Source organism: Barbatula barbatula (assembly GCF_947034865.1).
Source record: "Barbatula barbatula genome assembly, chromosome: 13".
In the NCBI taxonomy this organism is placed as follows: domain Eukaryota; kingdom Metazoa; phylum Chordata; class Actinopteri; order Cypriniformes; family Nemacheilidae; genus Barbatula; species Barbatula barbatula.
In genome coordinates, this window is record NC_136776.1 from 18,254,127 (window position 1) to 18,362,184 (window position 108,058).

At 39.4% G+C, this 108,058-nt stretch overlaps 3 protein-coding genes across 5 annotated transcripts in view; 2 read left to right on the forward strand and 1 right to left on the reverse strand.

Annotated features, from left to right (window-relative positions):
- The window catches only part of tm6sf2b (transmembrane 6 superfamily member 2b), a 9,011-nt gene extending 7,649 nt beyond the window's left edge, over positions 1 to 1,362 (forward strand). Inside the window, exons 10-11 of one of the 3 annotated variants that reach the window (XM_079470908.1) lie at positions 153 to 272; positions 625 to 1,362. In XM_079470908.1, coding sequence (XP_079327034.1) covers positions 153 to 272; positions 625 to 834 — 330 coding nt within the window. In that variant the 3' untranslated portion in view covers positions 835 to 1,362. The remainder of the gene's footprint in view (positions 1 to 152; positions 273 to 624) is intronic. The other 2 variants (XM_079470910.1, XM_079470909.1) reach the window with 2 other exon arrangements.
- Positions 1,363 to 2,301: 939 nt separating this feature from the next.
- Positions 2,302 to 7,974, forward strand: hapln4 (hyaluronan and proteoglycan link protein 4). Its single transcript, XM_079470672.1, has 5 exons — positions 2,302 to 2,590; positions 3,526 to 3,634; positions 4,791 to 5,153; positions 5,500 to 5,802; positions 6,975 to 7,974. The coding sequence occupies exons 1-5, from the start codon at positions 2,570 to 2,572 to the stop codon at positions 7,337 to 7,339; spliced, it is 1,161 nt and encodes a 386-aa protein (XP_079326798.1). The 5' UTR covers positions 2,302 to 2,569; the 3' UTR covers positions 7,340 to 7,974.
- Positions 7,975 to 16,634: 8,660 nt separating this feature from the next.
- ncanb (neurocan b) lies at positions 16,635 to 76,437 on the reverse strand (the record flags this gene model as incomplete). Its single annotated transcript, XM_079471913.1, has 14 exons — positions 16,635 to 16,762; positions 16,961 to 17,143; positions 22,713 to 22,857; positions 23,699 to 23,781; positions 25,734 to 25,892; positions 36,887 to 37,000; positions 49,062 to 49,178; positions 59,813 to 60,847; positions 65,221 to 65,964; positions 66,388 to 66,681; positions 67,385 to 67,512; positions 68,367 to 68,541; positions 70,142 to 70,534; positions 76,365 to 76,437. 14 exons carry the CDS (start codon positions 76,435 to 76,437, stop codon positions 16,635 to 16,637), a joined length of 3,771 nt encoding a protein of 1,256 aa, XP_079328039.1.
- Between the last annotated feature and the right edge of the window lie 31,621 nt (positions 76,438 to 108,058).

Genomic DNA, 108,058 nt, shown 5'->3' on the forward strand with positions numbered 1-108,058 from the left:
CTGGATCCACTCAGCTTGATCTGTATTCAGAGTGAGCGCTCTGTTGCATCAAAGTTGCCCTTGAGAATGGACTAGCGTGCAGAGTAAGGGCAGGTACTGCTGTCACTAGGATGGAAATAATAGTTGTGTCACGTCATTTGTGTCATCTCCAGATGTTGTTGATGCTTTTCCATGCACTTCCAATGCTGGGTTGTTTTGCGTATGGGTTGTGCACACCTGGATGCACCTGGATGATGGACTGGACGGTGTTTTGTGCAGGTGCGATTTCACAGGTGAGGCTTGGAAATGTGTCGAATATGACATTTTAAATCCAAGTTGCTTTTGTAAATGATTGGAGTGTACTGTATCAAAGTTTGCTTTATGGACAATAAAACAGATGATAAGAGAAAATTCGAACAAAGTGGTCTATAGAGTCCTTGTTTTTCATCATTTATATAATAATCTAAAATATATAAAAATACATTTTACATGTTATGAAACAAAAAAACAGTTTTCTTTGGGCTTTTCGTATTGTTTCTGTCCTGGTTTAGAGTGGTTGTTATCACATAATACAAGCGATACCACCGTTAATGCCCCGAATAACATTGTAAACAAGATAACTTATTGTACTTTCTGCATTACCAGTGCCAGTGGACTCATATCGGAGCATCTCTGCACCCACGTACTGAGGAAACGTACAGAATTCCTGCCACGGCCCTGCCGCCCGTCCTCCTTATAAACCTCCTGTATGCTGTGGGTCCAGTGCTGCTCGCTCTGCGCTGCCAACGACAGCCGGAGTACTTTCTTTCCCTTGCACCGATGGGTCAAACTAACAATGAGAAGAAATTAAGATAAATTACACTTTCAAGCTTTTTGGGGTTAAAAAGAATATACAGTTAGTTTGACGTAACATGACTTAAGCCAACGTTAAGATAAGTACTCACAGTGTTATGTTCCAAACGGAGATGGCGATAGAGAGGCAAACATCATGGATTACAGCATTAAATGTACAGTACATATAGGACTTCAAGTACGTGCAGTGAGGTTCTGATAATGTGGTTATTATGTAAGTTATAAAAATACATCTTTTAAACGTCTTTTGTGTCACTTGCCAGATTTAGAGTTCTAAGTAAGTTCTTCATGAGAAACAACTTTAAATTGCACAAGGCAGAGATCATTAAACCACAACTCACCCTCCTGCCTGCAGAAAACAGTATATTTAACAATGTGTTTATCTGACCTCAGCCATCCTTTCTGAAAATGTGACCTGCAACAAATATAGCTCCCTTATTCCTGCGTGTCTTCCTAGTTTTGCCTCCGCCGGCCCTCAAGACAGATGCCATCGTGACATAAAAACTGTAATAAACGTCAAAAGATTCCCTAAAGTTTGCTTTTTGTGTATCAAGACATACGGTGAATAATTGTCTGGTCTCATGGGTTACACATAATAATCTGAACAACAGCTTCATGTGGATATCTCACAGGTACATGACCACGTCAGCAGGGAGGAGTTCTACTAACTACTAACCTTAAAAGGCACATTTGCTCAGCACCTTTTTTAATGCTGATTAGGTGCAATGCAGTTCTTCTTGCACGCACAGCACTGTGTGGCGTGTTTCAAATCAAATCTGCCCTTTCAAAGCAGCTCCAGGGGTGGGAAAGAAGCCCATGAGAACATTTTCATGTACATCTACTGTATATATTACAGTGTTTATGTTTTGCATTGTACTTTATCACTATATATTGAATGAAATAGTATGCAGTCACACAAGTGCTCTGAAATATTTACACATTTGACATACAGACAGTAGGCTACAGTATACTCGTGAAACAGCACTGACGTTAATACACCGTAACCTAAAAACGCTGTATTTTAAGTATGACGAGTATTTAATGCGTGTATTTTAAAGTATTTGAGAATTATTTAACAGCAAGTGCTGATTAAAACAAAAGTTTATGACATTTATTACAAAAAAAAAAAAAAACATTGGAGAATGCGGGCATCGATCCCGCTACCTCTCGCATGCTAAGCGAGCGCTCTACCATTTGAGCTAATTCCCCTTCCGGATTGCAGCTTTTTGCGGTGTGTCAAATAATGGTCACGGTATTAAAACCACGTTTTGTTTTAACAAAAAACTAAATAAAGTCATGTTAAGGATTTTATAGCAAAAGTTCGCATTGCAGGGAATTGGAAATGCGACGTTACGTTACATTACGAATCTCAAACATATGCAGAATCAAAAAAGTGTCGCAATAATTTGCCAAACACAAGTTAAAGGACATACGGACCTCCGCGTATATATGCTACAAAGCCCCACAGTTGTGCAAGCCAACAATACAACTCTAGCACACTTCATTAACCGGACAGTGATGGAAAAGCCATGACAGCCTGAGCTTTTCTTCTGTCGCACGCGAGGAGCGTATCACTGCTATGCAGCAGCAGCGCGAAGCGATAACGCGTGCGATGAGACGCGACAAACGAAACCTGCAGTGATACCACCGAACAGAGTCGCGTCCGGCTGCACCACAAACGCGCACTTATAATATTAAACCACCTCAACGCATAATCAAACCGCATCCTCCCGTGACGATGGTCAATTTAACGGCATGCGTAAGTACTGTAACCTTATAATGCGCCAGTGCAGTGGTGTGGGAGATGAAGTGATGTGATGTGATGAACGGAGGAGGATGATGATGAAGATGATAGGAGTGTGTTATGTGATCCAGCTGTGTGTATATAACATGCGTTTGTGTTTGTGCGCGTCTTGCGCCATGCAGCATAAATATCAACACTCGTACACAATGTATTGCATCTTTAATTTTGTGATTAGGTTATATTGCACTTTACAATCTCCCTTTATGTCTAATATATGGGTCATTTAAATAGTGAAAATGAACGATTGCTGCTTTTTCCTATTGTTTTCCAGTTTTCTATGAAATTTTGCTTAAGTATGAGCCCTCAGGAAAATGTACTTATTTACTATAGTAAAAGTCTACACTGCTGAGAAAAAACCCCAATAAAACCCTGGTGAAAACACAATAGATGATTTATTGATTTAAACGGTTATAATGGGAATTGTACTGGTTTTAATGGAAACTATAATTGTGTCTACTGGTATGTGATGGATTCTATTGGTTGTTATGTGGCAAATGTATTCATTCAAATATAATACAGAATAATACCTAAAACAAAATGTATTTTGTTATGGTTTTAATGGAAAAATCTAAAAGCTCATAATGGTATTTTAATGGAAACATTAGACCGTCCGTAATGGTTTCTTTCGGGCTTCCTTTTTTTCAGATGGGTAGTTTTCATTATTGTTCTTGCATATTGATTATAAATGCTATTTTAAAGTTTTCTACAAATATCATGGCTTAACTGGTTAAATAAACATAAGCACACAACTAAAATCTAAAAGCTGATGATTTCATCTTAAATTAAAATATCTCACCATGCCTCGCCTCAAGCTCTTGAGACTGTGATTTCTTATTAACAGCGATGCAAAACCACAGATTTCTTTAGCTGTTCTGTATTTTCCTTCATAGCTCTTGCGTCTGACAACCATCGCCTGCACTTTGTTGTCCCTTTCGCCCCCTGCGGCCGCCTACCCAGCCGACTCTGAAAAGGGCAGAAGGAAAGTGGTTCATGTAATGGGTAAGAACTTCGTCCCGTGTAAATAAACCATCGGATGCAACCACGCAAATGACAAATATGCAAATGTAATGCAAACACAACATGATTACAATACCAGACACCTGCCTACTTGTAAAAAATATGCAATGAACACACTTTATAACCGCCATTATTTATTGTGTAAGAGCAATGCAATTCAGATCACCTAATGTTAATTTCGACCTAGAGACCACGCCACCCACAAAAACCTTCTCGGTGTATAATCACGCTTTAAAACCGTTAATTGGCCGACCACCAGAAGTATCACAAGAAAATCTCCCACAATGCCCTTTTGCAGTGGTGACATATTATATTCTATGCATATTTGTGTCCAATAATGATGTCGGCTAATGCAAGTAAACAATCTTTATAATCAGTCTGGGGTCCACTGGGTCTTTTGTCCCTTATTTAGTATTCATTTTCAAGCCAGGGGAAAAAAATCTTTGGATGTAATGTCGTATCACAGCATGGCCTCGACATTTACTTGGCAAGTGCAAATTACTTTCAATAAGCATAGCCGAGACAAAACACCGGTTCTTTAGCTGTCTGCGGCTGAATTAAACCTGGGATGTGTTTGGCAAACTGGCATTCATAGGAAAAGTGTTTTTGGTAACAAGATTTCCAAGTGCCAGGTATCCAGCCGACAGCTTAAATAAGCAGATGTCAGAGCTGATTGTGGTACTTGAGATGGGTTCAGGTCTTGGATTGCTGTTAGTGAAGATGTTGTTTGATGGCCGTGGTTTACACTCCTTAAACTTGAAAGAGCACTTATTCCTTGAAATCCAGATATAGTGGACTAGTGATTTTAGGTTATATACAAGATTCGCAGGAAATAACAATAAACCAAACTACATTTAGATAGTTTTTCCCTTAACGTCCCAAAAACGAAAATTCTTTAATCATTTACTCCCAATCCCAATGATCTTTCCAAACCTTTATTCCTTTCATTCTTCTGCAAAAAACACAGGAGATACGTTAGTCACCAAACAACAGTGACCCCCATGGACTTCCATTGTATAGACACAAAACCACAGAGACATTTCTCAAAATGCAGGTTTTGAATGGCATGAGGTGTCTGTAAGATTTTTTGTGATTATTCACTTTACTATGAAATAAATTCCCATCTCTGTCCCTCCAGAGGATGACACAGGTGCCGTGATAGTCCAGACCGCTCCGGGTAACGTGGTCACTCATCGCGGGGGCACCATCACCCTTCCTTGCCGCTTCCACCACGAACCGGAAGACGTGGATCCTCGCCGCATTCGTATCAAGTGGACGAAGGTATCTGACGCGTTCCAGTTCGAAGACGTGTTCGTAGCGCTCGGCCGCCAACAAAAGGTGTTCGGGGCCTTCCGTGGCCGAGTGTCTCTGGAGCAGGCAGGACCGGGAGACGCCTCGGTAATAATTCATAACATCACCCTGCAAGACTATGGCCGATATGAGTGTGAGGTAACCAATGACATGGAGGACGACACGGGATTCGTCAATCTAGACCTCGAAGGTCAGGTGGAGTCTTAAAGGGATAGTTCACCCTGAAATGAAGGTCCTTGTGTCATTTCAAACTTGTTCAAGTTTGAACAAAAGAAGGTATTTTGAAGAATGTTGGTGAGGAAACAACATTAAACCCCATTGACTTACATTGTCTGGGCACAAAACCAAAGAGACATTTCTCGAAATTTATTTTGTGTTCCACAGAAAAAGAGTCATAGACAGGTTTTGAATGACATGAGGGTGAATAAATGATGACAGAATTTGTATTTTTGGGTGAACTATCCCTTTTAATGAAGTAGCATCCCTATGACATTAACAAACAATTAAATTTCATATTTCTACTCATCTTTTTAAAGGTGTGGTGTTCCCCTACTACCCTTCGTCCGGACGCTACAAGCTAAACTACCGCCAGGCAGAAGAAGCGTGCATAGAGCAGGATGCTATTCTGGCGTCCCACCCACAACTTCACAAGGCCTGGCTCGAGGGGCTTGACTGGTGCAACGCTGGCTGGTTAGAGGACGGCTCGGTTCAGTACCCCATCTCCCATCCTCGAGACCAGTGCGGACGGAAGGACAGCCCTCCAGGAGTCCGGAACTATGGCTACAGGCACAAAGAGGACGAGTGCTATGATGCTTTTTGCTTCACCTCGAACCTCAACGGTGAGGATACATTATGCGTTTTATTGAGAAGGTCCCATTTCTTAGTACTTTCTTTTATAGAAATGGTGCTGGAGGAGACTTAATTGACCTATGCATCGTTGCCGCAAAACCGGCCAAATCGAATTGGGGGAAACTATGATTTAGTGTAGCTGAGGGTGGACGGTCACATTGTGAACGTTTGGGAATAATGGGTATTTACACAGTGGAGAGCTGAATTGATTTTGTCTTTGGGGAAAGAAACCTGTATTTTTGGCTCAGGTTAAGAGCAATTGTGAATGTGCTGTGTCATCCAAAGACTACACAAAATAACCTGGTTCTTAAGGTGCACTTGCAGCCAAGTCGTCGATGTCGAGAGGCCAAAATGCTTTTCCTTTTGCCCCCAAGTGGGCTTTTAACAGTTAAGACACTTTTTCAAGGAATCTTCCAAGCGGGGGCAGTTTTCAATAATGTTACTGCAATGATCGTATCCAAGAAATGTATCGAATGGCCTTGTGGGAAATAGGGGATGCTATGGCTTGCTTTTTCCCCCCACCTTTTTTTCTCTTTTATCCATTCTCTCATTTTTTCTTGATTTCTTTGTGTCCATCCTTCACGAAAACATGCATTTTGTTTTATCACGATCAAGGAATATTAAACAGCGGTTTTCGCATTTGACTGTGCTTATTGCATATTGAACAAAATGACTCAGAAGTAAAAAGAAAACGAAAAAAGTAAAGTGTTTCATTTAAACATAAATTTAGTCTCTGATGTTTCTCCTTAAATTGCAATGAATAAATAAATACAAGAAGCAAATGAGACAAATTATGTAAAAATGTAAATATGTTTTGTTAAAATTTTTTATGGATATGTAAAATGAATGTGGAATGTTAATCTCATTGATGGCTAGAAGAACAAATAGGAATATTATCTGAAATCGTATCTGTCATTTTTCATTCTTGTAAGAAGTTATGCTTGTTTTTGGTAAATATCCAATCATCTTTTTCGTTTTTTTGTGTGTTTATTTCTGGTCATGTTTACTTCCGCAAACGGTTTAAGAAAGTAAACTACCTTGAGGCTAGAAGAACAAATAGGAATATTATCTGAAATCTTATGTCATTTTTCATTCTTATAAGAAGTTATGCTTGTTTTCGGGAAATATGTGATATGTTTTTGTTTTTATCTGTGCATTTCAGGTCGCGTTTACTTCCTCAAACGGTTTAAGAAAGTAAACTACCTCGAGGCGGTAAAAGCTTGTCAGCGTGATGACACAGTCATAGCTAAAGTGGGACAACTATATGCTGCTTGGAAGTTCCAGCTCCTGGACCGTTGTGAAGCAGGGTGGGTGGAGGACGGTAGCATCCGGTACCCCATCGTCAACCCTCGAATCCGTTGTGGAGGACCGGAACCAGGTGTCAGAAACCTCGGCTTTCCTGAAAAGAAGTTCCGTCTTTACGGGGTCTACTGCTTTCGTAGAAACCCTGAACGTCCTGAGGTCAAGTCGACTCTGGCTCCTCAAGAAACATCATACAATCCGACCAACAACACCAGAAGTATCTGAAATAAAGCAGAATATTAGCTTTACTAGTGCCAAGAACAACTGACAGAGAAACGCTTTAAATGCTAGCGCTAATCTCAGGCGTAATTATTTATTGCTTGAATCCAGGTGTCGACCATCTCTAGATTAGAGAAGTTAGCCACATTCATTAGCTATATTGTCATCTTGCATGAAAAGAAAACAAATATGCTGTTTCCCAAGGAAGACGAATACTTATGCAACAAAGTTAACGTTAAGAATGTAGAAAAGCTAATTTAGCTTGATTAGCATTAGCCTGATAATGAAGGAGCGGTAAGGGTTTACGCTTGTATCAATTGCTAGCATGAACCTACCTTAGCTGGGCTTAACGCTCGCACACTAAAATGAACTTGGCAAACTTAGCAATAGCAATACTGATAAGCTTTGCCAGTTACTATGCATATAACGCTAGGTCCAATCATTTATTTGTATATTTTTGAATGACCTTGTAAGCAATAACTGAAGCATGTTTTAAAAAGTGAATTACTTGGCTTAACGCACTGTGACTCACATACTATGCTTCACTACCTCTTAGTTGACAATTGCACTATCCACTCAAATGTAATATCGCACAATATTGTCTATGAAGATGCTTTTTAGAATAAAGTTATTTACCTGTTTGTCTTCGCCTGGCATTTCTGTGGATGCGCAAAATAGAACTGCTTGTCAAAACACAAACTTGACTTGTGACACAAAAAGGGACAAAAACCTTGCTTGTTACCATGACAATGACTGAATATGGCTCAAGCAATTTGCACATTTCTATTTTGGTTTCTCTCAAGTGCAAGCAACCGGTCGAGAAAATGTTTGTTGCCTTGCTAAAATAACACGATTGACCCACGCAGTACCATAGTAACAGATGTAATGAGGCATTGGGGATTACAAAGGAAAGCAAAAGCGATTTGGTAAACTGCTGAAATGATGCTGCGTGTACGCCGATAGCTTACATTACACGATGTGCAGACAAGATGAAAACAATTAAAACATTTTAAACAATCTAGAAAAACATACAGTGTAAAAGCCAATAGTATCATGACTTGCCTGTTTAATACACAGTAATGTAGAGCAAAAATGTGGACCAATAAGATGCATAGGCGGGGCCAACTATTGTGATCTGACAAAAAGTCCCGAAAGTGATTTTATTGCGTCACATTCTATGGTTAAAATAAAATTTTAATCAGCACAAAAAATTGACTCCTTAGCTAACCCCAATTACACGGCTAAATTTATATAAGTTGAGCTATCAGGTGAGATAAAAAATAAGTAATAATAAGAACATAAGGCATGTGGCAGTTTTACATATTTAACAGAGATGGCGCTAGAGATGCAAAACTGAAGAAGTACTTTTTTTATGTTCATGACAACCTGTACACAAATATTTCATTATGCAGTATAAGGCATACAGTAGATGCTTTACACGTTTTTAAAGTTTTATCAGGTCTTCAACTACAAGAATTTCAGCCAACTAAATTAGAAAACAAGATTTTAAATAGTATATTTTGGAATATTTGTCTCATCGCATCAGACACACTAAACCAAAATCTATTTTATTTTTATGTAACAAATGCGTTGAGAAATGTTTAAGAACATGGTAATTGGTTGAAGTGTTGTAAACATTGATTGGCTCATTTCAGCGAGTAATGAGCCTGCACACACAAAGACTCTGCTTTGTTGAACAAGCCTCCAGCCGTGAACAGCGAGCGTCGGTTGTTTGTTTAGGGCCTGTGGGCTTTAAGCATGGATCCTGCTGTTTTGTGCCGACTGCAAGCGGACGTGAACGTGGATCAAGTGCGGGCGTGCTTGCCTTTGATCGCTGGCCTGTATTGAAAGAACAAAGAAAGGAGTTGAAAAGCAGGGGCAGAGGGCTAATGAAACTGTTTAGAGTATTTATTCGCAGCGAGCTCTTGAATACAGCATGAGGCGAGGACAAAAAGTGGTGCCAAAAAATTGTATTAATGTTAAAGTAAAAATGCCTTCAATTGTCAAAACCTTTACAACAATAATGTTTCAGAGTTCAATGCGAGCGATAGAGATGCAATAGAGATGTTAGCATGATAAAAGGTACAAACCCTATCGTTGGGTTAATTGAACCATAACATTTTTATTTTTGACCTAACAGTGGGTTTAAAACAAGCCAGCATTGGGTTAGCTTATGACTGTAACCCTTTTGACCCAACATATGAATGAAAATAAGCCAGCACTTTTAAGAGCTAAAATTCCCTGAATTAACCAAGTCTCTTTTTTAGCAACATGTTTAGACTAATTTTATCGAGTACACTCAAAGCCACAGATTGATCCCTCCTAAAATGGTTAATTTATTGCATTTTTCAGAAGAACATTGTGCAAGTTGGCTTTCTACAGTCTCAAGCCGTGAAGGTTGAGTACAGCTATGCTCTTCTGAGCCCAGCGGCGTTGGCCAACTGGAGCAAGTCCGGGTATACGAGCAGTCAGCTGGCTAATATACCAGCTATCCCTTAAGCCACCAGTGCGTGAAAATCCTGTTCTATTGAGGATGCGCTGAGCTGCTAATGAAGGGAGATTTCCGCATCATCAACCATAGACCTACAACAAAGAGAGAGGGGGCACGTGTGACCGGCTGTACATAGCTGCGCCAGCTCGGGATGTTTTAAAGGAATCTTTCTATTTATTTCTGGCATGCTTTGCATCGTATGGTCCTTATCAAAGCCATTAGGACTCGCTTTTCCTACAAACATCATTGTCCTGTTAAATGTTCCGGCTTAGTGGATTTGTACTGTTCAACGAATTATTTACTGGAATGTGAAATGGGTTTAAGAATAAAAATGAACCATTGGATTCAATTGCCGTGTAAATAAGGAGGATGGAACTTATTTTCTTTGAAGTTGTCTGCTTACTCTCACTTGAAAACATTTGCTCATCACCATTTTTCATCTCGCTGCATGTTCACTGCAGGAAACTATTCAGAAGGGACATTTGAAGAGAATTTGGCAATTTCAGACCTTATTAGCAGTAGCCTTCAGTCAGCAAAAAAGTTTGCAGATGAGATGCTTAATATTTATGGGGCAAGATACTTCAAATTCATAACCCGACCGGAATAGTATCTGGTTCAGAAGACTCCACTGTATATCTGGATTGTTTTTTTGTGGTTGGAAAAATGCCTAGGTCATCTTCTGAGCAACACTAACCAGACTCCACAGCTTGACATCTAATGAGGACAGCGTGCCCTTGAAACACTGGCAGAGTCTAGCACATGTATCAGATCTCCCGCTGCAGCTGTGAAATTAAATAAGCTTGGACAATTTTCAAAAAAACACTTTGGAGCTCATTGAGCGTTTTACACAATTAAATTGGTATTTAAAAGTCGCTTAAAGAAAGCAATATGTTTAAATTATCTCAGAACGACCTGTGTATATTTACACACACCGCGGGTCCCCATGCATTGAATTCGTCATGCTGTTTCTACAGTAGCCCTAATGGGACAAACTGCTCTATAGAGTGCGTTTCATAAATAAGTTATCCCATTCATATCGCGTATTTGTATTCATATCTTAGTTCTGTGTCAGCAGACGTTGTCCTCTGGAAGGGAGGGGTGGAGTGAACCATTGGTTGCAATTCACAACCTCACCGCTAGATGCTGCTAAATTTCATACACTGGACCTTTAACGTCTTATTGTTCCAAACATGTGTATTATTGAATAAAATAATACATTTTGAGAACTAGAGTAGTATTTTGTAGAAACTGCATACAGTATAAATCACAGTAGCAAGTCCACTTACTGTAAACCGAGACCAGACATGCTCGCCTTAAATTCATGTGAAACCTGCACATAACCCTAAAAAGACATTAAAAAAGAATGAAACACCAAGGAGTTGAAATGATGCTAACCATTTTTTGTCTCCCACCCCGTTAGCATTTAAAGTGGCCATAACACAGAGCTTTTGCATATCTCTTGTTAATCTTGAGTATTTACAGAATAGTGACTCCCTAAAATTGGGATAATCTTGCGAATCGAACACATTGGACAAATCTATTGGATTAATACAGTCAATTCAGTTGACTAAAAGCAATCAATGTACTGTTTTTGCAATAATATCTTGAATCTATTTGTAGTAATTTAGTTGAAATTTCGACAGTTCCCTGTTCATTTCTAACCTAACGCAACACTGAAAGAAACCAAGTTACAGGTTATTGATGCATTTAATGCAGTTGATGTTTTTACCTACAGTCACATTAACAATGAGAACAAATACATCAGATAATGTGCTGGCAACTTTGTGATATCCCCACAGTTCATTTAAGTAGTACATACAATTCACAGTAGTTTACTGTATATAAAGTGCAGTTATTTACAGTAGCCCATATAACTTGTCTGTATATCTTATGTTAGCTAAATAACCTTTTAAAAGCTGTATAAATGATAACAATTATTATAATTTCCCCTTCTTCTGTATAGCTTTCATTTTCTATATTTTGCATAATGGACACTGTGTTTGGTCACAACACCTGCGAGAACCATCGTCGTGTGAATCAGAATGTGATTTTAAAACGCTAAAAAGGCATGATTATGAGAATTTCTGTCTGTTCCTGGCATAAAGCTATAACCTGGCTTCAGATTGATGTGTGTTCACTAGGAATAAAACCCATGACGTGAGCTAGGGGAACACTACTGCTTTCAACAGCTTGATTTAGCATTTTATCATTGATCGATGCAGGTGTGTTAAATAAGCTGTTCTTTGATATTGCAAGTTCTAGTGAGGTTGGTCTCTCTTCAAAGTCTTGTTGCGGCTTGTTTATTACATGTGAGAATTTACACGGGAGCAAATACAGGAATATTTACAACGTCCCGCACCTCAGTGTGATGATGGAACATCAAAGACCTTGAATCTGAGGTTAAGAGATAAAGCAGAAGGAGTCAGGGATACACACAGTGGGTATGAATTACTAATCGCACGAACTTGGAGGGGCTACGGCATGATAAGAAGTAACCAGGATCCACTGATGGGAGGGGAAAGAGAAATATTGAACAAAAAACCAAACCGAACAACTTTAAAATGATGATCTGTGCATGTCCGACTGTACTTTCACAATATTAACCATCTGTTTTATGGGAGTCTATGTGCTGTATGCAGTGATTTTTGAATGACATTCTCTGATCATAATATGAACTCCCATTGAACCCATTATTATTCCAAATATCTTCTTTTGCATTGAACATAAGAACAATAGTTATATTGGTAACATGACTAAATGACCAATTTTGTAAATTTGTGGGTAAACTGTTTCTTTAAGAGCAGAGCTCCATAGCACCCCCCCCCAGAGCTGATGACAACAATTAAAAATCACACATCAATAAAACAATTAGCATCGATCGCATCCAATGTTTTTAATTGACCACTTGTTTGGTAAAGAATTGAATACAATGACAGAACTAGAATCCATAAGAACATCAATAAATATTGATAAACACACATGAACCACATTCACACAGCCTGACTCACCCGATAAAAAAAATACAAAAACATACGACAGTAAACATACCATCTCAACGCAAACCTCCACAACAACGTGATTCTAATATGAGGATGAGGAGTCAGCCTGTGTGCACGAGGTCCAGGGCAACGAACACATACGGATTTCATTTAAAAAAGTGAAGAAAAATAAACATAATGCTAAAAAACGGGCAGAAACATCGAGAATTATTAACAGGATGAAGTCTGTACAATACGTAGTTGAGGAGTGGTGTCATAAGGTTTTATGGTTGTGGAAAGGTTGTTTTTCTACAGCCGGAGGAACGAATATACAGCATCAAGCAGCGGGGAACGGTGGCCTATTAATAATTGCTGGCTTGCCCTTCAGCTTACAAATGATGAATGTACAGAAAGAAGAGCTATAACTGTAAATACAGGGAAAATGGGAGAATCGTTCATACGGTTGTTTTAAACATTAAACAGAGATCAAGACAGACTTTGTAAAGCTTGAATGCAGCTGTATAATCGATCTGTGCATTATTTGTTAAATTTCGTTTTTGTGTCTCGGCAGACAGAGATTAAATAAGAATGATCTGGGATAGAATATACAGATCGGATTATGTGCAAACAGAGTATTTTACCTAGAGACTTACTTTGGGTAAAGGGCGGCCTATGTAAGCACAATGTAGGTGAACAAGGAACGCCGGAGGTTCAGGTTAAGTGTATTATGCATCTGCTACTTCCACAACAGACGATACTGGACTGGACATCTGACTACCTCACTGCAAAAGGTAAACAAAAAGTTAACATCTTACAATGGGTCCATTACAACACAAAATAATAAATCAGCATTCTCACTTGCAGACAGAAACCGTGCATATACAACGTGAATGAGGCTGTTTAACAAACGCGATTCTAAAGGGGAGGTGCGCTAGCATAACAACCTCAGGGATAGCGATTTCTCGCCGGCAATTAGAAGACGTGCAACGAGAAAACCCCGCATCTGCCTCTTACGGTTCTTTAGAGTTTCTGCCAACAGGCAGCTGTGAACAACCTCTGTTAAGAAGTTCATTTTCATAACGGAGACTCGCAATTAAGTTGCCACATTGTTGGCCATCTGGCTTCCTTCACTGGCTGATGGCTGTAAAGAGCTATTAGTGTGATGGAGAGGTATTTTCGCAGCTATTATTTGAAACCAGTCTTTAAACCTTACGTTGATACGTACTGCAGTTATTCAATCGATGTCAAACATGGATGTTAAAGGGATAGATCACTCCAAAATCTAAATTCTTTTACGGTTTGGTCATTCGAGACCTGTTTGACTTTCTTTCTTCTGCAGAACAGAAAAGAAGATATTTTGAAAAGTGTCGGTGAGCAAACAACGTTGGGGCACCAATGACATCCATTGTGTGAACACAAAACCACAGAGACATTTCTCAAAATATCTTCCATTGTGAAGAAGAAAGAGTCATATGCAGATTTTGAAATGATGACGGCATTTTATTTTTCGGTGAGCTCTTCCTTCAAAGTCAACACAAAACAACATTCACAAACTATTAAACATCCAAAACAAAAATTTATGGGGAATTTTATCCGTTATGGAAAGATTTGGTGGCTGGAGAGGAAATAATCAAACGTTTCAATCCAAATCTATTCTTGTGGGGCTTAAATGTAATGAAATCAAAATATGAAACAACAAAAAAGTAAACAGATAAATAGATAGACTATTCACATTACACAACAAATATTAAATTACAATGCAAATAAATCAAAAACTACAATCAACTATTCAAAACCACCTCCAGGTCTGAAAAAGGTTTTGCCTTCAACCTTTTCATTCATTCTTGAGGAATAAAAAGATCTAGTTATTGAGACTGCTGGCTCATTCATGCTTTTATTATTAAAAACAGGGATGAACAAACATGAAGAAAGACTGCCAAAGCGCTGACGTCGAGCAGAGAGAAATAAGAAGGTTGTGGTGCAGAACTGGGCTACGTTTGTAATCTCATGAGGGAACCGAGAGAGAAAAGCCAGAGATAAGCACAAAGCACAGCATTAGAGAAATGAGTTGGCTCTTTTCTGGGGTAAGACGGTTGCTTTAAAGGGTAGAAAATAAGAAGCAGTCCAGATCTGAGTCAGCTGTCGCTATACTTTTTAAAAAGCAGGACACGCACCTGGTACGAACGCAATAACTGGAATTTCGAGAAACATATCGTCCACTCTAAGGGGACAAAACAGCATCCCAAACTGCTGTCTTTTGCTTTTTAACATTGTGATCTTCAAGCGCTGGATGTAGGCTACCGTTACCCTGCTTTGACAATTCACCCGTAAGCACTTTTAACATCTAACCTGTATGATGTGATTTCATGCCATATGGATGAGGACTTTCTTTTTAGTTGCACTTTGAGGACATTTTTGGACATGGTGCGCTCAGAGTTCTGTTTTATCGGCTCTGTCTGATGTAGCCGAGCACAGTTAGAACCAGAGATTGCGTCGGATTCTATCCTACTTCCTCTTAACTCTTGCTGACATGGTGTGACAGGACAATTTCTCCGCTGTGGGTGAGAGAGTGGGAGGTCATGACACAGACCATCAATAACAGATGGAGAGGCCACCGGCAGCATGGGACTACACAGTGACACATCTTGTCTAACCAATTCTTGTCAAGTCAATAACCGTAAATGGGAAAAACCTGAATGTTAAGAAATCTGTGCGACGACAGAAGTGGCCACCAGCGATTGGTAAGTTAGGTTCACACGAAAATAAAAATTCTATCAATTATTTACCTTCATGTTGTTGCGTACACCTGTAATTGACATTTCTTCGGTCAAACACAAAAGTAGATATTTTGTCCATGATGGAACCTAACCACACAATGGAAGTCAATGAAAGCCAAATGTTGTCTGGTTACCAACAATCTTCATTATTAACAAAATGATAAAATGTTCGCAAAAAAAGACAATATTGTCTTTATTAACACATTCTCTCAAATGATTCTAAACCAATATGACTTACTTTCTTCCATGGAACACAAAGGTAATGGTGGCCCTTTTGCAGACAATGAAAGTGAATGGGGTTGCCGGGCAGTCAAAACTGCGAAAGCCCCATGGAACTGCCATTAAATAGTCCATGGGACTTTCTTTATAAGGAAAACACAACAATGAGTATTTTGCCCAACATTTCCTTTTTGTGTTTCACAGCAATAAGAATGCTAAAAAGATATTGAACGACACATAAAGGAGTAAACAACGACAGAATAATGATTTTTTTAGGGGAACTGCCACTTTAAAACAGTTACTAAAACTCTAAATGAACACCACTCCTCTCATCCAAAAACACATCAATACTCAAATACTGTATAAATCAAGGTGATGTCTTAGAAAGGGCAAAAAAATCATCAAAACAATCAAGAAATCCCCCTCAAAATCCAGTAACAGCAAACACGAGAAGCGTTTCCTGGCCATTCCGATACGTTCCTGTGTTTTGAAATGAAATGAAGTTTATTTACACCGAGTACCAACCCACCCACTCTATTAATGCTTATGTAAAAATACATAAACAGTTAGAGTGTTTCTACATCGAAGGTACGAAACAACTTTCCGCTAAAATGATGAAACATTAACAGAGAAACAGAATAAATAAGAGCGATAATTAAAAGTGTCATAGTCCTTGTGAGGTCCAGCGGCGCCCCCTCTGGTCATACGGGGGGTAGACTGAGCCTGGTATGAAGAGGAAAAGGTGAAAGGTGGGTGGGTATCGAAGATAAGGAGGTTTAGGTGAAAGGCTGTTGGAAAGGATTTGTTGATTTGCAGGTGCGGAAGGGGTTATTTGGTTAGAAATGGCCATGACCCGCCTGTTGACCTCGTTGACCTCGATGACCCCCTGACCCATGCCGCTTGTGCCTTCTGTGCTCGTGGTGGGATTTGTGATGGTGGCGTCTGTTGCGGTGAGATCGCCGTGCTGAGGACAGAAGAAAAAATGCATGAATTTACTGTGCTGATTTTTCAGGAAAACGTATTAGCGGAAATGGATTTAATTTAATAAAAAGGCGTAAATGTATTCAACAGAGCAAGTCATTGGCAGCTCAAAGCAGTAAATAATTTTCTAACGTTAAAATGCAACCCAAGCGTAAAAAAAGTCCAAAAAATGAAAACTCACATTTCGTACAGATGATCTTTGGTCGGTCCCATTTGCCATTAGCGCGGCATTTCGTGGTGGGGATGTGGCGCTGGATGAAACCGTCTGCACACTGGTAACGCACCACCGAGTGTATGTCGTAGTGCGAACGTCCCCGGCCAATAACAAAGGCGTTGTCCACTGTGGGTGGATCGCCACACAACACTACAAAAACAGTCAAACATAGTTTCGTTTCAGTTATTCACTGTATTTATAACATTTAGGTTTTGATTACTGATGCAAAAGTAAAATCTGACCCTCCATTGGTTTTATTATCAATTATTTAACATCATTTTGATCAAAACCTGTATGTGACACTTTCTTCAGTGGAACACAAAGAAAATATTTTGAGAGATGTCTCTGTGGTTTTGTGTCAAGCTTTCCTGTAGCTCAGTGGCTTTGGATAAAAGCGTCTGCCAAATTTGTCCAATATTGTTTGGTTACCAACGTTCTTCAGAATATCTTCTTTTGTGTTCTGCAGAAGAAAGTCATACAGGTTTGTAATGACGTGAGTAAATGATTTGTGTCATGGCTTTATTGTTGGTTGCATTCGGCCAGCGCCATCCAATAAAGTGAGCACGACCAGTATCCAAGCGGCCCAAATCAGACACTTAGTCCGACCATAAAGACACTCAAAAGTACAGAAAACATGTGAGTGTGGGGAAACTAATTAGATTATGCCAGAGGCTATGCTTTATCACAGTGGGTGTGAGTCCCGTTGCCATGGGAATAGTGGATCTCATCCTTAGGACTGGAGTTCACAGATAGTGATGGCAGCATCTCATAGGTCTGCTTGCATTGACATTAACCTAATTAGTCAAATTCATGTTTGTTAAATTGCAGTTCTCCTTCCCACCTTTAAGTGGCGCCCTTGGAGCTGTAACGCCATCACTTGACAGCATGTAACTCAGTCTGTTATTTGTGGCAGTTGCCCTGTAAATACTGCGGGGAACCAATCAGAAGCTCGGCACAGATTACATTTATAATGTAAATGGAACCTTCCATATTATTTTGAGGAATTCTATAAAGTTTTCATGTAATACTTTTCATGTTTTTGTCATTTTTCAATGTCAATAATTCTATTAATTATAAATAAACAGAATAGAGATAAAATTATGATGATAAAATATTTTACATAAGGTACCAACCTCCATGGTCATTTCTGGAGATACATAACTCCTTGATATTTATAAAAATATACATATATACAGTATATATAGCCGGGAAAAAATTAAGAGACCATTCCAAAATTATTTTCAGTTTTTCTGAATTTATATAGGTATGTGGATGACTTAGAGTCCCTCCTGTATGGGATCAGAATTGTTGCAATATTCTGAATAAATAAACTATAAACCGCAAATAAAAATTGAGAGTTTCACAAACACGTTTTAAATCCACACATGCACAAAAAGTGAACATACGTGAGATTTGCAAATAAAAAACATTTATTTTAATGGCATTTATTTGTGGATCACTTTCTGCACATTTGTGGATCGCTTTCTGCACATTTGTGGATCGCTTTCTGCACATTTGTGGATCGCTTTCTGCACATTTGTGGATCGCTTTCTGCACATTTGTGAATCGCTTTCTGCACATTTGTGGATCGCTTTCTGCACATTTGTGGATCGCTTTCTGCACATTTGTGAATCGCTTTCTGCACATTTGTGAATCGCTGCACGCATTTGTGGATGGCTCTCTGTGCTTTTGTGGATTTTGAAACTTTTCTAACGTCAAGGCGTGCTCACAATCCATAAATAGATGGACTCCGCCCACTATCTACGCAAGCCAATTGGGTAACTTTCGCTTTTGTTGACCAAAAGTGCACGTTCAAACTTCAGCCAATCACGTTTTGCTCTGCACTAAGATTCAGGGATTCATATGAGGCGTTTATGACTTGATGAAAGCGTGAACGGACTGGGGTTTACAATCTCGGTGAAAATCACTGCAAGAAAAATTCCTTCACCGTGACAGCTCTACTTTCACGACTACATTACACGTCACATGTCTTTAGGATGTATAAGAGACAATAAGAGTCAATAAGACCAGGTCATAGAGTCAGTTCATGAACCGCATTAACGGGTTGATTAAAAACAAGTGAAACTATTGGAATTTCTCTGTAAAAAACAGCATCCAGCTTCAGAATGACACAAGGGTAAGTTTTTCTTTTTTGAACAAACACCTCCTACAGAAAACCAACCTGAGAATCAAATCAATTCTGCCGAGGACCTGCAGGTTATCTGTCACCTAAAACGGGCAGGAATTGTCACCTAATCAGTGACGACTATAAGAATAAATTGATCTGGGATGTCAGGTGCCGGTCGCATCCTGATGAGTGTTCTTCTACGTCCGCCCTTGCATCCTCCTATAGGTTCTCTGTCTGAAGAGAAAGACTGCTGACCTTCTGTGTTGAGGACAGCAGCCAAATGTCACGCTCAGAAGAGTCAGCGATCCTCAATCCCAACAAGCCAAACTCACAGTCGACGATAAATCATAAATAAATAACAAATATAAAAATCAATACTCCTACACACATTCGGGCTGTACGTTTGGACTCGATGACCCGAAAAGTATTTGGATACATAAGCCGCAATGAAAAATGTATGAATGCCACAGGATTAGATGATATCAAACCCGATGTCAAATTATCCAAGGCCTTTTCAAAGATGTAACTTTTCTTTTTCCCCGTAACTTTTACATTTAACTTGTTGCTCTCAAGGACCTTTGTATTGCATTTTTTTAGCTTGAATAAATCAAATAACACTGGGATTGATGTGCTACGCTTCAGTAATTTGTCGTCTTTTCTCTACCTTTCATCTATTGAATATGCATGTGAAAATGTCCTTAAATACAGTCCTTTTTGCATTCTTGTCGTTATAATCTAAATTCCACATAAAGTTGGTTATGTAAAGCATATGAAGTCCATGTTAACAGTCTCCGAGGTCTAAGCAAAGTAGTTTATCTATCATAGAGTCATCATACTGATCTGACACCTCCGATCGCCCCAGGATTTTTCACACCCCATTGGCAGGCAGAAGTCAAGATGATTCAACAACACAGATGGGAGATTCTTCAGCGGAGTCAGCATTCGGCACCGCCTCGGGATTGTAGCAAACACCTGAGATTCAGACATCTTCATTTCCAGCGAAAACTGCAGCTCAGCAAAACAACTAGACTTTTGTTTGCCACAGTTAAGGCCAGTTCACACAACGGAGGATATTGACAACTATAAAGATACAGATTGCTTTATAAATACAGATAAAATAGTTCAAAATCTTAAGAGGGTCGAACACCGGACGTGGATGCGCTGAGCCGTGCAGCGCCATTGTTTGTAAAAATCAACATAGTGTTTTCTATGAGTGTACACACTCACGGTCAGACACTCTGCTACAACTCTGGATGCGGTTCTGAGTCCTGCAGCGACACAGCACGCCACTTGCATAATTTAACATTAAATTAGATGTTATTTGACTGAGATCATTCTAAAATGTACAAACTAACTTCACCCTAAGCTGCAGGATGCATTCATCTGTTTGGGAATAACGCAAAAACAGCATTCATACAGAAAAACTTGTTTCTTGTTTTTACTTAAACTATTTAAATATTTATGTTAATAAAAAATTATAAAATATAGGTATAAATATTATTTAAAAACTTAAGTTAGGGTACTAACAACATTAAATGGAAAGAAATACAAAACCAAACTAAAACTAGACTAAAATAAAATAAACTGATATTGCAATAAAAAGAAAATAGTTGAGCAGTTTCATGAGAAAAAACTGGACATGAAATGTGAATTTGAAACATTTTCTTAGCTCATTTTTACAGAATGCTGCCCTACTGCAAGGAAAAGCCGTTTTACTTCGGTTTTAAGGTAAGAAACGACATTCAGATGTCACGAACAGGCAATTTGGTTTAATCCTTTGTAAATATAATGTCATATATGTTATTAAAATATATATTTACATTTGATTTGTCAAAAAACTGTCAACGTGTGTTGTTATATTTTTGAGGGATCTTGGGATAACGAACCTGCAAATGTCGCGAATGGCCAATCAGAATCAAGCATTCCAACAAACCGTGTAATAAATAAAAATAACAGACTATTCAAAGAATAAGAATGTGTTAAATAAAAATGTGTTATGTAATCTTAACCCCCCTTTTTTCTTAAACATTTTGAATCAAACATGTTGATTTTGTCTTAAATAAATAAAAGAGAACACAAGTTGAAAGTAACACAAAATGTGTTTTTCCTAACTGGACACAGAGGTTTGTTCCGTTCAGACAGAATTTAGAGTCAAATAATAAACCTAAAAACAAAACTATAATAAGTGTAGTAGACACAGTTCTTTATAGTTGTCAGTATTAAACTGACCTTTAACCTTAGCACCCGTTAAAACACATATCAAGTTATTATTGCATCACTGTTCCTTACTTCAGCATTCTTAATAAAAAGGAACCGTGCCAAGATTAAATTATTATATAAAGGTTTGGCTGGGCACATTAGGTGGTCAATAAAGGTGACAATTTGAAGGATAGAATGACCAGGGGAGAGCTGATGGACAAAAGCAGACAGAGAAGCAGGTGGTGAGGGTGGGGACAAATCATTCCCAGGTGGTCCCGCCAACGACAGCAGGTTGAGCTGTGTATGTGCGGCAGCCATGCGGCTGTTTGCTCAACGTTTCACAGCACACCACATTAAACCCGACGTAATTGGCTTTATTATTTATAGTTTTTGTAAATTGTAGCTATTGCCCATAGTTACATAGTGATTCTACAAATTCTTGTTGTGCCATGTTTGCACATGGAAGCTGTGTGTCGACTGAGAATCCAACGGTCAGATCATTGCTTCAAGTGCTTGAAGACATTACGTTTTTAAGTGCCAGCTAAGCCTCCCACCTTCAAAAACAAGCTCTAATACCATTTTAATATTGAGTATTAAATATAAAAGGCAGGTTGGGATTTGAATTCGAAGTGAAATACATGCTTCATCGACTCTTTAGATTAGGTCTGTCTCGGTCCGAGCCGCCTGAGACATGTGGTCTGATGAATCCGTTCTCCAGCTGGCCCTGGTGAACCTTGTGTCTCTTTAAATCTAGCTAGGGCAAACGGACCCACCAAATTCCATTGCTTCGGTCTGCTTCATATGCAAATATCCAGACAAAACTCGTCTAATGAGTCCACAGAGGTGTGATTGGAGCAGATTGCGTCACAGCACGACAGCCGAGTGGCTGAAGCGCTGTCGTGTCAAGCCGTCGCCCTCCGGAGAACCCACCATCAGACCCTCACTGTTCCCCGGGATGATTCTCATCAGAAATGAGTGACGGGTTATTGTTGAGGTCATTGTCTGACGGGGAAAGATGATGGTGAGATGAGAAGGGTGGTGTGAAAATGGAGTGGTGGAGCTTACCAGTGACAGAGAAATGGAAAAATGGATTGGGATTGCTTTTAAAGAAATGTCTCATTGAAAAATGAAAATTCTGTAATTTGTTCGCCCTCATGTTGCTGCGCATGGTTTTCTCTTTTGGAAAATGCACACTCAAATATAAAGAATAATAACTAGCCAATTTTTGGATGAATTATTCCTTTAAACAAGCCCAGGAAGTGATGAAACCAAAAGGTGATATAACATCTGATGAAGAACGTGTGAATTCAGTTAACAAAAGGAGGTCACCGGTGGAAGCGTTATAAAGCGAGGTGGTATCTGGCCTCTTTTCCGCCGCCTCCTCTCTCTCACCTGTGCCTTTCTTGCAGATGTAGGGCAGGTTGTAGTTGCAGGGCACGTCGTTCCATTTGCCGTTCTCATGGGCGATCATAACCACGCAGTCCTCTCCGCCCGCGAAGAAATTATCCGGCTGGTTCTCTCTCCAGTTCTCATATTGCTGGAGGAGGAACAAGGATATTTCAGGGCTAAATCCAATCCGATGGATTTACAGGGTATTTGCTGTAGCGTCTTACATATCCAATGCATAACAAATGTCTTTCCAAAAAGACACTTGTTAATGGGTCTGATATCTTACACTCATTGTATAAATGGTCGGTTGTGAGAACATCTTTGTAAAAAAAAGTTGAAAAGAGACGTCTGATGGGATTTGCATAATCCATCTGAGCATATTCCCTGCATAAGTATTGTTTTATGAGTCAAAGTGATTCATTTGTGTTCTGCTTTTAGCATGAAAAACTACAAGGACACCAATATCATACAACTATGTACGAGAAAGAACAATTCATTTGCATTGGTTCATTTTACAATTTAAATTGTAAACAAGGAATCATTTTTTAGTCTGGGTTATCATGTACCATATCCCACAGTTCACCCCAAAATAGAAATAGAGATTCCCCCTCATGTCATTCAAAACCTAAAGATAGTATGACTCTTTCTTCTGTGGAAAACTAAGAAGATATTTTGAGAAATTTCTCAGTGGTTTTGTGTCTGAATAATGGAAGTCAATAGGGAGATGTGTTGTTTGATTACCAACATTCTTCAAAATATCTTTTTGAGAAAGTCAAACTGGTTTGGAAAGACATGAGGGTGAGGGTTGAATAATGACATCATTTTGATTTTTAGGGGAACTATCTCTTTAATTTTGTCCAGGGCTGTTGCATAAGCGTGTGGCCCAGGACAGTATTTTTGTTTGTCCTTTGTAGCTTGACCCAGTGTTAAAAATGTCCTTATGAGGTTAACACTGTGTTTTAAGCATAGTGTGAAAAGTCTAGTCTCACCAGATCCATATTATCAGTCCACTGGAAGTCATCTTCAACCATCCGGTCATTCAGACCAATCCATGTGTTCTCATGACTCATACCTGTTTAAAAAACAAAATGGTTTTGCGTTTAATAAACCCAACACATTTTTTAATATAACAAGTTTTTACTTCATAACCTTATGGAAGAAAAGAGTCTTCAGAGATGTATGAAGGCCTTACAGGCTTACATAATGAAGCGTAATGTTTTTATAAGCTTTGAATGAGCTATTTCAATATGCACACCATCGGTCCCCTTACATGGAATTCACCATGTTGTTTCTACAGTAGCCCTAAACGGACAAACTGCTCAACAGAGCGCGTTTCGTAAATACGTGATATCCTTCGCCAAAGAATCGAAAACGTGACAACATGGTGGCTAGCCCAGCTACAGTATAACTAAGCATCATTACTAAGCACGACATTAAATGAATCTTCCAGCAAAAAAAATGGTCATCGGAAATGCAATGAGTCGCAGGTATAAAGAGCAATTCCTATCATCTGACCGCTTTATCAGATTACACAAGACGGATGTTAACACCAAACGTAAAGGGTCTCGGAGCCACAGGATGCTCTAAGAAATGCTTCAATTCACCCGGTTCATATACCCTTTACATAACAGGGCTTATGGGAGCCAAGCAACGGTGTTATCACAATCACGATTTAAGGCCATCCCAGATCGTCCCCAAGATGCATTCTGGGGATTTTCTTTGGGTGTAGGTCTAATGGAATTTCAATCATGGTCGTCCTGATTAACATCATTACAGGGCCCATTAATCTTTCTAATGGTTGTGCCCCTTTTATTGCAGGGGTGGAGATGTCCATTTTCAAGGCGATTAAACACACTTTTTGGTGAGCGCTGTAGCTCTGTATGCAGACGGGTTAGACGGCAGCAGAAAGCATGCTGTGAGAGGCCACACTGAGCGTTATTACCCTGGATTTTAGCCTGACTAGGAGCAGTCAAGTTGAAGAGATCAGTCCTGCGGGGAAGGTCAGCAATCCCGTCACTTGTTTTAGTTACATGGTCAGCTATTAAAAATGGATAGTTCCCCAAAAACTCACCCTCAACCAGTATACATTTCTTTGTTTTTTTGGGTTATTTATCCCTTTAATAAATCTAGGATAGGCAAAAACTTTGAGATTAAAGCTAACTAGGCAAATCAGACAATGGTTAGCTAAATACAGAATATCCGACAATGGTTAGATAAATACAGAATATTTGTGATGTGACATCACATAAAAATATGCTTTTCCTTATGTACTTTCCGTGTGATTTTCAAATTATACATATCAAACGATTTTTGTTAAATGAATGATTTGGACTGAATATTGAAGAAAAGCAGCCCAGAAGAGATGGAAACAAACTGTATTATAAGCATCTTGTGAGAATTCAAGAGGCTGGTTGATAATTCAAGGCAAAGGATGGCGAAGATTAAAAAATATCTTGATTTCTTTCATCTGATAAAACTGAAATAGTTCTATAAAGTAATTATAAAGAATAAATGAGTGACCTTAAAGGGTTGACTATATGAAAAGACTTTCTCTTCTTCCTCCAACAGGTATTGTCTTTGAAAATTGGTGAAATCTTATAACTTTGTAAAGCACATTTCATATTATTTCCCCCCTCACTTTGGATAAAAGCACCTGCTCAAGGTCTGAATGTGAAAGAGATTGTCAAAGTAGAAATGTCTTCCTTTTTGTTCTTAAGGTCAAAAGCAGGGGTCCCCAGGTTCGGTGCTTGAGGCCGGTGTCCTGCAGAGAATCCTTAACTCAAGCAGCTACTCAAGATCTCACTAGGCACAGCAGAAACCTCCAGACAGGTGTGTTGAGGTATGTTGGAGCTGAACTCTGCAGGACACCGGCCCTCCAGAAACAAGTTTGGGGACCCCTGATCCAAACGTTTAATTCGAAACAATTAGACCCAAGTCATCCCCTCCTTATTACGACATATTTTATTCCTAAAACATCAAAGCACCAACTATACGTCATTGTTCCACATATACTACAGTACTGACCATTAATGAAGTCCTGCTCTTGTGTGGAATGGATGCTGGCCAGGTGGCCGCTGTGTTCCCTGCAGTCCTTCTCTGCATCTTCCCAGGTGTGTCTGCGGGTGAAGTATCTGTAGCAGTGACCGTGAAACTTCCTCCAGCTGTGCTCGCAACCCTCCGTGTCTGCATGACAGAGAGAAAGTTATAGGAGAGATCACCACTAAAGTAGAAAACAAATCCCCAGATTATCAATGTAGCCTCGGACTATTGTTCGGTTGCTGACGGGATGCTATGGAAAGTCCATTGAGCTCTTAATCTCAAACACACCGTCTCTTTTGACGTTCAACTTTAGCTCATCTTAAAAAACCCTCTCAGCTGTGTCCCGCTAATCCACGGATGTGGGCACTAGCAGTTTAGCATTACCAAAAACCCTCTTAATCTATTCAAACGACAACAATCTTGCATAACCTACATGCGATGGCTAATTAAAACCTGTCACATCGCTGTCAGAACGCCTCTTTTTTTACCCTCGGAAACTGAAGAAAAGATCATCTGTATTTTCGTGCGTGTGCCTGAGACTGTGAAGGTTTTATACATTAGCCCGGTTTGGCCACACTACCCAATTCCTGAAGCTCAAAGCGAGTTCCGCTCTTTTTACTGATAGCAAATGTAAAGCGACGTCGGTAAATTGGCATCTGCAAATTGGGGCGTATGGGGCTCTGTTTAGCATTCAGAAAGGCCCGGGAACTGTCTGAACGTGGGAAAGATGAACAAAACCACAAGAAAGACACAGAGAGGATAGTGAATAGACATCCTGTTGATGCGTCCCAAAACCACTTTACATTCTCTCCATCAGAATAAAAATTGAGCTCATTATTGTTAATATATTAGTATCAAATATATCATAGCATTGGTTTTCTGTATCCTCTACAGGCACATGTTGGGTACTACCTGGAGATCACGAGATGGTTCAAAGAAATATGTTGCGAGCTTCTTTTTCAGAATGAGCGACCTTCACCTAAAACACAATCCTGGCAGTCATCGCAATCTTTTCTCATATATTTTGGCATTCAAGTTGCTTTCTCTTATCTGGGGGAGAAAACAGACCGGCTGTTCTTTGCTGCTGTGGCTAGATCCACCACACAGCTTGACAGGAACACCACACTTCATTTCCTCGGCGGGTGACGTTATTTGAATGAGCATACTACGAGCTAGCCCATATCCTATTTTCTTACAATAAGCAATATCACACTAGCCAGCGGTAGGCATGAAGCCTTGACATAAAGCACAACAAACCTCACCTCAAATTTTTAGAACAGAAAGACCAATTACGTTGTATATCTATTACCAAAAAGTCATTTTGAACTGACATTTGTCTTATTAAGCACTTGGTTAAACTATTCTATATTAATCTTTAAGAGTGTTTCCCTAAGCCATATACTATAGTATATATACACGGCAGTAAAGTATACTTCAGTGGTTTTGATCATTATTAAACCGTAAACACAAGTGTCAAGTATAGTATATTTACTGTAACACACAGTATATACAAATGGTATCTATAGTATGTATATATATATACTCTATACATAGTGAAGTACTTTATAGTATACTTTAGTGTTTTAGAACAACACTATGGTAAACAGTATATACAAATTTGACTAAACTTGACTACAATACATACTATAGTGGTCAAATATGTCGTCTGTGAAAGGCGTAGGACCAAAAAACGTTCGACCAATAAAAACATTCTGGCCGAACGTTGTGGCGATAGCCATTGGTTGAGACTGGCCCTGTTAACATATTCATCCAACGTAGTTTGCATCCCAGTGCTCACCCAGTTCACGCAGACATCGTATGTCATCAGTGCGCTCACGTCCGCTGTTTCAACATAGAGAGAATGGCTGAGAAGCAGCAAAAACCCTCAACTTTAAAAGCATCTGCTTGTTGTTCCACGGACTCTCTCACCATCTTCCAGAAGCAGTCTGAAACAGCAAGACTCAGGTTCTTTGTTTTGTCACCTGTTGAGCTTTCAACATGCCCTCCCTCAGCAGTCTAGACTTCTGGAAGAAGTCCTCTTCATAGTCCTTTATCGAGTCTATGCTCTCATTACTACTGCCTTTGCCGGTTACTACAGCGAAGTAGCCCAAGGCCTTCATTGGGAATAATTTTCCTTCAACTATTTGCTGTATTCTGCTTGGAAAGGGCCAGGTTCTTATCTGCCAGTAAAGTTTTTTAAATGTGGGAAAAATAATTTTCAATGAAACCCTTAGAAAACGGTTGAAAATGGTTGATTATATAAAAACACAATTTTAACTACCAAGAAAAAAGGGGTGCCTTGAAGCCTTTCTTATGTCTTTGGGGGGCCTTACCCCTCTGAATTTAGGAAAGCTTCATAAGAAACAAAGTAAAACCGAGATATTTTTACATACTGTATTCACTACATAGCAACATTACACATTGTATAATACATTTGGTGATCAAATCAGCTTGACTGCATTTATTTGTTCTGGTTGTTAAGTGTTTAATTTAGCGTATTTTAGCGCTGATCAAAAGCAGCCGCTTGCTGTGCATCAAACCTCAGACAACTGCAAAGCTAAAACGTGAAAACAGCAGACTATGTTTAACGTTAAAGCAGAACCCCACAGGAGAGTTTTTTTTCATAACGCTCCCACCCGCAAAATTGTATTTCGTCCCACCCGCTCCCGCTAAAAATTCACTCGTGTTCACCCGCTAAATATAGATCACGTTTCCAGATCCTACATTTTAGATTGTTTTAAAGAAAATCTATTCGTAACAAATCTAATATACGCTATACAAAAACATTTCAGTTCTTTTTTTTTCATCTTGTTAATACACAGCATTGTTCTACATTTTAATGTCAATACAGTAGACAAAATGTCACAGTGAAAAATAAATGCATTACTCATTTCATACTCAAACTATAAGCAAAATATGAATAAACGAATCCCGCTGGCTTATAGCTAGGTCATGCAAAATGAAAGAACTTTTTTAACCAAACTATTTAACATCCATGTCTCCCCTCTAAAAATCATGAACGCTCTCTCTTCTCTAAAGGCCGTGGCATACCGGACTTTCCGTGTCCGTCTCGTGCACAAATTGCGAGTTCAACACATGCGCAATACAAATGAGTATGTGTGCTCTACCAGACCGCCAGGGGTCAGAACAAAGTCACGTCATTCAGAGATCTACTGCAAATTGATGTTTGAGGAAGTGTTTTCGCCAGTGCAAACAATCTGAGAAAACAGCAAGACAACAAGAACAACAACCAAACAGTGTGGAGCGTGTTTTGTATCATTCTTCTTCAACAACAACAAATTGCAAACATTCTGTGTGTGTATCGACCCCTAGTGGACTAGTGCACTTTTTTTCGCGCATGCGCTCTTCTATGCGTCTGTGTGGTCTCAGAAAATGTGCTGCACATGTGCTGCACCCTTCTGATGACGAAAAATGCATCATGTGGACGGCGCGCGGACTAACGGATGGACCAAACTTCTGGCTTAAGGTGCACTTGGCGACCTACCCGCTCTGTCTGGGGGCTGATGCATGCAAATAAAAGTTAAAACGGAGTAAGAACTGGTCCAGGCATGCAGCAGATGCATAACACAGCCCTCAGATCAGGCTCTACATGTGGTCAGTTAGAAGGATGTCAGGAGTGGGCACCCATCCAAGGACCCGGTCCCGTCCTTAATACCAGAGTTTCCGACCACTACCGTCATTTATACCAAAAATGTACTCCCGCGCCACAAGAATCTGTATCGGGTGCCGCCTCTACCACACAGCATACGCCCTACCCGCCTATTCACCAGCCCATCGATAAACATTTTGACGGCACTGTTGAAGGTACGTTATAATACAGTGGGAATGCATCCAAATTGGCTCGCTCCGGCAAAGCCTGCTCTTATCTCCAGTTGCTAGAAGAATTGAGATGCTGGAGGCCTTACAAGTCACCATCAGCACACCTTGGCTCCCTGCCCGGATTGAGAGTCAGAGAGCTGGGGAATAAATGGCTGTCACTGGTCCACCACCTGCAAGCTTTTACCCCAAAGCCATGTGGAAACAGCAACCCTTTGAAGAAAGCATCGCTTTAGAGCTTTCAAAGCCAATGATACTGTATCTGTGAGCATCCTTGTTCATTTCAATCTTCATCGAAACGTTAACTGATTTTTCTTTTATCTGGCATTCTTCTCAAACGTAGCACGCTGACGGACTGGCACGTTTTGTGATTAATACTCAGCAAATTGAACGAGCAGCAGATAAAAATAAAAAGGCCAAGTGCTTCCAACTGACTGATTGGGTAATTTATCCCCATCACAATGTGATATTTCAGTTCTTTGGCATAGGCACTTCTCATTACCATATATTTAGGGGGTTATTTGGAGGCGCTCCTTCAGCAAAAATAGACAGCACTTTGCCATTCAGGAGGGAGGATGCGGTTGTTTTGGAAGAACATGATTTTGCTTTTAGCATGGAGGAGGTAAACACAAGAGCAGTGCCACTGGGAGTAAGCAGACATGGGGAGTGTAATCTGTGCCAAGTAGAGAGACGAGAATGTCTTAATAGTGAATATTAGTGGTGAAAGTAATGCTTTAGCCACCTCATTCTGTCTCGGATGATGTAGCTAAGATTCCCGATCTGTCTCTGTTTGTGCTAATCCTTGAACAGGCCTCTCAACCATTTGGTGGAGAGTGATCCTTATACTCTACCTGACTGAAGCATCCACATTTGCTGGTGATTATTTGTAGGTTACCTTTACAGCAGTGGTTCTCCACCAGGGGGGTGCAGAGGTACTGCAGCTGGGGCGCAACGGTTCCTCAAAGCTCGAATCTTTGGAACTCAAACGCGATTACAAATAGATGGAGGGCAATGTTCCGTCTGAAGCTGTGTATGTGAGCGGCCGCACAGACTCAGTCTAGGTCCTGCGCAGGGCAATTTTAGGCTGCACACACGATCTTAATATCTACAAAGGTGGATCATATATGTATGTTTGTCTATCAGACTGTAATTTCAGAATAAGTCTCTCTCTCTCCCGATAAGATCAGAGTGCGTGTGAAGGGAGTGGCTTGTAAATAAAGTGCCTTTTCGTATATTTCTGAACTTGGACGACTGTTTAAAGCTGTTGACAGTTATTAAAGATGTAAAACCACACCGCGCCTGTATTACAAACTGCGAATAAACTCTTGCTTGTGTTAAAATAAATGAAACGTGCACCGTTCTCCTGATCTGGCAGATTGATCCTTATGGAATAATGTCCAAAATACTACAATTTTGTAAAGATTTTAATGCAAAAAGTTAATGGTTCACAATGGTATATTAATGGAAACCATTCATCTCTGTGATGGTTTCTTTTGGGTCTCTTTTGTTTTTATTAGCAGGGTTGTTACATTTATAATCTGATATCTTGAGATCAATCTGCTTTCTTTTCTATGAGTATAAACTATATCTAAAATATTTTACATTAACTAATCTATCCTCAATGTGGGGGGGGGAGGGGTGCGCCAGTTCTTTAAATGGGTTTACAGGGAAAAGATTGAGAACCACTGCTTTGCAACATAATGGTTGGCATGTCATTAAAAGATAGTTTTATAGATAAACTTCTGATAATAATCACATGCATGTCTTTGATACAGTATTTTGACAGAAACAAATGGTTACAATGGTAATTTGGTGTAAATTTATTTTTAAAAAATATGTATGAATGCAATAATAATAAAAATCAAACAGACAAATAACAAAAAAAATTATAATAAAAGAAACAAACGATGAATCATAAAAGTTATTCTATCATTTCGCAAATAATAGTAATAATAATAATAATAATTATTAGACTTTACCAAACTAATAGGGTGTTAAAGTTCAACAAACCTCTCAACATGACAATATAGTGAAAAATAAACAACAATATCCTAAAAGTTTGATAGAGGTTAATAATAATAATAATTTAACAAATATTATATATAAACAAATCAAATTTTACGATAAATAAATAATATATTGTTATTAATAAAATAAAATTTGCTTACAGAAAAACTAAGCATTGTTTGTTTGCTTCCTTGAACCACAAACTGCAAATATATCTCTATTGTTTTTGTTCTTTAGGGTTAAGCAAGAGCGATGTATAATAATCACACTCTAACATATCAAGACTTCGCCTTGGGCCATACATGAAAGTGATGAAGCGAGAACGCGAACAACAAGCATGTTTTCATTTCCTCCAGCCCACAGATACTATTAGTATCGCAGGGTAAATAGAGCCAGAGAGATGCATGTTTACTGTATATCCTCTGTAGTATGGACTGTTGGTACGCTAGATTTAAAGGAACTGCTAGTGTTGAGGCTGATGCCTGTTGGTTTCATGTAATGACACATCTGTAGGGTGCATCACCGTTCAGCAGCTACAGTAAGCTTACAAAGAGCCATTACAGGCAGCCTACATGTCAGCTGTTACAGGACGCTGGAGTTTAACCAGGGTCTGTATTGCAAGCCATATTGAACAGACCACTGATGACAGAATATGTATTGCTATGGGTGTAGAAATAAACGTAGCTCATGATTCAATACAACACATAATAATTCATGATGTATACAGTATAGTATTTCGTTTCACAGTGTAGCATAACATTTCAGGCCCTATACTACAAATCAAGTTTGCCGAGCTAAGGTCTGCTAATTCTGTGAAGTACCAAAACTCAGTACTCAAACTTCTACCGCCGCTCTGCTAAAAGAGTAGGAAAGTTGCCAATGCAGCCAAGTCCTACTTTAATGTCCTGCTTCCCCAGTCGCCTCGCAGACAGCCGAATGCACAATCCTACGACACTGCTAGCATCATTCACATTCCCCACAGCAAAACGGAGCAATTTTCACAGGCTCACAGTCCTGATTGGTAACCTAAAATAAAACACACTCACTGTGGCTCTCTGATGCATGAAGACGTTGCATGATGTTTGATGAATATGTGATTCCTCTGAATGTGACTGCCACAGATTATTAGGTGGCATACGGATGTGGAACTGTGCCGTGATACTCTCCAGCACAACCTGGAAATGATCATTACTCCATATAATCAAAGCACAAGTTCTTTGCAACTGGCTGATGCAAAGGAATGGAAAACATTTGGGTGGGGTAAGATGCGCCACCTGTGCAAAACAACTAATGGAAAATACATGTAAATGATCTGGATCAAGTGTTTCTTCAAGTAACATTTTACTGTGGTGAAATGAATTTCAGTGTGCGAACTCCACACCCACTAGTAATGAGTGTCATTGGGTGGCGGGTATATATATCGTGGGGGGTGGGAACAGGTGATGTTGCGTCACTGTTTCAGCCGGTTCCGGTATTCGCTGTGTTTCGCTGCCTGGTGTTGAAGGTATGTGTTGCCGTTCTCTATCATTAGTTTTGTCTGCTCGCTTTAATTATGCCATTTTCTGAAAGGCTGGCATCTGTTCGATATCCCCTCGTGGTGAAGTGTCTGTTTGCCTTTTTGGGATAATAATTTGCTGCATCGTTGGTCAAACTGCTACACAGATGCGTGTTTGTGACCGCTGTCTTCCTGTCGGTAGGCATCATGGTACTTTCACGCGATATGCATGTCAGAGATCTTTTCTTAATTGTTACCATTATTTCTGTGTAGTTACTTAAGGTGCTCCGCCGGAAAGGTGACAGGTTTTCCCGCATGTGGGTATGTAAAACCTACTCTTCTTTTACGATGGCGTTGAAAGGTATGTGAAGTCATTGTTTTAAATTGTGTATTCATATTTTAGATACAAACCAGTGCATCCTTGCATCCTTTTGTGCTCTGTCGCTGCAAGATTTGATGTCCCAATACTGCTGTTTTGCTTTAGTTTTTCTTTAGTTTTGCTTTTGTTTTGCTTCGCGTTGCTTCCGGGTTGCTGCTTGCTCGCTTTTCTCGCTAGCCGGCCCAGGGGTGTGTGCGGTGGCCTAGTGGTTGCCGGTGTTTCTGTTTCTGTTGTACTTTTAGAAGATTGTTTAATTGATTTCCTTTTTGTACTTATTTCTTTAGTGTTCTTGTTTTCATTATAGTTTTGTTTAATTTAATCATTGTTCCATTTCTATTTTCTTTATTTCTAGGAGCTGGGAGGAGTCCAGAGTGGGCAGGCTAGTTATCCCTGGTGCCAGAGTTTTCCTACCAAGTGTAGTTTTCTTTATATTTTCTTTTGACGTGTATTCCAAGTATGTGTGTATTGTGGTTGTCTGTTTGGTTCACGGGTTGACCCTTGCGGGCATTTTGGAGGCCTAGGATCTAGCCTGTTCAACTACTGGTGATCCCAGTTCCCGAAGTTTGTGTACTATTTTGTTTAGTTAAAATTGTCTGTTTCATGAGATTGAACTCCTGACTACCACCATTGCAGTGACCAGTTTTTAATTATTTATGGTCATATATTAAAATTACAACTAGTACCAAATAAAGGTGTCAATTATCAATATCCACGTCTCATAGTCTCTGTCAAAAAGGGAAACTTGAACCTGTGTGCTTGTATTGATTCTTTCCCAGGTAGTTAACCTGGGTGGCGTAGTCGTTATTTTTAGTCCAGTAGGATTGAGTTCTTCCTCGGGCTGTTCGAATCCAAATCCCACCCCTTCTTGCCACATTACTATATATGACCAAATAAAACTGTCTGCCAAATGCATAAAAGGAGCCTAAATGAAATCGTAAAATCATATTAGTTGTAACCTAATGTAATTTTCCTTTGCCCAGAGGAAAACAAAGTAAAATGTGGCACAACGTTCCCCGCTCATCCTTATAAAACAATTACTATCACAACAAGTAAAGAAAAGGAAAAAAAACATCAGCAATTTGTACTTTTCCTCGATCTGTCTCGCGTGTTTAGTAATCTTCACCACGCACGGCCCCGCTGATGTGATGTTATAATTAAGAAACATTCATTACCGCAACTGCTATCTAAAGACCCAGAAGACCACGATTCATTTGGCTGCGCTCGGTATTAGTTGATGCAGGACCTCGGCAGTAAAACCCACTGTCTGTCTTTATTATTTTCACATCTGCGTTTCCCTCCGGCTCAGGCTAGACGGACTGAAACATGCCCGCCGCTCTCTCAAACTGTCAATCAATCTGCTACTCATGAGTTCAAAAGAAAGAGAAAGACTGCCGGGTTGGATTAGCGTGTCTTTATAACCTGCGACAAGCAACTTTCTACAAACTTCAATGATTCTTCAATAGACCTTTGCACACAATAATCATTGTAAATTACCGTAGAATTACCAGAATTACTTTTCTGGTGCCATTCCCTCAAGCAACAGCGTTCCGTCTTTTTAACGATAAGATTTCATTCAAACATACTGTAGGTACCAAAACACTAAAAAACTTAATTTAACGTAATTTAATTTCATCTAAAGTTGGTTCGTTTCAGCTGCTGGTAACATTTTAGCATGTTGTTCAAATTGCGATCTTGGGTTTAAGATGTGAGCAAGATCTTTAACATCCGAAGGATATTGTTCCCTCTAAAGAAATATTTATGTACGAAACTGAAATAAAAGAAACCGTAGAGGCGGTAGCGCATTCAAGAAAAATGCAAGCACAACATTAAGGAAAGCCGAAGCATCTTTTCAGTTACAAATGGCACGCAATGCATCTTCAGATGAGCGTTCTGCAGCGCAGGGATTAATTACGCATGTCATACGTTAATGAGCTTTTTGTTCGATTTGTAAATGATCTGGAGAACGTTTACATGCCACGCTTGTTTTTTTCTGAAGAGACGTATGCCAATGGAGCGTTAATCGCCACATAACCTTCAATCTTTTGGCAGATTTCGCAGGAGCATTTACAACAAAAGAGAAAGCTTTTGCATAGTTAATTGCGTCATTTCTCAAGTGTATGTATACTGTATATATAGTGTTAGTAATGTCTTGACGCAAAGGTACAAAGCATGTCTGATGCTCTCCAGATATGCATTTACTTCTAAGTGAGCATTCAGAAATGTTGAAATTAGCATGACGTGCTAATTGGCTCGCCAGGGCCTTGTTGATAGATCAAGCTTTGTTTTCAACAGCTGGCCTCTTAACCCTGGCCATTTGACAAGTTTGGCAACATGTACACTTATTGACTCTCTGGTAGCGGTCTCCATGGAAACTGGAGGTCGCTGGTTGAAGCAGGTGAGCATCAAAGGACGGATGTGGTTGTGATGAGAACAGACAGGCTTTGAATCACATTACACCGGAGACTGGGCAAGCAAACAAATTAACCTGACATCGGGATTCGCTACCTCTTTGATCAGTTTCATTGAAGAGGTGTGTTTGGTTGTTATTTAATCACCCGTTGCAGAAAAACGTCTGGATGGGTCCCCTCAAGGTCTGGTTCAAAAATGTTACACAAGGTGAGAATTAAAAGACTTTACGAAGGCGTTTCTTTAAGCGGGTGATGCAACCCGGATGAGCTTAACACAAGTTTTCTTTTTCTTCAAAAACAGGATACCAGTTACATCAAAATCGTGTGACGGGCAAGTGTTCTCTTCTTATAACCTGTGCATGTGTTGAAGTGAGTTCAAGTGAAATCTGATTGGATGGGAAGATTCTGGCTGCAAGCCTCCTACTGCTTCCTCTGTTTTTTCTTGCTCTCCTGCTCTCTATCTCATGGCTGGGTCAGAATTGATCGCCCATGCTTCATTGCCCTGCAGCTGAACGTTTGGTTGTAAGGCTGTAAAACGGTACGCCAAACACATTCAGGCTGCGTAAAAGGAGCATGCTGGGAAGGTCTGACACCGCATGGATTACTTCAGGTTTACACTGAACCTGATTCTTGCTTCACATGCTTTGGAAGTGACAAAATCAGAAAATAGTAAAACAATGCATCGGATAATGTATTCATGCCGCATCGCACAACATAAAGTTCAAGCGCCAGGATGTCACAGCGGGTGTCGCAGTAAATATTTGATTTTATATTAAATTTGCTTTGCAATACAATTGCTGCTTGCACATTAAATTATATTTCTTGGGAAAATATAGTGTAGTGCAGCTACATAATGCATGGAATATATTCTTAATACAACTGAAATCTTAAGATAAAATGAGATTAAACATAAATATTAGTCGTAGTCAACCTCCAAAAAACCCCCAAAATCGTTCTTTTTTTCTTTATAAGTACATGTAATGATAGATATATATAAATGTTAGTTCATTACCTTTCTCACAGGTGGCTCCACCATAGCTGGGCAGACACAGACATACAAAAGAGTTGATCTCATCGATACAGGTGCCTCCATTCTGACACGGATTGGACTGGCAGTCATCAATATCTGCAAGGACAAAAAGGAAAAGTTCTCAAACAAAACAAAAGGTTCAGCTTGTCTTTAAATTTCTCATCAGATCTGAGATCATAGGTGCTACAAAAACGCCATAACGCAAAGTCTGCGTTCATTAATATTTAAAACGTTACATGTGTCCTGATATTGCTATATTTCCAATTATGCTGACAGGTTGAGAACGCTGCTAATGTAAAAAGTCTTCATGGCATCCGACAAATGAACATGCGCGCCGCACTGGGAATAAAATTACAGTAATAATGAGTTACGCTCTTTTTACAAACACATTCTTCATAGGAGAGGACCATCTGTGAATATTAATTATTTCTATACTCAGGGGGGTTGAACATTTATTTGCTGATCTTGCTTTTAAAATCTAGTGTACACATGCTTTTTTAGGGATTATTTCTGTCTTATGTTTGGTCAAATGTTAGGAAACAATTGGAAATTTTATGAATTTCTTGTTTTATTTGAAAGTAAAACTAGCTATAGATATAGTAACATAGGTTTCCATTTTTGAAATTAACACGTTTGCATTGTTTATATTTTTTATTGAGGTCAAACTTGAAGTTTCATACAACCTAAATGAATATAGTGCACAAGTATTGACTGAATCCATCGAGAAACATCAGCACATTTTGCAGCTGATTCTGAAATGCTTATGCCAGATGTCACAACCACAGCGACTGGCGGCCTCCCGATGTTTCCACACTCATTTTTAAAAACGTTCCCAGCTCTTCCTTTTCCCCAATTTCCATGTCAAAATCCCCCACGCGAACCTGCTGCTCAGCTCCCATAGAGAATGAATTGAAAATGGGGCTCGGCTCAGCGCCGGTGGACTTGACAGTATGCGTATAATACAACTGCCTCTTTCTATCACTGAACTCACAAACCAGTGTACTTCCTGTTTTGTGACATCAACAGGCGTGTGATCAGATATACTGTAACTTGAAAGACTGATAATTAGAACTTGAAGTGAAAGTTGGTGACAGAAAACCGCTGGTCCCCATTGACTTGGTTTTGTGTCCGACCATACCATACTTGAAATGACCAATATTCTTTAAAATATCTTCCTTTGTGTTTTGCAAAAGAAAGAAAGTCATACAGGTTTAAAATGAAAAGAGGGTGAGAAAATTATGACATCATTTTCATTTTGGGGTGAACTATCCCTTTAAATAAAGTTCAGGATAGAAATGCTTTCAAGCAACAATTTCAATTTTTTAAATCAAAAAATAACATCCTTCTGTTCACAAACATACCCAAACATACAGATAAAATGAGACACGGGTCATTATAAGTGTATGCATACATGGGCGTATATAAAGATGTCAAAAGTGCCAAGTGGTCTAAGAGCCTATGGGTCTTACAGTCAAACGCGCTGTCTGCCAAATTGACCCTTTTAGCAACATTTTCGCTGTGCTTACAGCGAGTTACGTCTTAAAAGGATTCTAGCAGATGTGACAAAATCTGAGTTCTGTCAAAATATCAGATCTGTGCATTAGACCTTGCAGTGTAAATGCAGCCCAAGGTTCCGTGTTCCTGTGTTAAAAAAGAAAGCTACTGTAAAGGCGACACAACAGAAAGAAACCGAATCTTGTCTCAAGAATATTTATTTGCATATTACAGTATTTACTATACTATTAAAAAAGTGTATTTAATATCACAATATGTAACTAACTACAGAATTGCTGTATCAGGACAACCACAGAACTCTAAATTCACCCATCTATTCTGCTTATCTGCTTGAGGGCAAAATCAATTAAGACACAGCTGGCATATGAGAACCTCTTGCCTACGAACCATCTGAACGTATCTCCCGGGCTTCGGCGAGGGCAAAGGCACGGGGCGCTGGATCATCTCCACTTTGCCTGGAGTATGAAACATACACGGTTGGATTAATGAGGTTTTAGAGGCAGAAGGAACATGCTGGGATAAAAGAGAAGCTGCCCTGTATCAAAGCAGCACCGAGGCTGATGCTATCTCGAGTCAATGGGCCAGCTGGGTTCACACAGGGAAAGGGTTGGCATGTCTAGACACCCAATGCCGGGATCACGCAGGGTAGATAAGACAGCAGTGCTTGTAGCAGATCTTTAATGGATTTAGTATCAGGTTCCTCTAGTGTAAAATGCATTTTTATGATGGTAGATGCTTTTCACAAGTATATACTGTAAGTACTGTGTATTTTTAAGATGAACAGATGCAGTGTCACTACATTCCAATTATAAATTAAAGTGCATTTATGTTCGAAAGGACACATAATAATATAAAATATTACATAAGAAACAATAAAGCTCAAAATCATTTGGATGAGAAACTATTTGACGGCAAAGAAATAAAGCATCCGTACTACAATGCATATTAAATAAACTAGAGACGAATTAAATTCTAGAAAAAATCCAGAGAGCTGACGAATACGAATTGTACTTGGCTATTCAACACCGTCCCTTAAGACAGACGCCTGACGTTGGCTTTCTGTCCCCCTGAGCGTTTCCGCAGCTCCTGAGGCCCAGCACGGAACGCTATTTCACGTAGGCCAGATTTATGTTTTCAATTTCGGCATCCGTTGGGGCATTTGTAAACGACGTGTTGAATAAAATGTAAACAGCCCTCCCTTCTTTTATAAATGAGACGTCAAATGCAATCAGCTATTTCACGGCCAATGATCCATGCAGCAGGTTTTCCATGGGACCATAGAGTCCACCGTACAATCTAATAACAGCCGAAGAGGAAGAAAATCAATACCGCCAGCAAAGGACTTTCTCCACGAGAGCATGAAACGTTCCCTCGGATGCTATTTTATCACGCTGTGCTCCCGGGTTCAAATAATGATGATTGAAAATGTAAACACTCTGTGACGGTGGCGGACAGCGGCCATTTGCAATGCGTCAACCGTCTGGGGATCGAAGCCTCTGTATCCTCAGGGCTGTTAGCAGCTCAAAGCATTTGCCGAAAGTGTAAAGTAGGCATCGTGGGAGGTGACGGATACCAAAATGCTGTAGACAGGATATAAAAAAACATAGTTCCATTTCAAACGTCACCATTCTAACCTCCCGCTTTCGAAAACTTTCCCCAACACCTGAAGATTTTTGACAAACCAGACATTCCCTCGAAGGATTCGAATTCTAGTTGTTTGCGCCGAACTACATTCGCATCAATTGCATGGACATTCTGAGCGTTCCATGATATAATGTTATCACCTTTTAACATTTGAGAGATAAATTACTCTCTTACACAAGAGCCTGTGTTCTGTTTCTGCTGAATTTCTTCGTCGTAATTGCTCCGACAGAATAGCGAATGGAGCTTAATGGAGAGCGCCTGGGAGTGGGATAATAAGAAGCAGTGGATGACAAAACGAAACCGAAACAACAAAACTTCCTTTCTCTTACGTTCTATTAAGCTCCTGTAATCTCTCGCTCATGGCTGGTAAATGAGGTTGCGGTGTAGGAGAAAGCACGTGGGAACGAAACCTTCTATCGGATTCGGAACATTGATGGAACATTAATTTGTGTTCAAGCAAGTCCTCTTGGGAAGCTCCTGTACATATTATTGTACATTAGAGATACATTTTTACCATATCTGTTGTATTCTATTCTACACTTGAAACTAAAGTACCAACGTATGATAAATTGCTTGCAATTTGCCTCATTTGGATAAAAGCTTCTGCTTAATAACTAAATGTAGTCCTCCAAGTTCACCTAAAATAAAATGTTAACATTTATTGGCCAGACTCGTGCAATGCTTTCGATCAAATATGGGAGTTTTTGAACATCAGGACATGTTTTGAGGATGCACAGGACCGTGATGAGGCAAGATGTTGGTTATAATCAAACACGTACAACAGTAGCCATTCCTCCACTGAGAGGGAAAAAGGTAGATATAGTCGTCCACATCAATACTACCCGGACGTTTCTTCATTAAAAGGATGTCAGACTGCTGACAGTTACAGCTACACCACATGATTGATACATTCAGTACCTCACATGGGTTGTGCTTTAATCAATACACGCTTTTCAGTTATTGATAGTTTGGAAACTTACACTACTGCTCTATATTTTAGGGTCATTTTTTTCCTTTTCCACAACGCACAATGAAATTAAACTCAAAACTATGGAAAAACACAATTGGAAATATTCTAATGATTTTTTTATCAGTTTACCCAATAATGAAAAATCTTTTAGCATTTACTCATGCTCATATTATTTTAAATCTGTTTGAAATTCTTTCTTCTGCAGAACACAAAAAATAGTTTGACCAAACAACATTGCCCCCCGTTTACTTCCATTGTATGAACACAAAACCACAGACATTTCTCAAAATATCTTTGGTGTTCCACAGAAAAAAAGAGTGATACAGGTTTTGAATGACATTGGGGTGAATAAATGATGAGAGTATTTTTATTTTTGGTTGAACTATTCCTTTAAGAAATGTTAGATTTCAGCATCTTCAAATGCATACATTTAAATATAGATATTTAAAAAATATCTATATTTTATCAACAATCAATATTGAGATTGCATTTTGAAGGCGTTCCGATCTATTCAGGATTCTTATTGGCTGCTTAATTAATATTATCCAGTCATCCACTTAAAAATGAAGAAAACTGCATTAATGTAAACTGTTTAAACAACTACACAAATGTCTTCTAATTGTTTAAAGACAAGAACAATTTAAATCCATAACTCCTCAATAATCCATTAACCAGTAGTGTACATCGAATAACCTAGTTAAACAAACATTGAAGGCGGACGTATGTCATTTGACTGCTGTTACAAACATATAACAGGTTCATACCAGCAAAGAGTTTTCTCAAATTAAATTAGACTTGATATAGATTGTTTAATTCACACGTTAATGTTCATGCCGTTGTTAACTCTGTATCTTTAAAAACTTAGAATTGCAGATGGCTGTGAAAGAAGGTCTAAATAAAGTGATGAAACACTCAAGACGCATTTATTCTTTTTCTATCCAACAGTACAGTAATCTGCTCTTCATTAAAAACATGGAATGCATCAACAAATCAAATTAAAGGACATTTTCCCTTGGTTCTCTGGGTCGAATGTGAAGCATTCTGTTTGTACGGGCACACAGTCATACAGGGTCCGGTCCAGCGCTGACAAGGCTACTGCAACAACTCAGAAGCTAATGAGCAGAGGTGTCACAACATTTCAAACCACCGCTTCTCACATCTGACAGCGCCTCTGTTCTCTCGCCGGCGTGGCGAGGTCAGACTCGCTCTCAAAGCTGAATTCAAAGACAAAACATGAGAGAGAGGAAGAACAGAGTGCAGGAAAGGGAAAGGTATCGAGTGAGATTTCCGAGAGCAGATCTGACACCTTAGGCAGTTGCATGGCTCACGGACATGTGGGTTTATTGTGTAAACTCCCAACATTGGCTCCAATTCAATCCACACGGCTTCCGGGATCTAACATGGAAATGAGATATGCTGTATTTCTGGAGTTGGAAAAGAACACTGGTGCATTCTCCATGTGCTTTGAAAGCCGTACAAAAAACCTCATACTTCCTTCAAAATCAACTTAATCAATCAAACTGAGTTGGGGATCAGAAAAGAAAGCGGCGTAGCGCGATGTTTCTCAATCCTGCTTCTGGGAGCCCCAGAGCACTGCATATTTTGGATGTCTCTATTATCTAGCAACCTGATTCTATTCGGCTCACTAGCAGAGCGTGTCTCTGTAATCTCTATAACAGAATTCACATTTTCAGAATTACAACATTTTTGAGTCGGCATGACGTTTAAAACCTGTATATGACTCTTTCTTCCGTGTAACACAATAGAAGATTTTTTGAGAAATGCCTCGCTGGTTTTGTGTCAATACAATGGAAATCAATGGGGTTCAGTGTTGTTTGGTTACCAACATTCCTCAAAATACTCAACGAAAGTCATACAGAACGGGCGGATAAATGAAGAAATGTCTTAAAATGAAACATTGGGAGAAAAAGCATACTTCCAAGCGTTTTGTACATTTTAAATGTGATATTTATGTATTCTTTTTTCATAACAAGCAAATAACAATTAACAAAAATACAGTAGATACAGTATTTTAGATTATTGAGTCACCTGAAATGTAAAATGCTAAAATACGGTAAAAAACACTTCACAGTCAAGGTTTAAGCATTTCTTCTAGCTAAATTTTTCGGCATCTCTTCCTCCATTTCACAGATATGTGTGATGAGCATTTGTGAATTACCGTAAACTTAAAGCACTGGTGCGCAGAGATAAGAGACCCCCCCATACCCCCACCCCATGATTCACTTCCAAAAGTCATATGCAGGACAAAACATCAAGCCTGCCACCGTGAAAAGAGTCTCCAAAACCCAGACACTGACTATATAGGAAATGCATTTCTCTCCAAATGTACAGTAAATGACCAGGCTTTACAAATTCCATCCACAACAGATTGCAGAGAACTTTCGCAGGTGCCATTGCTGAATCAGCAGCCAATCATAGGGCTGCGCGTGTATTTACATCATCCCTCATCTCGGCTGCTTGATAGTAAGCTCCCGGCCAGGGATTAGCGCCAACCCTTATAAATCACACCTAAAAAAGCAAAGCAAAGTCTTGAGGGGAACTAACCTGAGGTGTGTTTGAAAAAGCTGGAATAAAACTCTGACATTGGCCCTGTTGAACAGCGCAGGCATAAACTCCAGCAAGGTGACCATCCAAAAAGTGTTGTTTTCATACAGCAGGTGTTTAAAACTTCTGTGGAGACTTAGGGAGCCAACTTCATAAACGTTTGTTAATCTCCAGCCCGTTTACTTTTGCTCCGCCCCCCACCTGTCTCACGCCGGGGGCTGCCAGCCTGGGCCGCCCTCTACCCGTCTTTGCCAACATTAGTTTGACAGAGCAGATGGACCTGAGGTTGTTTGTGCACACCTGTCCTCTCGGACACATTGAGGGTGTTCGGATCCACAGGTACTTGTCAGTGAATGAGGAATGACTGTCTGTGATTTGTTCATCACTTCTGAATGCAAAACTAAATATGCAAAGGGATGATTAAAGAGCACTATGTATGAGGGGATTGGTTTGGCCACGCGGCCATCAATCAATAGGCACGCTAGTGGGTTTGGATGTTGGTCTCAGTTCTAGGCGATTTTTTTAATTTGTGCATATTTTAGTTCATATTTTACTTTTTTCATCTTTCAAATGCGATTATGGATGAGATGTAGATTATGGCGAAGAACAATAAATTCATGGCACAGAATTTTAAATGCATAAAAATTCAAGAGTTTAGTTTCAGGCCATTTGTATTAACTTAACAAGGCTATAATTTGTTGATGCAATGTTTCGCCAAAAGACAACGACATCATTATTTACTGCAACTGCTTTGCTGCATTTTTATTTTGCTGTCATTAATTTTCAGACTGGGAAAAATCCCATACAAAAATGCTGTAATTTCGGACGGCTTGTATTGTAGTTTGCATTTTGGGGCAGTAGCCCGGAGAGGGTGTGCTAGTGACGGTTGTTTTCGATCAAGACATTGCTTACATTTGAGTTAGTCTGGGACTAGACTTAAAGGGATACTTCACCCAGAAATGAGATTAGATTGTTCGAACCTGTATAAATGTCTGATATAATGTCTGTATAAACACACAGGAAGAAATGTGGAAAAATGTCAGATCTCATCCACCATTTCATGCCATAGTATGGAAAATAAATCTAAAGTAGTAAATCAAGGGTGAGAATTGACAATCTTCTAGGTATGTTCCTGTGTTTTCAGCAGAACAAAGAAATGTATACAGGTATGGAACAAAGGGAATAAATGATGACAGAATTTTCATTTTTGGGTGAAGTATCCCTTTAAGCCGAGTCTTGATAGAAAACAACTTGCACTGGCATATCTTAAAATATATCAGTGCGATTGTTATGTCTCAAGATGCACACCAGTAATGTTTTTTTGTAAAGTATGTTTTTAAAAACGTATGTTTTAAATATCCTAATTTAACTAAGGCCTAGTCCTGGTTTAGAGTAATCCCTGTACAGTAAACCGGCCATTATAGAGTTTCACATTCGCTTTATTTTTGTTAAATGAAAATATGACAATATTTTATATATACATAAATGAAATAAAAATCGTAGAAGGGCCTGACTTGAATGCAACACACAGCCGCACATCAGTTTTATTTTGGTACACTAAATATAATGTTGTTTTTGAGTTGCGCCCCGAGCAAGGCCTCCGTGTTCCTTTTGATTCTTGTCTACGGTTTTGTATCTTCACAAACACACTGGCAATGTGTCCTGCGTCTGGCAATATGTTCAGTGTTTGTTGGTGTGGTGGGACTGAAGAGCTGTGGAAGAACAGTGCATACGGGGTTAAGGGTGGAGAAAATATGCGATAGTCTGATGGAGGCGATGAAATGTATTACTGGAAAAAAGGCTTGGGGGACAGAAGTGTGGCTTTCACTCCATTTTGGCAGTGCATTGCAATTTTCATACAGCCTTTCTGGCAAATAACAACAGGCCAGGGGGAGAGGGGTTGGGGGAGCAGCGCTGAGAGCAAGCTTTGAATAGTGAAGTGAAAAAAATATATACAGTGTAACAGAACATTTTGTATATCAAAAATATATATATTTATGAAGAGTATAGCTGTAAAAATCGGTAAGCTACAACCGAGACAACAGACATACATGTATATAATATTATTACAGTAATATATTAATATATACTTTATTATAATAAATGATGTTCAAAATCCCAAAAATGGCACCTGGTGGGACTCAATTCAGACCCATCAAATGCCAATGTAACCCTTTCAAGTATATATGATTGTGGGTGAGATTGAATTGCTTCTCAGCCTACACATATCGACTGTTTGAAACAAAGTATATTGAGACGGATTCAGATGCGTTTGTTTTGAATCAATGAAGATCGGTCTCTCCTGGAAATAGATAAATGTGTGAGTGTTTTAAAATAATTTAAATAGTGCAAATAGAGTTTTACAACTGACAATTGCTCCCACATTGTCGATGGCTGTAAATAAATCTGATGGACACCATTTGCAGATGGTTTTGTCAAACCTTAACGTATACATTTATTCATTTGACAGACCCTTTTATCCAAAGCGACTTACAAGAAGTAGAGCGTATAAACATTTTGTCAACACGCTAAACAGTACCGTTAGTTTACAAGGCCATGCTACTAGGAGAATTAAAGCTGGGGTGAGCAAAGGGGAGAATGAACAACAAGATCCTTTTAGACACAAGACATAGACAGTTATTGGTTAGTCCAATCTATGCTTGACCGGTATGTTTTTTGAAAGTAGAGAAGGATTCTGCAGTTCGGCAAGACATGCACCGGAATACATTAAAACATGAAACCAATAAAACTCAGATTTTAAAACGTCACGCCCCAGAGACATCCGCTGGATCACGCGTATCAATGTAAACTAGACATGCACTGAAATATCGGCCAATAATCGGTATCTTTCGATAAAAGCTATTTTTCACACAATCGCCCAAGAGTTTGAAAACAGCCTATGATTAGTTCCGATATGTCCTGTCAATCAAATGAGGACAGAAAAATGCAATAATTTAATTTCTGTATATAGAAAATTTCAAAAACATCACCAGTTTGATATTCAATATTAACAGTCATTATATGAATTGATTAACAGAAAGTTAAGAATTATTAAGTCGATCTCCAATATCGATATCGACAGATATTACTCTGAACAATCGGCTATCGGTATCGGTGGAGAAATTTAGTAACAGTGCATCTTTACTATAAAGGCTAAGCAAGTACAGCAATCCAAGACAATCTATATATATCTGGCCAATTCACCCCACACGAAACCATGAACTTTCCACCAACTTTCTAAATAATTCAAAAGGAGGCGTCTCATTCCACCTAAAGTATCGCCCCGAGTATCTCCACGGACGATGATGGACAGGCCCGTGTGGTCGGTGTCAGCATGTGGCACGTCTAAAGGAAGTGATCTTGTCCCTGCCCTGAACCTCTTTGCTATTCTCATAAATGTTTCAATTGCCGGGCAGATGCATGGTCAATAAATTATGCAAGGATGCTAAATGTCTCTTCCCAAATAACTGTGGAGGCCGAGCGTGAGTCCCAAAGGGTATTGTGTTGCAGATTAGCCAGGTTTTATCATAATCACAAGATTTATATCTTGTTGGCATGATATTCTCACAGCTTCTTACTGTATTGTTTGGGTCTATTGCTTTATGCAAGTCTGTTAGGCTTTTGATCACAAAAATCGTATGTAACATAATATGCCTCAATAGATCGATAACAATTTATATTATTATTCCTGTTAGAAGCGCAAACGCTGTGAGACAAGTTATGAACCGAACCTTAATGCTTGTTCAAATCCTCCTAGCATTAGCAACATCATAAGCGACGCTTCCCTTAGCAAGCAGCTTTCTATGACTATGAATACACATAAAGAAGAAGAATTTCTTTGCATAATTCACATTTCTTTGTTCTGCTGACATGGCGACTGGGATCGAGTGTTAGGTCAGTATAAATCTGGTCAACAATTTGCAGTAATAAGCAATTAACCTCCTGCCTTTGGCTGTAATTAATGTGACACACATCGCTAACACAAAATCCCTTCACAAATGCTCCGGCAAAAGCCAATTACCAAATCACCTAAAGAAATCAACAAACGCTTAAAAATATGAGTTAAATAAACACAACTTTTTTCTTCAGAATGTCATTAAGACAAAACCAGTGACTCCCCGAGGCTGTGCAGAATAAACAAATTAGTATTTGTGATTTGAATCCATAAACATGCTATTAGCGAACGCAGGGGTTAGCATCGCATCATAACGCTTATTGGCACGAGTGCTAAGATGGATTGACTGTTTGTTGTGGTTTTGCATAATTCACATATCGACTGTGCAGTTGCTGTGTGAAATGACTGATAATGAGACCCGGGATAATTCAGCTTTGCTAACCTTTAACCTCACCACCATAACACAGCTGTGACCCTTGGCACGTTGACGCCTCTTCCATTACGCTGCGGCAATAACACCTTATTATATCCGTCTGTTTTTTTTTACAACGGCCATGAGGCGAATCAGCGAGCCCTATTGTGTCGGTGGAAACACACATGCAAAGACACCTTACATGATATTTTCTTAAAGTGATGATTTATCCAAAAATGTATCACCCTCTTGACATTTTAAAACCTGTATGACTTTCTTTCGTCTGCAGAACACAAAACATATATTTTGAAGAAATCTACTATCCCTTTAATAAATGTCTCTCTTCCTCCGTTCTGTACTGTAGCACAGCCTTGTTCACAACACACTCTCGTTTCGCAAAATCTGTCGATCTGCAGTCTAGCTCCCTCTTCACCCGCTTCTGTTCTTATTTGACAGAGAAGAATGAGCTGTGTTCAGTGCTGTCAGATCGCGCAAACGCTACCAGTACATGCCGCTGAGCAGGATGAACTTGGGTCGTTCTGCCTCCATAGATCTAAATACCTAGATGCTGTTTAATTTAACTGTTCCAATTACTGCAACGCATCTGCCATATTGAAAGAATCAAGGTCCACCATAAACGCATGTGCGAGAAAACGCGCAGCGTGGAACAGCTGGCTTTAACACATGCTTGTCATAACAGTTTGTGTAACAGTTTAAAAGCTTCTTTATACAAAAAATATAGATTTTAGAAAGGGGGCCTAACGCAAAAGGTTCATCATATTTGGGGGGCCTTGGCATGAAAAGTCTGATCTATACTGTATAATGCATTTGCAGTGGATTATATGATCCAGTTAACTGTTCAAACTATATTATATAAACACTGAACCTGAAATTTTGACCCATCCAAGATGGCAGATCTAAACTCAGCATCTATGTTATAACAACTATGTCTACAGAACTACGTCGACATATCAATACAAACTGTCAAGCCACTCATGAATTACATTTAAGTGGACATTTTGAAGCCCTTGTCATGCTAATAATTATATCCAGGTTTAGCCTTCTGCATAAATTCAACCTTTGAGATGCTGTGTGGCTCCTTCAAAAGTCCTTGACCTCTTATGCCGACCCTCGACCCCTCATTTAATTTACTCACCGATCTCGCAGCTCTCTCCAGAATAACCCTGAGGGCAAAGACAACTATAGCCCTCCCCCTCCATCAGACAGCTCCCACCGTGCAGGCACGGGTTGGTCTCGCAAGGGTCCAGCTCCGCTGTAGAAAGAAAAGAAATGAGAGTTAAACATTGGACAGCAGATAGAAAACTTCATGGCTAAGACTGGCAACTGGACCTTGAAGCTTATATGGACGTACAGGTTCGAATCCGGCCTGCGTCTGACCCCATTAGAGCTCAGCTGAACGTTCCTTTTAAACTTTTAATTGTCAAAAAAAAATAAATGACTTTCAACAAGGTGAGAGATTAGCACAAGTTAAATGTCATTCCCCCTTCATCATGACAGATGATCCGCAGGGAAGGACAATGCGATTCACAATGTCTGCCTCTGATGATCCCAGCCTTCATAAATTATCCCATCATCGCCTGCAGTATCGCCCTGCGCTTTCCTGTTTTTTTATCACCGTCCCGTTCTCGGGCCATAAACACACATTATTCCTGCGAGCTATAACTCTTGAGAAACCTGCGTGGTGAAATGTTTTGGGGTGTGGTAATAAATGAAAAATCTCAGAGATTAAGTCATAATTACATCAAAAGGTAGAACTTTCACAAGGACGTTTCTGAAGTGCCCGGCTCTCCCGCCTGGCGTTGTAAATTGATTAAGTGCTGTTTTATAATCTGTTTCTAACCGGCAGAGGCAATCTGACAGTGCATCAAACACACTTCGTCTCCTCCGGAATAATTCGTGTAATTATTTACAGCGGGGGAGATGAATCGCAGCACGGACAGGTGAAAAAGATCGGTGTGAGGCTCAAGGTGTGTTGGAGATGGAGTTGAAGCGCGTTCATATCGAGTTTTACTTTGTTCGAGGCCTTGGGAACTCTTAGACGGGAATGAACTGTAAGAGGAAAAACAAACGAAACAAACATTGCTTTCTGTCTGCGGTGACAGCTTGTTTTATTCCGTCCTCTAGGAGATTTTTTCTTTAAATGCACCAGCTCTAAGGAAAACAAATACAAAAATGACGTGTAATAAAACAAACTCGGAATCAAAGAGAAAACAGTTTGAGAGGGAGAAAAGCATGAAAGCAGATTAGAGAATTGAAGGTTGTGTGCTGTAGTTGCTGTTTTTAGAATCACTGGGGTTTATTCATAAAATGTATACGCAAACCAGTGACAGTTGTTTATTCTGTTATCTTTATTTTCAATAGTTATATTTTATATTAAATAAACATTTTTATTTATTATCTTGTCAAATAAACCTGTAAAAACAATATTATTCTGGCAGCTGGGGCACCAGAACATGTTTTTTCACACAACTTGTACATTTTTAGTAGTATATTTCTGTAATTTTACTGTATTATAATTGTTTTATCTTTATAGTTTAATTTTATTATATATATATTTTTTTCTAACAAACCCATTATAATAAATATGCCCTTCCTACCAGTCTAACATGTAGGGAGACAGAAAATAAATAAAGTTGTTCCACAGCCAGAAGCTGTCAATCTATACTGGATGTGTCAATATTACCATTTAAAATCGCTCCCAAATAGTTTAAAGGCCTTTATATGAATAAGAACGTGATTGTATAATGTAACGCCAGACAATGATGCAGCGTTAATGCTGTTAAAACTTTTTAAGGAATTAATTAAATGCATTAACGTTGACAACCATAATTGTATTATATTTTTAGAAAGTTATATGTTATTTTACACCCACCTTTAAAAATACGTAAAAAAATCTTGTAAAGTGAAACCGTAAAATTTCCTAAAACTTGTTTTTCACAGTGTATGTTATATATTTTAAATGATACTATATCAGTTATCCTTATAATTGTATAGTTATAATTTATATTTTATTTATTGTATATTATGTATCATCAGTTGTATTTATTATTTTTTAATATATATATATATATATATATATATATATATATATATTATCAGTTATCTTTATAGTTATCATTTAATTTTAAGTTATTTAAATTATATCATTTATATGTATTATCTTTATAGTATATATTTAGTCAACAAGACAACTTTTATAAATAAGTACGTAAATGATTTAGGAACCTTTGGACGAGGCACACTATTACAAATGTTTACATTTCTACCCACCGGATAAGCCCAAACATCAATACTTTCAATACAACCAAATAAACCATTATAAAACCTACAAAACAATAGATAGGCCTTTATCGCACCTTCTATGGAAACATCACAAACAACAATAGCAGGAACTTCATGAAGGACAAATCTGAAAGTCAGAAACTGGATGTTCACATCATTTATATTTGCATTATTTCAATCGTTCTTTTAAACCAAAGACACCAGACAGCATAAACCCCCAGTTGTACGTCTGAGATTGACGAGTGTTTGACACATGGGTGACTGCTGCTTCATACCAGGAAAGAACGGATAAACATTCCCCCGCTATCTCATGAGTTTTCGAAGCCAGCCGGGCTCTCATAGTCCGAGGCTTTTGTGAATTCTCCAGCGACACAAAGATTTGCATTGACCACTTTAATGAATGCCGCCCCGGATCCAAAACTCCTCTTATTCTCAGCTCTATCGCCGCGACAGAGTTCAAGGACTCCTCACCATCATCCTGATGAAATAAACTCTTCAGCACCCTCTCGAGAGCTTTTTCATCCCAAATCCCGTCAAATGGATAATCTCTGAGAGCTCTCTTGGTTAAACTTGGACCGGTGCGGAAGAAAAAGACATTTGGTTCCTGAACAATTAGTCCCATCGTAGGCCATTTCACTGTTCTCATTTACTCCCTTAGCTGTGGATAATGATGAGATGTACAGTACATTACATAAACGGATCAATAACCACAAAAGAAGCGCATCTTTCTCCTTCGAACCGTGTGCATGTGTTTGTATATTGTGAATGTGCTCTTGAGAGAGGAACTGAGGTAGCGGCCGTGTAGGAGGCTGGGTAAACAGACAAACAGGAACGTGGGACTGCGATGCGAGCGATAGAAGTTAAAAGCTTTTTCTGTTTTGTGCTGTTGGCTTATGATTAATTACAGAGAGAGCTTAAAATAGTTGCCGCTCCCCAATTCTGTCTCTTTCTATTTTCTTATGTGACTTTTTTGTTGAAGTCCCCAACGCTGGTGAAAACAGCTCTCTTTATCATGTGGTGTGAAGTCTCGGCAGACAGCAAATGGATTTGTAAACAACTGGACTGTGCGGACTATCAACACGACTCGATCTAAGTGAATAATGCTTCATTTATCATCATAAACACTAACAAGAGAAAGAACCTCGATGAGCGTGCCCGTATTGTAGCTTCTATTGTTTCTCTGAATCTCAGTATACGCGCTAGTTAAATGGGTCCGTTTACCCAAAACTGAAAATTCTTTATGTCATTTCAAACCTGAACGACTTTCTTTCATCTGCTGAACATATAAGAAGATATGTTGAAGAACGTTGGTAACCACACACCATTGGCCTCCAGTGACTTCCATTGTATGAACAAAACATTTCTCAAAATATCTTCTTTTGTGTTCCGTAGAAAAAGAGTCATATACAGGTTTTTAAAAATTCCATGAGGTGGAATAAATAATCCATGAATCCATAATTTTGGGTGAACTATCCCTTCAAAAATAAACATAGTGAAGAACAATACTGGGTTAATCCTCAACAGGCACGAAAAAATACGAAAAAAAATACGAACCAAAAATGTTCTCAATTCCCATCCATAGCCAGTCAAGGCCATTGAAGCTAGTAACAGCATCCATATGAGAACGATAACAAGTCTGCCTGTAAAAAAGCAGTGAACTTTTAAGAGCGAGATAAGCTACTCCCCTTCAACACAAGAACTGACCCATAAAAATGTGATCTCAATTCTCGTAAAAACATCTCAAGCTCGAGTCTCGCAGAAGAGAAGTGACCTCTGGGAAAATAAAGTGCTAATACTGTGTGACTTGATTCAGCCTGTGGTGCATACCTTCCATTCTCTCATAAACAAGAGATTTATGAGAGACACAAGAGATGCTTATCGTGCTATACCCAAGATAAGCGAGAAGAGGGTACCGTTGAATTTCTAGTTATAGATCTTTGTAGATATTCACAAACAATAGAGCAAATAAAAATGATCTCTCTCCTGGAATAAAGATCAGAAAGAACTTCATACAGATGAATTCATTTTCCCCACCACGATCATTACCAAGCCGTGCAATATTTACCTTTTTAATCAAACAAGAGGAACTTACAAAATACACAGAGCCTGGAGTATTAACCCAGTCTCACTGTTTGCCAAATGCTAACGCTTATAAATCCCCATCTAATGATCTTCTGCTCCTTGGGAGAATGGCGCTTTTCACGGCGCAGGATGTAAAACCCGCACAGCTAGATTCAGCCGTTAACAAGCGAAACGCCATTTAAGTGATTTGCGAAAAACAGCGTGTAAAAACTACACTTGGACATAAATCAACCAATATTTGGAATCGCGTTTTTGCAGATTTTTCAGGATTTAAGCCCTGCTTTCAGCGAACCAATAATCGGCAACTATTGCAGTGAACAAAACTGCTGTGGGTGTGTGCATCATTAAGCCAATTAAATGCTACAATTAGTCACAATATAAACGAGATTACAGTGAACACTGCAGAAAAAATGGAAAGAAATATGATCTGTGTTACAAATCTGTTACAAATGTTCACAACCGTGACTTCCTGTAAACCTTTAAATTAGTTGGGCATGTTTCTCGATGTGTGAAACCTTGCAGTCTGGCAGTGCTGAGACCGTTGACGTGAATGAGTATTTAGATACTCATATTATAGAGAGGTATAAAATGCTCATATTTGTTCATTTCTGTGTCATTAAGTGTCATTACATTTTCTAAGAACAATTATACTTAGAAATCGAAGAAATAATAGCGTTGACTGGTTAAGGCATTTTTACATAAAGCAGCGTTCTGATACTGAATCTGCCAAATCTAATATCAAGGTTTATGTCAACGTGACTCAATGCTGCAGAACGTCTCGCCGTAAAAAAAATAACCTAAAATCCTGCACCCAGGGATTATGTCGCCTCAAAGCGAATATGAATCATACAGACAAAAGTCGACCACGTCAAAAAGCTTGATGCATTAATTCCTCTATATTTGTACCTGCGAGCGGTTTTTAAATAAACCAGATAAACGGTGAGAAAAACCTAACAATTCTCACAAAATCCTCAAAGGCTTTTGTGGTCAAAAGTAAGAAAGGTTTAAAGGCGCAAATCTAGCGTGAAAATGGTAAAATAATCCTGACACCAAACACGTTCTAATAATATCCCCGTCTTAACATACCTCAGCACTAAAAGAAAAAGATTAAAGTCTGGTGTCACACGCATCCTGAGATTTGCATAATTCTTGAAACCTCACATTAAGGAGCTGTAGACTTAGAAAGGGATTCGATTTCATCAGATTTCCACTAGATTTCGTCTACGAAAAAGAGCGGCATTAGTTCTATTGTTAGTCTCCGAACAGAATCTGACACGGTGTTAATGGGTGAAGCTTTTTTGCCCTCAAGACTTGTTGTTGTTCGCAACTCCTCTCTCCATCTTTAATTTTTCCGTCTCGGAACATCTGATGTGCCCTGTGCTTTGAGAACTTCCTGTCAGCTTGCATCTAAAGAGCTTTCCTATGCACAAAACATATGTGTAAACACCTCGGAGCACATGCACGATGCTCCACACATCTGTGTGCAACAGATACTATAAAGCGTGTTAAATGCTGCGGCTCGTTCTCTCTCCAACTGATGAAATGCCATGTTGCTAAAATAAGCATCTCGGTGAGGTGTGGAGGGAGCAGGAGGTGTCTGAGCTATTCAGCTCAGGAAAGATGCAGTCCTGAAGTTCCCTGTCAGTAGGGAACCTGAAGCCGTGCGTACGATCAGATAGCAGAGGATGCTTCATCACACCGTTACGACTTCAATGCAGGTCAGCGAGACTGGCGATGAGCCGGTTCTTATCGGGAACAATTTCTGACCTGACAGAATAACATTCAGCACTGGATGATGAAAAACATGTTCGGATTATGAGTTTGTAATTTATGACTGGAATAATAAAATGAGGCAATGGTTGCTGTGTATTCTGTTGCGGGAAGGTTTGAGATCCAGCATGCCTCAATGCCTCTTAAGAACAGGCACTAATGTTCAATTAGCAAATAAAATATAATCACAGAAAACCTCAAAACACTTCATGCTCTGACATTTTAATGTTTACAGTTCCTTAAGTGCACACATGTAACAAACATCACAGTTTCTGATACAGCTACACGAGACCCCCCCAGTGCACCATGTAGGCGGTGAGACGGTAAACAAACCTTCTGAAGGAGGGGTGATGTTCCCTGAAGAGAGCTGGCAGCTTGGTTAGCTGCAAGTACAACTGTTAGTTGTCGACAAACAGTAGTAGAGCTCTCCGCTCACATAATCAAAGCCCGAACGCAGCACGCTTAGCTACCATGGTGACGGGATGGTGCGATGAAAGGATTCAAGCTTGTTTTCTCACCCGTGTTGCGATCATTATCTGAGCTGAACTGTGTTTTTAGGGCTAGCGTGAAACACTCGGATTCGCAGCATACCCTATGAAGTGGACCGGGTTACACGCAACGTGTACTGCTTCGGCATCATGGGGGAAAATGCATTCCGAGCCCTGAAAGTTCAAGGGAGTTAGATGCTAAGGTTGCTAAAGCAACTTAAAGGTCCAGTGTACGAGATTTAGCAGCATCTAGCGGTGAGGTTGGAAATTGCAACCAACGGCTCACTCCAACGCCATCATCATTTAGGGAGTCTGCTGTGATTGGTCAAACGCGTTCATCATGTGTCACAAATGGAACGCCATTTTAGAGACTTGGACTAGGTCACGTCTCGTTTGCGTGATTCGGACTTTGTTATTCATTTACCTTCAGATTACAACTTGGCAGACTGCTTACTTTCAAACACGGCAACATAACACACTGCATGAAATGTAATTTTCATGATCTAATATTACTTACTCTTTAAAATATCTTAGCAGATTTTAAAATGCTAGTTCCTACTTTGGTAAATTGGACCAAATGGGGACACCAAAAAATCCTTTCCCAAAGACACAAAGTTAAGAGTAGAGATGTTGTTCCTCACATAATTTACTCCTGTGATCATATATTCAATGTGTGCTACCTTACACAATGACTCCAGAAGGCAAATTGATCAGTCTTAAAGAGTAAGTAACATTAGATCATGAAAATTACATTTTTCAAACGACACCAGAGGACTATAACCCAAGAGTTTTACCAAAGATTGCTTCAATAATCTTGGTACGTTCACTGCAGGATATGTTAAACGACTGTGCTTGAAATAGGGGGAAATACCAACTCTATCTGGAACTGTTAGCTCCACTGAATCACAACATGAAAGCGTGAATGTTTATTTTTGTCTTACTCTAACTAAAAAATATTTGTGTACCTTATGTCTGTGTTTAGCTAATGCATATAACACTAACGTTAACATGTACCGTTATTTCTGGGGTATTACAGTTTGTTTAGCCAGCTACGAACTCGGCTAATTTAAGTGTTCAATCTAGTGGAGTACAATCTGTATTGTAATATTATCTGAAGATACGAACACCGTACACTGTATGCCGTGTGAACTAGTCCAAGTATTATACTGTTATCGAAGTGTAAATGTACTTTTTCCAACTATATAGATATAAAACTAAAATAATTTTTTATAACGTTGACTTTCTGAAATGCTCTATGTAACATAACAACGTACATTCAAGACGAAACAATAGTATTACTAACGTGTTAAGTAAAAATTATATTTATTTCAATGATGAGCAAAAGCACAACATGCATGTTGTCACACTGGAAGTTTTGATGACAAGACTTGTCACTTGCCACTGAGAAACATCGCCCTCCAGGCGAGCTGAACTTTCTTGTTGATGACCGTCTTCGGATGTTTCTTCGTCAGACTCGGCCTCAAACTGCTATCTATACACTATATATAATATACAACCACCTATAAACCGTAATCCAGTAATGATGACACATGATGAACGCGTTTCAATCACAACAGACTACACCATCTGACCAATCACAAGACACTAAGCTCACGGATAAGAGGGGATTCGACGGATGATTCATGAAACAAATCATTTGAGAGCCAGTCAAGAAGTAAGTTAAGAATAACTGACTATTATTACGACATAACAGTGTTTATACACCTTGTATGTACATAAACTTGTTGTTGGACACTCCATAAAACACCTTAAACATCCAATGTTACAAACTCTTTAAAACGCTGGAGGATAATAACTCACAGGTTTTCAACTGTCTGTCTGAACGCCATATTGAGATTCCATATTTACTGTCTGACAGTAACAGACTCTACGTGTCGGCCGAAACCAACTCAAATACAGTACAAAACCAAATGCACGTGAAGCTTCAAAATAGATAAACCGTCAATGAATTGCTCATATTTACAACAAAAATACTCTTTTACAAACAAGTAAACCAAAGATTCTTTAAATTAAATAACTCAACATCATTTTCAAACAAAAACAAAACCTTATCCTCACTTTTCCTGACATGTTTCTTTTTGTGACACCAATTCCCATCGCTGTGTGTGTATGTGTGTGATGAGAGAGTGCATGTGAATTTGAGATTGTGTCTGAGATGAGGGTGTAGAGGGACAGACGGGTGCGGTCTAAGACCGATGGACGCGTTCGCTTCCACTCGCAAACAGCTCGAAGCCAAGTCAACCAGAGTGATGGACCCACGCAGCACCTCCTCGTCTCATCGCAGTACGACGTGCTTCCCTAATTAAGGGCGAGCCGGCCTGGTGCTGGTGTTATGACTAGCGTGACGGTAGCTATTTTTCAAAAACCACTTCTCTGATGCCTAAAAGGCCTCGGGGGAGCGGCAGAGAACAGCGGTCTCTCCGCTGGCAGATCATTGATTAAAACGCCTTCTGAACTTCCACCTGCACTGGGAAAGGAGGACAAGAGGACTCTCTTCATGTGATGCTTGAAAGCAGCTAGGCTTTTTTCGAAAAAGAAATCTTTTGACATTGTCTGTTGCATCTCAAAAAGAGTTGAGAGCAGTTGTTGAAGAGGGATGATGAGCAATTCTGTTGTGTCTGTTGCCATGCAGTCTGAAGTTCTTCATGTTTTATTGCGCATTAAACATTTAACGCCCTGCTGCGATGGTTCGCTCAACAGACAGATGGAATTTGATGTCGAAAAACAAATGTTAAAATACATTCCTCTTGCCTTCAACTGTAATTGAGCTGTTTTAGGTTGATTTGATAACCGCTGTGTTGTGCTTTCAAAATGTTCCTCTAATTGAACATCTAGATCAGCCTGACAGTTTTCTTAACGTTAGCGCAACGTTAGCTCAACCAATGACGTGTACTTGGGAAGGGACTATCTGTCGGTTCGACCTATCATTAATTATAATCTAGAACTCGCCAGGTATTCTGTAAATAATTTGTTGAAAATGTTTTAACGATCTAACCATTCAATTGCCAACCAAACCAAATAGTGTACATGTACATAAGCAATAGTGCACTTTATAACCTCATTGTGCTGATAAATATCCTCACAGACATAGAAATCATGATTCAACCGCCCTGCTAATTGATTCGTTCAATTTTCCCTTGTATACATGCACAGTCTTTGTGTACATAAGGATGCACTCATGTCTACATTCCTTCAACGCATACACAGCTGCGTTCAGAATCCTTCCTCTGTTTGCTGAAGTGCATATCTTGCACAGCGCTTAAACCCACCCAGAGAAATCGATTGGAAGCAGAGGAGGTTGAGTGTATGTATACCGGACCATTTTAAACATGCGTATAGACTAAAGTGAGACTGGAGTCAATTACAGAACACATCTGCTGGCTTGTGTCAACATTGATTTGTTGTAGACTAAGATCTCTGCCGTACGCAGGCTTTCTAATTGCACTGCCCCTAACCTTGTAATTACTCTGCTATTGCTGCAGCAGTTCAACTCTCTGTATCCTCACTTTCTATTTGGATGAATAGGTGTTAAAGAAAGTGAGCAAAAAAGAAGGAAGGAAGGAATTAAAGACCTACAAATAAAGTATGAAAACTAAATAAGAACAAAAGAAAGCAAGAGAAGGAGAAAAGAGAGAATAGAAGAATAAAGAAAAGAGAAAAAAGCAGTTCAGTTCGTTGTACCCTCACTTTATAAATAGACTAATAGATGTTAAAGAGAGTGAAAGAAAAGAAAGAAAAAAGGAAGGAAAGAAAGAAAGAAAGAATGAAAGAAAGAAAGAAGAACAAAGGAAAGTAGAGAAGAAGAAAGGAAAGAGGAAAAAATTATTAAAAAGTAGGAAGAAACAAAAAGCATAAAAGAAAAGAACAGAAGAATAAAAATTGTAAAAAAACTAAAAGAATGAAGGAAAAAAGCAGGAAGGCAGGAAAGGAAGAGAAAGAAGATAATAAATATAGAAGAAAAATGTAAAACTAAAAAGAAAGCAGTAGAAGAAAGATATGAAAAGAATAGAAAGAACAAAAGACAATTGACAAAGAAATGACCAAAAGAAAGGGAAGAGATAGAAATGAAGATCGGAGAAAGAAACGAAATGAAGCATATACTGTAAGAAAAGAACAAAAAGGACAAAAAAGACAGACGAAAAAGCCAAAAAGAAGGAAGACAAATAAAGGAGAAAAACAAAGAAAAGGACAGAAAATTTAAATTAAATAGAACATGATCTTGGGAAACGCAAGTCAGTTGTACCTGAGGTTTTGGACATGCTTGTTTCCTCCTCAGACTCTGTTTTGTCTTTCTTTGAGCTTCCGGTGGACTGAGGCAACGGCTCGTCTGTAGGACTCCGTTCAGAAATTCTCCATCTGTTAGCCAACACAAATGACTCTGATACTCCAGACCTGGACTCAGCCCGGTGTGAAGGATCCGTAGTCCCTGGACTTGTTGGCTGAACTGTATTACGAGTCGTCTTCAGTTCAGATTCTTTCATTGTTGTGGAAGCCTCTGGATAACCTTCTTCCTCTTGAACCACAGGCAGCCACGTGCTTGAAACAGCTGGATCGGGAGTACACAGTATACCTTCAGTAGTGGTGACATCACCAGACGGTGTGGTCGAGGGGTTTGCCACCTCGTCCTGTCCCGAAACGATAGCTGCTGTTACAGGGCTAGGCATGGAAGTGTCTATTTCAGGTGCGTTTGTCAAATTGACACCTTGCTTTCTTTTGACAAAAGGCACATTTATTTGGTTGTGCTTGGGCTTCTCGATAGGACGATGGACATACAGCATTTCACCTTTGGCTTCCTCGTGCTCGGGTTCAGAAGAACGGGATTCTTCTCTAGTTTGAGCCGTCTGGAGCTGCCATCCGACTGTAGTCTCCAGAGGAACGCTGTGGTCACTAGATTGCTCGGTTTCTTTCATTTGGCTATTGAGGTTGAACGCTAACACTTTCCCTCCACTTCCCTCAGCATCCTTTCCATTCTCCGTAGATAACTGCGGCAAAGGACCATTCGGAACCGTGTAACTATCCTCATTCAGGTCTCCGGAGAAGTTTTCAGGGTTGTTCTTGAAAACAGGAATGGTCATGATCTCCAACCCTCCTCCTTTGGCTTCCATCGGACTGCTGGTTTTAGATATAAACTGCTCATTATCTCCTGTAGTGCTGATTTTTGAGGACTTTAGCATCCCAGATTGTGAACCCCTCCGAATCGACGCTGCACCGAAGTTGTTCTCAGCCGACAAGAGACTTGAAGAAACGGTCGTATCTTCCGTTCCCGATTCAATTGCTCCTGTGGGGATGAAAACACGCAGTGATTAACATGATGAGGGGAGGAGATCATTTCGTTTAAATGTATGCTTAATTAGAGAGAAAAAACTATGTTACTCCCACCCCAGAACTGCGGTAATTAACTTTAATGCGAATCGCTCGGTATAGAAGCGTCATTATTTATCCTTCAATGCCCTGGAGATACACAGCAATGAATCTATCCGTCTCGCATCTACTGTATCTGCTAACAAAGTAAGAAGCATATCTAAAGTGACCCCTATTTTTGTCCCCGTGGGTAGAAATTGACTTCAGCTTGAAAGCAGGACGGAGATTTACATTTGTTTTGAAAGAAATACATGTAGCCTTTTTATTCCCTCTGTGTTTTGATGACATTGATGGGATACAGAATAAGATTCATACCGTTCATGTTGAATTTGCAGACATGTTCTGTTGGCATTTTATAAAAAAGCTTTTTTTCACCCTGAGATGCTTTTATTCTGTGCTCTTATTGGCTCTTAGTCATCCATTTTAAAGACATTTTTATTAAATCAAATTTCAGTTCGTAATGAAAAAGTTTAATAACAGACATTTAAAGGGAAACTTCACCCAAAATTTTTTATTCTGTCATCATTTACTCACCTCTGAGTTATTCCAAATCTGTATAAATGTATTTTTCTGATGAACACAGAAGTATATTTTGTAAGAATGCCTATAACCAAAAAGATCTTGCCCCATTGGAAAAATTACTTTATCGTTTTCTGTTTAACACAAAAGATGACATTTTGAAGAATGTAGGACAGCAAGCAGTTCTGGGGCAATTTTGACTACCATTATTTTTCCTACTATGGAAGTCAACGTGGTGCAAAATCTATCTGGTTACAAGCATTCTTCCAAATATCTTTCTCTGTGTTCATCAGAACAAAGAAATGTTTACAGATTTGGAACAACTCGAGGGCGAGTAAATGATGACAGCATTTTCATTTTTGGGCGAAGTATCCCTTTAAGCATACACCTTTAGATCAAAACCTTTTGGACATAATGAGAAACGTTTCACACAAGCGTTCTAAAAAAGTTGACCAGTATTTTACAATGCTGGTAAATCTAGTAATTGTAGACAGAATAATGCAATCAAATTATCACATTTCTGCACATACATCCGTTTCAATTTATGTCATGAAGCATCTTTTCACTGTTCTAAGTGTATTAAAGCGCTAAGTGTATTAAAGCGTATAAAAGTCCTGCTAGCAGCGCAGTCATCGTTATTATCATGTGTTCAATGACTCAGCACTGCTTAGTGCTAAACTAATCCTTAATAGCGCAAGAAGCGTGCCGGTCACCATTACTAAACATAGTGTTCCCTTGAGGTGCGGCACAGTATTTTTCAAAGACTGGACTGCAGACAGGCAGAAAAAAGGTTGTTTGACTCAGGGGTCTGAAAAGCACAAAACATTAAATTTGATGCAAATTGCATTCATATAGTAAATTAATCTTATTCTACAATAACATTTGTGCATTTAGCATCTATCATATAATTATGAATACCTCATGCTTATTCTATCTCAATTCAGCATAGCAATCCAGTCTGTCTGAACAGATATCAGATCGCTTCAAAACCACAGATCTTCATGCAAAACAAACCCTTTGACCACAGACATTGGGCTCACCTGATGCGATTCCTGCACGTTTTATCTTTAAGTATTTATTGTGACGTCTTTAAAACACGTGTGCATGGATAATTCAGATATCTGCTCGGGTAATATGACATGATGTGCCTTAAAGGCAACGAGCGGCGTTTAGTATTTTAATCATGAGAATAGGTATTCACAGAGGATATGCTCGATGCACAAGATGAAATATTTAAAGAACGATGAAATATTCAGGATGCTGCTGTTGCGATGTCACATGGACGTGCTGCAATTTACATAACCACGTAATTGAGCTATTAATGATGTGAATAACTAATTACTCTCCGCAGTCACACGACTGTAGCGGTATTAAACATTTACAGCTGTTATGAAAAAACAATAAATTACATCGATTATAACAATAAAAGATGACAGGTGATAATGGGGAGCAAAAGATAAATGACTCACGTAAGGTGGCCTGACAGTATTTGATGTTTTATAATTAATGTGGTGATGCTAATGTACAGTATATGCTATTTTACAGTAATGCAGTAAAATACAGCGAACATAATTAAACTAAATATTTCATTTTCATTGGATACTTGAAAGTATATATATTAAAAAAATCAAATGACATCAGCAAACAGACGAAGAAAAAGCAGAAAAACTTCTTTGTAATTTTTTTTAATGGTCCCATGATCATCTTTAGTTAAGGTAAAATATAAAGGGTTCCCTTCCAAACACAAAATGTGCTCCTCAAAGTTTGACAGAAATACTTTTCTTACGATAGTTATGTGAATTTTTTGCTTCGCTTGATGTTTTCTAATGCATTGGCATTCATACATTTTTTAATCTGACTTCGAGTCCAGGGTCAGTGTACAGTATATTCAGAATGTAGTGGTATATAAATATTTTTTTTACGAAGTAAAAAGGCAAAGAATTGAAAATCAAGAACTTGCATGAACACACAACTTTGCATGAATACCTTTAGTTGCATAAGAAACGTATAAGGGCAAATCAAAGTGAAATTTCTGTGTTGAAGAGGTCCTTGAACACAGACCATGTCTTGATTTTGGATGTTTTTTTCATTTCAAAATGTATTCACAGTTCAAAACAAGAACTGATTGACATTGAAAGTTTTTTAATGTTTTTGAGACTTAAGGCCACAGACATAGAGTTTCTAAAAGACTTCGTATGTGGAAACACACTTGAAATTGACAGTGACATATAGACATCTAGACTGATAGACAGACATACAGACAGACAGGCAGACAGACAGATACATAGATCAAAGTCAAAATAACTAAGTTCAAGGTTCCAAGCTATCCGGAGACAGTATAAGTCACCAGGGGACTTTCTAATTTCCCTGCATCCTCCATCAAATGAAATTTAGAACAAGGGAGGAGACGGAGCAGCACTCAGTGAAGGGTGAAATCCCAACTCAGTCAAATGACCTCTGCCAGACTAAAACATGAAACTGAAACAGCTCTATATCCAGAATCGGTCGCAGAGTTTTATATTCCATCCTGAGTGTCTTTAAACAAACACTCTCTCTTTCTCAAAGTCCCTGATTATAATCACACATCATCTAAATGTGTGAGACCTGGAGTTTGCGGCTGTGCCTACGATCCAGCTGAAGCACATTAATTAGATTCGGATGTAAATAATGCATGCTGACTAAAGCTGGATTTTCATCCGCCATTAAAGATTCATGTTCCCTGTTGAATCTGGTACGAGGGGAGGATATTTGTACCGACGATGACTTGACCGCGGACCGGTGCCAAAACCCACTGCGCTAAAACCACACCAGTTAGACACGCTTCGATCCCAGCCTTGGGCTTGCGATGTTCCAAATGTACAGAGGCTGGAACCAGTTTTGCTTTCTGCTACCAGAAATGCTGCTGTACTTGGCATGGATATAAGAATCATCGATATCCGTTAAAAGCCCTCGAGGAGAGAAGGTAGGAATAAATCTCAGTGCAGTGACCTCTGTAGCATCTCTCTCACGCTAGTCTAACAGACAACAGGCTGTTTATGGGTGGTAACCTCCACCTCTGAGTGAACGTGTCTCATGAATCATGAACAATTTCGAGCATTCTGCACCTGTCGTATTGTTGTTCTTTCAGAAACAATGAAAATCGGAAATGCAACTTCACCAGATGCTATAGAAACGAAGAGCTTAAACTAAATGGCATATGTAATAAAATCTCCAAAACATTATAAATCTATCCTTCCACATATTCCAGTGAAAATCTATACTCTGGAAAATCACCCACATACAACCAAACTTGGAGACAGTTGCATAGAAAAGCATGTCACATATAAAAAAAGTCAAATTAATTCCAGCACTGCCTTGTATAGATGCTATGACACAAAATGTCAAAAGTAACGTTAGCAACATGGTGGTCTCGCATGACAAATTGCCAACCAACAAACTGATGCTCGTGGCTTCCTGCTTCCCATTCACAAGCTGCCCCTTCACTGTCCAATATGATTGACAGGCAGCGAGCACCTCAAAGTCTTCAGATTGGCTAAAAAAGATATTTGACCACTGCCTGAGTCTGGTGCTGTCACAGAGACATGTGTGATATTTCAAGACACCTATTTCAGTGATATCTGTCAGGTAATGGTTACATGCATGTCAATCTTAAGTCACTGTAAAATATTGGATCATATTCATGCAGAAGGGAAAAGAGAACTCCACTTATTCACGTTCATAATAGAAATTTACCACCTTTAAATAAAACTGGATAAAATGTAGCACTTTTACCTGTGGATGGCCCAGTGAAGCTGTTGCTCGGTGAATATAACGGTTCCATTTCAGATTTCCTTTGGCTCTGTTGTGCAGCCACTAATACCACCTCTTTCTCCTGCTCCAGGAGCTCCTCCACTGGATCTGTTGAGGTGGGATTATATGAATGTTCCTTAGTATCAGGCTCCAAAATGGCATTACCAACACCACCCTTGTGTGCTTTCTCTCTGCTTGGCTTTGTCCTGGCAAGTGGTGCCAATTCTGAGGTTCCCTTGAAGATGCTGGACTCCGTGGCCGGTATCTCGGTCTCTCCAGTACCTGTCCAATACCTTAATGGCTTCATGATTGAGTTCACAAAGTTGGCGATTACGCTGTTACTGGTTTGAGCTTGTGTGGAAGAGGATGGTGTGATTAAAGAGGGGTCAGGAGATGCATCGGCTTCCATCACATTGTCATACTCGTCTGTGTCCTCTCTCGCCGAGCCCCCTTGAAGGTTCTCTTGTTTCTCCAAAGCCTTCTTGGAGCTGTCGTCTGTCCAGTCAACGTACTGCTCTTTAGGCCTGAGGTGGATGACAACATGCTCCTCTGAGATTTCAGAGGATTCGTTGTTTACAATGGATTCAAAATCTTCTTTCTCCAAATCGACCAGACCGGTCCAGGTGGAAGGTTCGGGAAAGGCTCTGTTTCTTTGGAGCTGGACCTCTTCTTCGCTTGAAGTGTTAAAATCGGTTTCTAGGGTCTGGTGGAGTAACATCGGCTGCTCTGAAAGTACAGACATAGAAACTCTCATTAATGTCTTCAGATTGATCGATAGAAACTACAAAGCAGAAATCTATAAAGAAGTCCTTGATATAAAACAATTCTGAGAACCATAATGGGTTACACTGCAGATGTTGGTGACACCAAGGCGAGTCTCTGGATGTCACTGAATATAAATAATTCCGAAATATTCTATAATAATGTGTATGAGATGTTATATACATTTTTGTGACAAAAAAATTACTAAATGAGAGAGAATGGGAAAAAGAAACGAATTAGAGTCAATATTCAGTGACCAAAAAAATGACTCTCCAGGATTATAAAATCTTCTTGAATACATGCATTTGGACTGTTTTTTCAGATTTTACCCCAATAATACCCTCTTTCTTTCTGATTATACAGTATATAAAGAGCAAAGTTGCAAACCTCGGTAACAGTAGGCATCGAATAGATCAGTAGTTTCTGGGAAGCCGGTGCGGTTGGGGTTGTAATAAAGAGTTCGAACTCCTGGTTCATCTCCCCCGCAGTTACGGCGGGCCAGGTTGATAGGGTAACGCACGCTGCCATCGGCCAGCCAGCCGGGGTCGCAGCGGTCTAAACCTGCCTGCCAGGCAAGGTAGAGCTGCCCGGCCGTAGCCAGCTGACCCCCGAGAGTGTGGCAGTGAACGGAGGCAGAGGCCAGGCTTAGCTTCTCTGGCACACTGGTGTGAAACACCTCACCTGTAAAGACGAATTAGAGAGCGTGAGAGAGGGTACTGTAAAAATACAGAGCCAGAGAGAAAGTGTTAAATCCGTTTACTTAAAAAATAATAAAAAGAACGTTTTGAGTGTATTCAGGCAGTGTTTACAGAAAATATAGAACCGGCACAACCCAAATCCCCCACCCAGGAGAAAAACTGTTCAGATATATTTAACGTTTTATCTTTGATGGTCTAATTTAACTTATGAATTCACTTCAGTTAAATAAAATTACTTTTACTATTTAAAAATATGTGCCACATTTCCATTCCCGTTCTTTTCAGAAACACATTTGCTCACAACATTCTTGATGAAAACTATAAATAAACCGTACATACTATAAATAACCAAACATATATCTCTGTACAGCATGGGGCCTTCTTTATCAGTGTGACTAGCAAAGCATTAAACATAAAAAAGTCGCTTTAGAATAAAAACTCATGGCAGGAGGCCCGGCTGCAGTTTCTGCGTGAAATCCTCCTCAGAATACACTGACATGCACCTTGCAAACAGGAGCGTGTAAGGCTGTACCCATTCTGACATAAACCGCGAGGCTGTGCTGAAAGGATGGTGACCTACTTAGATGCTCAGGGAGTTGATACACGGGCAGGTACATGTCTGGGACATGGCTCGCGAGGACATTTAAAGACACTGAGCTTGGAGGTGGTGTAACAGAAGGCTGTACCTTGTAGGTTGTTTGCAAAGCAGTAGGCGTCGAACATCTCATCGGGGGCTCGAATGCCATAGTTTCTCACACCGGGGGAATCCTCCCTGTCGCCAAAGCAGCCGGGTCGTGGAGACTGTATGGGGTACCTGAGAAAGTGTTGTTTTGAGGAATATGAATAAATGTGAAAGACACTGCCTAGTTACTCTAAAGCACATGCATCGGAAAAGCGGAGATGAGAGTCTGATTAAGTGATTATGCACGGCACTCCTGGGCTTCAGAGGAAAGTAGCGCATGGGGGGTCGTCCTGCATCTCCTCAAGTCCAGCCCAAATATTAGAGTGCGTTACATAAAACCATTAAAACGGCCCACATATTTTCAATCTCCACCCAGAGATCCCTGATGTCTCTATGTACTTGCACTAATTGCACGTTTGCGTCTTCACAGGAAAGCTTCTCTGGAGATGGCCCAATTTGAGCTCGCCCAGGCAAAAAAGTCAGATCCTGCTTTCATTCGCGAGGGTCGGCCCTTCTCGCCTCAATTACTAGCTCACAATACGCGGTAGATATGAATTTTGAAATCAATAGCCGGCCTGACATTCAGCCCCGAAGATGGGATTGGAGATGGCAGGTCTTCAACAGCAATAGGCTCTTATACGTCCAATACATAATAAAGCAGCCATTCGTTTTTTAATAAATCATATTACAGTATATTGTTAGGTTGCTGTGAGCAAGTATTTCATGCGCATTTCATTTTCTGCTTCATGAAAGGGGATTTTCATTTCAAAACTTGAATAATACATTTATCATCAAAATCCTTTTTCGTTTAAAAGATCGACTGATCTATTATGCAATAGTTTCATGAGAGTTGAAAATGACATGAAAATAAGATTATAAGCTTGGAAACCGAATTACATAAACATACAGCCAAAGCTCTACAGTCAAACACTGTTTTGTTGCTAAATGCACCCATGTGTCTGAGTTGCTAGAAAGGATATGCTGACCTCACAGTTTGATCCAACAGCCAACCGGCATCACAGTTGTCATAGCCATCATCAAAGGTGGACTGCAGCTGGGCGGGTGTGGCAATCACGGCGGAGTTCTCCAAACAAACCCTTTCTGCATCGGTGAAGGTGAGCGCGTAGCGGTCGTGAGGAGCACGGTAGTGAAAGACCACTCCTGCAGAGAGAGAAAATTGAGAATATAAAGGAAAAGTTCAACTCAACATAAAAATTATTTCATCATTTATTTACCCTCATGTGGTTCAAAACCTGTATATGATTGTTTCTTCTATGGAACACAAAAATATATATTTTAAGAAATGTCGAGGTGGTTGGTGGTAATCCACTGAAAGTCAATCGTGTCAGTGATGTTTGGTTACCAACATTCTTCACAATATATTTATTTGTGTCGTGCAGAAGGAAAAAAATCAAACAAGTTTGGAATAACATGAGGGTGAGTAAATGATGAAAGCATCTTTATTTGGTGAACTTTCCCCTTTAATAATAAAAGACAAGTCCTGTGAGAGAGACATTTTCTAACGGTGTCTATTTCCTTAATATTTACAAGAAATATCCGTCACTCCTCCTCATTTTGTTGTACAAAAAACAGGACCGGCGAACAAAGGAAGTGAGGGGGAACTTGGAGGACGCCATTCCAGCTCAATGCGCAAAGTAATGAGAACCTTGTTTGCTTTTTAACTGTCCATCTTTCTGGAATTCTTCTTGTCTTTTTTTCCTTCACCCTACTTCCACAACCATCACATTACCCGCCGCCTTTCCCAGGAAAACACACAAACATAAAAGGCAGAAAGAGAATCCTCAAAGTCAGGTAGGCTAATTTATAGTATGGTGGAACACTTCAGATGTGGTCTTGAAAGAAGTCTGTCTTCTGAGCAATACCCCCCATTTCGTACCCCTTACCCATGAAGCCCCACTTCAAAGCGGCATGGAAGGAAGACTTCTCCTTCATATTTTTATTTCCTTCCTTTTTGCCCTGCTTCATCTTCCATCTTTTAAGACTGTGAGCTCATAAAAAATATTCATAGTCTTTGACAAACATCTGGGAATATAATATGTGGGACTTTCAATTCACTGGGGGAGAGCACATCCTATTAAAAAAGGGGGTCAGAGTTTCCACAACTGCCTTCCTGCAGACATAATCCGAGCAAGGTCAGATATATGACTGCTTGGCTATATTGTTGAATGCCCTAAATATATCATTCAGATGAGGTTAGTACTGATACAGTTCCTGTCGCTCATATTCAGTTCAGAGTCACAAGCATCCACATGTACGGTATTAATATTACATAGGCGTTAATTTTTGAGCGACGGCACTTGAGGAGTAAGTTAAAGGGAGCGACGGCAAATTTAGTGTCCTGCTGCTGTTGGGTGGTGCCCCTGACTTCAACCTAATTTGTATTGAACTAAGAGGTGCCGTTCGCAGGTTAATGTGTAGGAAAGCTCCATAACACAGCTTACGGCGCAAAATGCATCTGAAATTTGGCACAAGTGTGAGCTTGCAGCAAATGGAACAGCTGTTTGGTCCATGTCTCCTTGGTGTGATCTGAAAGAGTCTTTCGTGGAATACAGCAGATGTGGAGGAAAACTAATCCTCGGCACTGATGACTATAATTATGCAAGTTTTCATACTAAATAACACACCTAGTCGTTTGGTGAGGACATTTTACCCAGAAATCTAAAAACCAAAACTTTGACCCCCAAAAATGAAGCCATAAGAGCTCAACCGTATACAAACAGTATAAAATTGGATACATTACCTGTGACCTGAAGGGGCACGGTGTCTTGTTCGTCATTAATACCGACCACGACCTCGCAGCGGTACATTCCTGAGTCGCTGGAACGCAGGCCCATCAGCGCTAAACTGGCATTGTACCGGTTCTGAGAGTACCCCGGCAACGTGACGCGACCCTGAAAAGCTTTCTTCACCTTGATGATATTGTCTTTAGCCACCAAAATCGACTGTTGCTTCTGGAGACCGTCCGGGCCGCGCTGTCCCCACAGCTTGGTCCATTTGATACGAGGAGGTTCATTAGATGGACTCGGACGAAGAGTGAAGACGCAAGGCAGGAGGGCCGTACCTGACAGCGCCTCCTGGACCCTTTGGTGGGTCACCTTGCGCATGTTTACCACGGTGTCACAGCTCACCATCCCTAGAAAAAGAGAAGATTATTTAGATGGTTTTTAACACTAAAATAGTTTCTCAGGCAGTAAACGTCTGTCCTGCCAAGGACAAACTGCCCTACTTGAAGTTCACTCATTGATTCTGAAGAGAGTTATATATACGTATCTGAGGGCATTGCGGTTTGAGAGAGCCTAAAATCAATATCAATACATTATACAAAAGCATATATTATTTAAGCTCGCTCTATTTACAGTGCATTTACAGTGTGAATAAATTCAGCAGACCCTGGCAAGAGCACCCGTGCAACCCGAAAGAGTTATTTCACTGGTAATAATCCCTTTTGCCTCAAAGGTAAAAAAAATCAATAGCAGGCATGAACAAAAAGGCAGCTGATGCATAGACGAAAACCCCAAGCACAGCATAGCAATTCACGTATGGCCTCAACGCAATTTATATTATACACATGCATTCGAGTTTATCACACACTGCACTCGCTATCATTCTCGCTTGCATGTGGAAAGGTGAGCATGTAATTGCTGCAAGACGGATTTCATGAATGACACGGGTTGGGGTTGAAGAAGAGAGGCCACTGACTGTTCCGAGCTAGAGCGAAATAATTTATTGATTCATTTTCATTAGAGACGGCTTTCGCCTGGCACCTCGCACCAGCCATGCCCTGCTGTTATTTGATTTGATTTCCTGTAAAAATAACACGTAGAAGAGGGGGAAATTTAATCTCTTCACACAACTTGCCACCAAATTGTAAAGGGATAGATTGGTGAGCTGGGCGATGACAATGTCCTCATCTGGGCTTAAAGTAACCATTCAACCCAAAACGATGCTGTGTGAACTTCTTTCTTTCTTTAAACATGAAAAATGTGTTCTTTTCCCGTTTACTTCTACTTGCTCTTCTACACTCCATCTTTTTAGAAACATCACGCTCATGTCCTCCATTCTCCATTCTACTGCGGTCATCTCTGCACACGTGTCTCCTGCGAGACACACGAGTGATGGCTGCTCTCAAGCAGGTGACACAAAAATTGACTAGAATTGCACAGAAACACATAATAACTACAATCAAAACATACTATCTCTTCAATCATCCACAATAAAGCTTTCACAGTTGTGAATTAATAAAATGCAATAAAAATAGTATTGAAGCGCTCTGTGCGCTATTACGTCGACAGAGTCAAGGCAAAAGAAATGTGTTTTCCGGATGTTGAGAGTAAGCAATCTGGTCTGAACGATATTTTAAAAAAATAAAAAACCCACTTGGTACAATAGAAGTACAATAATTTGTTTTTATTGTTTTGTCCTTGCAGGCAAAAACAAACAGCATGACTGGTACTTGATTCGAGAACAACTTACTCTTCTTTTTTTTATGCTTTTTGTCTTTTTTGCAAGAATGCAAACTAATGAGAGGTGAAAAAGGGTTAAACATTCATACCAAGTGTTTCTGTGATATATTTTACTGGATTTGCTTTCCGCATTAAAGCAAATATTACAAAGCTATTAACACTGCTTTTAAACATTTAATCTTAAGGGGATAGTTCACCCCGAAACAAATTCTGTCCTCATTTACTCATCCTCATGTCATTTTAAACCTGTTTCAGTTTCTTTCTAATGCAGAACACAAAAGAAGATATTTTGGAGAATATTGTTCTCTGTTCTCCACATGCACGAGTCTATCCCACACGCTTGCAGAATGTGGAAAGTTTAATTTCTTTGCCCTGGAGTCTCATGTGAAATTGGCAGGTCCTGCTGCGCTACGACAAATACATTTCCCTGTGATCCCCTGTTTACAAAATTAATTTACTTTTCTGCTGCAGACTGTGTTTTTAAAATCAAAGCCGTGCTAATAGAACTTTAAATGATCGAACAGTAATCCTTTGAACCCTATTTGATTTTATGCATTACTGCACCGTGCAGTTCTCCACAAATCGTTCCCGATAAACGTGAACCAGCATTGCCGACATTTCACCAGAGTGACAGGACAACATTAAGTATGACGCTGTAAATTCATGCGTGATGACATTTTGCTGAGACATGAAGGAGAATATTGTCTCTGGCAGGCAACAGTCATTTACGAGGTAATAGCGACTATCTTGGTGGAAATGATGACAGCCCACTCGTCTGACTACAGCCGCGCAATGGCACTTATCTCGTGTCCTCGCAGGGATTGACCGTACATAGGTGAGAGAGCTACAGAGCGAGTGCTTGACAACCTCGATGGCGAGGGCTAAATGGAGTCGCAATTTTCTTGTTCAATCACGACACGCCATCTTCACAAACATGTCGTGCAGCAAATCGGTCAGTGGAGAGGAATGATTCGATTTCAGTGCGTTCTAAAGGTTATAGACTGATCCTGAATCAGCTGTGGAGGCAAAGGAAGATTTTACATTGAGGTGGAGCATCATTTTTTTTACATTTTGGTTCCTAATGACAATGCTGTCCCACATTACACACATGCTTAAAGCAATAGTTCAAGCTAAAATAACAATTCAGTCATTGTTCATTCATGCTCATGCTATTAAAAACCTGTCTATGCTCGTTCTTTTGCAGAATACAAAAGCAGATATTTGGAGAGATGTCTTCGTGGTTTTGTGTCCATACAATGGAAGCCAATGGGGGTTAATGTTGCTTGGTTATCAATTGTCTTGAAAAAATATATTCTTTTGTGTTCTGCAGAAAACAGAAAATCATACAGCTTTGTGAGAGATCTAATAACAAAAAGGCACTGGAACGACTTCATGTTGGTAGACCCATGTGCAAACAGCTCAGCAATGCTTATTGAGATTTTTGCCGCCAGCACAAATGCATTTGATATGTGGTGAATTAGGCTGTTCCATATACAGTAAAAAAAGAACTGTGCCCTTTTTTGTGTTTTTCCAATGTTTTTAAAGCATGGTCCAATTTACCAGATTGAATTGAAAGAAATCAATGGCAGAAACCTTCTTAAAAAACAAATTACGAATCAAAGCCAAGGAAAAAATTGCTTTGGTCCCACATGGGTAAATAATGAACGTAGGAAGCGTGGAATCGTTGAAGATTTAGCAAATCTGCATTTAGATGGAAATGTTTTTACAAGCACAATTCCCTAGAGATCATCCCTTTGTTTGTAAAGCTGCCGTTGCTTCTAATCGGTGGATGTCCAGCTGAGATTGAGACAAAAAAAGAGGTTATGTGGTGTGATAGCAGTACAAGTTGTGCCAGCGAAAATTTGAGTTCTAAAAAAACACACAACAACCCATACACAATAAACAACAAATGTACTGTAGAAAGCACCATGCTTTCCACTTTTTTTTTAATTATGATTGTTGTCTGTTCCTGTACTTGTCATCTCTTCTGAACACCTCAAATGCATTAAGTTTTGTCTGAAGCCTTTATTTACCCCCAACAGGGAACACAAGGCAACACTTTGGTTAATGTAATTGGCTGCGTGCTGACAGTGGTCACATTGTCTTCAATTACCCAGCAGCCAAGAAATGACTGATCGATTGCAGGCCAGGGTTATGCTGACAATAACCTTGCCTTCCATAGTTATTTCATTCATTTCCAGCTACAGTCATATTTGAGGGTTTTATTAAGTAACGTCTCTTTTATCACCACATCGACCGCACGGAAAAACGCAATTAATGTGCTTGACTCAAAGACAAAAACAATATAGGCAGGAAATAAATTGACACTGTGCTTGTGGTGCTTCCGCGATTTTTAACCGTTTCCTTTTTTATGCTTATTTTAATATCATGTCATTAGCTTAGCAAATCTGAAATCATTTACCAAGAATTATTTTATACGTAAAGGGTTTTTATCTCAATCACCATTACAGTTTGAAAGCACCTGTAAATGCAAACTGTTAATGTTACCTACTTCCTTTACATCCTTTAACAATTGCTGTGGCAACAAGGACACAAAGCTAACAAGATTGACTTGGAGTTCTTTCCTTTTTTCTGTTATTCCACTTTGGTTCCTCTTGACTTCCATTGAGAACCACAGAGACATTTCTCAAAATATCTTCTTTTGTGCTCCACAGATCAAAAACACATACAGGTTTGAGGGTGAATAAATGATAAAGACATTTTTTATTTGGGGTGAACTATCCCTTCATGATAAATCCACACGTGTGTCTACTCCAAAATAAACAAGAACCACTGTTTCTTCCAACTATGTTTGATACCAGCTCAAGTGACACTTCAGTGTCTTTCTTCCTTTCTTCCAGATACGCTGTCCTTCGAAACAGTGTATGAGAAGTGGAAATCATTGGATTAAAAATGAACAGGTGTGCTTATTTGCTAGCAGATGCAATGCCGGCTTTTGTAATGAAATTCCCATTCTGAATCAGTCTCGCTTGAGATGTCCCCCACGGAAACCCCCGAGAGGTTCCCTTGGTATTCACGGCACCATGAATATTAACCAAGCCCAGGGATGTCTGCTCTCAATATCTTTCTGTTTTCCTATCCCTCCCTCCTAGTATTACTCGAAACACACACATGCATAAAGACACTCAGAGTCCAGAGGCTTTTCAACATTTGTGCCCCTACGCTCAGTAATGACACATTTATCTATCGTAAAACAGCGCTGCTATTGTGTCCAACAAGTTCCCGTCAAACATATCCCCTTCTCACGCTCCTTCCACCCGCCACCGAAGTCCATTTTTCATTCAAATGAAGATGCTTTGATGCATAAATCTGGCCTTTCAAAGTATATTGTACTGACCGCGAGTCGTTTTGTGTTCGTGTACTATATTCCAACCACGCGCACAGCCGTGCACTTATTAAAATTTCGCTTCATTATATAATATTGACTTTCGCCTTTATTTACACAGTGTGCATCCCTCTGGGCAATGGAAGCGGTTTTGATGGAGAGGCTTCAGTGAAGCAAATCTTTATGCAGATTATGCGCAGCAGGCTGTGCATGCAATCTGCCCGTATCTCTCGCCCGCTGTTGAGCCGTCAATTCTTAAAAAGAGCCTGTATTCCACGCAATTGTCACATATGGCAGCGGTCGGGTCAGGGACCACGTGACCAAAGAGACCCCTGGTGTCCAAACCCCGCCTGGCCAGTTTGCAACCCTGCATCTGTCTGATAAGCAAAATCAGCGGAGAAACAAAGTTCAGACAACAAAGGCTGGCAAATATGTGACTTGGGACCTGGTCTTTCACATCTCTCACGCTTCGAGTATCCGTATGGCTTCTTGCATCTACAAAGGAATGGTTTCGCACGGTTTGGCTGATGTGTGACATGCATGTGACAGCATAGGATACATTGTAGTGTCACTCTGAATCGAGCGGGTTTCCTAAGCTTTGCGTCAACATCTTCCTCTTTCACGGTTTGGCACACACGCTTGGAGCGGGAACGCCAGCGCAATATCGCTGCTGCTGAGTGCCATTACGGGCATTAGAGTGAGTGATGAGGAGTCTTTAGGTGGCAGTGTGAGGAAATGAGGCTTTCGGCAGATAAAAGTCTTCTTTGGGCTCTCTCTATTTACTGCGGAAGAGTACAATCCAGCTGAGTGAGTTTATCACACATGTTCGAAAACCTTTGGCTAGGTAAAGGTGTGCGGTGGTAATTACCAGAAGATGAAAGGAGGGGAGGAAAGCTTCGTGGAGAACACGATACAGCCAGACGCCAGGGCGCAGGGTATTTTATAGACAACAAGCTCCTCTGGCAGTGTAGCCGTAGGGACAAGGGGGATAACTGGATGAAAAATTTCTACTGGTTCGGTTTGAAACAACTAGTTGATACGGAACATTTTGTGAAAAATATGCTTGTGGTCAATGAGGGAGTTTGATTGATAAGTGTGTATTCCCACAACGGAAACATTTGAATATATTATTCTTTCAAGAGTCAATGACTCACCGTGTTCAAGGGTGAACAGCAGACACACAGCCAGCAGAGACTGTAGGCCTGTTGAGCGGAGCTCCCCCAGCATCCTGAAAGAGAGAGAAACACAAAAAAGAGAGAGAAGAGAATGGATTAAAAAGCTCAATGCACTTTAAATTGAATTATATTTGAACATAATAGATCCTGCATGATAAATAAGGAAATGCGTTTCCAATGATAACATCATGCTAATATGACAAACTTGCATTACAGTTTTTGGCCTGTAATACAGACGAATGCCAAACAGCTCAATTTCATATTATTGCAGGCAGAAAGTCTTTAGTACAAGCCAAGTGTGAGAGAGATAAAGAGATAAATAATAAATGGAGAGGATTTTGACTCTCTGTGGCCAAGGGCGAAATACAAGCCGCTGTCTGAGAGATTGAACATGGATAACACTGGTGTATGTGTTTCAGCAGCCCCTTCTACCTGCTCTGAGACAAAGACGAGCGCAAGGACAAATAGAGAGAAAATAAATGCGACAATTTGTTCATTTGCGACCGCACAGTCGATTAATCCGACTAAATTAATTTGATCTGGTCTGATGGGTTAAATGGACAGCATATTTATAACCACGGTTATTGATTGACTGAGTGGCATGATAATAGATTCTCCATTCAATTTTCTGTAATGTGAGAGTATTAAGGCTTTGCAGCATAATGATACAGTGGGGATGCAAACATACAGAAATAATGTTGATGATTTTTAATCTTTGGTTGAATCTTATTACCTTAAAAGTATCTTAAAGATTCAAGAAATTATACACAACACAACCGACCTAGAATGCTTCTTTTACCAACACTGATGTTAGTAAAAAGATACGTGACGTACTCCAGTTTCTCTACTTCATTAAAATGAATGTACTTGATGTAACATCAACTAGTTTGATACTGAAGTCTGCAGTGTCCTGTCCACTGTGAACAACATCTAGCAGATCAATGATTTAGCAATGATTTTCACCTGGCACTCAGTGGAATTGGGTTTTAGTATCACACAAGATTTCATAAACAAAGGTGACACAAGTTTGTGAAACAAACCACTAGATTATTATATACTTTTAGTACACATAACCATCACAAGGCCCAGCTAATCTCAAATGTCTCACACTAAATGAAAACAAATTGAGATATTTGTTTTTTCTTAAGTTTTCCATAAAAAAAAGAACCCAGTAAGATCTCAGCAATGTCTTAAACGGCATTATTCTGAAATCAGGCGTTTTTACACTCTAGAATAGCACTAAATCTATATAGCACTAAAAGTGGTTCTTGGCTCGTAATACTCGTAGGGGAACCACATTTGGTGCTATATAGAATAGAGCTGAAACGATTCCTCGAGTAATTCTAATGCAAAATATCATCGAGGCATTCATTTAATCCATTTAACTACAGTACACACATAGCACTGCGTTTCCCCACGGCCCACAGCCCGCTAAACTCTGTACATGTTACAGGGCTCTCAAGCCTCACGCATTCACTGTGAGACAAGCGCATGTTAGTCTGTTCACACGCCGTAAACCCTTTTCGCTCAGGATTAGTATTATCTGGGGACCCAGTGTGATTTAGAAATGACCTCCCCACATCTGTATGTCATGTGGTGCATTGGCACGGGATAAGTGAAGCCTGTGATTTTACTAAAATGTACCGACTTACTTCCCGGTATGATGGCAAGGCTTTGCGTGTAGTTTGTATAGCCTATAGTTGTGTGATATATGATGACATGAACACACGAACTTCATCTCCAGAGTTGCTCTGAGAGTTTATTTCACAAACATTTTATTGTTTGAGTGAAGAAACGGACACACCAAAATATCGTTCTTTTTATTTATGTTTCTTATTTATATTTTTTATCATTCCGCATTTTGAAAGTAATACGGCAATAGAATGTACTACATTCTAGGGTTTAGTTTTCACAGATATTAATGTAAGCAATTTCAGCAATACAAATTAAAATGGAAACAAATTAGTTGTTTATTTTAAGAGACCGGTCTTATTTTCGCTTGTGTATTTAGAGTTGCTCCATATTAAAGAAAAATTGCTTATTATCCAAATACTCGATTAATTGATGGGAAAATCTGTAGAATACTCGATTACTAAAATAATTTTCAGTCCCCTTTTCCATTTACCAACAGGTGGATGTTCTGTTTCCCCCCAACCATGCAACTTTCCTGCTGTCATTCCACAACTTCCATCCCAGCTTCCATCCCAGCTTCCATCACAGCTGGGAAGCATGTGAGTCTATCTCCTAATTGTATCTGCGGGTTGGAGCCGTGGAGTTCTCGCTGGCTGTCACGAGGAGGTGACAGCTGACAAACAGAGAACCTCCTACATGGAGGCAGAAAAGCTTTCACAAACAAACACACAAGCCAAGACATTCCCACACACACGAATGGAACTCATACTTAAAACAATGCATGCTTGCAGCTTGGCCTATAAACACAAAATCAAAATCAGAGAGTCCCTCACACCATTGTTCAGCTTCTTGATTTCTATAAGAATTGTCTGTAAGTCTGTTTATATTTTGGTAGATTTTGTTTGGAAAAACAAAAGACACAGTTAAAGATACTGCCCACTCCCTGTCCACTGTGGGAAGGCATTTGTGTGCTGGCATGGACTAATCCTCCTGTTGTGTTGCCCAGCTCAGGCTCTCTGATCTTGGCAACTCATCATGCCAGACCTCCGTAGAATCCCACAGCCTGTGGCCTCCATCAACTGATCCGGAGTGAGTCTTGTTAGCGGTCTGCAATACTAAGGCGAGTTGGTGTTTAAGTCTTTGTATCCTAAGTTGGTCTTTGTATCCGTCTATGTATCCATTAGGGCTGGGCGATGTGACAATGTTATCGTATATAATCCCGATGTCTCGCAAATATCCCGATGTCGATTACAACACACAGATACCAGACGATAATCGATAATGATGGAAAATAGGCGTTATTACATTCTCATTTAATGTAGGTTTTAGCCTGACCATTCATATTCATATGCCTAGGCAGGCATGTAGTAACAGTGACAGAATAGTTTTGTTTAGTCAGTTGAATGTGCTGCTGTTTTTTGCCGGTCGCAGCAGACAGACAAGAAAAAGACGAGCTGCGTCGGCAAAGCAAAACCTCACGCTTGCGGGGCTGTACTGGCAACATTTTTCTACTGCATAAAAGCTATGGTTTATCTACGCGCTTTACCTGATGAAACAAGTCACTGCAACACTGGTTTGTGCACATGGCGCACCTGTGTGTGTGCACGCGTGCCTGCGTGTGTGTTTGTTTGGCACTTGGAGGGTCCGGAACGAATTTCCTCCCGGTCTGTATCTGCAGATACAGTCGTATGACATGAGTGTATGACATCAGTACACCGATCGTCTGCGCACCATGGCATGAAATCAAACACAACCGATATTATCGGACAACGCAATGACTATTATTTTAAACATATCGCCGATCCCTGGTATCCATCATACAAAAAGGTACAAACCATCTTAATGTATCAGATATTATTTTATCTTTCCCCTAAAATAAACACACTTTCAATACGTGTTGTTCTTATCTCCTCTGCACTCTCAAAACAAACTAATCTGTTTACATAACAGTTATCCCTTTTCTATTACAAAACACAATACAGTTTCTTTTCTCATGGCTCATCTCAAAAGCAAAACAGGCTTTTCTGATATACCGTATAGCCTATGTTTATTGTTTCCTTTTGCTTTGTCTCTACATAATGTGGGGTCTTCGAAAAGACAATTTGTGAGTGGGCTGAAAGCTTGCGCATATAAAACCCATATCGCTATTCGTGACGCAAGATAAACAACAGTTTGCCTTGAGGGGCACCATAAATGCACCAAACATACAAATAATATGAATTGCAGCCATTCATTTGTCAGTGTTTGTGCAGAAGAGAAGAGAGGAAAATGAAAGGGAGAGAGCGAGAATAAGTAGCATAGAGATAGGGACTAAAACTGTGGTCTTTCTGATGTATGGGTGACACAGGTATTGGGTCGGCCCGTCTCCCGTAGCAACAACATCAATGACAACACAGACAGGTGTCAATCACTCTGGGGTGTGACCTGGTCGTGAGAGGTAAAAGGTAAAGAGAAGATAAGCTGAAGAAAAGACTAACTTGATATGATAGCAGGAAAACAGAATTCAAAGGCAAAACTTAATTAAACGTCATTTTTATTCAATTATGCATCGAATACTAAAAGGCCTGATTGCCGTTTCAAATGAATACAATGCAAACTAAATAAAACATATTTGGAGAAAGCTGGAGATGGATGCGTTCTTCTACCATCTGGGACCCTCCTGTAAGCCTCCATCCGCAGACGCATTAAGACGTGCCGCTCCAATCCACCATATGGTCAGACTCACAACACTGGGGGAAATGCGACGCCCTGACCAGGCGAATGGATGAATATTTCAAATGTTTGCTGACATAATTGACATCCTAGTCAGAAATTTGATTGCAGTGGATTGATATATAACAGCCTGCATCCCACCTCATTACTGGCCTTTTCAAGCGTGCGAGTATGCAGGTGCGCTGCATTTGTCTCCTGTCTGGAAGCCTGTCATGTATGCGTCTGTGAGAGTGTTTACTTGCGTGTGCGTGCGTCCTCTTTCGCCGGCATGAAAAGATGCAATTAAGCACAAGATGGGCAAAGGCTGTCTGACACATTAACACTACGGTGTCAAAGGATACTGTCAAACACAGATAAAAATTTGGTTTTCGCACAATAGTTGGTTTTTTGTTGTTGTTGGGGGAGTATCAATACATCTGTTCTTTTTACGGTTTCCCTTTCGATTGAAGGAAGTCTATAGTTTGAGCCTTAAAAGTATTTTTAACTATTTGCTTTGGTGTAACAAATTTACTATTCTACATCGAGGCAGAATTAATTTGAAATGATTTATTTGCTTGTGTGACAAACTTTTCAGTATAATAACATCTTGCACATTTTTCTGCATTGATGTAAGAGGCAGATGCTTATGCTCGATCTTCAAAACAGGCATGCAAAAAAACTCTTTTTTAAAACATATTTATTGTTTCCCCAAAAGTGTGTATAGTGTGGGGTTTCTTACATAAAGCAATAATATTTCTGGCCTATCAAGGGAAAACAGGTTTTCAGGTATCTTCGCCGTTTTATTACCAACAAATTGACCCTAAAAGTTATTGCCTACCCATTTTTTCCGCTATTCAAATAGCAATATCAGTAGTAAAATGAGCTTGACAATCCTTGCTTGCAGCTGAATTGTCTCCTAGTGGTCCACAGACATGCTGTCTGATTCCCACCGGCAGAAATGGGCCTCTCCATCTCTGCGTCTCGCTGCAGAAGCAATAGCTTTGAAAAATGAAGTGACAGAGCTTATTTGCGGGGGCTCGGTACTGGCAACTTCAAACGTTTCCTGCTTTTAATTTGCACCCACTGACGTCCCTGACATATCTGACAGGCGACGACGACCGGGAAATGTTTAACTTGCTTCTTTGTGCATCAAGGTCCCTCTGCCTGCTCCCTGTGGAACCGAAAAATGACTAGACAGCGCTGCGAATAAGACGAGTTGATGCTGAGAAATAAATAGGTGTGACATGTCTTTGTTAAGTGTCAGCTACACATCACACGCATGAGTGATCAATACAAGGGGTTTACAAAGAGGCGGATAATATCACTTCACTAAAAAAGCTGAAACGAACAACTCATGGTGCCAACGTAGAACTTAAGCAAGTATTGGTCAAGACGGTCAACTAGCTGTCTCACAACTGACTTTGATTGACTTTGACGTTGACTTTATCCCGTTTTTAGTAGATGGATGCCATTTCCCATTGTGTTGTCATACGATTTGCATTACGTTTTCTTTTTCAAAACTATAGTTTAAATATGGTCTAACTTTTGAAAACACGTCAAGACAAACCTTTTCCATAATTTAAATAGTTGTTATCCACATCTGTATCACAAATCGCTCTTGAACCACACAACAACCTGCCGATATAAATTGCTCAGCTCAGCCTGGAGGTTACACCACCACGGCAGACTGAGAACTGTAAAGATGCCTCAGTTCATCAAAGTTCCTAGTCTGTCGCTTTTAAAGCTCACAAGGAATGCATCAAAGCTGTTATTTGAAACTCAGGGCCAAGAAGAACATTTATACAACAGAAAAACCAAAATCGACAGATACAGAACAGAAATGGACATAAAAGCAGATTCCAGGAAAACACAATGGCATTGCTATGTGAGAAATGGACCCCGGGCAATATCTTCCTATTGATATAATCTTGTCAAGAGGCCAATACTTGGATTTTATGTTCTTAGAGCGGCTACTGTGGTCATTTCGAGTAAAAGCCAAATTTTTTATAAGGAAAAGCATGCAAAACAACATTTTATGTAACATCATTGACTCATTAAAATCTTTCATACAATGTCCAAAATCTCAAACTGCAATACAGTATGCTGCTGTACTATGAAACAGATGATTTGACATTTAGTTAATCATTGTCTATGGTAATCGACGGCAACCAGTTTTAAACATGGAACATTATTTTAAGGCCTGTAATGGGTAAAAGAGAGACAAATTGTGAAAAGTACAAAGGTTGAGAGATGTCAGCACCAGCCCTTTAATAAGCATTTTCTCAATGTTTCTGTTCAAATACGTGGGATCCCTCAACGTGACTGAGCCACTGAAGACCCTGTGCCAGCTTTGGCACACAGTCTGGCAAAAAACAATGGAATGTGTAGGTGTGTGTGTAAAGCATATTAGCTTGTCTTTTAGAATAGGTGTAAGAACAGCTTCCAGCTACTCTGTCCCGCTTCACTTCTCTGATTCCCTTTTTGAAAACACGACTCAAGCAGTCAAATCTCAACTATTAACTGCGAAGCATATGGCTGGACCACAACAGCAGCTTCTCCTACACATCGCACATGCGAGAGCACGCACACGCAGTTATAATTACAAGACAGTTGGGCGCTAGACAAGTCAACCTATTGCAAACACAAAGGGATTCCCCTCTAACCTACAACGCAAAGCACACACATTATGACAGATGGGACGAGACATAGTCCAACCACCCTGAAATAACATTCACACACACAATTGCGCTCAAGGAAGCGATGAGTCCACTGCGTTGAATCACACGTGACTTTTCACGCCGTGCATCAGTAGAGGATAGAAATAGCTTTCAAAACTCACATGAATTTCAGACACAGGCAACTATAAAAAAGCAAACTTGACTTTAAAATAAAAATGACCAGATCCCGAATTGCAAATCTGATCCGACATGGCACATGATTCAGACAGAAAACAAATACTTTAAGTTGACATAAAACGAAGCATTATATATACACTTATCGTGCAATGATGTTCCAAGCGCTTGAATAGCTTCGATTTCATTTTCTCAGAGCATCCACTGGGGAGAAACAAGGCTGGCAGGGCAAAGACAAACAAACCAACAAAAATAAAGTGATGGATATAGAGGGGAGAAAGGGTAATCAGCTGGACATGGTGGAACACACTGAGAATGACACAAGAAATCGACAAAAAGAGACAGGGAGGCAGAGAAAGAGAGGTTGAGATGAGACGAGAGATTTCTAAAAAATAAAAGACATTCCAAGATCTAAACAATGACTTTACTATGGGTAAGGCACTGTGCTTTTAGAGATTTTACGAGAATAGACTTTTGTGTTTTTCTGTCTGGGTCGGTTTTATTATACAGTCTTGCAAAATGTTGATAATTCTAAACATCCCTTACTGTACAAAAAGCAAAGAATTATAATTTGTAGTTTCATTCAAACATCTTGTGTCATCTAATAAGTCACAAATCAAGCATCATTCCTCATTAATTCAATACACAAAAATAATTTTATCTTCAATTTCATTTAGTTTTCATTTGTGCTGTAATGTACATGCATTTACTTCTACATAGATTTCATATTTTATCTTTCAATCTTTGTTTCGTTAAGTAAAAATAATACTATTCGCTGTTAGCCTAAGCTCATGATAACAACCTTGGCCTAAATGACCTTTTCACAGCTGCAAGGATAAAAATAACATGCAAAATAGCACATAAATAAATCTATTATAATCACGTCAGGGCTGTTTAGGGCTGAAATAAAAATAAAGTCACACTTAAAGCTCCTAATGAGATATAAAACTGCAGATGCTCAAGACAGGTGTTAGTGTTAAAAAAATAACTAATTGTAAGATGAACAGATTACAGAAACAGGACTTTAAAGAATAATTAAGATATACATAGACAGAAAAGGAGAGAGCTGACAAAAGAGAAAAGGAGAGAGCTGAGGAAAGAAAAAAGAAAGAAATCGTTCAAACGTCCAAGGGTCACACCGATATTTCTTTGTCGGAGTCAGACATAATGGACCCCTGGTGCCATATCGATTCAGGAGCATCAGAAAGAGAGCAACAGACACAAGCTACATTTGCAGCTTTTTATTTACTTGTCTCAAGTGATTTGATGAAAAACCTAATAAGTTGTCGAAAAAAAGCAGCGCTTTCTAATTTTCAAGGATGCATGGCACACTCCCATGAGCAAATGCTGTCAAAATAATGGTGTGTTGGCAGTCCAAAAAATTTATTGGAACACAATTCAATGTGGTCGTTCAACCGCATTGCCATAAACCCAGAGCTCTAGAGTATTGTAATATAAACACCACAACAAAACACTACTCACATTTTCTTCCACAGTTACCACTGTAATGCTTAGGTGTAGTGTTTTCCAGGCTGTTTGTGAGTGTTTGTTTGCTGTAATATGATTCAGGCAGCCTATTATGGAAAGGTTTAACTAGCTAACTAAAAGGCGATCGACGAATCACCAATCGTCCTAATTTCAGTTTCCGGGTCAGTTTTGCACCACTCCGTGTAATGCCCGCCAACGTTCCATTTGCGACACTGCACGCGGTAGACCAATCACAGAAGACTAGACCATCTGACCAATGAGATCAGAGTGGGTTGACAGAAAGGAGGGGATTAGAGAGATGAATCACAGAACGAATCATTAGAGAGTCAGTCAAGAAGTAAGGTACTAACAATAAAGGGTTTTTACACCGTGTATGTACGAAAAACTTGTTGATGGACACTCCAAAAACCAAAGTATGTGTTTGAGGCTACACGCATTATACTGTGGTTGAAATACTGATCCAAATGTCAAATTTATTTTCCAAAAGAGTCTTTAACATTTCTTAAAGAATTTAGGCAAGTCCTGGTATTACTGTGAAGTGCATTTTTCCCAAATTTGATCTACCGCAGTGATATTGCAACAACACAGAAGGAGAAAGAGTCAGACACAGAAATAGAGAGACAGTGTCAGACAGAAAGAGAGAAAGTGTGTTTGACAAACAGCAAGAGGGCAACTAAGTGGTAACAAATTCCTTGCAACTGCATCTCAAGGGCTTTGTCTGCGAGGCTTGCGACAAAAATGATAATGAACGAATTTGCAAACATAAAAACAGCTGCTCCACATTAAATTTGACAAAGTGCGGTTTCTCCGTGAATCTAAATGATGTGATATTACCTTATTCAAACCTCTAAATCTTTATAACAATGTGCAGAGTCTGTTTCATTTGATGTGCCGTGTCCCCTTTAAAATATCTCTGGCATAGTTTGCCGTCTGTTTTGTAAGGTAATTCATATTTAACAGATCTCCCTCTCTCTCAGTTACTTAAAAATGTATTCTTACCCTACAACTCAGGACAGATATCTAACAGATGACCATACAACTCTTAGGACTTGCTATAAAGTTGCCAGTAATTTATTTAATTGGACTCCTTATATGCAAGTAAATCAGGACTTGCTATAAGTAAGATAAAGAAGAAAAAAAGGGGAGTTGTACTTTACCTGTTCTAAGAGACAAAAGAAAGAGTAAAAAAATGTGCTTCTGCTCTCATATTTAGGCTTTCGTGTTACAAAACAAAGAAAAGGTCATTCCAGTGAATAAAACGTGAATAAAACATAAATATTGCCCAAATTAAAAGCTTATGCATTCTCTTTTGAGTCTCACTCATGTTTACTTCAATATTTAGGTATAAACTGTGTTATTTCCAGACCATTAACTAATTTAGCTCAAAAATAACTAATTCCCGACAAAACCAGACACATGTGGTCATATTTAACAATAGGCATAAACTGGACGCTGACAACATAAAATCGCTTACTGTTTAAACAATGAATATATGCTGCTGCTGTTTGGTCATTTGTCATTCAGGTTGAGGTGAACTGTGAACAGCGGGTTTGCAGGTCTGGCCTAATTAATGTGATACAAAGCAAACAGTACAGCCCACATGGCACATGCGTCGCATTGATCAAAGAGACAGCATTATTGATGGGAGTGGAAGGGTAGGGCAGATGTTCTCATTCATAATGCTGCTGCCTGATCCCCAAGCATGTGGGACTAGAGGTAATAGCCTTTAATCTTATTCTGTATTCAATGTATCACCTTTGCCTATTGCAATGGAGAATTACAATACAATCTAGAATTTCTTGTTTTATGAAGCCTCAAGTAAGTGATGATTTGTTACTGGAAATTCACGCATCTACACAAGGAATGGTATTATTTGATAGCTGGACCTCCTCTGTCATAAACTGTGATTCTGTCATAAACAGCAAAAAACCTACTTCACAAAGAGTTCATCTTGTATATGCTGCAATGTGTACCAAACCTCAGACTTACAGTCAATACTCTAGCTACACTGAATTAACTTTGGAAAACTTGGGCTTGATTCTCTATATTATCCGTCTCTGGCTCCAATCTGATATACTGTAGTAGAATAGAAGGGTGATGAATGGCAAGACCGCAAGGGTTTTCTTTAGACATCCACCAGCCAAACCGGTCACTGCTAACTACATATCTCACCTGCACCCACTTGATTTTTTCCCAACATAGTACAGGTTAAGAAGACGGGATGACAGCTGATAAGGTGAGAGAGCGTTCAACAGTCCCCCATCATTGAGCAAATAACTATCCCTGCATGTGAAAGTCAGCAATAGAATATTCTTACTTATAAATATAAATATGTCCTCATCTTTCAGGTTAGCTTTAGTTATAGTCATGTTTAATAGCAAGTACTGTGGCAAACAAAAAGCCTTGAAATGCTTTTAGGATTCTTCTTCTGATTTGGATATATAATTTGGAGTAATTTCAAATTGGAATTATTCAAATTGTTGTGTGCTGATGAATCTTGTGAAGTCGACTTTTATCAGATTTTTTGTTAATGCCCAATAGAGATAACGTAGGACACATCATACACTCAAGAGAACTCTGAGCGCTCGCACTGTCGAGATCTGTGTAAATCATCTCTCGCTGCTCAACTTCCACACCAAGCCCTGCGCTCAGCTCGCAAGGGGAGACCGTACGCGATTCCTCTCTCATTTCGAGGAACCCGAAACAATCCAGCGCTAACAGGTCTGATGAATGTCATCCTGTCAGAGACGCCAACTGTTCCAGCCCCTTCTGGGAGCGCCTCTATCTTTATTGATGCTTCAAAATGTTTTCAAAGAGTTTCCGCTAATATTCGTTTCCCCCGCCCTCATAACTACGACACTGCAGAGGACAAAATGTATGAGTGGGTGTACGGTACATAATTACATATGGAAATAACCCTTGGCAAAAGCATATCTACCTCAAAAACAAACAAAAAACAGAAGGTGTCATCTTACGATATTACAATGTTCCATGCCATACGGCACAGCACATGCATTTGCAATTCTACTTGCAGACTAGTAGGACACATTTGTATGAATATAAAACAGTGCTCTTCTAAAATCTGAGGCCACCAGTGAAGGTAATTCTAACCTTTTTCTTGATTTCTTGATTCACTACAATTTGAGTGAGAGGCTGAATTTCAAACGAGTGGCGTCTTGTATTGCCTTCCCATATGGGCAGAAAATCGCTTTCCCCCTCATTCTCTTGCACAACACCTTCCTGGTGGAACATTCTTCCTAACTTCTATCTCACAACACAATCTTCAAAAAACTACTTAAAACCCATCTCTTCTGGGAATACTTGACAAAAAAAATGTATGTACACTAACCCTCTCTCTTCTCTCAACAGGTAATGGTCTAGCTTTTGTTGAAACTACTAACTTTGTATTAGCACCTATAGTACTATTGCTCCTGCATGACATATCGCTTATTGCTCCCTGAACTCTTTGTAAGTCACTTTGGATAAAAGCGTCTGCTAAATGACTAAATGTAAATGTAATTTGCATTTGCATGAATTTCAAATTTTTTGGCATCAACCTGTTTTTCCAAGTACATGTCATATGGAAGCCAGGAAATCTAGGCTTTCATGCAAAGAAGTTATCCTGACTGACTGACAAATTAGCCTAGTTTTTTTAATAGTAACCTAGAAATCTTAACTCAAATACTGCTAATTCATTTTACATCATAACATTTTGGGTTTTAAACTTTTATTCCCAGGTTAATCGTAGATTCAGATTTTCTGGAACACAATTTTTGAACAGCGCTGTACTGAAAGCACTTCCAGAAACGGTAAAACCCCACACAGCTTAAAGTCGGTATATGTTCAGCTCAGTGCTCTAAAACTTTGAAAAGCTGAGTCTGACCGCTGTGAGCGGTTGGGTTTCGTGTCGACTTTATTATCCCATAACGGGGCCTTTATTTATTTATTGGCCGAGCAACTAGACGGTTTTGTTAGATATGCTGTGTATAATTAATGAAGGGAGAACAGCTCCACTCCCAACACAGCGATACATAATCCTGCTCAAAGGAAGGAAGACAGCGCTGCTCCCTGCAGGCTAATTAAATGGGAAAAGTAGCAACTGCAAGTAATGGCTGTGATGGAATGAGGGAGGAAAAATATAGGGACACATGGGGTAATGATGGGACACTGGTTTTGGTTATGAACACAGTGGGAGAGTCACGTAAACGCAGCTTGAAATAACAGGTCTAACAAAAGCTTCACGAAATGGCTTATTAAGGCTGGAGTTTAGCAATGAGGCTCACTTTGAAACGGCCATGCCATGCGCTGCAACAGGGCGCAATGAAGAATAAAACTTTACCTCACAGCTGTGTTTGAGTAGAAGAGCACAGTATAACATCACCAAACACACAAAGGCCCTAAGGAACACCATTCAGCTTTGCTTTGGTTGTGCAGTGATATTAAAAGGTCAAAGCAAACATATAATTCACTCAGCTACCAGTACAAAGTCTCCACTGCCTCCGAGGGCCGAAAAGGAAAACTGACACATTCGTTTAACACACCGTGGGGCAACGGCCAAATATTTCAACCATAAAAGCCAACGTACTTCCTGGTTGTTCTTAACAGCGTCGCTATTTTAAAAAAGCCGCCGCAGTCATTCTAACAATCCTTCTTTCAGATCAGTAAATTACGAATGCGCTGTACCCATGAAGAAGCATTGCTTTTGATTGCGAGATGAGAATGAGGACAGTTACTCTGTGCGGTGATGATGAATGCCAGCGTAATCAAACGGCTTGATTGCATTTCAGACACTAAACTCCCCTAAGCAACTTACCAGGGCAACGTTTTGACCTTCTCTTGATGACCTACTGAGTGCCAGAAGATGCATTTGTGTTTTCTGCGTTGAAGATGTTCATTATAATTCTGACTCAACAACAAAGGACAAATACTGTAGGGTGAATTGCAAACATTCTGCAATGGTTGATGTGTATAAACGCTCTGCGGAAGGAGCAGATTTTAAGAATCCACTAAAGAAACCAGCTATCCAGAAAGCCCAAAGGACGCCGCCAGTGCTTACAAACTGGGGCCTGGTGTTCAACACTGGTTAAGAGCAACATAAAAATACTGCCAGTATGGATAAAGAACAATTCAAATATTCAGTCTTTTGCACTTATGGCATTTTATAATTTATACATGGCATAAATTATAAATATATTGCATTAAATACTTAAACACATCAATACTAATAGATATTTAAATATATAGTTTTATCCAATGTGCATTTTACACTTAACTGAGCATCACAAAATTTGCAACATCAATGCCAAAGTGCAAGTCGATATAGAGAGAATGTAGAGCCAGCTGCACATGTAGACAACTCGCTAGACTTTGGAACCGAATACATGAATTAATAATATCCCAGCCTGCTGACTGACAGGTTTATGTGTGGGCAGTGAGGTATTCCAATGCAGCCTACCTTTATTACTGACCGACTGAAAGCATTCATAGTGGCTAGTTACCATCATCAGCATCCTTTCTTTGGTTTCTGAGGAAAGGGAAGAAGTAAGTTGGTCTGACCCTTTTTGATCTCTTCCTGTCTGAATAATGAAGGACACTGGGGATGAAGCGGAATCTAGATCCTCCATTGATAAGGAGAACCAAAATCAAAAGGGCAAAATCTGTATATTTCATTATGTAAAAGAGGCAAAAGGTTCTTTTGTGTAACATGTAAGATATGCTAATTTCATTGATGTGGTCCGACGGCAATGAAAGCTAAGTGCACGAACCAGGAGCAAGGACCAAAAAACAATAATTGTTATTCTTGGATGGGTTTTCTACCAGCTCGGGTGCAAACTCAGCAAAAATATACATAGCAGCACCGGCAGGCCCGACCATGAATAGCTAATTCAATTGTCACCAGTTACCAAAATCCAATGCTTCATGATCTGTTATGGAGAAAACACAAGTCACCTATTTATAGCTTGAAAACATAGTTTACCTCTTAAAATAAAATCAGACCCCAAACTTACCGAAATAGAGTCAATAAAGTCAAAGAGTTTGGGTCATTGGCTCAAGATAATTAAAACTCAGACAGAGACAAATCTCAGGACTTCTTAATTACAAGGAGGACGAGGGATGGCAGAAAGCCCACCAAGCAATACAGAGACCTGATATATCTGATATTCTGCATTTGTAAAGCACATGTAGGGCATCGGATTTAAGGGCACCTTAGAGTTCACTAATGAGAAAATGGGATCCATCTAGGAATTTAATGAGCTGCCCATTCTTCAAGAAATTTGGTTCTCCAGGAAAAGAAATGCACCTTTAATACTCTGGATTACATTTGTAAAAGCATTAAAGTGGGACCTTTAAAGTTGGAGACTACAAATTAAATCTACAATTTGGAAACAGAGCCTGTGACCGACCACTTTGACCTGTTTTGTCTCTACATGTAATAAACATATCAACATGCCTCAAGTCATGACGCAACTGTTGGTGCATCACTAAAAACAATGTAATATTTCTAAAGGAAATTACATTTCCAAAGCACCATCTTCACTTCATCTATAATAATAAGACATCTGCACAGAAAAAAAACACACAGCTCTTCATCAAAACAACATAAGTTTTTGTGTTTTCACATAAATCACACCACACACAAAAAAAATCATTGTTTCAAACCTCGACTTAGCAAAGGAGCTAATAACTCTCCCACTGATTTTGTAAAAGGGAACCACAAATTATTCCTGTGTTAAACCACTCAAGTGTGGCATTGAAAATCTCATTATAGACTGCAAAGAAAGTCTTCTGTGGGGCTTTCGAGCGATGAGCCACTGGGCGAATTGTGAGACGTTCAATCAATGGTGTGCTTTTCAGTCTGACAGGGTTGTCTAGGAAAGAACTGATCCTAGGACAATGGATCACAGCTGTGATCGAGTTCTGGGAGGACTAGAGAGTAGTTGGCATAAGCTCCTTGCCTGTCAAGTCTCATTCAACTGGTCCAAGTACAGATCAGTAGGTCCTTAATGTGAGAATTCCTTAAAGCGCGGGCAAAATATACAGTTGACTTTCCAGTAGTGACAATGTGTTCGGTGCTTGTGAAGCAAATACAGTAAACATGCACATGTATCAACATGTTTCACATCAAGCATAGGGATTCAATAAATGAAAAATTAACAGGTCCTGATAACCTGATACTACGTAATAGTATGAACCCAACAGCACAATCTAACCCTCTATAAAAGTCATTTCCATGTTAATGAATGATATATTGGAATATCTGGCAAGACGAAAACCTCATTGTCAACGAAAACTAATCTCCAAAAGAATGATACGGCGGAGATTACATTTATGAACCCTGACAATGGAAACAGATAGATGCTCAAACCAGGAATACAGGGATTTTAAATAAATTAATTATATTTCCCTGTGACTGCACATAGTGTGAAGACAGTAGTTGTAAGGTTACTGGGGTACTTCTAATGCATAGACAAAGAGAATCAGAAGAGGATTAATAAAAGCAAGTAGCTCGGGGGAGAAAGTACGATAGAGAGAAGGCATGATCAGAGTACATAATTCAAACCAGAGCAATTGGTTGCCTCGCTTCTTGAGATATGGTAGAGTAAATATTTGCACGCTTAATTCCATACATCTGTAGCGCATGGAAGGGAGAATCCAAAACATTACAGGCGGAAAATGAAACTGCAAATCCAAATGTGACACGAAGCCATTTTTCAAAGTGAAATGCCAGCCATCAGTCTATTCTACGCTGTCTTCCTGAATGCAAATGTGAAGAGGGTGAACTGCTTGGAGCAAATATAATTTCCTTCTGTGCTGCTGGTTGTGTTCATTTATTAGCGATCGGCAGCTGTGTGCACAATGGCCAAGCAAACAGTGCTTGGGAGCTGTCCAGTGCTGAAAAACAGTCCCGGTTAACAATACCAGCAAACAGGACAGAGCAAGTGAAGGAATCTTATATTGAAGGCCTATGCACTCAGACCAGCATTGTGCAAATTGCTGGCATAATTATCCAGCTCCTTTCCCTTCTGGACCTCTCCCACCGAGTAGCCAGTAAAACATTCTCTAAATGAATCTTTAAAGCGCAAGGTAGGGCCTTTTTCATGAGTGAGCCCTCGAGCCAAAAACTGAATCTATTCAAAATTGAGACAGAATTAAGATGGGAATAAATTAAAATTAACCTCTTTTCCCTTGTGAAGTTAAAACATTGGAGTGCCATTTCACATTCTCGAAAACACAGACCAGGTGTCATGATTCATTTATTGGTGTTTAAGGAGGCAAATGCCCATTTTGAATAATGTATTCCAGGTCTGGGCTCTGATAAATATTCAGTGTTTGGGTGAAGGTGGGTTTGGCGGCGACACTTAAGTGTGGCAGTCTTGTTGAAACAGCAGCTGCCAACCCAGTTCCTCTGGCTCATGGGATTGGACAGAACCTCTCTTTCTTGTCTGCTGTCAATCACACTCACTAAACTAAACAGACCCTACATTTTGTGATAAAACTGTGTAGTGTTTAATTACGAAGCCAGTAGTCAACATTCTTCATCAAGAGGTATGCGGTTAAGACAAAATGTCATAAAGTACAGTACTAGAAAGGTAAAAAATGAGCATTCAGTAACTTCCCTCATTCCTGCAATCCAGCGTCGAGCATAAATTTGTGTGATTTTAGTCACTTTCACAGAAGTACTCTTGGTCCGCACGCAGCACATAATCTTCTAAATGCATTTAGGTGTTTGGATGCTATTCAAGTACAATTTAAATTCCACCTGTCCTCCCATCCTACCCCTGCTTATAAGGTTGTTAGTGCTGAAGCAAGCTAAGACAAGTGAAAAAACGCATTATTAAAATACGTGTTGCCCTCTAAGTCACGCCACACCAGACTGAGCCAAGTGAGCCAAGTCCCCCCTTTTCTCTAGACAACGTGTTCAGGGGTGCTTTTCTGGCGTTTACGATTAGACAGGGAAAATTAGAGGCTTAGAAGAACTGAATGGATGCCCTCAGGAGATATACAGAGGCACCGGAGCACATGAAAGGCATATCGGTTTGGTCAGGTTAGGCTAGCAAGGGGCTGCGCTGGGACTCGGGTAAAAAGGAGAAGGTACATCACAGCCCTTGTCCTAACACACAAATGCGATCTCTACACATTGCCTATAGCTGACAGGGCTTCAACAATATCCAGAAACATTGTTACAGACACCCAAAATTTGAAAAAGTGATGAATAATGCGGATAAAGGCAGAGTCTGGAGTAGAGAAACCATAAAAGAGAGATCTTTGTTTTTTCCAAGATGCCAGTTTTTGTGACAAAGGCATGCACAGACAAACAGTGAACAAGAAAAGGAAAGAAAAGGTTGGAAAAGGAGGAGAGGGATACAAAAAATCTTGCTCCACAGTATCCAATTTGCAGCACACAGCTGCTTAAAATCTTTACCTGTGAGCACCTAACCAGGAGCCAGCTCGCTTTCTATTTCAGATGCTGAGCTTCTTGACAAATAACACACGTATTCACATTTACAAATCGCTCTGTTGTACTCTTTATGTGCATCACTTGTTGCAGACCCATGCAAAACCTGGAGTGATCTGTCAGGTCGGGAGTGAATGAGACAGCACAGCCAGTCACGACAGAATGCCAAGAGAAATCAGGTCTGTCTACCTCTCCCACCAGATAGACGCTGTCGCCAAGGAAGGCTTTGGACTGACAGCGCTCAGATGACAGCATGCCCAGGAAACAATAGAGGGTTCCTCTTTCTCTTTAAAAATTCTCCCTTTTTTCTGGCCGCAATGCAGTTTATTGGTGACTTTTTCTATTAATAACTACACATCAAGGCATTATTGCAAGTGGCAGCCTGGTACCGGGGAGGAGGGATAGCAAGGTAAAAACAGACACACTTATTTTCATTAAAAGAAGTTAGTAAAACAGAACTTAACATTTTCAGGTAAAATTAACATTAACAACGCGCCACGGTTATTTAAAAGCCTCACATGTATTTCCTCATTTAGTACTTTGTGATACACTTATAGGGGCAATGCATTGCCTCAAGCGATTCGATCTTGTGGCAGAATCATTGATTTTTGGAAATTATACTATACTATTCCAGTCCAGATATATTTTATACACCACAATATACTTCAATCAAATCATTGTTCATGGCAAGACTTCTTCTCTGAACAGCCGTTTAATATCCTTTTATCCCCTCGAGAGGTTGGCTGTCCTCACTGAGGTACTGCGTTTGGCAAGAGGTCTCTAACCTGTCCTGCATAAAAGACCCCCTACACCATATTATAGATTGAAAACGACGCAAATCTAAAATTAAACAAATAAACATTTGCGTTCTCACCTTCTCAGAAGTAATGCGCGTCGCCGTGTCAAAAGTCCACAGGAATGCCGCGTCGCCTCAGATCAACCGCCGCTCGCCTTCAGTGCAGTGCAGGTGATAACGGAGGTAAAACATCCAAAATGTATCAATCTGTTCAGGTCGGAAATGCGTCAGAAAAAAACGAGTTCCCTTATTTTATGGAAAGCATTTCGCGAAAGGACGGTATTTCTCATCAGCCTGTCTCTGGTGCGGAGCTCGCGCGGAGAACAGCTCGAAGCGACGCGCACTTCGCCGGTCGCGATGATCAACTGAACAAAAGCGCGCGCGGAGGCTCGCCGTTTTCGAGGACCCCCCCCTCACCTTACCTCACGAGTGAACGGAACAGATGCTCCGGGAGAAAGTGATGCTAATGCATAGCCAATGCTCTGTGGACGTGGGGGTGGAGAAACTGTGCGTGATATTTCGGTTATTTTGTCCTTTGTTTGGTCATTGTGCAGATTCAGTGTGGTGATGTGATGTGCACAGTGTAAAACTTGCCTTGGATGTCCAGTCCACCAAACGGACATCTTTGTTGGAAACTCACGTGCAGTGCTTTTACATAAATAACAGCGTTATTGTTTTGCGCACATACTGTATGCGTAGTTGTCACATTGGGATATCTGTAAAATAACTGGATTCTCGGTAACTACATTTCTTAAATAAAAAATCGGATTTGTTGTTTTGCTAAAAGATATTTGAACTAAATGGTTGAGTTGTATAGTTTTATTGAATTAACACTGCATAAAGGAGTTTATAGTCTGTCTGATATTTGACCTGTGTTTTGATTTGCATAACCTTATATGTTTTGCTTATAGTCAATGTGTTCTTGTACAGCTGCTTTGTAACAGTGAAAATTGTAAAAAGCGCTGCATAAATAAAGCTGACTTTGACTTGGAATTGTGAAATCTTTCCTATAAAATTTCAGCTTCAAATTGGGGCAAGTTGTCACAGTTTAATTTTTTTTAGCAATTTAATCGATATAATGGTTTGATTGTTTTGGATAGCTTTTATTTTTGCTATTTCATTCAATGTTTTGTTACATAATTGTTTGCTGGTTAAATTTTACTCAAACGCCTGTAATAGTTGTTTAATGGCATTTATTACAATGGCCCCTTACAATGTGACAACTGACCCCTTGCAATGTAACAACACTTCTATCACATTAGTTCACTTTGTGTTAAATGAGCTGTCTTTTTTTCGTGGGAATTACACAATAGCCATTTTAAGAATTTAAGATATGTGCATAATACAAGAATTGCCTTTCAAACGAGAAATATCGATCAGAGAGGCACCAGTATATTACTTTATTAAAGCTTTGGCAACGTAAAGCTGTTGTTTTGTGTTTGCTTTAAACAGCAATGTAAAAAGTACTCTTGGAATTCATAGCTAGAATTAAGGCGCATATTCAAAAATATTGTCAGAGGATAACATTTAACACCATTAATCTGTCACATGATGCATAGAATTACAAAAAATAATTACAAAAAAAATTACCTTTTGACATCTATTGATACAGAGCTTGTGATTTGTCAGATTTGTTCACTGAAGCTTGGATCACTGAAGCTTTTTTATGTGCATCGATTCATCTTCTCATTGTCCAACATCTTACAAATGTCCCCCCGACAGCCATTGTCTTTGTATGCCAACCCTTCAACAGATTCTTCTGTTTGCGGATGAATAAATCATCTTGGCGTCGCGAGGAGCCGTTGGAAATTGCTGGAAAAAAATCTGACCTGCCTCCTGTTTTATGACAGAATAATGACGTCCCTTGAGATGCTGCAAATCTGTTCGGAGGGGCCACTCCGCAGCCCACTGACTAAAATTTCAACCGACCCGCTTGCTTAACACTACCCCCAGTTCGGTCGTTCATCACATTTATCACTGTCATTCAATTGCAGATGTTATTGTGTAAACAAATCACAACAAAGCGCAATGGTGCTACTAAACAACCCCTTAATGTGATTATGCATCCTATAATGAACAGCTTGAGGTTTAGTCTACATGTTTATTTTCTGTTCTAGTTGAACATTTCTTTTTTGTATTTTTTATGTTGGTGCCTAGGATTAAGCAAATGAATAGCATACATTGGGGACATCATTTTTATTGAAAGGAGAATATTTAAGTAAATGCTAATCATAAAATAATAACAATCATTGTAACTTTGAAGAGCCAATATTGGCTTTATTAATGGCTGTCTATGGATTTAAAGCAAAAAAATGAAGATTTCTCTGACCAAGAGCTGAGGGGATATTGCCCTGGTGACATATATGTTACAAATAGCCTCAAAAATATAGATGCCCATTGTTACAGACTCTCTCGGAACGGTATTGCCAAGGGACATTGGCTGAGACATTATACATACTGCCAAACAAATCCATTATTTAAACAGCTGACAATGGACAAAGGACTTCTTGCTGCGTCTCTCATAAAACCCCAATACAATATCACTGTCCTCAGTGTTAGCAGTGACAGTACCAATCGTATTTTGGAACCAACATGTTTAAGCATTTTCCCTCAAAGTCGGATCTCAGCGACCCACAACAACAGAACAAATATCGACGGTCAATGAACAAAACATAACTTTCTTTGAAAAACATGCACAGAATAGAGCCAATTTTTCTTTGCCTGCATATGGGAAATTCCATTTATGTTGACATATTTACCCAAAGCACCTTAAAGTATAGATTAAACATATGGATCAGTTTGTGTTCCCTTGAATTTGAACCGATTGTATCGTTGCAACATGACAGACAGAGCTATAGAAACATATTAGCGTATCAAGGGCTAATATGAATCCTACAAAGCCTTGTGTTTAAATACGGACATTGCAATGCTCACAAAATATCAACTAAACAAAAAGTTAGCATAAACCTGTAAGGAACGGTACATCAAAGTTTGAAGGAACCCCAATATAAGAAAGCTAGATTTTCTCTACAATGCTTTTGCTTTATAATATTGTAACCTTATATAATTTCATTCAAATTGATAAAAGTTTTTGAAAACCCTCACTTTAAGAAATGTAATTTAAATGCCTTTCTACAAAGTTTGTATTGACTTCCATCAGCTGACACTCGTGATTGATTGCAAATGCACAAATTGCCTCTCTAATCCATTTATCTACTGTCGACACTGTCGGGAAAAACCACACTTCTACGTTTCACGTCCTTGTTGCCACCAACGTAGCAAGAGACTATTGGTTGACTTAACTGGCATGAGACCAGCCCTACCGCAAGGCTCTTTGACCCAGAAACCCCTGACATAAGCACTTAACAACGGTCGCCCATCTTATCTTGGTCACTTGCCAAAGGAACGAGGGGTAGAGGGGTGCAGACAAAGCCTGGTAATGATGCTGGGTTGGCTGTCTGGTTAAAGACCTTTATGGGAGCCACAGAGAAGCCGTGGAGCGTGGAGAAAAGAGGAGTGTCAGCACGAGGACCTAATGAGAATGAAATGAAGCCGCCTGGATGGGGGCCCAAGCTGATCCATAATTGATGAGGGAGCAGAGACCCGTCGAGCATAAACGCTAAACACTGCGGCGGCAAGAAATTACGGCTTACGTTTTGCACTATTTGACATGAGAAATGCTTCTGTTGGATTTTTAATTGCGAACATATAGAGACCACACATACTCCATTGTTTGATAGGAGAGAACTGTAAAATGGAGCTTGGCTTTATTAAAAATTCCCTTGAACACATTAACGGAAAATTCTAAATGAAAAAATGACCAATGTGAAAGAGGGAAATCTCACAAGATGTACAACTTATTACCATTCTGTTGTAATTGGCAATTACACAGACTCCAAAGCAGGTAAGTGTGTGTAATAATGTGCCAATCATGCAAATCTAAAGCCATTAGTGATTTCATCAGGAGACGGACAAAAAAAATCTCACCATGGCACGGGATTAACAACCGTCCTGACAACAATTGCTTGCACAAAAAAGAACAGTTCCCACAAAAAAAATTCTGTCATCATTTACTTTTTTATTTACTCATCAAGGGAATGTGTTTTTGTATATGGCATACGGTCAAACAGATGATCAGAAATTAAACTGAAAATTCAATAATTGGTAGCATGACCAATTACTTTTGACTTTAACAAAAAAAGGTATAGTCCGCTATAATTTAAAACAATGCCTTCTTTTGTGTTGCAATAAAGAGAAAACATTACCTGATCCCCGATTAAAATGACATGAGAATGACAACATTTTCACTATTGGGTAAACTACTTTACTGTGTCAAATATATGCAAAGAAAAATTCCCAAAAAGATTAATTGTAGTCATCAACCTTACCAAACACCCTTTCATTATATTACATTTATCAAATCAATGACATAAACGCAGTGAGTAATATAATTTTTTCATGAAAGCGCTGAAACAGCAGTACGATGGAAAACGTCTAAAGTCTATAATTATCGTGTCAGCTACAAACCACAAAAGCACACAATGATCAAAAGTAAGTATTCCTGGTTTCAAAACACCCTCCTGAAATATATGTAACCGTCACCGGCGCACAAACAGCGCCGGCGCACTGAGTGACAGCATCCTCCAACACAAACAACAGTAAAATGTGGCATGATGTGCTTTTTTGTGTTAACCTTGCCAAGGTCTTGTCCTTTTACAAAAAAACTAATGATTTATTGATAGAAAAGTTCTTATTTTATTGCTTTTGCCTGTTTCTGGAATGTCAACTGCAAGAAATATGACACTTAACACTTAAAAGATATGCGGCAATCGATGCTGTTCACATCCTTGACGAAGTGTACATGTGTTGCAAGAATAAGATTCAAGAGTTACAGCAAAGGTAATACTTTATGAACTTTTGTGCTCCAAAACATTGACAAATTTTAACTAAGCTTTGAAAACGTAGCTTTAAATAACAACAAAATCATGATAAACCTGGACTAAAGAAAAGAACTGGCTGGGTTACCCCAAACCTTCGTATCACTACGTCGTTCTTAAGAATATGTCGCTACCGCTCTTAAGGTATAACTGAAGAATGACGTAGCGTTAAGAAGGTTTCAGGAAACCCATCCTAGGACCTTTAAAAAACAATGACCTTGAAAACCACAACAAATACAGCATGCTGAATAAGCCATACAGAAAACATCCAGGCCTCGCAGCAGATATAAAGCCAAACCATGTGGGTGGATGTCAGTTTAAGAAATCATAATTGGCAGATTTTGCCCATCAGGCTCTCTATACTCGAATCTTTACCTCCAGGCTTAGACAATGTCAGGATCAAAAACTGTCCTTGGGCTGAGTTGTATTACACAGAGGGCAAAGCTTAATTCTACCGCCTGCGAACACACACATCATTCTCATTGGAGCCAGACACACACATACCATCACATACATGCAAATCGTAGAATACAAAGATCTGCCTACAGCTATTTACCCACAGACATAGCCATTAAATTAAAACTATTTTCTCCATTATAGTCTTTAGCTTGAGGGGTGAAATACGTAAGGCCGTGCCATATTCTGTGAGATGCACTTTGTGGCAAGTTAACAGCATGTTCTGTGTCGCAAGGTTCGTAAATGTCTGTCTTTCTCCATAAGAAGTCCTTTAATCTGAAAAGGAACATTAAATATAGTCTCTTGTTATGTCTTCTAGATGGAGCCTTAACCAGCTGTCCTATTACTTCTTGCTGAAGGGGAAATTGGTTATCTATAAAAAGACAGAAAGAAATTTCATCTACAATTATCCTTTCCCCGGCAGTACTTGTGAAAGGAATGTTCCGCGTTTAATACCCAAACTTAAGCTATACAATACAGGCTTACAATACAAAATCTAAAGGGTTGAAATACACAATAGGTATGTATTTGTTGATATTAGTAAATGCATTAGCTAATTGATGAGCATTATGAGAAAACAGAAAATTCCTGTAGTAGATAAAAAAGACACCTGGTAATGGGCTCACATAGAGACCACCTAGAACACCACAGAGCTACCTAGGAACCCCATACTTAACAATAGCTTTGCCATAGCAACACCTTGGTAACCACCCCGTAAGCCATTAATCTTGTACAGACAAGTGAAACAGACATTTTGCTCTTAAAGTACATTTGCTCTCTCAAACACAAGCTTCGCATGAGTCACTGTTATGGTTTGTTCTAAAGTGCAGCCCACAGAAGTACTTTAAAAACGTCTTGTATTTTGCTCAGTGTCACTAGTAGAAATGCATTTCTAATAAAAATGAAGTGCTTTTAATTCACAGTAAAAGGTTCTGTAGTGTCGGTAAAAATGAAGAGGTCCTGCTGTTCGTCAAAGTCACAGAGAGCAGAGATACAAGAGCCTGGTTGATATAGGCACTTTTGGGTGTAACTAGTTACTAAGTAATTAGTTACTGTAAAGTAATTATTTTTCCCTTAAAAAAGTAAAGTAAGGGATTACTCTTATTATTCTGTTAATTTAATTACAGTTACTTTGGATGCAATTTAACTAAATACTGTGTAATATATACAATAATGACATTAAAATTCAAATGCAAATTTTATAATGCATGCATCTTTCTCAGATTTGTAATACTTTAGTCAGTTAATAAGAGTACTTTATGTACTTTAATATTATTTATTTGAATGAATTAAGAGTCGTTTCATGTCTATCTTTGAATCACTTAACTAATTAAGGTTAATATAGGAAGTAATTAGTAAGAAGTAATTAAATACTATTTGGAGAGAGTCATTTGAACAGTAATCTAATGACACTATTGAATATGTAGTTAGTAACTAGTAATCCATTACTTTTTCAGAGTAACTTACCCAACACTGGATGTGGGTATATCTGAACATCATGCACCTGTTACCAAAGTAATCCTGTGACACACTTTGTGATATAAGAAATTTGAAAATTTGTTAATGTGTTCACGCTCAGACATAAAGCCCTGTGCATGTCGAGGTTCAGCAGGTCTTTTGATTTAGCAACAATGAGCCCCGTCACATCACGTGCCCAACACTCCTTTCAAAGTCGTGACAGTACGATTGTTCCCTTCTTCTATTCATTTAGATGGCTTTGTTAACCTGACCGTTCATCTGAATCACCCTTTCATCTAGAAAGCAGTAAGCTAATTGGCATTGTCCCTACGCAAACCATTAAGACGTTCCTAAACTCACAAACAGAGTAGAACATGAATTCATTAACTGAGCCATGAAAGCGTCAGATTACTTTGAAATGAACAGAAACTCTAGAGAAACTGAAGATAAAAAGAGTTTAGGAGAAATAGACTGAAAGCTTTTGCAAGTTGAGAAGTGTATACAAAAACAACAAATGCCTGTCTAAATGTATAGCCACTGAATAATTTTGCTACATGCACTGTTGAAAAATAGATGCTTTAACATTTTAAGGTCCAGTGTATGAAATTTAGTGGCATCTGGTGGTGAGGTTGCAACTTTCAACCAATGGCTCACTCCACTCCATCTTTCAAAGCACTGCGTTGGCTGACAAAGGAGTCCAATTTTTTGCTTCTTTGCCGAAGGAGATATCTTATTTACAAAACACGCTCTGTAGAGTAGTTTGTCCGTTTAGGGCTAACATAGAAACAACATGATGAATTCCATGTAAGGGGACCAGCGGTGTATGTGTATTGAAATAGCTCATTCTTAGATAATAAAAACCTTCAAAACGCTTCATTATGTAAGGTCTTTATACATCTCTGAAGACATAGTTAGACATGTAAATTATATTGCATTTCTGTTAATAGATCCACCTTTATGTCCCAAAATGCACCTTCAATTAAATTTTTTTTTTTTATTCAATTTATTGTCATTACACACATACAAGTACAGTGCAACGAAATGTATACATAGACAGTGAATTATAACAACAAACAAACTTGTTGGTATTAAACAAATTATTAAAAAGTTTCACTCTTTCAATTTGTAAGGGCAAATATTGGACTTGAAATAAAAATAATTTAGAGAATGAATAAAATTCAAATCATTATGGAAAGCAAGACTATTCAGCACGGTACAAATTTCCCAACAATAAAAAAATGGACTTAACTGCCATGTGGCCTTCACATTCTTTCTCCAATCAAACACGCCCTTGCTTCTGAATAAAACATTTACAAACACTTCATTTTAAGCTCACTGGGTACGAATTTGACATTTAACCTGCTTGTAAGAAAACTTCCCACAAATCTTTACAGCACAGTGCACACTGGGTTTATCTCCAGCGATTTCCCAGTCGTGTGTGCCGCTTGCTTACCCCAATCAAAATAATATTCGGAAAAACTTCCAGTGGCCGGAGGGAAGATTTATCTACTCTTTAATGGTGTAAGAAAGCCACCCTGTGTGTCTCTGTGGTTTGCGCGAGGCCAAAATTGCGTCTCTGAAGGACGACTTATCATATCACAGATGTGAGAATGGGACTTTCTTTTAATCTCTTCCCTAACCCAACTTCGAGCTTATTTAACAGTCATGCTTTCATCCCTGACCCTGACTCATCGTAATGAGCGTGTGGATCTTAGAGTGCTCCGTCCCACGGAAAAATAAATCAACAGAAGACACGAGCACAAACCACCCAGTGCTGCGAAGAGATTTAAGCGGTTGTTACTGTAGGCGATGAAACAGGCAGGGGCAAGATACTGCACAGCTGTCAAAAACGCAAACAGGAATGAGATGAGTTTGGGGGAGCTGTCCGTGGCTTTCTCAGAGTATCTTCTTTTGTGATCCAACGAAGAAAGATTAATACACAGGTGTGAGGCTGAATTATGACATAATTGTATATGTTTGTATGCAGATATGACAAAAAACAGCTTACAATGCATTCCATGTTCTATACATACGTTTTCTGGGAATCAAACTAATACCCTGTTGCGCTTTAGTAACACCTGAAAAGCACACATCCACATATCATTGACTCCCAAGCATCTCCATCACTGTAACAACGTAAATCTTAAAAATAAAGATCCCTATAAGATAAGAAGCACCAGGTGTAACACATGATAATGTCTGAGCGTGTCTCTGTCCACACCAGATAACCCAAAATACATGAGGTTCACTCAATAATGGGCAAAAAAGACTTAAACGAAAGTAACCCTGGCGCAACCTAATGCGCTTTCCATTTCCCCCCAAACAAGATAAGACGTATCTGACACCTCGCAGCAAACGAAGCGCCTCACTGCATGAAGAACAGACTTTAATGGTCGCGAAAGAGGACGGTGTTCGTACCGTCACAAATAAATGAAGTCCTGGCATAAATGAATTTGTTCTTTACTGCCAGAATAGCCCTTGAACATATCTCTTTGAAGAATGTCTCCGAGAACCTTTGGTGACTTTAGAGTGCCGGGGACTTTTATAGACTTGTCTATTCCTTTTACTCTCACCATACTTGATCCGCAGACAATTATGACATTCTCAAGGAACGCTGCTCAGTCAGTTAGTTTGTCAGACTTTTCTCCTCTTTATAAAGCCTGGTTACCCAGAAGTCATTTAGTGTTTATACAAACATTAGGATAGTGTTTATATAAAAAAATACAATTTCATTTATAATCCAGTTTCAAGCAATAAGATTTGTGGGCCATGGATTGTAACAACATAATCCTTTTAAAATAAGTCTGACATATTTTACATAATTGGATGAAAATGTGTTTACACTTTCAAGTACCCCATTTGATTTGGGATCGTTTTTTTACTCGCCAGTATATTATTCATGGAAATGTGTTATTACCCATAATGCAAGTGTACACACACAATACAGGATTGTGTCATTTCACTGTTGGTCTGATAAACATTTCTACACCTTTCAATTTACTAAAACGTCAAACGATGCTCTTCAAACCCCAATTTTTGCCTCGATTTTGTTAGCTAGCTCGTATTAACACACAAGAAGCATGTAGCTAATTACATGTCAACATTGGGATTTAACGTAATTAGCGCTGTGTAAATTCACCAGCGACGATGTTGACTTATCTACCACTTGATCAAGCATGTTGCTAAGCTACAGGGAACCAACGTAACCCATCCCAGACTCCAAGACGCATTCTTCTGGTCTACGGTTCTTCAGAAACAGATTGCCTTCCAAATGCTAGAAAACTGGAAGTGCCAGACGCTGTGAACAAAGGATGGATTTACACAAATAATATCCTCTTCTCCATCATATCACAGCATTTCCGTCCTGTGACATTTCCAAACCATTGATTTGTTGACTCTCCCCTAAATGCCAGCGCTATGTTAAATGGCCGGGTTAACACAGGGAAGGGATATCAACTATGTGGTGTTAGGATCGACTGAATTCAACCATCCCGTTCAATTGTAGCTACAGTATTCGTAATAGCCTATAGAGCAATTTGAAACTAGCAGAGTGCAGTGTAATGTGTATTATTTCACAGTGTGTAGCAGCACTCGTCATTTTAATAAATTTGGACAGATTTGCCCATTTTAATGGAAAGAGGCATGGAATGTACAGATTCATAGCTGTAGACCAGCGCAAGCTCTGATTTTAAAGTTCTTCTAATACGTTCATTTTTTTAATATGTAGACGCCATAAGAAAGCCATTTATAGACTAATATCCTGCATAGTTTGTTATTTTTGCGATTCTGGTTGGTGAACATAGCAGAAACTCACAAACTTATTACCACCAAATATTTTTAACCCCTTAATGGCATTTCGAGGGGTTTAAAAATAAAGTGTGTACATTTTTGGAGGATCTATTGACAGAAATGCAATATCATATACATGTCCTCAGATGTATAAAAGACCTTCTACATATCTACATATACCCCAGGTCCCCTGAATTCACCATGTTGTTTCTACAGCAGCCCTAAACGCACAAACTGTGCAGAGTGCATTTTGTAAATACAATATTTCAGCAAAGAAGCGAAAATGTAATGACATCTTAGTGCTGTGTCAGCCACCTTAGTGCTTTGAAAGGGAGGAGTGAGGGGTGGAGTGAGCCTTAGGTTGCAATTCTCAACCTCACCGCTAGATGCCGCTAAATTTCATACACTGGAACTTTAAAGTGAATATAACATTAAATTCTGTTACATTTTGAAAATGATTATTTTCATAATCTGTCAACTTGAAACTTTCAGCTTGAAGTGACTTTGGCTGACATCACTATAAACCACAGCCAGATATAGTGGTAGTGGTGAATATTTAAAGGTTTTAATCTTAGTGATATTCGTGTAGGTAATGCAGTTTTTTTCTAATCAAGCCGATAGCTAATGTGGTACTTTAATGCTCTTATGTTAACATTCAACAGTTACAGCACCAGGAGCAAATAACATTCAATTTAAAATTAAAAGAAGCTTTACTAATAAGAGGCAGCAAGATGCTCTCAAGTGTAAAATGAGTACTGAACACAATTTAAAAATGAACATCTATCTTATCACCATAGAAGTGGTGTACACCGACTCAAGCCTCGATCATTACTTGCACAAAGGTAACCCTGTGACATTGTGTTGCAATGCCTGGCAATATTACAGGGCTGAAGCACAGTAAAACCTTAATTACTGAAGCTCACGTACATCTCGAAAGACACTCACATTGTCCAACTTCTCATATGCGGCCGAAATGTACTTACAGACCAGGTCCAGATGTCTGGAGGGCTTATTTGAAAAGAGGCAGTGAGAGTGTGAAGGCGTCTATTATGTGGGGATGAGCCAAAGAAATTGGATATAGAGTGAAAGAGTTTGAATGGAGTTTGCATGGAAATGGGATCAATTACGAGGTGAAATTGGAACCATTGAGAGGAAAATCTATTGGATTGGACAATATTGGACCCTGAATTGAGCTAACGGTGACTGAATTGACCCAGACGTGATGAAGTTCCTTCGGCAGTCTTTGGACGACAAAACCAGCACATCTCTGACCTCCACATGTATATGACATGCAATGTGCCTGTACTTTACTAAAAAGCTGTGGACTCTGTATGAATTATATCACAGCCTGTAATATTTTGTTATTCAACAACCAAGTTGTGAATCAATGAGTACACAGAGGTTAAAGAGACGGATTCCTCCATATTCAAGGTGTTGGTTCCTGATAATAGCAGTAGAAGCAATTTACAGGTTAAACTGATTTCCATGTAAAAGCATTCAGCCAGCAAGATTCACTCCATCTCACCGATGAAGGCAACTGAGAGAAACGGATGTTTTCATTCAAGGCTTCAAGGAACAATAAGGGGTCAGGGGAGACTGGCAACCCAATAAAGAGTGTACAAAGAACATATGAAAAGAACACTGCGGTCAATTTGTTCATCTCGCTACATGGTCATCTCCGAATTTAGTGCATTCAGTAAACTGTGTTTTATCTGGAAGGGCATTTTGAATAAAACAGCCTTGACAATGATTTTAAACAGCCCTTTGAAACGGCTCTCGTGCTAATCTGATTTGCGCTCTAGATGTTTGTTTTTCATTTGATCTGTAACTGCTATATTCTCTCATGCGCGATTCCATACAGCGCAAGGGTTTAACAACAAGCAAATTGAATCACCATGGCAACAAATGGCCTCTTATTTGCTTCTTGCATATATTCTAAAATAACCGAAGCATGTGGGCACTCGGAGCTCTGGCAAACCTAGTGACCTGTTTGGCTGTCCACTGCAGTGCCGACAAAGACAGCTGCTTTATAACAGCTTATTAGTGATAGGAACACAGTACATATAAGGCAGTAACTGATCGCTGCATAGAAATCGGCTTAATCGTGTAAAGTATTG

Excerpts from the sequence above, each read along its gene's own strand:
- hapln4 (XM_079470672.1), top strand. The coding sequence starts at position 2,570 with ATGGTCAATTTAACGGCATGC. Across the intron at positions 2,591-3,525 it reads TGGTCAATTTAACGGCATGC|CTCTTGCGTCTGACAACCAT; the intron begins GTAAGTACTGTA and ends TTTCCTTCATAG. Across the intron at positions 5,803-6,974 it reads CTTCACCTCGAACCTCAACG|GTCGCGTTTACTTCCTCAAA; the intron begins GTGAGGATACAT and ends TGTGCATTTCAG.